The 126,400-nt window shown below is 30.7% G+C and overlaps 9 protein-coding genes, 3 non-coding genes and 2 pseudogenes across 21 annotated transcripts; 8 read left to right on the plus strand and 6 right to left on the minus strand.

Moving 5' to 3' along the window:
- Nucleotides 1-1,293, minus strand: part of LOC149513850 (uncharacterized) — a 2,691-nt pseudogene extending 1,398 nt beyond the window's left edge.
- A 3,911-nt stretch (nucleotides 1,294-5,204) lies between these two features.
- LOC111300685 (cyclin-D4-2-like) lies at nucleotides 5,205-7,970 on the minus strand. Its single transcript, XM_022896306.2, has 6 exons — nucleotides 7,509-7,970; nucleotides 6,884-6,970; nucleotides 6,669-6,767; nucleotides 6,363-6,564; nucleotides 6,125-6,246; nucleotides 5,205-5,951 (listed from the first exon to the last, which is right to left on the minus strand). The coding sequence occupies exons 1-6, from the start codon at nucleotides 7,857-7,859 to the stop codon at nucleotides 5,691-5,693; spliced, it is 1,122 nt and encodes a 373-aa protein (XP_022752041.2). The 5' UTR covers nucleotides 7,860-7,970; the 3' UTR covers nucleotides 5,205-5,690.
- Nucleotides 7,971-34,629: 26,659 nt separating this feature from the next.
- LOC111300686 (protein CURVATURE THYLAKOID 1D, chloroplastic-like) lies at nucleotides 34,630-38,126 on the plus strand. 2 transcript variants are annotated; one of them, XR_002691453.2, is made up of 6 exons: nucleotides 34,630-34,865; nucleotides 35,066-35,301; nucleotides 37,430-37,534; nucleotides 37,625-37,696; nucleotides 37,774-37,980; nucleotides 38,074-38,126. XR_002691453.2 is itself a non-coding variant. In XM_022896307.2 (5 exons), exons 1-5 carry the CDS (start codon nucleotides 34,727-34,729, stop codon nucleotides 37,843-37,845), a joined length of 624 nt encoding a protein of 207 aa, XP_022752042.2. In that variant the 5' UTR covers nucleotides 34,630-34,726; the 3' UTR covers nucleotides 37,846-38,126. The 2 variants fall into 2 exon arrangements, 1 of the variants encoding a protein (XP_022752042.2); XM_022896307.2 differs by having other exon boundaries at nucleotides 37,774-38,126.
- LOC149513851 (small nucleolar RNA snoR128) lies at nucleotides 35,750-35,845 on the plus strand. Its single transcript, XR_016330188.1, has one exon. It is a non-coding gene; the product is annotated as a small nucleolar RNA snoR128 (small nucleolar RNA).
- Nucleotides 36,106-36,198, plus strand: LOC149513852 (small nucleolar RNA snoR128). Its single transcript, XR_016330190.1, has one exon. It is a non-coding gene; the product is annotated as a small nucleolar RNA snoR128 (small nucleolar RNA).
- Nucleotides 36,770-36,849, plus strand: LOC149513853 (small nucleolar RNA snoR128). Its single transcript, XR_016330189.1, has one exon. It is a non-coding gene; the product is annotated as a small nucleolar RNA snoR128 (small nucleolar RNA).
- A 1,539-nt stretch (nucleotides 38,127-39,665) lies between the features above and the next one.
- Nucleotides 39,666-55,760, plus strand: LOC111299879 (uncharacterized). Of its 3 annotated transcripts, none has more exons than XM_089747834.1 (23): nucleotides 39,666-40,049; nucleotides 40,340-40,412; nucleotides 40,606-41,196; nucleotides 41,752-41,849; nucleotides 41,950-42,021; nucleotides 42,121-42,258; nucleotides 43,133-43,251; nucleotides 43,342-43,632; nucleotides 44,909-44,996; nucleotides 45,133-45,238; nucleotides 45,325-45,435; nucleotides 45,648-45,811; nucleotides 45,896-46,010; nucleotides 46,507-46,731; nucleotides 46,815-47,002; nucleotides 51,970-52,137; nucleotides 52,280-52,385; nucleotides 52,846-52,983; nucleotides 53,560-53,718; nucleotides 53,794-53,994; nucleotides 54,343-54,537; nucleotides 54,618-54,689; nucleotides 55,384-55,760. In XM_089747834.1, the coding sequence occupies exons 2-23, from the start codon at nucleotides 40,365-40,367 to the stop codon at nucleotides 55,504-55,506; spliced, it is 3,516 nt and encodes a 1,171-aa protein (XP_089603960.1). In that variant the 5' UTR covers nucleotides 39,666-40,049; nucleotides 40,340-40,364; the 3' UTR covers nucleotides 55,507-55,760. The 3 variants fall into 3 exon arrangements, with proteins under 3 accessions (XP_089603960.1, XP_089603961.1, XP_022751119.2); XM_089747835.1 differs by having other exon boundaries at nucleotides 39,666-39,978; XM_022895384.2 differs by having other exon boundaries at nucleotides 39,666-39,737.
- A 72-nt stretch (nucleotides 55,761-55,832) lies between these two features.
- LOC149513854 (CBS domain-containing protein CBSX3, mitochondrial-like) lies at nucleotides 55,833-65,716 on the minus strand. Of its 4 annotated transcripts, XM_089747836.1 has the most exons (9): nucleotides 64,202-65,716; nucleotides 64,039-64,120; nucleotides 63,521-63,582; nucleotides 63,332-63,434; nucleotides 61,788-61,897; nucleotides 59,818-60,105; nucleotides 59,608-59,733; nucleotides 58,668-58,834; nucleotides 55,833-56,547 (listed from the first exon to the last, which is right to left on the minus strand). In XM_089747836.1, exons 1-3 carry the CDS (start codon nucleotides 64,374-64,376, stop codon nucleotides 63,522-63,524), a joined length of 318 nt encoding a protein of 105 aa, XP_089603962.1. In that variant the 5' UTR covers nucleotides 64,377-65,716; the 3' UTR covers nucleotides 55,833-56,547; nucleotides 58,668-58,834; nucleotides 59,608-59,733; nucleotides 59,818-60,105; nucleotides 61,788-61,897; nucleotides 63,332-63,434; nucleotide 63,521. The 4 variants fall into 4 exon arrangements, with proteins under 4 accessions (XP_089603962.1, XP_089603965.1, XP_089603963.1 ...); XM_089747839.1 differs by lacking the exon at nucleotides 63,521-63,582 and having other exon boundaries at nucleotides 61,788-61,851; XM_089747837.1 differs by lacking the exon at nucleotides 63,521-63,582.
- A 141-nt stretch (nucleotides 65,717-65,857) lies between these two features.
- On the minus strand, nucleotides 65,858-67,324 carry LOC111299880 (mitochondrial uncoupling protein 5 pseudogene; annotated as a pseudogene). Its single transcript, XR_016329966.1, has one exon. The product of XR_016329966.1 is annotated as a mitochondrial uncoupling protein 5 pseudogene (transcript).
- Nucleotides 67,325-84,088: 16,764 nt separating this feature from the next.
- On the plus strand, nucleotides 84,089-89,311 carry UBP17 (ubiquitin-specific protease 17). The gene is given in 12 exon segments (XM_022895386.2): nucleotides 84,089-84,571; nucleotides 85,520-86,168; nucleotides 86,261-86,349; nucleotides 86,706-86,791; nucleotides 86,876-87,038; nucleotides 87,140-87,254; nucleotides 87,380-87,537; nucleotides 87,912-87,996; nucleotides 88,087-88,299; nucleotides 88,397-88,458; nucleotides 88,558-89,203; nucleotides 89,205-89,311. Coding segments are annotated over 12 exon segments (2,553 nt in total). The 5' UTR covers nucleotides 84,089-84,308; the 3' UTR covers nucleotides 89,229-89,311.
- Nucleotides 89,312-89,364: 53 nt separating this feature from the next.
- LOC111299883 (uncharacterized) lies at nucleotides 89,365-93,814 on the plus strand. The gene is made up of 5 exons (XM_022895390.2): nucleotides 89,365-89,936; nucleotides 91,714-91,829; nucleotides 91,922-92,027; nucleotides 92,134-92,187; nucleotides 93,349-93,814. Exons 1-5 carry the CDS (start codon nucleotides 89,733-89,735, stop codon nucleotides 93,505-93,507), a joined length of 639 nt encoding a protein of 212 aa, XP_022751125.2. The 5' UTR covers nucleotides 89,365-89,732; the 3' UTR covers nucleotides 93,508-93,814.
- A 3,446-nt stretch (nucleotides 93,815-97,260) lies between these two features.
- On the minus strand, nucleotides 97,261-98,437 carry LOC111301029 (uncharacterized). Its single transcript, XM_022896551.2, has one exon. The coding sequence runs from the start codon at nucleotides 98,311-98,313 to the stop codon at nucleotides 97,456-97,458; it is 858 nt and encodes a 285-aa protein (XP_022752286.2). The 5' UTR covers nucleotides 98,314-98,437; the 3' UTR covers nucleotides 97,261-97,455.
- Nucleotides 98,438-104,497: 6,060 nt separating this feature from the next.
- Nucleotides 104,498-116,232, plus strand: LOC111299884 (MADS-box protein SVP-like). 3 transcript variants are annotated; one of them, XM_089747841.1, is made up of 9 exons: nucleotides 104,498-104,669; nucleotides 105,009-105,281; nucleotides 114,357-114,435; nucleotides 114,992-115,056; nucleotides 115,138-115,237; nucleotides 115,317-115,358; nucleotides 115,567-115,608; nucleotides 115,691-115,836; nucleotides 115,953-116,232. In XM_089747841.1, the coding sequence occupies exons 2-9, from the start codon at nucleotides 105,100-105,102 to the stop codon at nucleotides 115,969-115,971; spliced, it is 675 nt and encodes a 224-aa protein (XP_089603967.1). In that variant the 5' UTR covers nucleotides 104,498-104,669; nucleotides 105,009-105,099; the 3' UTR covers nucleotides 115,972-116,232. The 3 variants fall into 3 exon arrangements, with proteins under 3 accessions (XP_089603967.1, XP_089603966.1, XP_022751127.2); XM_089747840.1 differs by having other exon boundaries at nucleotides 105,045-105,281; XM_022895392.2 differs by lacking the exons at nucleotides 104,498-104,669; nucleotides 114,992-115,056; nucleotides 115,138-115,237 and having other exon boundaries at nucleotides 104,685-105,281.
- Nucleotides 116,233-116,383: 151 nt separating this feature from the next.
- On the minus strand, nucleotides 116,384-118,917 carry PAS2 (Protein-tyrosine phosphatase-like, PTPLA). The gene is made up of 9 exons (XM_022895393.2): nucleotides 118,730-118,917; nucleotides 118,543-118,654; nucleotides 118,443-118,461; nucleotides 118,249-118,337; nucleotides 118,112-118,165; nucleotides 117,515-117,585; nucleotides 117,340-117,421; nucleotides 116,718-116,814; nucleotides 116,384-116,612 (listed from the first exon to the last, which is right to left on the minus strand). Exons 1-9 carry the CDS (start codon nucleotides 118,798-118,800, stop codon nucleotides 116,542-116,544), a joined length of 666 nt encoding a protein of 221 aa, XP_022751128.1. The 5' UTR covers nucleotides 118,801-118,917; the 3' UTR covers nucleotides 116,384-116,541.
- Between the last annotated feature and the right edge of the window lie 7,483 nt (nucleotides 118,918-126,400).

Below are 126,400 nucleotides of genomic sequence, written 5' to 3' on the forward strand. Positions count from 1 at the left end.
GGAGTTGTAGCTTGCTCCACTTTTTTATGCTCCCTATGGCCATGGAGTTACCTTGTGTTTGTGGTTGGGAAACACTGTCAAATTCTTGGTTTTTTTTTACCTACCATAAGGGCTGATCTTGATGGGCCAAATTAATAAAGGTGCCAGTCTGCCAGAGCGAAATTGAAGTGGGATGAGAAGTTGGAAGACTATTAAACTAGCCCACTCAATGACTAAAGCCCAGGCTTAGCCACTTTACTAAGCGACCTCTATTTTTTTTTCTATAATTGTGTTTTTCCTCACAGTAAGTTGGAGAAAATTTGAACATGAACATAATACATTCCACTCAAGAAGAATGTGTGCCTATAGGTAATATCGACATCATTTATTTGATAGTAATTACTTGAGGGAACATGAAGATTTAAACATATGACTAATAATTACGTGATTTATTAGTAAAGTGTTATATTCTTAATTTTAATAATTTAAATTTAATTTTTAATAACCTCAAATAAAAAAATTAAACACATGAGTTATTGAAAACGTTTTTTTTTTTTACTTACGAAAATGTATGGATTTTGATGTTATATAATAAGGAACAAAACTTAGATGAAATATTTTCGATAAAGTTTTTTTAAAATAAATTAAAAAAATGTTAATAAAAAATTTAAATTAATAGATTGATAAAATTTAATGTGGAGATCAATAATATATACAAATATATATATATATTAAAAATATCATTTATAATTAAAATTTGATAGATATTAATTCAACAATAAAAATTCTATTAAAATTTTTATTAAAATTATCTAAGAAATATATCAAGATTATTAAAATTTATTCAAAATTTATAACTTGATCTATGTAATAAAATCTTTTAATCTATGAATCATATTTTTAATTTTAATTTTTATTTAATTACTTTTAATATAAAATTTCACAAATTTTACTTAAAAATTTTCCTCTAGATGGATCCCATATAATGAGAGAAGTATTAATATTTAAACCTGTTTCTCGGCCCGATGGAGCCATGACTTTGCATTTGCCGGGTTGTGGAAGTTTGCCCCTGTTGAAATTGGTTTTTGACTTTCTTATATTGCAGGGCTCTATATAAGACACATTTTATGTTTAGAACTAATCTCCGGAAATGTAAAGTATGATGGATGCCTCCATTTGCAGGTTCATGGTGCATTTGCTGAAAATATATAGCGGCATACAATGGGCATATGCAACACTCACTACGTTTACTTTCCTATTCCTGAGGTCATTTCTCATCCCAGGGAAGTAGACCCTAAAAGCCGCATCTGGCATCAATGCTTGACTTCTACAGGCCAAACCGACTTTGTCTAATTATAAGAGGTTAGTTTAATCAAAAGAGTGAAGAATTGTTCTGTTCCTTCGTGCAGTTTCAATATGTTTGACATTCAAATCTCATTGCTCAGACCACGGCCTCTTTGCATATAAGGACAGTGAGCTAGCTTTTAGAAAATTTCCTTTTGGGTTGCTCATTATAGGCTGGCAAAGAATTTTTTAAGAAAATCAAAATGTATAGTATCCTTGCATGGGTTCCCATGAACATCCATAATAAAAATATCAGGGGGAATCACCGTATCTTTTTGTCTGTAGGAATCATTTTTGGGTGTTCATGAAAATGAGAATGCAGTCAAACAGGGAATTGTTTCTTATGAAACAAACAAATGCAGTTGTAATTTATTGATATCAGAATATTAATAAGCTTTGGACAAACAATGGATTTATAAATCTACTCTGTTAATAACTCCTTTCAACAGAGCATATTTTTTGCTTATTCTTGGGAAATAGACAGATGAATTTAATTTTAAACAGATATGATGGTACCCATTTTAGGCATTGCCAATGTCTATGGTTTTCTGATTCTGACGGGTCAAACACATTCATCAGATTCTCTTTCGGTGGAATAATAATACAATGGATTGCTCCCTTTTAGGTTGGAGTCTATTGTAATTTTTAAACATGGAAATTTTCCTCTATATAGTTGCAAAAAACAAAGATATATGGTATCGAACCTTGTTCATATGGGAGTTTGTAAATATTACTAACTATAAGTATAAAACAAGCAATCATATTGAGAAAGAAAATGCAGTTCCTATATGCACTGTAATTTCAAATCTTTTGAATTTATATATTTTTTATTAAACGATAAAATTTTTTTAGGTTTCATCAAGCATATTTTTTCTTGAATAGGTTTAAATATATATATATATATATATAGAGTCGATTCAAGCAAATTTATTTATTTTGAACCAAACAAATTCATAAAAATTTATTTTCTCACGTTCTCACAATGAATTTGTATTAGAGATAACCAAGAGAGAGGAGCAAACTCTCTTGCTACTTTAAACCACCATTCCTTGATTTTAGAAAGTTTTATTTTGCTAGATGTCTGTTGATCATATGGATTCATATTTATTTCATTTAAGTAATTAAAATGTGCCCCAAAAAAAAGGTATCGCTATGAAGTTAATTAATCAATATTTTGGAGATTTTAAATTGAAATGAAAGTAAAAATTTTAATAATAATGAAAAGAGTGACATGCATGCATGTATCTATCGGTCCAAAATGAATCCAATTTTCTTTATTTCATGAAAAAGGAAATAGACAGACAGAAAGCAGTAGCAAAAGAGAAGATGACAAAGGGAAGCAAGCTGATAATCTGAAGCAGAAATCTCAACAATCCCCTTTACCAATCACCCCTTTCTTTTTCTTTCTCTTCTGTGGCTATGGCCATCTCCTTCCTTCACCATGCACACACTTATACTTAATAAAGTTTCAGTTGTTTTTTTGGACTCTCATTCTTGGGTCTCGTGTTGGTCTGTGGTTGATTACTCTTTGCTCTCACATTTCCCTTTCTCATCTTTCTTGTCCCGTCAACATTCATTTTCTCGGAAAAAACAAACCTCAGAGACATCCCCACAACTTACCAAATGCAACAGAAAGAAAAGAAACCAAGTACTACTCATACGCTAACATTCACAATTACTCACATCATAGAAACTTTCCACCACCCATTTGAGCTCACACAATATTAGATATTGAATTCTTTAATCAATTACTACTTAATAGCATACAATTTAAGTTTGAACTTTGATAGTTTAGATGGGAATCCGATGAAGTTGATAATTTTACTGTGCTTTCATATCAAAAAGGAAAAAAAATTACTGTACGCTCTAATGAATGATATTCTTCTACCAACCCAATCCAGTCTTTGCAGTGAGCCTGTAGCACACATCATGTAGCTTTGGGTCCCCGCAAGGACAAATGCAGATGAGAAAAAGAAAAGAAACAGAAAACCATATATATAGAGAGAGGAAAGTGTGTAATTGTGCAAAAAGGAAAATTTACTGCTGTAAATCTTGCGTTCAAAGGCTCAGAATCAGGAATGAGGTCATGTTAATTATTTTTTGCTGACTACAAATTAATATACAAAAATTCATTAGTTTTCAACAGCCTAATCAAGACACTTGCCTGTCTTTTACTTTTTCTGTTTGGTATTTATTCCCTTAGCCATCTCTTTCAAATGTGTCCCTTAGCAGAAATGCCTGTTGTTGTTTCCCATCGGAATCCCCTTAATGGCATTGTCCATTGTCAGTTATTCGAAATGGGGTTACTGGTTTAATTCTTAATATAAACCAGATTGACCATGCGTAGCTGTTGTTAATCAGTCAAAAGTTACATTATTTCACTCTCTTTTATAATCTTTATTGTTGTTTTTAAGGGGTGACTGCACTTTTAGCTTCAGTTTAAGGTAAAAGGCTGCACTCGTTGGATGGAAAATTCATTTTTTTCCCAAGAAAAGTATATCAGAATCTGAGTGGATACTTTTTGGGGTTCTTGATTATGTCTTCTTGTTTTTTCTCTCATATTTTCCCTACCAGCCCATTTTAATCCTGCCATCAGGCACATGGAGAGCATTGATATTGTTTCTTTCTGTTTGATTGGCATATGAATATATATAAATGAAGACAAGCCTTAGTGATTCCATATCCTGAAAACATAAAAATTTTTATATATCCCAAGGAAAAGCTCTTCATATCATCCTACTTATTCATATTATATTATGAATATTTGATATTTTCATAAAGGTTTCTCTTGAGGGTGGTAAGGAGATGAAAAAAAATATATATCATCATTGTGTAATATTCCAGTCAACAACTTAAAAAGGAAAGAACAAGAACAAACTTTCTCTCGTATCTCATTTGATTAATTAATACTATATAAAGATTTGTGCAATGGTTAAACAAAGCTTACCTCTTACAAAGAAAGGCATTTTTCTAATCCATTAATGCCTTCATTTATGTTTTGTTCTCATTTCATTGATATTGCTTTACTAAAAATTTGTTTCATTTCAAAAAGTCTCCTTTTGTTACAGGGGATTAGGTGACCCTGTTAATGGATTAATATAGATAAATATAAACTAAGAACATCATTAAATAATAATCACTTTGCGATTAAGAATGAGATATTTAAGTGAAACCAATATTATTGACAATGATCAAATCTATAGAAATAAAGCAAATTTAACATAACTAATGGTTGTTATTCTTTTCAGATTTAAAAAATACGTTATAAATGCAAAATATTTAATAAAAAGGGTAATATATTATTTGTTCACACTTTCATAGGTGTCACAACTCACAAACAATATAGGTGTAATAAATAATAATTTTATGAATATTTATGTTTTAAAAGAGATAAGTGATTATTGGACATTTTAATATTTAAAAATAATAATAAAAAAACCCCTTAAAAAATAGAACGTGTAAATAGTTGACATGAAACTCAGCAAAAAAAAACCATAATTCTAAGTGCCCATAATTAACAACAAGCATGCAGTTGCAGTCTCTTTCTGTCCACTCTGCACTGTGGATTCCCAAGGTTTCTTACGCTCCTCAGACCCTTTCTTTTCTTTTCTTTTCTTTTCTTTCATCATTATTTCAGAATTCAGACACAAACTCAAACACACATAACTCACCGAAAACGAAACCAAAGCTCAGAAATTGACCGGTCTCACGCTAGAAAACAAATGTTTTTGTGGGTCTCTCTCTCTGGGGGACTACTCAATCAGAGACCCATTTATGGCCCTGTAGAAAACGACATCGTCTGGTGTTTCATGTCAGCACACTTCAAACGACTTCTTTGGATTAGAAATTAGAAGAATGCTCATAAGTTAATTACACTCTAATTGTTGCCAGAAAGATTATTTATTAATTTGCTTACAATTTTCCATTTTGATTAAAATGGAAAAAATATATTTAAAAAAACTTAGATTTTCTTTTACCTTTCTACATATATTCTGACTTGATTTTTTTTTCTTCTCTCATTTATAATTGGAAGCCTACTACAACAAATACTATTATTAAAAAAAAAAAAAAAAGCCTGTAGCATTTCCATCTAAAAACAACACCACCTCCACTTCTTCTGCATGTGATATCTTTAGCTGTTGTTGATAATATGTTAACAGCTGGTGACAACTTTTTTCTTTCTTTCATGCTTTAAGCATGGAAGAACTTGAAATCATTTTTCACCTTAAAGTTTATTCATATTGAAACTCTCCCTTTGTATTCCCATTTCTCACTCTCTCCTTTAGTGCCCCAAAACCACACCAAAATTCCCATTCAACCTAATTGATTGGACTAAAAAGGGTGTGAAAAGGGAGGAAATTCAGAACTCATGACTTGAAATCCAGTTGGGATGGTATGTTGTTGTCTTGTTTCCTCCTTTTAATGTCTGGACTAGAATGAGAAGAATTTGCACATAACCCAACTGTTATTTCATCACTTTTATAGCTCAAGCATGCAGCATCCAACACCCCAATGGGGCTTTGGGGCATAGAGGAAGCTGAGGGAGTTGCCACATTAGCATTAGCAGTAGCAGACCCATTAATCAATGACAAATCTTTCATCAGTTCAACACACTTCAAAACTCTACCCTGCAAATCACGCAAGCAACAGAGTGAAAGAATCCTCATTTCACTGACTCTTCAAAATAGTTAAAAAAAAAAAAGGATCAAAGCCAAGATCTTCTAACACCTAACAGCAAAAGCAAATTTGTCCTCTCCTGAGTTTTTACTTCTGTGGGCACCACCATTTTTTTTTCTTTTACCTTTTCTACAAAGATGAAAGATGAAATAGCCTCATCAATGGCTAATGTTTGTATTTCTCCTGAAACAGATATTGCCACTGCTGCAGCAATTTCAGAAGGTCTGAACTCCAAGAAGTCAATACCTGCATTCATTCCCACCAAACAAACACTAAATCAATTCAAACCCCATTAATCCTCAACAACGAAAATGAAACAAAAAGAATAACAACATAAACAAATAAGACAGTGAAATAGAAACCTCTGATTGTGCTCAATATTAGTTGTAATGATCTAGACATTGAAGTTGACGATTGATATTGATCATTACAGATTTTACTCAGGAAGTAGTCAATGAAGGAGCAAGGAGTAAGAACATGCATTTCCCACTTCAATGTGCTCAAAACTAAAAGCTCCATTCGTTGTATTGTTTTATCTTCAAAGACGAACTTTGGTTGTCCTACCTGCTCACAACAAATCCACACAATCAGGAAACTCAGATTGGGAAAGACCAAGTGATTAACATCAATCGTCAAACACATTAAATCAATCTAAATGTTCGAATCACCTGCAAATCTACAGAAAGAGGAACTTTTGTCTCCTCCATTTTGGCTGCAACTGATAAACAAGCTACAGCCAGCAGTTGCACTGTCCAAGTTTTACCTCTCTGTCATGTTACCCCAAAAGATAGAGATTTTAAGGATAAAAAAGAGAACAATCAGTGGCTATGATTATAAATTAAGAAAAGAAATAACCAAATTTGAAGCTAGTTTGTGAACTTACAGCTAATTCATAAACTGATAGGAACCGATCCAAATAGTTAATCGATAGGCAAAGAGTCAGAGGTCCAAAACGGTAAGAAGCACAAGCCTGTTGATCAAAAATGAAAAATTCTGTCAAAGATAATTTAACCGTTTCATAAACCAACCACGAGACCATCATTCATAGCACATTATCACTGAGGATCAGCCAAACACAGAGTCCAATTTAGCATTAAAAAATATAGATAGAATGAAAAGGAAAACACAGAAAGAAAGCACCAATTCCAGTTTCAGGTTGCCTTAATTAAATGAAAAAAAGAAGAAGAAAGAACTTGATTAGGAAATACACGCTAAAACCAAAAGCAAAAAACTATAAATAGCTCATAAATTGATTGATCCAAACAAAGTATGAAAATCCCATTGCAGAAATAAAATAAAGTTAGATAAGAAAACAAAGAGAATAAAAAAATGCACAATGTGATGAGTTTTGGTGAGAAAAGGCTATAATGCTGTTGAAAAGTGAAAAGACTGTTGCAGAAACCAGTTAAACATCAAAGTAAAGATGAGAAAAAACAATGATCAAATGATCAAACAAGCAAAAAACCAAGAGTTTTATCTGAATAAAACTGATAAAAAAAAGAACAGACCTTCGAAATCCATTCAAGAGCCCCTCTCCTAACACTCAAGTCCAAATCCCCACTTCTCAGTCTCTTAAGATAATCATCTCTAGGCAAATGCTTCATCTCTCTTTCAACCATTTCTTTGATTATATCATCACTTTGAATTGCAAAACCAGAACTACCCATCAAAGAAGTTGATCTGTTGTTTATAAAAAAAGGGTCTTGTTGATTAAAGATTTGGTTTTTAAAGTGGTGGTGACAAGCAGGGGAAACCCCAAACTCATTTATGGCATTAAAATCAAGATCACCATCAAAGCAAGAGCTTGTGTTCTCTGAACAGAGAAGATTTTCTACTAAACAGTCAAGATTTTCTGCCATTTTTAAGAGAGGGGCCTAAAAAGTGAAGTATTATAAAACCCAAAGAGAAAAACTACTCAACACATTAAGGGGAAAGCTTTTTGAACAAAAGGGTTTATTAGTGGCTTGTGGGGAAGACCCTTTTTCTCATTATATAATAAAGCCAAAAAGAAAGAGTGACAGAATGTAGAACTGAGGAGAGACTATTATAATAAGAGAAGCTTTATGTAATGCAGGGGAAGACAAGTTAAGTTTGGGGTAAAAGGACAAAATGGGAGAAAGAGGTGAGGACTGCCATAAAAGGAGAAATGAGAGAAGCAAAATGTTATAATTAATGAAATAAATTGGAAACAAATATAAGAAACTTTACAAACTTTTTTATTTTTCATGAGAAATTACTCTATTTTATGTTTCCACGTCAGCCTAAACTTGTATTTTTTTTCTTTGATAATAAGCTTGTATATTGATGTAAGTTAACCTTTGTTATTTATCATTATAATTAAAAATAAAATGTTTATTGAAAGCATATTTTAATTTTTTTGAACGAAAGCATATTTAAATTTTTATAAGTGCTTGATTGAACAAAAATGGTTATAATTTTATAATTTTAAAAATGTTAAAATTTAAAATCTAATTATCTAATATTAGTAAAGTCGTAAATAAACTATATCATAAATTTGATTAAACTCAATAAAAGAATAGAATGAATTTAAATTATTCACATTACTATATAAAGACGACTACTTTAATCATGAAACGACTATGTTATATGTTAAAAAATTTATATGTGATTTAGTATTATGATAAGTAGAATTTTTTTTCTTTTAACTTTTTTACATAGAAAAAACAATTTTTAATATGAAAGTTAGGTAGGGCTTAAATGAAAGCAAAAATGGAAGGATGTTTTACAACCCAATAATTTATAATGTGATGAGGATTTTTGGTTAGTATGATTAGGGATTTGGTTAGGTGATGAATGCACATTATTGGTCATGATTTAACTATGATTCTATATTTCTATATATACAGAAAAAAAAAAAAAAAACTGAGATTACACTTTACTTTGTGCAAGTAACTTGCAAAAATATGGGATATAATGGGTCCATGCTTTCCTATTCTGCCTCCTATATTTATTAATATTTTCAATGTAGCCATTGCTCAAATTTTAGCCATATTTTTATAATAAAAGAAAATTTTGATACATTGTAGATTGATTTTGTAGAGTTAAGAGATTGATATATATTATATTTTTCAATTAGTTTTTTTATTTTAATATACATTAAAATATATGTATCACCTAATTAATTTCATTTGTGAATTTTAAAAATTTTACTATAAATGTATTTAATTTTTTTTTTTGGAAAATCTTTTTTTTCTTTTTTTTTTTAAATGAAAATTTTTTATTAGTAAGGCTGACGAGACACTATTGTAATAAGAGAAGCTTATGTCGGGGAAGACAAGCTGAGTTTAGAGTAAAAGGAGAAACAAGAGAAGGAAAGTCTTATAATTAATGAAATAAATTGGAAACAAATATAAGAAACTTTACAAACTTCTTATTTTTCTTGAGAAATTACTCTATTTTATGTTTTCATGTAAGCCTAAGCTTTTTTTTTCTTCGATAATAAGCTTGTATATTGATGTAAGTTAACATTTGTTATTTATCATTATAATTAAAAATAACATGTTTGTTGAAAGCATATTTAAATTTTTATAAGTGCTCGATTGAACCAAAATAGTTATAATTTTATAATTTTAAAATGTTAAAATTTAAAATCTAATTATCTAACATTAGTAAAGTCGTAAATAAACTATATACTAGATCTGATTAAACTCAGTAAAAAAATAAATTGAATTTAAATTATTCACATTATTATATAAAGATGAGTATTTTAAGCGCGAATGTTATACATACAAAAAATTGATACATGATATAGTATTATGACAAGTAGATTTTTTTTAAAAATTTTTTACATATAATTTTTTTATATAAAAGTTGTAGATACCTATTTTTCCATCAAAGAATATATATATAATAAAATAAATTAATAAAAAAGTAAAAAGTAAAAAAATTGATTTCAACTCTAACAACTGAAATTAAGTTGTTAGAGTGATTTTTTTCTCTTCTACGACAACTTAATTTTGCAACATGAATTAAGGAGCCACAAAAATCTTCCTAAATCCCAGATTATTTGGGATTTGAAGACTCAAAAATGCTCTATAAAATTAAGCCAGAACACTGTAAGAGAAAGGGGATCTAGAGCGAGATTAAGAGGAACAGAGTGAACCTAAGGAAGGACACTGCAAAAAAAAATAATAATAATAAAGAGTAAATTTTTTGGGTGAGGTTATAGCAAAAGAAAATATACATAGGCATAAAAAAGAAAAAACAATACAGTCCTCCTAGAGGTGGAACCAACAGCCAAGTCAAAAAAAAAATTTTTTTAGAAACAAAAAATTTTTAGAATAAATTTTTTTGATTTGGGCATTTAAAAGTATTTTTGATAAAACTATTTTAAAAAAGATGTTTAGGAGATAAAAAAGATTGTTTTAAGAATTTTTTGAAAAATTTTTATTTTTTTGGGTCACCAAAAATTGAAAAAGTTTGAATTTTTTTATGACCAAATGAATTTTTCAACCACTAAAATCTGGAAAAAGGTTTAAATTCTAGGCATTAGTTAAAGTTTTCGATTATGACATTATGACGACCAACCGAAAATTGGGAATAGTGGTGGCTTGCGAGGGGAAAAAAGTTTTAGAGATAGAGGATATAGTTTTAGAAAGAGAGAGGAAAAGAAAAAAATTAAAAAAAAAAACAAAAAAGAGCCTTTTATGGGATGAGTGAAATGGCTTCATTTTGGGCGCTTGACCCATTTGACTTACCTTAAAATCTGTGCATAACTTATGTGTTGACTTGACTTCTTTAACAAATTTTTTTTTTATTTTCTGTTTTGATTTTGATTTTATTTATTTTATGTTGATTTTTATTTTTATTTGTTGGTTTTTTTTTATGATGATGATGATATTATTATTATTATTATTATTATTATTATGCTATTCATTTTTTAGAAATGAGTAAAACTAAAATAAAATAAAAAATAAAGTGTAGATTAGGTAAAGTAAAATTTTTGCAAAAATAATAATATTAAGGAAAAGTAAAAAGAGTTTTATCCAAGGTGTTGGGATAATTTGAAAAAATAATTTTTGTTGAAAAATAATAAAACAAAAAATAAAAACTAATGAATTATTTAAGTTAATTTTTTAATGTAATGTTTAGACAAAATTGAAAGAGTTTGATTTTTTTTTTTAATTATTACAAGTAACAAATAAATTTTCAGATTTCTTCATAGAGTTGGGATAATTTAAAATAATTTTTACTAGAATAAATATTTGTTTAAACAATATAAAAACAATAAATAATAAAAAAAATGAAAGTGTTCTTTAAATAGATCTTTTAATTTCTACAAAAAGTATTTTTTTTTAATTTCATTAAAGAGTTGGGATAATCCAAAACAAAAAAAAAACAAAAGAATTTATTTTTTTTACTAAATAAATTATTCATTTAAATAATAAAAAAGATAAAAATAATAACAAAAAAATTAAAATAATCACAATAACAATTAATTAATTAATTAAATCCTTTAATTATCATCAATAACAAAAAAATAGTTTTATTTAGAATCTCGTTAAAAGTTGAGATAATCCTTAAATCTATTTAAAATTTTAGGATTTTGCTGAAGAGTTAGGATAATCCTAAAATTTGTTTAATAAATTTTAAGATTTCGTCAAAGAGTCAGAATGTTATGACAAGATTTCAAGAATTTAGGATAATCCTAAAATCATTTTAATAAATAAATAAAATATCTTATGACAAGATTTTAATAATTTTGTGAATGGTCAATTTTTTCAAAATATTTTCTAAATTAAGATTTTTTATAAATTATGCCAAAGCGTTGGAGAATTTATAGAATATAAAATAATACTAATACTAATTTCGTAACAAAAAATATTTTTCATAAATAAATTTTAGGAAATTAAATTTCAATATAAAAAAAGACCATGCCATCAAGATTAAAGGATTACACTTGTTTAATTAGTACCATTTTTTGAACGAGCGATGTGAGGGTGTTAATATGTTGCTCACTTGTAACGTTAATCCTAAACCTTACTTTGATTTCATAGACCTAAACTTCTTTTAGTAAATTTTAATTAATTTTAAGATTTTTATTAAACTATAATATTTTTGAGTGACCAATCACACCTTATAAAAAGATTGGTGGTGACTCCATAAATTTTTACTAAGTCTAGTGATCGAGTCCCCTCAGATGAAAAATCGATATGAACACTTGGCATCTCCACTAAGGATGCTAGAAAGTCAAGCCAAAAACATGTGTCATCCAAACTTTGATTTTACTGTCTTTTTTATATTTAATTTTAATTTCTTATCTTATCTTTAAAAAAAGAAAAAAAAAGGCTAAAATTTGATGGATTCATTTAGTTTTATTTTGTCATTTTATTTTCTTATATTGTTGCTAATTATATTGTTGATTTTATTTTGATTAATAATTGTTACATTCCCTCATACACATGTACATTTGCATTCATGCATAAACTCTATACTCGGACTCTTAAATTTATCTTTTTTTAGAAGGGAGTAAAATACCTACACTTTCGTGAGGTTATAATGCCTTTGCTTGGGCTAGCAAAATACTTTCACTCAAGTTAAACATTTTTCGTCAGCATTTTATTATGGGTAAGGATTGGGGGCCTTACTAGTCCAAAATTGATAACAGTGAGGATCAATTTGGAAACTTTTTTAGCCTATGTTAATTACTAAACCCTGCATATAGTGAACCTTAAGAAGACAACCTTAGATTGAGCCATACCATTTTTGTAAATTGTACCTTAAATTAAGACACATAAGAAAATATTTATTTTAATATGATTACTAACCCTAATCTGTTATGCTTTTCTTTTGTTTCATGATCATGCATCATCATAAACACTTGCATATGAAATATCTTATCAATGTACTAATATCAGTCAAAAGATTTTTACTTTTGCTTCGGAAACACCACTATGATGTTCTCAGCTACAAAATCCAATGTGTGTGAAAAAACTAATGTGGTGATAATTGTATCATTATAAGCCCAAAGTAGAATGGAAAACTATCTGAAAGAATCCTAATAGGAAATTTTACTTGAAAAAATCAAACTAAGGCTTCAACAAAACAACATCTTTGAGTTAGTTAAGATTTAGAGCCGTGTAACGACTACTAGAAAGATGGCTTTCGAGGAAAAATATGATCATATTGCTTCACTTCTTGAGGTGCTTATGGAAAATCAATTAGTAAAAGCTCTAGTTCAGTTTTGAGACCTTACTTATAGATGTTCCATATTCAATGAGATATATATGACTTTGACGATCAAATAGTATACTACATTGCTATGGTTGTATCTTTTCAATCCTGATAAAATCTATTGATAAGGTTAAAAACTTGGATATTGAAAAAAACTTACTTGTATGATGGAGATTCTCATTCAAAATATAAACTCATATATCTAAACAAAAAGCAAAAATGATTGCATCCCATGAAAAATCTTGTATGATTATATCATCAAACACTTAGAGGATGAACGAGGCATGAGAATGATAGTTTTGGTAATTTATGGCTTATTCATTTTCTCAAAAGTCCTAAGGCACATTGAGTTATCAGCGATTAACTTTCTCAAGTAGGTGGACAACAAAATCAATCATATTCTTTTTATACTGATAAAAACTTTTAGATAATTGAATCACTATCGAAAAAGTTGATGACGCTTCATAAGATGTGCATGGTTACTCTACATTTAGGTAAAATGTCATATTCGGCATCTTGTAAGTAAATTTTATCCTACTTATAGTAATAAAAGTAAGCCAATTGAAGAATGCTGCAATATAGAGTGGCCAGAATCAAAGTCTAAGGAAAAATGGGTATTGATTTTGCAAAATCTCACCAATAATCAAGTTATATGGAAAGCTCCATGGATGCCACAAGAAGCCATGTTATACAAGTGTGGTGACAAGTCGTGGGTTCCACTTTTAAGGTTGTGGGGAGGTATAAACTATGTTTTGGCAATGGTTTGTCAACAACTGGGGTCAGAGCAGTTTGTTTCTATGACTCATAGGCTTTAAGAATTAAAATTCTCTTTAGAGGAGCAAGGATTTTCTTGAAAAAATGAAATAGATTATCAAAGAATAAAAACAGACCCAGATAGTGGATCGTGTAGAGTATACGAATAAAGCCATACCTAAATATCTTATATTAAGGAGTCAATGTCTCACAAGCAAAGTTGATCCCAAAGAAAAGAAACCATGTCACAAAGAAAACACCCATTGTGAAAAGATCCCTGAAAACATAAAGATTATGAAGCGTAAATTTGAAGAAAAAAAAATATAGAAGCTTGAAAAGAAAAAGTTTCAGCATAAGATTAATGAGTGAAAAAATAAGACTGAGGATAGCGAAGTAAAATTTCAAAGGCTTAAAAGAAAACAAAAAGAAAATTTTGAAAGCTAGCATATATCTGTCACTTCAATGACCAAAGAGCTTAAAGAATTCATAAAGAACACAAAATAGCTCTGATCGAATTTGTTGTTTAAGAAAAAAAAGCTTAGTTAGTCCGTGGAAGAAAAAAAGATACTGTAAGATATCGTAGATGACTTGAAATAGTAAATACACTATTAATGTGAAGCCATGCAAGTTTTGAGAGAAGAATAAGATCAATTTGAACAGAAAGTACAGTATTAAAAAGAAAAATGTCTGCTGAAAGAATCTCATGAACTTCTTTGGTAGAACAGATAAGAGAAGTCAGCTTCAAAGCAAGAGACATGGCCCACGAAACTAAACAAATAAAGGAAAAAATTTACCTAGGATAGCCCAACCATCATTTAACCAATTTTCTAGATAGTGCTTATAAGCAGTATAAGCATATAGGGCACATCTTTTGAAAATTTTAATATTGTAATGAAAAAAGTAAGAATAATGTGACATTATGATATGGTAGTTCAAGTTTAAACTTAAAATCTTTTGCAAATATTGTATATATAACAAGTACATCATTTGCATTCATGCATTCATGCATCATACGTGTGTTTCATTCAATGTTAAATCTTAAAAAAAATATATACATCATGACTAAAAGAAAGAGGCCTCAAAATAACAAATCGCAAAGAGTTTCCCTTAACTTGGTAGGCGCAAGGATAATTAGGCCATTAGAAAATATAGATTAAACTACTTGTTATCATTACAACATTTGCTCATAAGTTAGAATCATGAAAAACGAGTAAGCATCAAGAATGGAAAAGATGAAAAAAGTTCAGTTTGATATGTAGAAACAAATGATTAGGTCTCAACAAGAGTTAATAGAACAAATAACTAGGTATCAAGAAGTGACTCGAAAAGAAATGGCTACAATGATGGACATGATAAGAAAAATGACAAAAAAAAAGGTAGTTAAAGAAGTGACCATTGAAAAAGAACCTTAAGCCCAAGAAAATACCAGTGATAGGAAAGATCTATTATATCCATCAAGGTTTACCCTACCCATATGCTCAAACCTTTCATCAAATGCATCAACAAATGACATAGCCTGAAAGGCAGCCATATGCTCAGATTAATTTATCTCCCATCATGGTTTAACCACAGAGTCAAGGACATGTTAGTATAAATATTGGGGTAAATCATGTGGAGCTTATTATAGTCTCAGATTTAAATGATCCAAGAAAAGAGGAAAAACTAAAAAAAAGCACGTTTGAACAAACTGAGAATATAAAGGCATAGCAAAAAGTAGATTTTTTGGAAGAAAGGTTACGAACTGTTGAAGGTATAAATATTTTTGGCACAATTGATGTTAATAAACTCATTTTGGTTTCAGATCTAGCAATCTCACCAAAGTTTAAAGTATTAGAATTTAAAAAATATGATAGAACAAAATGCCCTATGGCATATATCACCGTGTTTTATTAAAAAATGATCGGGCATACAGATAATAACAAGTTGCTTATCCATTATTTTCAAGATGATCTTACCAGATCAGCTGTTAGATGGTATATTTAATTATATAGGAGTTGTATTCATTCATAAAAAGACCTAGCCAAAGAATTTATTAGTCAATATAAGCATGTCATAAACATGACTCCAGATAGACTGTCCTTATAAAATATGAAAGAAAAGCTAATAAAATTTTTTTAAAAAAATACTTAGAGATGACGAGATGTTGTCACTCTAGTTTAACCTCCTTTCATCAAGAAAGAAATAACTATTTTATCATCAATACCTTTCAAACCTTATACTATGATAAGCTCATTGGTCATACCATGAAAAACTTTGCTGATATAGTGATTACGAGTGAGATAATAGAAAATGTCATTACAAATGAAAAGATTGAAAGGGTTGATGTTTTAAGATTAAAGAAAGAAAGACCATCAAAGAAAAAAGAAGCAGAAGTGCAAGCTATCACCACTAAAAAACTAAAATCAAGACCTTTTACTCCATACCACTCATATCCTATATACCAACCTTCTTATCCAATCATTTCTAACATTTTTCAAAACTCATACCATTACCAACTAGTGCAAACCCAGATATCTACCTTTCAAACCAATGTTCATCCCCGAGCACCTCTACTATGACATTCTTTCAATCAAACTCCATAGATTTTAATCGAAGGAAACCCCAAAATAATCAAGAGTAATAATGATTTAATCCAATTCCTATAGTTTACATGAAATTGTTCACTCATTTATTTTAGAAACACTTGGTAGCCCGACAACACATAGTGCTTTTAAAACCTTCGTATCTGAAATGGTATAATCTTGAAGCTTCTTATGATTATCATTATGGGATTTAAGGCTACTTTTTGAAAAATTATACAATTTTCAAATGTAAGATGCAAAGCTTGATTGATAACAAAATTTTAAATTTCATAACCAAGGCCGGACTAAGTGTGTAGGTAAATTCGTTACCCAATCATGATGGGAGATCAATAAATGGTTTAAGTAACGAGACAACTATAAACAATAAAAGATAAGTAAGCAAGTTCAAAACCTCTATGGATCAAATATTTGCTGCCCTAGTGAAAGCTAATATGATTCGCCTAATACTCAAAAATTCAAATAATGAAAATTTCACATATAATCCTGATCACACTTGTGAATTTCATATAGGGTGGTTAGTCATTCGTTTCAGGATTGTGGAACCTTTAGATAAGAATTACAAAGGATGATGGATTCTTTTCTAGTTAAATTTTATGAGAAATATAAAAAAAGTTTGATGGATATTGTGACAGGAGATTTATCCAAAAGTAGGTTTTACCGAATTAATTTTAAGCCTGTTACTATCTTTTATGAAGAGAAACAACATGTTAAGGTTGATAAGCTAGTTCGTATTAATTTTAAGCCTATCACCATATTTTAAAATTGAGTATTAAAATTAATGAACCAATTTATACAACTATGCCAAATGTGGTAATTAAGGTCTCTAGCTTATTCCCATACAAAACTAATAAGGCAATCCATTGAAAATATTATTGTAATATCATATCACAAGGTTTGGATAGCGATTCCCTTCAATGTGGCTTATGCGATGCAAGCACAACAAACATAACAGGTATAGAAAACGTAACTCAAAGTGGTGGTACTATACCCCAAAAGCAATCAAGATAGCACAAAAAAAAAAGCAAAAAAAAGAGAGATGAGCTTAAAAAAAGAAAATAAACACCTAACGATCAAGAAACTTACCCGACCCCAGTCATAGACTGAGAACATAAAAATTTAGTTTCAAAAAAAGAAGCTTGTAAGTTCTTAAAACTTATTAAGCATAGTGAGTATAGTGTGATGGAGCAATTGAATTACTTACCAGCTTAAATTTTTATGCTTTCATTGGTGCTCAATTTTAAGCCTCATAAAAATACCTTACTCAAAGTACTTAATGAGACTTATGTAGCTCACAATATATTTACAAAAAAACTTAATCGCATAATAAGAAATATCACAGTAAGAAATTTTATATCGTTTAGCAATAATGAGATTTCACCTGGTGGTAGGGGCGATCCCAAAGCTTTATATATCTCCACGAGATACACGAATCACACACTTACTAAAGTGCTTATTGATAATGGATCTTTTTTGAATGTCATGCCTATGACTATACTATATAGATTGTCAGTTGACATATCTTACATGAAAATGAGTCACATGATGTGAGGGCTTTTGATAGAATTTACCGTGAAGTGGTAGACAATATTGAGTTGTCAATTCAACTTAGCTCATGTACTTTTGATATAGTCTTTCAGGTCATGAATATCGTTTCTTTTTATAGTTGTCTTTTAAAAAGGCCATGAATTCATATAGTAAGAGCTGTTTCTTCCACTCTGCATTAAAAGGTGAAATTCATAATTGATGAAAAGGTAGTCATTATTGTTGGTAAAAAAAATCTACTGATAACTAAACTGTCTACTGTATTATATGTTAAAGCAGCTGAAAAAGTCCTAGAATATTTTTTCAGATCATTTGAATTCATTAATGTAACCAATGTGGGTGAATGATCAAAAGTGCCTATTCCATGTCTATCCAAAGCTTCTAATATGGCCCTTAAAAACGTAGCAAAAAAAAGACAAGTGTAGGCTGACTTGCAAGGGATGAAACGATCATGGATGATACCTAAGAAAGATGATCGATTTCATCTATGGTATAAGCCAACTCGAAAAAGAAGAATAAAGTTTATAGAAAAGAAAAGAGAAAAAAGGTTAGTTTATTTTCTAGGATAGAAAATAGAAACTAAAGGCTTGTCTTTTTCTCCCCTCTACAAGACTTTTATCTCAGCAGGCTATATCTATCCAGATATAGCAAAAAATATAAAGAAAAGGCCTACACCCTTATTGGAAGATATCTTTACTAAATTTTCAATATACATGGTGGATAAAGAAAAAGTGAATAAAGATTTAAGTTTTTCATGGGTGTATCTTACTCTTCCTAGTACAGAACTAAAGAATTGGCATGTTAAAGAGCTGTATGTTGTTTTTAAATTTTTTTCAAAATAATGTGTTGAACTTAATCTAAATACTTTTGTTAAAAGCATTAAGTGTCTTATGTGTGTTTGTTTCTTTATTTTTACTCGAATAAATGACAAGCATAGTGCATTTGTCACATCCCTTTTACCTCTTTCATTTCAATTCTTAACGTTATTGTGCATCCCTCTACATTTTGTTAATTTCATTCACTTTCAGGTATTCAAATAATGAATGTGAAGATCATAATGATAATATTTTAGGATTTGATTTTGAAATTTCTATTTATATTAATGAACTTAATGATGAAGAAAATGTGAAAGACCATGCAATATTTCTAAAACTGTTGAGATTTGGAACAAGAAGAAAAACAAATCATGCCTCATTAAGAAGCTACTGAAATTATCAATTTGAGAGACGAAAAAACTAAAAAAGAGGCTAAGATTGGTACTTTGATGTCATCATTAATAAAGTAAGAGCTAAAAAAGTTACTACATGAATATATAAATGTATTTGCTTGGTCGTACTAAGATATATCAGGTTGGATACTGAAATTATAGTGCATAAGCTACCTCTGAAGTCCTAGTGTAAACCAATTAAAAAAAAGTTGAAAAAAATAAAACATGAAATGTTGTTGAAAAAAAAGAAGAAGTGAAAAGCCAATTTGATGTGGGATTCTTAGAAATAGCCAAATATTCTGAATGGGTAGCAAATATAGTTTCAATACCCAAAAAAAGGCAACATAAAAATGTGTGTTGATTATTGGGATCTAAATAAAGCAAGTCCAAAAGATAATTTTTCATTACCCCACATAGACATTTAATATTTTCATTCATGGATGGGTTTTCAGGCTACAATCAAATTAAGATGGTGTAAGAAAATATGAAAAGGACTATTTTTATGACATTATAAGAAATATTTTGCTATAAAGTCATGCCTTTCGATTTGAAAAATACGGGAGCAACTTATCAAAAAGCCATGGTAACTTTATTTCTTGATATGATGTACAAAAAAATTGATGTGTATATGGATGACATGTTTGCCAAATCCCGTGAAGAAAAAAATCATGTTGCTAATTTTAGAAAATTATTTGAAAGATTAAAAAAGTTTCAGCTTAAGCCTAATCAGGCTAAATGCATTTTTGGTGCGACCTTAAAAAAATTACTAAGATTTATTATCAATAAAAGAGAAATTAAGATAGATCTAGATAAGATACATGTCATACAAGAGTTACCAACTCTACACATGCAAAAATAAGTAAGAGAATTTTTAGGGAGGTTGAAATATATTGCTCATTTCATTTCTCAACTTACAACTAAATGTGACCCCATATTCAAAATTATGTGAAAACATAGGTTAAGAGAATGGGATGAAAATTATCAAATGGCATTTGAAAGAGTTAAAAAATACTTATCAAACACACCAGTTTTAATGCCACTTATCCTTGGAAGACCCTTTATCTTGTATTTGAAGATGCATGAAAAATTAATAGGATGTGTTTTGGGGTAACATGATGAAACAAGAAGGAAAGATTAAGCTATTTACTACTTGAGTAAAAAGTTCACTAATTACGAGTCCAAGTATATATTATTGAAAAAGATGTGTTGTGCACCAGCTTGGATGACTCGTTGGCTCAAACAGTACATGTATCATACCACTTAGCTTATTGTGAAGTTGAATCCAATTAAGTACATCTTTAAAAAGCCTTCATTATCGAAAAAAATAGCAAGATAGCAAATGTTACTTTTTGAATATAACATTGTATATGTGTCTCAAAAGGTAATTAAAGAAAGTGTTATTGCTAAATTTCTTATAGAACACACTCATGAAGATTATGTGCTTGTGATATTTGATTTTTTATATAAAGAATTAATGTCTATATTGCATATAGATAAAGAAAAGGTTAATGAAAATGTATGAAAGATGTATTTTGATGACGTATCAAATGCTTTAGGGCATGTATATGAGTAGTGTTGATATCTTCAGAAGGAGATTACTACCTAATCACTGTAAAATTAAGCTTTGATTACACTAATAATATGGCTAAATATGAAATATGTGTTATAGGTCTTCAAGCTACTCTTAAAAAGAAGGCCCATACATTGAAAGTTTATGGAGACTCTACCTTAGTCATATACCAATTACGAGAAGAATAGGAAACTAAAGATTCAAAGTTGGTTCTATACCAAAAGTACATATTAGAGTTTATTAAAAAAATTTAAAAATATTTTATTTCATCATTTACCTAAAAAAGAGAATCAGATGGTTGATGCTTTGGCTACATTAGCGGTAATGTTCAAACCAAATGAAAATGTTTAAGTCTAACTCATCAAGTTGAGCTTGTGAGAGGAATCAATTTACTGTTTAAATGTTGAGAAAGAAGTTGATGGAAAACCATGGTAGTTTGACATATTACAAAATATCAAGTATCAACAATACCTAGAACATATATAAAAGAATGATAAGAGAACTTTGAAAAGATTGACAATGGATTTCTTTCTAAATGGAGAAATTTTATATAAGAGAAGTCGATACCAACATTATTGAGATATATGAATGCTGTTAAAGCCAAAAAATTGCTTAAAAAAAATCTTCAGAGGTGTTTATGAAACTCACGTAGACAGCCACATGATGACTAAGCAAATCATGAGCAGAAAACTATTGGTTGAAAATAAAAAAAGATTGCATCGATTCTGCTAGAAAATGTCACGAATATCAAATTTATGCAGATAAAATGCAAGTTTTGCCAACATCTTTGCATGTTATGTCAATATTTTGGCCTTTCTCTATGTAGAAATGGATATGATAGGCCTATTACGCCAAAAGCTTTAAATAGACATCGATTCATTTTAGTGGTAATTGACTACTTCACAAAATGGGTAAAAGCAGCTTCACATGCTAACGTGACAAAAATGAGGGTTTGCAAGTTCATAAAAAAATATCAATATGAACTTTTAAAAAGGATCATTTAGACAATGCTCTTAATTTGAATAACAAAATGATGAATGAGATTTGTACCCAGTTTAAAATTAAACACCGTAAATCAACGCCTTATTGTCCAAAGATGAAGAAGGCAATTGAAGTGACCAACAAAAACATAAAGAAAATCATTGAAAAGATGATATATGTATATAAAGATTGGCATGAAAAGTTGTCATTTGATTATATGCTTATCGAACTTCGATTCACACATTTATAAGAGCTACACTATGTTCATTAGTATATAAGATGAAAGTAGTGTTGCCCATTAAAGTTGAAATTCTTTCTTTATGTGTTCTCATGAAAGTTAAGTTGAAAGAAGTTGAGTGGGTTCACACTCGTTATGAATACTTGAATTTCATTGAAAAAAAAAAAAGACTAGCTGCACTTTGTTATGGTCAACTGTATCAAAGAACAATGATGTGAGCTCATGACAAGAAAGTTCACCTTCGACAATTTCAAAAAAGAGAATTAGTATTGAAGAATATTCTTCCTAACCAACAAGATCTTAAAAAAAAAATAAACTTTTAATTAGGAAGGCCCATATATGGTGAAGAAAGCATTTTCTAGTAGGACACTGATCCTAGCTAGAATGGATGGGGATGATTTGCCAAATTTAGTCAATATTGATGCAGAAAAAAAGTATTATGCTTTAAAAAAAGAAAAAAAAAAGAGAAAAGGCAAAATAAACTAAAAAGATATCTAAGTTGAAAACCTGAAAAGGTAACTTAGTTAAAAAAGCATTGATTAGAGTGGGTTAATTCTCAATATGTGCTAAAAGATCTCATTGGTTTTAGGCTAACTTTGTTTTTTACGTTTTCAAAAAGTCAAAGGGCATCAATCAAAGATTTTAAAAAAAGAATCCATAATGAATTAGTTCATGATTATCCAAATATTCGTTATATGATTACTTGTTTTTTTTTGTTATATCTTCTAGGATACTGCATGAAACACTTATTTCTTTTATTGAAATATGTAATGTGTTATAACTGTTGTGAAATTCAAAAAATGATGAGGGAGCAACAATGATCATGAAAGATAAATATTATTTTGAAGGAGATTTAAAATGATAAGCAAAATAATAAGGAACAAAGGTTAATGAGAAGGGAGACATATAAGTCATAAAAGAAGTATACATTGAATATGAAAACTAAGGAGAGAAACTTTATTATCGAAACTTAATCAACTGTTAGAATGTATCGGATTTAAAAGAAAAAAAAAAAGAAATAGACAATGAGAAATTTTGAGGATTAAAAGAAAATAACAAAGAAAGAATATGGTCTTTTCATTTGCATTATAAATGCATTTACATCATGATCATCATTCATTGCATGACATTGCAAAAATATGAAAAGGTCATTCATGCATGCACGTGACACAACAGATACATGGGTCTAGGATAATTCAAGACCAACAAAAAAAAAGTCAAAAGCAAAAAAGATATGGATCCTTTGTTTAGAGAAAATTTTCAAATACCATTGCCTCTTAGATTTTTAAATTTAAAGTTTCGTTACCTTTGGTCAGAAGAGATTTCTTTAAAAGTATTATAGCCTATACTCAAAAGAGCTTTCTTTAAAGTATCATTGCTTTTGGTCAGATGAGCCATTTAAAATTTCATAGCCTCTGGTCAGATGAGCTTTTTAATTTTAAGAGCTTCTGGTCAAAGGACCCCATCAAAATTAAGCATGATTTGTAAAATCAAAACGCCTAATCTATAAGTTCTCTCAGATTTTTAATTAAAGTTTCATTACCTCCAGTCAGATGAGATATTTAAAATTTCATTGCTATTCAGCAAATAAACTTTCTTTTAAAGTTTCATAGCCTCTAGTCAGATGAGCCTTTTAAATTTAAAGTTTTATAGCCTCTGGTCAGAGAAGCCTTTTAAATTTAAAGTTTTATAACCTCTAGTCAGATGAGCCTTTTGAATTTAAAGTTTTGTTGCCTTTGGTCAGAGGAATCTTTTAAATTTAAAGTTTCATAGCCTCTAATCATAGGAGCTTTTTTAAAATTTCAAGAATTATTAAGCTTCTGCTTAAGGGAGCTTTTAAAATTTCAAAAGTTGTCAAACATTTGCTTAGAGGAGCTTTTCAAAATTTTTTTTTTTTAAAAGTGTTCATCTATATAATATCATTTAGACAAAATAGTCATTTTTTTTATCTTTTCCTCTTCTTGATTCTCAACAATATGCATAGAGGGATAGCTGTGATACATATTTTGTCCACTAAAAATATATATATAACAATAAAATAAATTAATAAAAAAGTAAAAAAAAAAAAAAAGGTTTCAACTCAGGCAGCTGAAATCAAGTTGCCAAAGTGGTTTTTTTTCTCCTTTATCACAACCTAATTTTGTAGCATGAATTAAAGAGTCAAGAAAGTCTTCTTGAATCCTAAATTATTTAGGATTTGAAAACTAAAAAATACTCTATAAAATTGAGCTAGAACACTGCAAGGAAAGAGTGGTTTGTAGCAAGATTGGAAAGAATGAGTGAACCTAAAGAAAGGCACTACCAAAAAGAAAAAAAAACAGAGAGCAAATTTTTTGGGTCTTTGGGTTACAATAAAAGAAAATATACACAGGCATAAAAAAAAACAACATAGTCCTCCCAAAAGAAGAACTAGTAGCCAAGTCAAAAAAAATTTCTAGAAACAAAAAAAAAATTAGAATAAAATTTTTCGATCTAGGCATTTAAAAGTCTTTTTGGTAAAACTATTTTAGAAAAGATGTTTAAGAGATCAAAAAAACTGTTTTAAGAATTTTTTTGAAAAATTTTGAATTTTTTTGGATCGTCAAAAATTGAAAAAATTTGAATCTTTTATATATGAATTTTTTGGCCATCAGAATCTAAGCAATTTGTCAGAATCTGGAAAAGGTTTAAATTTCAAGGTGATAGTTAAAGTTTTTGACGATGGCATGGCAACTACCAGCAGGAAATTGGGAATAGTGGTAGCTTGCGAAGGGAAAAATATTTTTAAGGAACAAAGGTATGGTTTTAGAAAGAAAGAAGAAAGGGAAAAAAAATAGAAAAGAGCTTTTTATAGGCTAAGTGAAACGGCGCCATTTTAGGCACCTGACCTGTTTGACCCCGTGCCGACCCATGCCAAAATACGTACACGACCCACTTGTTAACTCGATTCGTTTAGCAGGTTTTCTTTTTTCTTTTTTCTTTTTATTTCTAGTGTTGATTTTTATTTTAAAGAAAAGTAAAAAGAGCTTTATCCAAGGTGTTAGGATAATTTAAAAAATAATTTTTGCTAAAAAATAATAAAATAAAAATAAAAACTAATGAATTGTTTAAGTTAATTTTTTAATGTAATTTTTAGATAAAATCGAAAGAGTTTATTTTTTTAATTATTACAAGTAAAAAATAAAATTTTGAATTTCTCTGTAGAGTTTGGAGAATCTAAAATTATTTTTACTAGAATAAAATTTTTTTTAAACAATGTAAAAACAATAAACAATAAAAAAATCAAAGTGTTCTTTAAATAAATCTCTTAATTACTATAAAAAATATTTTTTTGGATTTCACTAAAAAATTAGGATAATCTAAAACAAAAAAAAGAATTTATTTTTTTACTAAATTATTCATTTAAATAATAAAAAAGATAAAAATAATAAATAGTAAATAATAACAAAAAAAATTAAAATAATCACAATAAAAATTAATTAATTAATTAAATCCATTAATTATCATCAATAACAAAAAAATGATTTTATTTAAGATCTCGTCAAAAAGTTAAAATAATTTTTAAATTTATTTAAAATTTTAAAATTTTACTGAAGAGTCGAGATAATCTTGAAATCTATTTAATAAATTTTAAGATCTCATTAAAAAGTCAGGATGTTTTTAAAATCATGTTAATAAATAAATAAAATATCTTATGATGAAATTTCAAAAATTGTGTGAATGGTCAATTTTTCTAAAATATTTTCTAAATAAAGGTTTTTTTAAAATTTCGTCAAAGCGATAGAGAATTTATAGAATATGAAATAATAATAATAATATTGATTTCATAACATAAAAAAATTTTCATAAATAAATTTTAGAAAATTAAATTTAAATATAAAAAAAAGACCATACCATCAAGATTAAAGGATCACGCATATTTAATTGGTACCATTTTTTTAATAAATAATGTAAGGATGCTAATACCTTCTTTATTCATAACTTTACTCCTGGACTATACCCTGATTTCGTAGAATTAAACTTCTTCCAATAAATCTTAATTAATTTTAAAATTTTTATTAAAAGATGCTATTTTTGGATAGCCAATCATGCCCTACAAAAAGATTGATAATAACTTCATAAATTTTCACAAAATCTAATAATCGAGTTCCCTTGAACAAAAAATCATTATGACAAAAGTTAGGTAGAGCTTAAATGAAAGCAAAAATGGAAAGATATTTTACAATCCAAATTTACAATGTGATGAGGATTTTTGGTTAGTATGATTAGGGATTTGGTTAGAAGCACATTATTGATCATGATTTAACTATGATTCTATTTTTCTATATATAAGAGAAAAAAAAAAAAAAAAAACAGAGATTACACTTTAATTTGTGCAAGTAACTTGCAAAATATGGGATATATTAATGGGTCCATGCATTTCCTATTCTGCCTCTTATATTTATTAATATTTTCAATGTAGCTTACTCAAATTTTAACATATTTTTATATAAAAATATTTGATACCCTGTCGATTGATTTTGTAGAGTTAAGAGACTGATACGTATTATATATTTTTAATTAATTTTTTATTTTTTATATATATTAAAAAAATATATCACTTAATTAATTTTATTTGCAAATTTTAAAACTTTTACTATAAACGTATATGATAATTTTTTTAGAAACTCCTTTTTTCTTTTTTTTTTTAAATGAAAATTTTGTAATAGTCAAATTTTGGTTCATGTTTCTTCATTATTGTAATTTTAGAAAAGAAAAGAATTAATGCTCAAGGGACCTTAACCAAAAAAAAAAAAAGAAACATGAGGGCCTGATATGTCTGGCATCAGAATTTTTTGCTTATCTGTTTTGAAAAGGAAGTTACCCTGTCAATCTGAGTTTGCTCGCAACTGCAGAAACATCCGGCACTCTCAAATTGCAATTAAGCTTGATTTTCATTAAAATTAAAAAAAATATATATGATCATCCATTTTTTCGTATTAACTAATCATTCTGAATCTAATTATAAAAGAGTTAACGAAGATAATCCATTAGGTAAATATTGAACATTTTGTTTGTAAAGATTAGATTCACGGTCAATAAATTTTTTTATAAATAATTTATGAATTTAATATAAATCTTCGATAAAATCTATAATATACCCTAATTTTGAAATGATATAATCTTCCCATGACTAAATTTTTCCGATAAAATAATAATCTTACTATAAAAGAAAATTTTTTAACCATTTTAAACATTTGATCTTTTGCTGATAGTTTCGTCCCAACAATACCAAACAATTTAAACGGTCAATCACAATTTTTCATCGTAAATTTTCATAACAATTTTTAAATCACAATCTACAATCGTCAATTGCAATCACAATGCCAATTGAAAAAGAGACTGAGACATGACAAACGATCATTGACAAATCAACTTCTTTTTTTTTTTTTTGTCAAAAAGGAATGATTGTAATTTGTAAATTGTAATAGAAGGAAACTTAAAAAATTTTCAATGTTTTTCCTTCTATTTTGGGTTCTTTTCTTTTTGTTTTTTAATTATTGATCAACCCATGAATGTGTGCAGAAAAAATGCTGTGGAAATAGTACCATATAAGAATTTCAATGGACAACTACGATTGTGTTTTTGACTAAATGGAACATGGTACTTTCTGCTGTTACTTTTGATCATGCAACAACAGCTAGCATAGATGATAAAAGATAATTACATATAGAAGAATGTGTTAAACGATTCTAATTCAAAAACCATGAGACTTAAATAATAAAATGTGTGTAACAATTTTTTTTTCTTTTGCATTTGAGACATTTCGGATTGAATTTTGATCACGAGAATGTCTTTAACATATTTTCGAACTCTTTATCATTTCTGCAACATAACAACTGTATTTTTATAGTTTTACTTACTATTATTGTTGAATAAGAATTGGACTAAAACCTTGAAGGTAGTAATAGAATTGCAAAATCAATCAACCTATAGATTATTATACACTTTTATGTAACAAATTTTTAAGGATAATAAACAAAATATAATAATAATAATAATAGAAATAATCATAATGTTAAAAGCCAATTTAAGTTTAAAAGATTTTTTTTTTTTCAAAAGTTTTAATCTACTCTTGAACCATTATCTTTATACTTACTTTATCAAAGAGGACATTATACATATAAACTTTTTCAAATCCGTAATCACGTATCACTTTCATTGATCCAAATGTTAATCTGCTATAAAAAGGTATTTATTCCATGTAAAGTAATGGGGAGAAAAGAGAGAGAGAGAGATGGGAAAATATTGAAATAATGGTATAAATAAATGTGGGGAGGGTGGGTGTTGAAGAATGATCTGGGGCAGTGGACCATGGCCAAACGTCATCTTCAATTCAAAGGAGAACACATGCTCCCCTGCAACCCTAGCAGATGCCAACCAAATTCAACCATGTCTCCCAATAATTCCCATTTTCATTGCTGTGCTTTTGAACTTCAAAACCTATTGAAAGAAAGAGAAAAGAGAGAGAGAGAGAGAGGAGAACTGAAAGAGCATGCTCCCAACCAAGCTGCAGAATCAGAAAGAGTAAGTGAGGAAATGGGGAATCAAAAGCTGCCCAAGCATTGCATCGAATTGTTTAAAACTTTAAACACCTTGGATTCCCCTCACTCAATGTACAAAAATGGCAAATGCCTTCCTCTATCAATTAATTCAATTGGGTTAAGCTCTAAATGGCAAGGGTAAAGCTACTGTGGGACTTAATTTTTTTGTTTTTAATACAAAAATGAATTGTAAAAAAGTTGTTAGGTCATAAGTTTATGTTCAATCCATTTGTTAAATAATTAGATTTCATTTTTCTCTACCTTAATTTTTTCTTTTTTTTACAAATTAGATCGCAATCTAATAATAGGCGAAAAAAAATTACATATACTACTCATAACTTACCAAAGATGCATCCTGAATTATTGCTTTTTTATCATTTTCCCTTTAACTTGAATGATTGAAAGTTGTAATAAAATTAGAGACTAAACGAGAGTAACTAGCTAGACATGAAAAATCAAAGTATCCAATTATAAAAAAAGTAAAGTAGCTAGAACTCCCATTTGCATCTTCATGTTCTATCGAATCATAGTTATCGATGAAGTATCTATGATTATTATGGGGATATTGACGATTACATTATATTTGTTTGATGTTTTTCTGAAGGGGTTGACTATCTACTAGAATAAACAATATTATTGGTGTCATTGTGATTAAGGTATGATCGATCGAGTTCGAGTCGATACAGTATTAAGTTTTAATTTGAATTTTACTTTAAATTTTTAGCTCGAAATTCGATTCGAACTCGATTGAATTTTATTTTTTTTAATTCGAACTTGACTCGATATAGAAATCAAGCTACTCGAGCTCGTTCAATTAGACTCGATTAACATGTAAAAATAAATTCGATTCTTATATTTGATAAAAGCTTAATTATTTGTACTTGAACTCAAACTCAAGTTCAATATATTTTATAAATTAAAATAAATTAAAATATAAAAACTCGATTAGACTTACAAGTTACTCGAACCGAGTACAAGAACGTTCAAACTTGGTTTGATCGATAAATCGAGTTACTCGATCTCAAGCTCGACTCAATAATAATCGAATCAAATTCGAGTTTTATTCGAATCAAACATGAGTAACTTACGAATGTTAATATATCATTTATACTTCTAACAATGGCATGACCTTGTATTATTAACGACATAGTTCTTTGGTATCAAAAGGTGGAAGAAAGGGTAGCCATTTTCTGTCAAAACCTTGCTTTTTTTTAATTTATTTTTATAATTAGACATGAAAATTTTAAACACATATAATATGAAAAAATATATAAAAATGATAGTTTAAAAATTCAATAAAAATATATATGAATTTAATAAAAATAAAAAATTATATTTTATGTTTGATATGTAAATATAAATTATGACAAGATAATTTTATATTTTACATATGACATAAATACAAAAACGGTGAATTCTAATTGTAGCATTCAAACAAATTCAAATAGGTAAGTATCAATTTCTATCTTTCTTAGCCAACAGCCGTCGGCTTACTTAATAAGTCATCCACTTCGATATTAAGTGGTTTTCTGTTCGAGTTTTATGGATGGTTTCACATCTGTACTACTTTTGAAGTGCCTTTACTCCAAATATATGACTTACAATATATAATATTATAAGAGGAGAAAATTGGATAATTTATTTATCTCAAAATTTTTTTGTCAACAAATTTTTTTTTTTTTTTTGCTTCTTAATAGTTTTGATCTGAACACAAGAAAATTGTAATTATGTTTATCAACAACAATTAATGGCACTTAATTTGTTATCAACAGCGGCATAATTTATTGATAGAGTTCTTGAATTTTAATTTTAATAATTAGAATTCAAATTTTAATAATCTAAATTATAAAAAAAAAATTGGCACTTTGTTGATAATGAATTTTAGCCTAAAATGTTGAATTTCGCATTCAAGAAAGAACTTCATGTTGATGCAAAAATTATTTAACTGCACCTGTTATCAAAAGCATCGGGAAGGGGCCACCTTTCACTATTGCGATTTTTTTTTTCAAAAAAAAAAAAATAATAAAAGGGTAACATTAAATCAGATAATATCTCACAACGGATGCAATCTATGAATCGTTTCATCAACCCTTTCGAACTTCCGGTTAAAATCTAGAGACACATGCGTATCCCTTTTAATATACAAGACAAGATGCTCTGCCGCTCACTCTCCTATCTATGAGATATTCTTCTTTTCCCTATAACAAACTGTTTTTTATGGGGGGGAGGGGCTTCTCCCAAAAAAATCTTTTGGACCAAACACGAAGAAGCTTTATTTCAATTTTGTGGTCCAAACTCCATATACAGTCTTTTTTAACCTTTTTTTTTTTTTTGGGTAGTGTTTGAGATTCGAGTTCTCGAGAGTGCTTCCTTTTAAACCATCCTCTCCATATAATTTTCCCTCAAAAAGTATCCAGAAGATCAGCTATGGCTTCCCCTGCAAATCCATGATAAGCGCTGAACCACCGAATATATATATATATATATATAATTGCTTCTCTGGGATCTACATTTGGCTCCACATGTCTCCCTCCAGCCATGCTACTAGTGAATTATATATTGCATATTTTCATTAGCTTCACTCATTTGCTTTGGAAACTAGCTAACATATCTCATCCCAGCTACAGCTACTTATATAATCTTAGCATCCAGCAGTCTTTAGTTGCAATGATGTGTATAAATGAGAAGCCAGCTTTGATTGAGATCAACTTTGCTTGCATTACTACCATCTCTATGATTTGTATTGGAAAATGCAAAAGAAATTCACCATGGAACTGGTATGATAATTTTTTCCGGATAAATTGTAATTTTATTTATCCCAAATTAACATAAGATTTTTGCTACAACACAACAATTTTTACAACAGCATCAAAAAATATAAGTTCTAATAGCAGCATTACGGTTTCAAACATCACATAGTTTTTTATTAACCGAGTCAGCAGCAATTTAGCGTAGCCCATGTAATCAAATCGTGACAGCATCTTTAATCCGATTAATCATCCGTGTATTAACTGAGTTCTTTATTAACTGGCATGATAATATGGTGAAACTTAATCGGAAATTCAAACGTATATTAACAAGTTTTCACAACAATATGAATCCGCCGAAGAGGCTGTGACTTGATTAAGGCAAATTTGAATGAGAAACCTTTAATAAGTTTTCACAGAAACAATGTCATGATCATCAAGATCCTGTCTTTACCACTCATTTTGGCCTAATTTGAGAACACAGGAACTTAAACATTCCTTGGTTGTATGCAAGGGGCCAATTCCACGAGACTGAAAGGCGATTGACAGTGATAGATTTGTAAAACAATTGAAAATTCTTGACTTAAACGTGATCAACATCTCACTAAGTTTGATCAGCAAGTTAATTTTCCACCATTAGTAAGCTGTTTTCAAATATCTAGAATTCTACTGCACTAGATGAACATACCTGTGACTTGACAAAGTGGATTAGAGAACGTACGTACGTAGCATCTGAACCTTCCTGAAAGGACCAAAACTATCAAACAGCCCATACTTCATCAATCTGCTCCTGCATCAACCCCACAGCAAAGTTGTAGTTAAGTAAAACACTTGGATTTACAAGATATTCTAAGAAGAAGAAGAACAAAAACTGCCAACCACCTTATCCATGGTAGTAATTACCAGAAACTTGTGGTAGGCTCAAAGCCCTCCCTCCAATCTTTTTCTTGATCAAATAGCACAAGCTATAGCAACCTGATAGGATAGGGAATATTAACAGTTTAACAGTATATGTTTTGTTTTTAATGCCAATCAACATCAGACTTTGAATTGGGGTTTTTAATTCGCATACCTGCATTTTTCTTCCCTCAGTAACAAATTTGGGGGGGGGGGGGGGGGTCCAACTTTGCTGTTCAATACTATGGAAGGAAAATTAATCAGCAGCTGACAAATACAAGCATTTCTTAAAACTGTACGAACTTCTCAATCAAGCTATACTTAACAGCAAATGATATCCTCAGAGAAAAGAAAGAAAAAAATCAGAAATGTAAACATTTCAATCAGATCAAACTGATCATATTTTTAACATTCATATCCAACAAACAAAGTGCTGTATTCACATTCATAAGAAGGCCAAGAACACCCAAGAGTAAGATCAGCTGTTCTATATATATATATACCAAAGATCCAATGTCGTTTTCATCCGTGGAAAAGAATATAGAACATGGTCAGTCAAATTTGCTAACAATTGAGTGCTTCAACGGTTGTTATTATTTTCCCTAGAGGGAAGCCAGTGGTCAGGATTCAGAAACCATCTTGAGGCCTGAAACTTACTTAAAATTCATAGGACTTGATAAAAAAAGACTGTTTTTTCCTTTTAATGAGTGAGATATTTCATCCATGCACGAAAACCTGGTATATAAAACACAAAGTGCCAACACCATCAAGATTAATTGGATCGAGTTTATTTGATATATATTCCCTATTAGTATATCAACCCCAGCCTAGATTTTCCCTCGGCCATAAACCTATTTGGTCGGGTTCCATGTTCCTAACTTCCTGCAGACTAGGCAGTCGAAGGATATTTGTCATGTCAAAGGCCCACATTGGCTCTGCTTGGAATTAGTTTGAAGTGGGCTTATAGTAGCTTCAAAGGCGTTATTCCAATTAGAATTTAGAATCAGATTGAAATGGGTTTACTCCAGCCCCAAAACTAAAATGGTATGATTCATTTCCCACCTTGTCACTGTCACTGATTATGAAAAGATCCAAGTTAATTGTTAAAATCTTTATAAGTTGTCCGTGCAAATTAGGATGTCAATTGGTACAATGTGAGGTGGATAAAATATTTTTTATTTTTATTATTAAATTTTTATATTATATTAATCTCGTATTCATAATGAATGATATTTTTAACTTTTATATTATATTTATCTCATATTCTTAATTAATGAATACTTTAAATTTATTTTTATTTTCATGAATATTTAATAGTTATAAATTATAATCCTTATACTTGTAACTTAAAAAAATAATTAAAATTTATTTTTAAAATTTTTAAATATTTATCTTTTAATATATGTAATTTTTTTATAAGTATATACTAAAATATATATTTTAAATAGAAATATATTAATTTTAATTAATGTAAAATAATAATTTATATTATTTAATAAAATATTTATTTATTAAATATATATAATAAGAATATAAATACTGAAAGAATATTATTATATTATTCATTTTGATATTTATTTTTATAATATAATATTTATATCTATTTTCATTCAAATAAAAAAAATTAAAATTTTCATTAAATATAAATAGCATTACTAACTTCTAAAAAAAAATTATATAAGTATAAAATAAGATAATAACTTTTTCATTGATGATTAATAAATTATTGATTTAATTAGTTAAGATTCAATTTTTTTTAGAAAGAAATTTTAGATTTAAATTTTACTGATAATCACTTTATTAAAATAATATCGAATGTACGATTTATAATTAATTATTTTAAATCATTAAATACAACATATTTAAAAAATTAAAAAATTTATCTATCTTATATTTTTTCGAAATAAAAAAAAAACTTTTACACTATGCATCTTCGACTAATAATTAATTAGGCACATAAAGGCGTCATCCTTTTTAACATAAAAACTAAGATATAAATAATAAATTCAAGCACAAAACATTATTAGTAAAAAATGGCATATGACAAAACAATTGCTATTTTCACTGCCAGTTAATTTATTTGGTGAAGATAAGGTTTTTTTTTCTTGTCAAACTACGGTTCAAATATTTTTTAAGAAGTTATTTGAATAAAATTTTAAATATATTAAATTGATGAAAAATATTTTTTAAAATTATTAAAAAATCGAAACTAAATCTAAAATGTACGCACTATTAAAAAACAAACCAATGGCCAACAAATGAAAAAGAAAGAAAAAGTAAGCACTAATACGACGACGTTGCTGGTTAAAAAAACCAAACCTGAAAAATAAATACTGACACTTAACCAAACAAAGAAAGGAGAACCCTAGAGACGGCGCACCAGCACGATGCCACCCTAATAAATAGAGTTCCAGAGTCCACATTCACTATCACTGAAACTTTACTCTAAAACATGGAGCTTCTCATTACGAGCCTCCCCCACCCCATTTCCACTCTCCCAATCATCAGGTTCTTCGGCCCAAGTCCCTCTCTGCCTCCCCGTCTCCGCGCACCGCCTCTTCCTCGCTCCACCGACCGTGGCCTTCGCTCTCGTACGAAATCCAAAAACCCTATCCCCTCCTTTTTTTTTTAATTCCTTATCTCATCTTTCCTTTTTTTTTTAATCTGTTGTTCATATTGTACTTTTTAGGAATTAATTTTTAAAAAAATTATGCTTTTCTTCTATATACTAGAAAATGGAAAGTAACACTTAACAATAAAAAAAGTGCAATGATTTTTTTTTTCTTTGTAGGGGTTTTATATTTTAATAACCCGTTGCCTAAAGCAACAACATCCGAGGAAACCTCCTCCACTGGTCCGAACCGATTTTACGGGAAGGATCGCGACGGCGTGGCGACATTGGAACAAGTTCCGGCGGTTGAGAAGAATACGTACAATGAAAAGCTGCCACCGGAAGATCCTAAAGAAGAATTAGCTGCCGATGAGGAATCGCAGATGTTTGAGTTTTTGGAGAAATTTAATATAAAGGTTTACCCTTTGCTTAATCACTTTGCACTGTTTATAGATGCATCATAGTTTCAATTATACTTGTTATAATAAGGTTTCATTTTTTTAATATAAAGATAGAAAAAAAGAAGGGTTGGCTACTTGGTTTCACCGAGATGCACTGTTTGGAAACGGAAAATTCCCTTCGTGTTTGATTGTATATATAATTAAATGACATAGTGTTTTTAAGTTATCAAATTTGTTGTTAAAATGTTCCAAATCGAATATGCAAATTGTTTGAAGTAACTATTTATGAGTTTATCTATCAATTAATTGTGTACTCTTTTGGAATATGCATTTATGACATTAGAATGGATTGAAAAAAAAAAAAATGAAACATCAAAGGTTCTTTTACCTGATTATTTATGTTTACTAATTGAGAAATGAACTTTTTTTGGCCTTTTATGTCCCTTTTCGTTGTCAAATTGGGTTGCAATGATGAGGTTTTGGAATAATTGAAAGGCATTTGTTGAATGCTTGATGAAACTTCGACCATTGTGTTGATCCTGAGCGGTTACCTGAGCAACCTAGTGACTTAATTGTTCTGTTACTTTTTCATCCTTTTTTTTTTGTCTTTGTTATTAGTTAAAAGTTTTGGTGATAGATTGTATGTTTCTTCCTCTCTAAATTCTTGGTTTATAGAAACTTGTTTTTACACCAGCCACCTTTTCTTCTTACTCTTCACCTTTCTTTTTGATAATAAGAGTCATTTACTTTCTTTTCCCTTGTTGTTTTGGAGGTTTCATTTGTTATGTTCTTGTTCCACTTCAATTACAATCATAATGGTTGCTAGAATGATTACCAGAATTGGTGAAAGTATATCAAAAATTCCTGATGAAGCATCGACAACTGTGTCAATCTGAGTGGTTACCTCAGGAACATGTTTTGCTAATACACTTTCTCATCCTATGTTCTATCTGAGATTAAATTGTCAGGTTTTTGTACTCTAAACCATTTTGTTATGCATGCCTTGTCTTTGATGTTTCCATTAATTAATTTTTTTGCTGGTCTTGTCAAATATATTACTGTCATAACCATTAAAATTTGGTCAAAGATATATTTTTATGAGATTAATAACCATGTTCGTGTCAATTGTTATCGAAGCAACATAGTTTACCTTTTCTTATTGCATCTCTCTATCTATGTTCCCCCTAACTTTTCTGTTTTCCTTTTTCTTTGCAAGGTTTATTGCTTGATATTAACTGAATTTGTAGTTCCATGGCTCTTTTCCCTAGATGTTCTTTTGTTTTTTCACCTTAGGCCTTTAAAGCTATTTCATGCTTCTATCACATAGCTTCATTTTAGATGTTTTCATTTCTATTGTTACTTGTTAATTTTGTCTTTGATAGCAAAGGTTAGAAGTTAGAACCTCCTTTTTTATTCTTTGCCTTGTTTAGATTTTTGTTCATTATAAGTTTTTAATTCCTTCTTCAATGAATTTGCATTTTGGTTGCTGTGATGATTAGTAGAATTTATGAAAATTTTATGAAACATCGACAACCATGTCGATCTGAGCGGTTACCTGAGCAACAAAATTTGTTCAAATTCAAATTCTTCCCCTGAGCAAGATTTTAGGGTTTTTTTTTTTTTAATTCTTATTTATCAAAATTTTACTTCTTTTTAGGTGCAAACGTGTTTCTCGATGATCACTAGAATTTGATGAAAATTGTGCTAATTCTTGGTGAGAAGACAACAATCACGTCGAAGTGGTTGTTCTCTGGGCAATATTATTTTTTTATTGTTTTAGTCATCTTATATTACCTTTTGTTGTCTGTCTACTTTCTTTTTAATTTTTGTTGATATCTTTCCTCATGATTTTGGCCCCCTTTTTGCATTAGAAAGTTTTTTTACTTGATTCTTAAAAGTTTTTTTCCTTGATTCTTGCCTGAGCAACTCATTATGTAGAGTTAATCTGTTTTTCGACTTTCTCTTTGCCCCCATTTCTATGGTTGGTGTAAGTAGAGAATGATTTGAAACAGAGTGTTGTGCTGTTGCTCACATACAATTCATTATACTTTGAGAGTTGAGTTTTATAGTTCGCATCATTTATAGCAACTCTTTTGGTTTATCATAGTTTGAGATTCTTATGACTGTTGCTAAATGCATGCAGCTTGACTCTGAAGATGCATATTCAATTATATTATATGGAAGTGGTGCCTTGGTTGCTTTGTGGCTAGCTTCAACGCTTGTCAGTGCTATTGATTCAATTCCATTGGTGTGTTTTAAATGTGAATTCTGAGTTTCTTTGGAGCATAAATAAAATCCCTATATTACTTTGATTGATGATTCTAATTGTAACCTTCAGTTCCCTAAATTGATGGAAGTTGTGGGTCTTGGCTACACATTCTGGTTCAGCTCCCGTTATCTGTTATTCAAGGTAGATGCTTTAGTGATTTAGATTCTAAATAATCATTGTAAAGAGAAATATTAATTCTTTTTACTTGCATTTGGCAGAAAAACAGGGAGGAGTTGGCTGCTAAAATCGAAGAGCTTAAGCTGCAGGTCCTTGGCTTAGATGATGACTGATATATTGAGTTTTGTTAGTTGCATGGAAAGATGAAATGCAGAGTTGGGTATTTTCTCTAGTTGATATTTAGGCACCTAGTGAACAAAAAAAGTCAAGAACCAGACAACGCAAAGCATCAAGATAAAGATTTATTGGTTTGTTCTTCTATCTATTAAAGCACCCTACGAGTATGCATTTACTTTGTTCATTAGCAATGTTTATTTAAATACAATCCCATACAATTTCAGGAATGTTTCCTTCAGGAAAAGGGCAAAAGAAAAGGTTTGATTTCAATGCTCAACCCTACTTTGTTAAAATTTTTGCAGTTGTCGATCAACAACTGGTTTTCTGGTTCCAATAATCTTTGTATAAATTGGTTTCTGATTAAATATGAACCAAGCTTGATGGAGGAATCAATAAACACCATAAATTGTAATAGATCAAGAATGAGTTTATGATTGTAATCATCATAGTTTCCTTTATCAATTGGACTAACGTGAATCTATAATTACTGTATTAAAATTGTTAAAGGGATTGAAGAAATTAGTTAAAATGGTTGAAAATTGAGGTTTTTAAGAGTCACATGGCATGTCCATGAGACGTGTAAGGCCATTTTCATTAGTCATAAGCTCCCGTTGACGACATAAGCAGGAAAACAATGTTTATTTATTTTTCTTACAAATGAAACAAAACTAATTAATTAGTAATTAATTAATGGGAAAGAGAATCAGGAGATGGTATGCCAATGCGCCAACCCACCCTCGTAACTTTACTTCACACAAAGGCCTAAGCATGTCTTACCATCTATATTTATAGCCAAATAATAATAATAATAATAATAATATCCAAATATGAAAAAATATATAATAAAGCATGTCACAACTGCTAGGAACTTGTGGCTCCTTTCAATTATTGATATTGAAACCAATCAGTCAATCACTTTAATATTCTCTCAATATAATTTTAAATTAAAAAAAAGCCATAAATTCACTTAATAAGTGTAACATAGTTATATTTTTAATATATATTTATAAAAGATATTTAAAGATACCATATCCGGATATTAGATGAATATTATAATATACTGTTCGTATGTATAAATATTTTAAATTCATAGCCATTATTTTTTTATTCTAAAAATTTGATACCTATACCTATAAATTCAAAAAAAATAAATTTTCTATGTGAGTATGATTAAAAATAACATCTCTAATAGTACTTTAATTTTAAATAAAATCCCTAGAGTCATTTTTTTTCTATTTTTCGTATATAATATCTCTAACTTAGAATATATAAATACTCTAACCTTGTTTTATTTTTAAGCAACTTAATTAAATTTATTTTTTAACCTAAAAAAGCTTGGCTTTTTTTTCTTTACTCTTTTTTTTATTGGTGGGCTTTCTTAGTGATTAAGTCTTATTCAGCGCGGAAAATCAGCGAATCATTGGGGATTACAGCACACTCCCAGTTAGGACTGAATACAAACAGGGGATCCACGTGGGACCCACTAATCTCTCCCTCCCTAAACTACCCCAAAGTACCACAAATTGTGTGTGCAACCAACCCAAACCAAAGACTCCATCCTGAGAAAAAGAAAACTTAAACAAATCGACCGTTATAAAGGGCGCGCTACCGCTTGCCACGTCAGTTTCACGTTAATCTCACACCTCTCCGTTAGTTCTTTGTTTTCGTCCTAGGTTCGGTGAAACTCTCCTGAATTTCGCTTCACAGTTGAAACATTGATTCTTCTTGCTCCAAAAAGAAAAAAAAAAAAAAAAAACCATCTTTTCTTTTGAAGAAAAAGAAGTGATATTTATAAAGCAGAGAAAAATGTTTGTTTGAACAGTAGAACAACACATTATTGTTTTTCTCTTTAATTCTCTCATTCCACGTTCTCCTGTCTCCTTTTTGTGTGAGTAGTTTTTTCATCTCTTCTTTCTCTTTTTTCTAAACTTGATCAAAGTCAAGTTTTTTTTTTTTTTGGGCAGCGACATTTTATTGAGTTTAAGTGATACCCTTTTGCTTGTTTGATCATTGAAGCAAATGGGATTTTAGCAATTGGTTTGTTAGTACTCTGATCAGTGATTGGCATGTGAAGTTGAATTCCCATGATCTGATTTTTTCCGTTTGGTTGATGGGAATCCTTTATTAATGTCAGTGCAAACTTATAGTTCACTACCTTTTTCAATGATTTTCGTCTGATATAAAACGATAGTTAAGCAAAGTGAGGGTTTTTGCACTTTAGATTAATTATATTTTCTCTTTCAGTTTGCTGGTTTTGGTAAAGTTCGAGTTTTATTGTATAAAATAGTGGACTTCTGTTTATTGTTTTTCCTTGTTTCCCAATCTGCTTGGTTGGGAAGATGGATAAGTAAAGAAACCGCATTGGAGTGTACTAGTTTTTTATGAGTGATTTCGTTTGTTAGCTTTTACTCTTTTGCTTGTGTGTCTTGGCTTATTAGTTCTTCAATTGTAATTCCGGTGCTAAATTCTCTTTCAATGGTTGGATTTTAGGTGAAGAAGAAGAAACTATAAGACAATGTTCACGCAAGGCCTTGACAATGATGCACTAAGATGGGTTCGTGAGGTGAGTCAACTCGAATAGATATGTATACATTCATGTATTTATGCATTTGTTTAGGTATTTGGTGCAAACATTTGTTTATGTGAATTAGATATTTCAATGTTTTGTGATGTTAATGTCTATAGTAGTTTTTTAGTTTATAGTGTAGTCTGAGCTGCTGGATGAGTCTGATCTTAATGTTTTAAACTTGTCTTAGGGGGTTGGTGCCAAGAACAGTCATCTTTTCAGTACGACAAGGACTGCCAGACAAAAACCTGATCCCGTTCTTGGTTTAAGAAATGCTGGATGGCACTCTGGATTGCCTCCTTCAGCAAAATTTTGTAATGGCCATTTGGCTCCAAGTGTAATTCCAGTGTCTTGGGGAATACCTGTTAGTGGCAATGATGGTGGTTCAGGATCAGACATGGACACATCATCCGATTCAGATGAGCATGCCTATGACAGGCAGTACTCGTTCATTTCATTGCCTCAAGATAATAAGGTGCCAACTGTTGCAGCTGCTACACATACTGCTTCCATACAGAAATCAGGGGCTTGTGGTAATAGTGGAATTCAGCTGAAATTAGAAAATAGTTGTCAGAGACCAGCATGGGTTTATGGTGGGAACCCAGTTGGGAAGCCTGACACTCAAGAAGAGCAATTTTCAGATTCTGCCAGTAGCACTGAAGTTTCATTTGTGCAGTATAGAAGCAGTGATGGTGTTCCACCTCATAGAGAAGCAAATAATTCAGATAGTTGTTCTTCTACTGTTACTTCTAGTGTAGGTGTTGAAATAACATCTAAACAGGTTTGCATCTTTCAATGAACTTCTTATGGATGCAAAAGCATTTTTGGTACTCTGTGAATCAGTGTGTTTTGATGCATGACTGTGCAAGCATTCTGTTACAACTAGGTTTTAGTATGTCCTTACTAAAATTTGCTTTCATATATTAAGTTCCTCCTTTAATATTATTTTCTTTGGTAAGTTGTTATTCATTTGATTAAGTTGTTTGAATTGCGCCGCTGAAGCTTGAAAGTTGAAAAATAGCACTTGGCTGTTTTTTTTTATCATGCTTAGACCAATTTAGGGACGTGCCTTATTGTATATGCAAGATATGTTGGGTGATACCACCAGATCAATGGGTAGGCTACCTGGGGTTTAACATCCCAAAATGTTACTTCTTTAATTTTCTAATCACTTGATTTGGTTATGGGCCTTGAGATGTCTAAATGGCTTCATTAAGAGGTGCGATCTGGAATTAATAAGATCAAAATAAGATACCACTGTGATGCTCCACTTAAATTTATTGTTAATCCAAAACATTATGCTTTGTGCTGTACTCAACTATTTAAGTGCATGTAGGTTTTTCATATCGAAGGACTGCAAAAAACAAAACCTTCCTACAATGATACCATTGTTCAGGATAACAGCAGGGAGGAGATTCTTGATCCATCTATCAGGTGTGTGTGTGTGTCAGCATCTCTACATCCGGTTGCCTTGCTGTTATTAACAAAAACAAAAAGTATCAAGACACTACAATTGAACAATTATGCGTTACAGGACTGCAGAGGAAGGAGGAGTCAATGAATCCAGTAGTACTTTACCCATTCATCGCCCCATCTTTCATGCAAGGTCAGTTAAATAGCTAAGTTAAGCACATATTGCTCTTGGTTTAGAATTTGCACCTTCATAAAGTTTTAGACAACTGACTGCATCAATAAATTTTTTCAGTGGGCTTGGTCCATGGTGTGCAGTGCTGTCTTATGATGCATGTGTTCGTTTATGCTTAAATTCATGGGCCAAAGGTTGCACAGAAGAAGCTCCTTACTTCTTAAATAGAGAATGTTTACAGTTGCGAAAAGCATTTGGGTGAGTGCATATGTGAAAGTTATACATTGTTTGTTTTGAAAGTTATACATTGTTTGTTTAAGGTTAATATGTGATAAAAACACACCAGGATAACTCTTGAAATGGAAACTAAGATCCATCAATGAAACTGCTCTGATATTGAAATTCTAATAACTTGATCTGCTTTCTGGGATAAAAATATGAAATATTATGCATATTAGTCAAAATGGGGTTAGAAATAAGGATTGATGGAAATGGAACAATGTTTGGACAAACTTACCATGTGATAATGCTTTTTTGGTTAGTTCCTTGCCTGCCATTCAGAACATGTTACATTCACTGGGAAAATTTGCAATAAGGGCTAGTAATCACTCATGATTTATCAAAGAATCATAGAGGGGATTTGATTCTTGGAGAATATTTCATCTACGACCTAACCAACAGTGTATAAGTCATGGTTATTTATGAAATACTAAATATATATAGGCTTTCTTAGTTTACTGTTTCAGGAATAACTGGCAATTATTGCAGTGGTTTGCCTTGAATTTGTTAATTTTCATTTAGTAAATAACGATTTTTAAAATGTGCTAAATACTTGCAACCTGATTTATTGCATCTTAATCAGAACACTTAGATGATCATGCATTTGCATGCAATAATATATGTGTGTGTGTGTATGTGTATTCCACCCATGCATGCCTTCATTTGTGCATCTATGCATGTAAGGTTCAAGTTTTGTTGTCTGTATTTGGCTAAGTAGTATACTTACATGGTACTTCTATATTACTAAGGTCAGCAGGTCTTATTACTGCTTTATGGTGTAATGCTTGTTGAACATAGTATTTTGCTTCATGCTTTGAATACCTATCTCTGACTATTACATTTAAATTTCTAGTCTACAGCAGGTACTTCTGCAACCAGAAGAAGAGCTGTTGGCAAAACAGTCTTCTGAGTTAGTTAGTGAGGCAGCTGCTCCTAAACCAAAGAAGACCATTGGCAAAATGAAAGTGCAGGGTATTGTCGTGTTTCCTGAAACATTCCACCAAGTCTTATATTTTGCATGTTGAAGCCTTTGAATTTTATCATCTTTTTTCTGTTGGACAGTCCGTAAAGTAAAAATGGGTTTAGACCCTCCTCCTGGCTGCAATCTTGCTATTGTAAAGATAGAATCAATTCATCAACGTTTCTCCAAAGTAAACTCAATGTTATATTCTGGATGGGAAGCTCTTAAGAAAGTTCGTGTGAGGCCCAATACTCCTGCAAATGGTTCTCTTTCAAGGCAAAGCCTAGCTTATCTGCAGGCAAGCAGCCAATATATAAAAGAGGTATCCAAGCTCTTGAAAACTGGAGTGACTACTTTGCGCAGCAGTTCGACATCATATGAAGTAGTTCCAGGTATTTAAACCTTTTTAGTTTTATGGTTTAAAATTTAGTATTACTAACCATTTTTTTTTGCTTGAAGTAGTTAACAAGATTAAACTTTTAATTCTGTTTATTCATTTGAAACTGCAATCATTTGCTTACTTGATTACTCTAGAGAAGTTTGATCTAGATTAGATATCTGCATCTTTGACAGTGATTTGGAAATCTGCTGTGATGAGACAACTACCGTGACATGGTTCGAAAATTGGTAATTAGGGTAATTATTACTCTTGAACATATCTTAGGTCTAGACAGTTCATTGGGTTCAACATTCTTTGCTAGGTCACAGAGAGAATGTATCACTAACATTAATGTGGTATGTCTTTAGAGTCGCTCCATAAATTCAATTAACCAATGTTCTGGTCTATGAAGATTAATAGACATGTCAAACTCATCTCTTCTAATGATCTCAACTATTGTTTGGATGTGCTTGGAACCAATTATATGAATCTTTGGCACTATCAAGGAGAAAAAGTTAACTTTAAGAAATAACTTGACCAGTGTGAAATGCTGTGTAGGTATCAACAGCAGCTATCCGCTACAGCATCCTGTGGCAACTTTTGTATGCATGTGAGTTAAAAGGAGCAAAATGCCACACATGTAGCTATTGAAACATTTCATTCTGAATGTTTAGATGACTGCCTTTTTTCCTCTATTTAATTCATTGACAGGGGTGCAAAATAGATCCTGCTTCTAATGATTACAAATTTAAAGTTATAGTCAGCTCTCTGATTTCTTCCTCATAGGGGGCTCAAGGATATAGGTCTTAGCTGCATCCTTATTGAATCAGATATTTTTTTTCTATTAAGCCTTTATTTTACGAAGTAAGCAAAACTACACAATATTTGGAGATATCAGAACGAAGAGAAAGTACTTTCTCAGGCCTGCCATCACTTAACTTTGTACTTTGTACTCTAGCTAGTTGAGAGTAAGAAGCCATTAAGGAATAATTTTTTTTGCTTTTTTAAATGATAACGAATAGGAACATACACCAACACATGATACCTTACATTTAATGATCTTAGCAAGGATGTGGTCCTAAACAGAGCACTATCTGCGTAATAGGATCTATTTCACCGCTAATCACAAATAATTGAAAAAGGCTTAGGTGGTTATTGTTGTTGATGATAATGATGATGATTGGTATCAGAGAAGAGGATGCGATTAGAGGTGTATATTCTCTTTATGGTTTGATTTTGTACTTTCCTTTTTGCACTATCTAACTTAAGGTGATAATTGTAATTCTCAGAAACGTATTGTTGCTTTTTGAAATTGAAAAGTTCAACTGAAGAGGATGTGATCAGAATGCAACCAGGATCTAGTGAAACTCATGTGTTGTATGTAGCTCCTCTGCCTCTTATATCTCTTTGCCTCCCTATCCTTTCCCTTCACTTCTCCAAAATCTTACTCTCATTTTTTTTTCCTTGCTACATGCTATGCGGAAAATTTCTTTCCTGATATTTTGCAACACAGCTTACCTGATGGTCTTGGTGACAATTTGATTGTCAAAGTTCATGACTCCAAGGGGCAGTATTGTGGTCATGTCCTAGTACAAGTGGTTTCTATTGCTGATGACCCTGTAAGGATTTTTTGATACTACCTACTCTTTAAGGCTTAGGTGGAGGCAGATGGTTATGCTGAAGTTTTAAAACATTGGTCATGCAGGGTGACAAGCTTCGGTGGTGGCCATTATATCAGGAGCCAGAACATGAACTTGTTGGCAGAATTCAACTGTATATACAATATTCAACCTGTCAAGAGGAGAATAATCTCAAGGTACATGTAAAATGTAATAATCCAATATATTTTAAAATGACTCCACTAAAGGATTTTTTTTTTTTTACATTTTCCTTTTATTTAACTGGTAGATTTAGAGTTATGAATGTCCTGGATGCTAGCTATCGTTTTACTCTTTGAATTAAAGCATGATGATAAATAACAACTATGCAAGAAATGACACTAAGAGTAAAATTTCCTGGTCTTCGCAGTGTGGTTCTGTTGCAGAAACTGTGGCATATGATTTTTTGTTGGAAGTTGCAATGAAGATTCAACACTTTCAGCAAAGAAATTTGTTGTTACATGGCCCTTGGAAGTGGTTGGTGAATGAATTTGCATCATACTATGGAGTATCAGATGCATATACCAAGTTAAGGTACGGAGTTGCACTAGAATGCCAGTTGATGCTGCTATCATTGGGAGTTTTAAATTGCTTTTCTTTCTTTCATTTTGGTTGCAGATACCTTTCTTATGTCATGGATGTGGCTACACCAACTGAAGACTGCCTTACATTGATACATGATTTACTATCTCCTGTGAAGGGCAATAGGAAGAACAAATTAAGTCACCAAGAGGTATGCATGCAGTTTGAGCCAAGTTATTTTATAATTTGAAATGCTCTTTATTTGTTTCCAATGCCATGCGTGTCTGGTATTTTCAAAATGACTGGTCATTATCTTCTTATGTAGTTGTGCTAATCAGATAGTATCTACTCAGAAAAGGGATTGTCAAACAGGTGTCATATTTAATTCATCTTTTTCAAGTACCTTACTAATTCTTATTAGTTTGGATCTTCTGATTCACCACCTAATAATAGTCACTGACTAAAATGTTTCTTCAATTTCCATCTTAATTTTAATTTAGTTCAGATGTGCCGCCTTCAATTGTCATTTGGATGCATCTCTGTCACATTTTAATTTTCATCCTTTAATCTCGTAACTTGTAGTTGTTGAAATTATACAAGGACACATACATATAGACATTTGCATATTACATGTTTCAGAAAATATATGAACATATACCAACTCATTTTTTTTTTCCTTATGAATATAATGCTGAAATATCAATCAGAACCGCATCCTAGGGGAAGTTGAGGATCAGGTCCAGGAGATTTTAACTGTGATCTTTGAGAATTACAAGTCATTAGTTGAATCATCACCATCAGGGATGATAGATGTTTTCAGGGCTGCCACTGGATCACCACCTCCTGCCCTGGTCCCTGCTGTGAAGCTCTATGGGCTATTGCATGATGTATTAAGTCCCGAGATGCAACTGAAGTTCTGCAGATATTTTCAGGTATAAGTGACTTATTTCTTCCAGTCATTGTTTCATATATTCCTTTTGTTTGTTCCCTCTATGAATTGGCAATAACCTTGCAGACTGCTGCAAAAAAAAGGTCAAGAAGGCACCAGGCTGAAACAGATGATATTTTGAGCATTAGCGGTGGTGCATTGATGGATCCCATGACTCTTTCAACTTCTTATCAGAAGATGAAAATTTTAATTTTGAGTATCAAAAATGAAATTTTCACCGACATAGAGATCTACAATCAAAATGTTCTTCCTAGGTGAGTTTTCTCCTTAGTTTAGGAGATCATATAACATGCAAAATAATTTATTATAGTTCTGTCGCAATTGGCTTTTCTTCCACCCTCCCACTTGTTGATCTTTTATGACTGTATATGTTCTTATATGTGGTAACTTATTTGTGGAAAAACTAAGAAATTAAACTGTGTGGAAAACTAAGAGAAAAAACTGAATGTATATTGAAAAACTGCTCATTAAAGAATTATACAAGAACCTTAGGTTTATATACAACTAACTAGGGGTTAAACAGGAAACTAAATCTTCCTAAAAATTGATCTTATAATTGAGGGATTGTCTATCCTAATTTTTTGTCATTAATTCTAGGGATACAAATACTTAATTCTAGAGATACAAATATAAATATACATATTACAATATTACAACCAGCTGTAAATAAGTGTTTTCCTACACTCTCCCTCAAGTTGGTGAATAGGTGTTTTCCATTCCCAGCTTAGAAATAATTTCTTGAAATGTTGCACTGCTGAGACCTTTAGTCAACACATCTGCAAGTTGACCCTTGGTTGATACATAAAGTGTAGAAATCAACCCACTATCTAGTTTCTCTTTTATGAAATGCCGGTCTACTTCAATGTGTTTTGTTCTGTCATGTTGCACAAGATTTTGCGCAATGCTTATTGCAGACTTGTTATCACATTAGAGTCTCATTGGTCCATCCCACTTGATCTTCAAGTCTTCTAGGATAATCTTTAACCATAATAGTTCACAAATTCCTTGAGCCATTGCTCTAAACTCTACTTTAGCACTTGATTTTGCCACCACATTCTGTTTTTTGCTCCTCCAAGTCACAAGATTACCACCTAAGAAAGTGCAATAGCCTGAGGTGGATCTTATATCAGTTACTGAACCTGTATAATCAGCATTTGTATATGCTTCTAGAACTAGCCCCGAATTTCTTTTGAATAAGATACCTCTCCCAAGATTGGCCTTCAAATAGTGCAATATACGGTAGATAGCCTATAAGTGCACTTCTTAGGACTATGCATAAATTGACTTACCACACTCATAGCATATACTATATCAGGTTTAGTATGTGAGAGATAAATGAGTCTTCCAACTAATCTTTGGTACATCTCTCTATCTACAGCAGCATCTTCATTAGCTTCTCCAATTTTATGATTAGGATCTAGAGGGGTATTTGCAGGTTTACATGCAAGCTTCCCAGTTTCCTTTAAAAGATTCATCACATATTTCTATTGTGAGATGAAAATACCATGTCGTGAGTGAGCTACTTCAATTCCTAGGAAGTACTTCAATCTCCCTAGCTCTTTTATCTCAAATTCTCTAGCCAAACACTGTTTTAGAGATTCTCTCTCTTTTTCATCATCTCCAGTTACAATTATATTATCAACATACACTAATAGAATTGTGACTCTCTCTTAATCAGAGTGCTTGATAAACAATGTGTGATCTCCTTGACTCTGTTTATATCCCATTGCTAGCATCACTTTGGCAAATCTCCCGAACCAAGCCCTAGGAGACTGTTTAAGGCCATATAAAGCCTTTTTCAGCTTGCATACTTTGTTTGCTTCTAGATGACCTCCAAATCTCGGTGGAACCTTCATATATATTTCTTCTTCCAAATCACCATGTAGAAAAGCATTCTTTACATCAAATTGTTGAAGCTGCCAATTGTAATTTGCAACCAATGATAACAAAATCCTAATTGTATTCATTTTGGTAGCTGGAGCAAAGGTTTTCTGATAACCCACTCTATAGGTTTGAGTGTAGCCCTTAGCCACTAACCTGGCTTTATATCTTTCAATAGTATCATCCGCCTTGTATTTAACAGTGAAAACCCATTTACACCCTACTGGATTTTTTCCTTTAGGCAACTCTACCAGTTCCCATGTCTTATTTTTCTCTAAGGCATCCATTTCTATTTTCATAGCTTGCCTCCATTTCTCATTGGATAATGCCTCGGATAATGTAGTTGGAACAGAAATAATGTTTAGGCTCATAAGAAAATTTTTGTAGGATGGTGAGAATTTTTCAAATGATACAAAATTAGAGATTGGGTATAGTGGATGCTTAGTACATTCTCCGGTTCCTTTCCTAATGGCAATAAGCAGATCATAATCACTAGTTATAGTTTTAGGAGATTCATGCTCATTTTGAGAAACAAAGTCAAAAACTGTAGTTACCTCATTTCCAGAATTAGGATCAGGTTCTTGGACTAGCACTGGTTTAGGATCTAGAACTTTTCTTCTTGAGTACAACTGTAATTCCTTTATAGAATCAAGAACAATATTATCCTTTGTCGCATCTTCTATATTTGGAATGAGTTTAGACTCAAATTCAATATTTGACTTGGGCTCAACAAAAACAGGTTTCAACTTAAAAGAATTAATGCGTGAAAATGTTGAAGAAGAGGACAAATCAAGCAAAAGGAAGTCTTTATCCTTATCTTCCATGAATGAAGTCTTCCCCTAAAGATAAGGTTGAGTAAAAAATGGTTAACTTTCTTCAAAAGTGACATCTGCAGATACATAAAATTTTTTGGTAGGAGGATGATAGCACTTATACCCTTTTTCAGTTGATGAATACCCCACAAAGATACACTTAATCACTCTTGGATCCAACTTTTCCCTATTATAACTGTGAACATGAACAAATGATGTACAACCAAATATCTTAGGTATGAGGTTGTTTGTGGTATTAAGGTTGGGATAGAATTGTGAGAGTAGTTCCATAGGAGTTTTAAATCCCAAAACCCTTGAAGGTAACCTATTTATAATGTGTGTAGCAGTAAGAACAGCTTCCCCCTATAAGATTTGGGTATATTTGCTTGAAAAAGGAAGGCTCGGGTTGTGGCTAGTAAATGACTATTTTTCCTCTCTGCCACTCCATTATGTTGTGGAGTACTAACACAAGATGACTCATGGATAATCTCTTTTTTTTGGAAATAGGTGAATAGACTCTGGTTGAAATAGTCTCTTACATTGTCAGGGTTAATCTCTTGATTCTCACTCCAAATTGATTTTGGATCATGTTTTGGAAGTTTAAAAACACACTATTCACATCTGATTTGGATTTAAGTAAAAAAAATCCATGAGACCTTGGTACAATCATCTATGAATGAAACAAACCATCTTGCACCAGAAATATTAGGAATTGTAAAGGGACCCCAAATGTCACTATGAATCAGGTAAAAGGGAGTAGAACTTCTTTTGTTACTAATTGGAAAAGACACGTTTGTGCTTTGCAAGTTCACAAACATCACAATGAAAATCTTCAACACTTAATCCTTTGAACAAAGAAGGAAACATGTTTCTCAAAATTCCAAAAGAAGGATGTCCAAGATGAAAATGATAAAGCCAGATTTTGTCTTTATTGGAAGATTTTTCAGATAGAAATGACAAAAGTAAACTATTCTTGATATTACTTGTGTTATTTGACATCTCAAGATAGTATAGTCCATCATTCTCCTTAGCAAGTCCAATCGTCTTCTTCGAACTCCGGTCCTGAAATTCACAATAAAAGGGATAAAAAGTCACTTTGTAATTCATATCTCTGGTAAGTTTTTGTATAGATATCAGATTAGTAGACAATCCAGAAACATGAAGAACATTTTTGAGAACAAATGAGGGATTAACTTCAACATCTCCTAATCTTGCCACTGTAGTAAGTGAACCATCTGCAACAACAATTTTTTTATTACTAGGACACAGGGTATATGTACTAAACTTCTGTGAAGAATGTGTCATATGGTTTGTGGCTCCTGAGTCAATGATCTAAGAACTCGTAATAGGCTTAACTGCGACATTTAATCCATGAGAACTAGAAGCTTTACCTGAACTAGAGACCTTACCTAAGGAACATACCACAGTATGCTTTTCAAGGGTTTTCAATAGGTTTCTCAGCTTTTCAATCTCTTCTCTGTCGAACTCTCCTTGTTTCTGAGATATCTGTAGTACTCCGGTGATTTTTTCAGTTGACATTTTCTCAAATTGGGTGGTAGTGATATCTTTTTTTGAACTGAAACAAGTTTTAAGATATAACCGGAAATGACTCTTAGCAATGAAGGCTAAAGAAGGGAAAAATAGAATGGCTATAAAGGCCTTAACAAGGTTCGACAATGAAGGCCTAAATAGGGTTCGGCAATGAAGGCCTAAAATAGAAGTCAGCAATGAAGGCTGAAAATTTTGCTTCCCAAGAAGAGCCTAAAGCTCTGATATCATGTGAAGAAACTAAAAAATTAAACTGTGTGGAAAACTAAGAGAAAAAACTAAATGTATATTGAAAAACTACTCATTAAAGAATTATACAAAAACCTTAGGTTTATATACAACTAATTAGGGGTTAAACTAGGAAACTAAATCTTCATAAAAACTGATCCTATAATTGAGGGATTGTCTATCCTAATTTTTTGTCCTTAATTCTAGGGATACAAATACTTAATTCTAGAGATACACATATAAATATACAGATTACAATATTACAACCAGCTGTATATAAGTGTTTTCCCACATTACTTACACGTATAGCTATTTACTCAAACTTGTGAGCAAAAGTTGGATATGGTATCTGTCTGAAAAGGGTGTGTTCAGTTTTTTTTCATTTTCCTCTTTGGAGGGTAAAGACTCCATATCCATGCCTACTTTGAAAATTCATGGTAACATAGCATCTAGGGCTACCTTGTATCTGATTAGCCTTAAATTTAGAAACATTAGTTTGAAAAAAAAGACAAAGAAGATGAAGAGTTTTTTTTATGAAAAGGAGCAATGTGGATTATTCAAATTGGTTCAAGGTGAAAGATTAAAATAAGGAAAAAGGGCTAAAAGTGGAGGATTCCAAGCTTTTAAATGTTTTAAAATTGCAAAGTTTCAGTTGTCACCTCTACTTTATATGTTTTCTGGCTTTGTTTTTTGACTGCTTGATTCTTCTGTGCTAATATCTGTTGATGCACTCTATCTTGAATTTTTTGCAGTTTTATAGACCTTCCAAATCTTTCTGCACCCATATACAGTGCAGATCTTTGCAGTCGATTACGAGCATTTCTTGTTGCATGCCCCCCTCCTGGCCCCTCTCCTCCTGTAATAGAACTTGTCATTGCAACAGCAGACTTTCAAAAAGATCTGTCTTCCTGGAATATTAAGTAAAAACTTTTACTTCTTTTACCTCATAATAAACATAGATAACAAAACTTGTATCATTCTTGTTTCAATCTATAGTTTTTATTGTTTTTAAATTACTTTCTGTTGTTTTCAAGTCTTATCTGATCTTATAACTTTTTGCAGTCCTGTAAAAGGGGGAGTTGAGGCAAAAGAGTTGTTTCACTCTTATGTAACCTGTTGGATTGAAGAGAAGCGCCATTATTTACTTGATTTATGCAAACTAGATAAGGTACAAATTTTATGTTGTGGACTTATTAACTGCATTATCATGTTGATGGGAAATGTCATATCTAAGAAAGGTCATATAATGTTGATTCAGTTCTATTTTCTAGCTTGCTTTTTTCATTGTTCAGACTAAGTAGCTCTTGGGCACGTGTGCATCTTTTCCTTTTACTTGCTTATGGGACACTTGAGAAAATCACAATCGTATTGCTTGGAATATAATTTGTGCTCCTTATATTTTACCCTTGTTACTTTGAACTTTTATTAATTGGTGGTTTGATCTAATCAAGTCATAATTTGGTAGCAATCTATTTACATATGTGTGTGTGTGTGTGTGTGGTCATACAAACTGCTTAGACTAGAGAATTGCCTAGCCAAGCATGCATGACTGATTAAAATTGATTGCAAGTCAAGTTTTTCTAGTTTCCCCCCTCAATGACAATTTTCTTGAAATTGATTGCTCTTAGGTTAAGTGTTCTGGTATTAAAACACCACAATCGACAACTCCTTTCATTGATGATATGTATGATCAGCTAATGGAGACATTGAATGAATATGAAAGTATCATTTTCCACTGGCCAGAATTCACTATCGTCTTGGAAAATGTACGTTCCTTTTCCCTGTTGTTTAATTATGATAGGTTAAATGTTCTTAGATATGAACACTTATGGAGCACAGAGATGGCATATAGAATTCGAAAAATGAACTCAAAACTATTGATATTTTATGCTTTTTTTTTTTTACTCGGATTTGGTGGATTACATATTATGTTAATATAATTTGTTGATACTGCTGTAAACATTATGGAATACACATAGTCAGGAATATAAAATTCATAAAATGGACACAAAACTACAGAATAACTTGAAACGTTGTTGGCATGACCTTAGTGGTTTTCAGGGTTTGTTGTTTTGATATTGAACCTTAACTCCAGGTTTCAGCATGACGGTTCTGTTAGGTTCATGCTTAATATGTTATCTTACTATTATTATGGCATTAAATTCACAATTTATGGCAATCCATCTTTTTTGCTAATTAATTCGAAATTACCTAAAGAAGTGTGATTTATGAGTTATGGAGGTTGATATGAGCAACCTTATTGTGACTGTTCTTGTTTACGTTTATTTTGCTTTATGCTAAATGAACCTGTTATTTTCTTTGGTACTTGTGGCTATGAAAAGGCTATTGCAGATGTTGAAAAAGCAATTATTAAATCTTTGGAAAGGCAATATGCTGATGTTCTAGCGCCACTGAAAGACAGCATTGCTCCTAAGATATTTGGCAAATATGTTCAGAAATTCACCAAAGGAACAGCTGGCACCTACATTGTTCCAGACGAGGTAAAGTTCTGTTTATATGTTCTGCTAATTTGTGCTGTTTTATCTCCTTCAACTAAAGAAAATAATTATTTTCAGTTGGGAGTTCTTTTGAATTCCATGAAAAGGATACTTTATGCATTGCATTCCAAGGTAGAATCCCAGTTCAAAGCATGGTGTTCTTGCAGTCCACCTCGTGGAACTGCAATCCCAGGAGAGTGTCTCAGTGAAATTACGGTGATGCTAAGGGCCAACTTCAGAAACTATATTCAAGCAATAGTGGAGAAGCTTGCAGAGAATGTGAGTATCCTCTAGAATGCAGCAGATGCTAATATTGGTCTATTATCATGCTTTTGGAGACTCCTACAATTAGTGATTCTCAAGTCCTTTCCATAATAGTAACTTGACTTATGGACCAAACGTTATTATGATCTGCTTGCTTAAGTTTTCATTTTCTCTTTTCCAACTTGTTTTTTGGGTAATGGTGTCAAGGATGACCATGCCAAGTCATTGGATAGATGGATGCATTTGCCAATGTTAATATCCTGGACATATATGAAGGCATATGTATATACTTATTATATCCACACATGAATATATGTTTTTCTTTATTAAATAATTTCTTATGCTTTCTTTATATTTATACAGACGAGAGTTCAAAGTGCAACAAAATTGAAGAAGATAATCCAAGATTCTAAGGAAACTGTTGTTGAGTCAGATGTAAGAAGTCGAATGCTGCCTTTGAAGGATCTCCTCATAAAGACAATAGAAAACCTCCATTCAGTCTTTGAACCTCATGTGTTCATAACCTTATGTCGAAATTTCTGGGATCGGATGGGGCAGGTACAAGTAGCTAATATCTGCAAATAACTTTCCTGAAATCTTTAACACATTTACAATATTATGTTCTCTATTTTTCACAGGATGTACTACACTTTCTGGAAAATCGAAGAGAGAACATGTCCTGGTATAAGGGCTTAAGGATTGCAATTTCTGTAAGTCTCACTTTGGCCGATTGACATTCCGTATAAAACTGGATCCCTTGGTTGAACTTGGCATTCCATTTTGATTTTAAGCAAGTCACTCAAACTTTCATCACCATCAGGAAAAGTTTTTGGATGTTAATATGAAGTTCAAGTATTCTGTTAAAGCTTTGATATAATTAACATAGATAATAATATTGCATTTTTATAAAATGGGTATTAGAGAGGTTGACAAGAAGATATTGAAAGTGCAGTATCCGATTGCATTTGTAAACTATTGCTGCCTTTTTTTCTTTGGCATGATTTGAGTAAGAATAATGATGAATTCAGAAGTTGAAATAGCTTAGAGTAATCATGATTGTGATATCGGCTGCTTCAAGGAGAAAATTATTTATGTATGGCATTGGTATATCAAAATTAAATATTGTTTTATATTCTTATCATGTGCAAGCATTAAAATGTTTAATAACATCTTATATTTTCTTGCTAAACTTTGCTTGATTAAACATATGATTGATGAAAGTTCTTTTTGAATTTCTTATTATTATATCATTCTACGTCGCTTCCAAGGTTTTTTTGTTTTTTTAATTATCATATTAAATTGATTTGAATATGCTTTTATTTTGTCATTTTCTACATTTAAATCTTTTCCCGTTGTTCATCAGCCTCTGCGGTTTATATTATTCATATCGTCACTATACTGCAGATTTTGGATGAAATATTCGCATCGCAGATGCAGAAGTTGCTTGGGAATGCACTCCAGGAAAAAGATTTGGAGCCACCTCAATCCGTGATGGAAGTGCGTTCTATATTTGCAAGGATTCTGTAAATTACAAAGAACAACCATAACTCTACTCTCCTGTACAGATAAGTTGAAAAGAGGAACTTGGTTTTTACATTCTTACACAATGCTGAAGCGAAGACAAATAGCAGAACTGAGGAATTATGATCAGTTTTCAACAACTTGAAAAGGTTTCACTACACGGCCTTGGTGGTATAATGGCACGGGGAATCATGATCTTGTCTTCTTTTTTCTGTCATTTGATTCTGAAACTTTCCTGGTAATGGTACGTGTGTTTTCCATCTTGGTGCTTTCTGACATCAAACCCACCAATGGCTCTTATAGAAATAACTTGCACGGCGAGACCATACACAAAAATAGTTGGTCAAGATACCCAAATTCCACAAATATAAACTAAACTAATGGACCCTAACTTTCAAAAATATTTTAATGTCAATATAAAAAATAATATGATAATATAATATAAAAATGATATAAAAAATAAAAAATGACACGAATTAAATTTTTAATGAAAATTATACATAAACTTAATAAAAATATATATTTTGTATTTTTTATGTTGATATAAATATATAAATTATTATATCTTAAAAATATAATTACAACTTGAACATATGTCTTTGTATGGTCAACCTAACCTTTTTCTGTGCTGCAAATTCATAATTTATAAATGAATTTCATAGAAATAGAAGGAGATAATTGAATGAATTAAATTGGCAATTCAAAAACTAAAGGAGATGACCAAATACGTTGTAAACCACATAAACGATTTGCTTGAATTTTTTTTTTTTTTTTGGGGTGTGGGGTTGGAATAAATGGTGTATCCATTGTCCAAGAAACAGTAATTTTAATCACATCCTTCAACTATTTACAATTCAAACATTTCTCTACTCAATTTTTATTTTTTACATAATTCTTTATTTACATTATGGGTCCAAAAGCAAGGACTTTTAGATGCGGAAACGGTGCCACCGTTATCCTAAAAATAATCGATGACTGGTGAGCAACAGGTGGCTGGTGCCCCCACGATCAGTGTCCCCAATCTAAGGCTTATTCGGACATGTTCGTCTGCCGACAAAGAGCATTAAAGAAAATGCAAAAAGTTTTAGAGATTTTCGAAAGAGAGTATGTGAAATAATAAAAGAACAAGTTAAAGACAATCATTTAAATTAGGAGTAGAAATTTATTGTAATTAGGTTTAAGTGTCTAATAAATTATGGGCTTGAATTTTTAAATTTGATTGGTGTTGTATTAATTAAATAATTAATATATATTTAATTAATAACACTTGATATTTGACATTTTAGGCATGTGCAATGGAATAAATAAAATATTTTTTTATTTATATTATATAAAGTTTAATTTTACTACTCAATTAATTAAGTTTATACAAAATAAACAAATAAATATGAACAAATAATTAAATCTATATAAAACAGATAAATAAATCTGTTTAGATAAATAATTTTTAACTATTTAAAAATAAATAATTGTATTCATTCAAAATAAATAATTATGCCTATAAGATAAAAAAATACTTGAATTATATAAACTCTTCTTATTTTTTTTACAAAAGACACGAAATAATTCTCAACTTTCCTTGTTTCTTCAATTAATTCAGATTTTCTTTTATAAAATTTTATTATAAAAAATCTTATAAAAGTTCGGTCATTTCATAATATGCTGATGAAATTTTGGTAAACTGATTTCATAAATACAAAATATAGTCAATCATTACTTCATTGTATTTTTAAAGTTTAATATATGTAACCTTTTTGTATAATTACTAAATAAATAATACGATGAAGATAAATAAAACTTTTTTAAAAAATGACATCATTGAAAATTTTTAAAAAAATTATAAATTTATTATAAGCAATAATTTTCAATTTTCAATTTTTATACTAACAAAAAGTACAACTCAACTTAATTCTATCACCCAAAAAAAAACAAAAAAAAACTAGAACCTTTTTAGCTCTTGCCTGATTGCTTTTTGGTGTCGCATTTGGATAAAGATGTTTGTGAATATATATATATAATAATTAGGAATGATATCAAATTGGATCGAGATAAATTTTTGTTCACTTCAAATTCAATTTAATTTTATAATCATAAAACTTTTACTTGTATCCAACCTGAAATTTTTAAAATTTTTTTTATCCGAATTCGATATTATATAAATCGTATCAAATATGATCCGACCCAAAATTAATAAAATATTATTTTTAAAAATATAAATATATAAATTAAAAATTAAAAAATAATTTTTTATATAATATCGGATCATGTCGGATCGGATCGAATTTACCTAAAACTTGAATCCGGCTCGAACCTGATTTTCACTTATTAATACCCGATCTTACTCAAAATTCGATTTTTAAAAAGAATAATTGACCCTATAATATCGGATCAGATTAAAAGCCATCAGTTTCGAGTTAGACTGTCAATCCTAGTAATAATTCAACAATCTAACGGCGAACAAAAGAAATTCCTTCAATAACTATGGAATTGGAGACTGTTTGGCAGTTGGCCTTTTATTATTACTGGGTTTCAAACCCGCAACTTCACTTACGGGAGTAAAATACAGTTGTATGTTACTTTAAATATTAAAAAATGAATAATAAAAAACAAAAAGAGTTTTGTCTAAGTTTAGAGAAACAAAATACAAAACGCTCTCCAAAAAGCAACCATTTAAAAGAAAGAATTGGAATGGAGTTCCAATTTAATATAAGCAAGAAAGTTCTCTTAAACCTTATATAATCTCAAATAGTTACATTTAATGTTGTGAGTAAATCACCTTAACGTCAAGTGCCTAGTTCCATTTTCAGAAAAGAAAAATCTTAAATCAACCCAAGAGACACCAGTAAACCTTGTAGCCAAGAAACATACCATCAAGGGCTAACAGTACATAGAACAAAGAATTCAGCCAATATTAAAGGAAATATCAACTACAACATGTATTAACACATGATAAAGTGATAATAATTCATTCAAAGCTTAGCGTGACAGCTCATTATGTGAGTTGCAAAAACGTATAGACACAAAGGTTAACTCTAAAGCAAGCAAACATGTGTTAAACTTTAGCCAAAACTTTTATGTATACCCCAATTGGTCTGGTAACTAAGAGAACATTCTTCAGGCTTTTACCATTGTTTTCTGAATCAATGTTTTATGAAAAGAGAACATACCCCATCTATGTTTTCTGAATCAAAATCACTTTCGTAAAAATCATCATCATCTTCCTGCATGTTGCTTGTACCATTGTTATTGAAGACTTGATTGCTTGAAAACTTCTCTCACGCCAAAGATGCAACCATTCACTCATAAACTTCACCGATTCAATATTGCCACACACCTAAAATGCATCAAAGGAGAAAAAGTTAAAAATATGAAATATAATATTACTTGCCTCTACCCATCTCCCTTTTAGTATCAATAGCAGTTCAGAACAGACAAGCTAATAACATCTCACCTTTGTGGCATTTTTTGGCGGGTACTTATCAATACATAAGCTATTATCAAGCTTGATACTGCAACCATGATAACATGGCACAAATTTGCAACTAGTAACATAATGAAAAAGATCTTGCTTAGTAGCATGGCAGAATTACATACGCAAAGGCAGAATCCATTATAGCTAGCAACATTTTTTTTTTGTACAAATAAACTAAATTATTATTACTATGGCTAGTGGTTGCAAGAGTTTGCACCATTGAACTTGACCATAAAACCAAGGAATATATCCACAAAGAAATCAGGATATGTTAAATCCTATATAGTTGCTTCTTTATAACTATTAATGTTGTTTCAAGAGTGCTTTAATCGTAAAACATTTTCTTGTATTATGAAATAAATTTTCATCTAAGTTGCAACATTAAAAGAGTTGGGTGCCACAGCTCAATATATATGCATAAAGCTTTAGTGACAGTATTTCTTTTCTTTTCTTCTCCACTTTTCAAAATTCTCTTTAGGTAAATGTTTCAATCAAGATGGTTCAATGTTTAAGGTTCTTCGTCGGTAGTCACATAGTAGTGCAGAACTACACATCTGGCTCTAAACCAATTAGATTCTAAATAACGTCATATTTTAGAAAAGTTTTAAACTAACCAATATCAAAGACTCAAATACCTTTAATGGCTTTCACCTCTTCATCCATCGCTATAATAGCTTCATCATTTTCAAGCATTCTTCGTGTTCTGGATCAAGTATTGGTGAGGTATAAGAGCCGTGAAGGTCCTCTACTATGTAATCCAGCTAAAGACCAATGTGAAATTTAATCAGGTAAATCAGTAATAATATGAATAAAGATATAATTATAAGGCTAGCTCTCAATGATACCTTAATAAGCTCCCTCTTAAAAAGAATGTGGTAATGTTTCTGCCAGATTCACCGTATTCCCATTGTGGCAGCAAGGAAACCATAAGCTATCCCCAAAATAGCAAAGATAACAACAAAAACCGCCACCAATGCAAAGCATGCTTCCATAGATGCAAGAAAGCAATCTAAGATACCCTACTCATAACAGCAATTCTGGCATCCAGCCATGCGTGGATCATTGCTATTGAGAGAGTAACAATGCAATATGAGCCCCAAAAATCCAAGCAAAACGAAGAGGGTAAGCACCCCCTATAAAACATAGAAAACACGATGAGTTTATCATCCTATTACAACTGAAATTGGCATATACTGCTAAAACAAGCATTAAGCACCATCAATGGACAAGGGAATATTAGACGTGGTGCCTTCAGAAAATATTTTATACAATAGGAAAAAAACAAAAAATCAGGGAAGCAAAATGCAGCAGATTAATTAAATAAAAAACTTGAAGAGGAAAAAATGGACAATGATGGGGAAAAGGAAAGACTTGATAGGACTCTAACAACAACTTTACAAGAGATCTTTTCTTTTTCGTATTTTAATTGCAACATCGAATCATCTCTTGTGGGTGAGAAACAAAAATAAGATAAGGACTAATGAAGAGAATGAGTAAACAAAGAGAACATAAGGGGAAAAAAAAATCCTAAATCCTCTATTTTCCGCTGTCCCCTCTCTTTTTTCAACTTTTAGACCCTTCCTCCTTTCTTTTCTTTTTTTTTTTTTGCCATATATCCTCAGCAAATGATAAATTTCTTTTCAGTTTTTATTGAATAGATGTCACACATGCCTCCTTTTAGGCTATTTACTTTTGCTAGTTTTGTTCCATTATAAATATGTATTATCCCCAATTTACCTTCAAATTCGTTTTCCAGATAATTAATAGCTGTCCACCAAATCTGAGTTTGGGGACAGTTTTAATAATAAGTTATAGATTATAGATAGGGGGAGAAAGCCATGATGCATATAATGGTTAAGACATTTTCTCTTAATGTTAGGTTCACTTATTTTTTATAATACTTACTTAAGACATGCTACAACATATGCAATGAGAACTTCAGTTGTTTTTTTTTCACAGTTTTCCTATACATAGAAAATGTGCAAACTGAATAAATTTGCAGCAAAAGAATAAAAATTATATTAGTAACTGTCAATTTTTTACAAATAAAGATTGAAAACAATCATGCAATATCTCCAAGTAATTAAGCACCTCTAATATAAATGAATTATACATATATAAACTTTGAATTGCATTTAGAATGATTTGTCATGTCAATTATGTTCAGGCATACCTAGTCTTTAGCTTAAGTGCAGATGGAATGTCAGGATTGATAAAAATACTTGAAGCTAAACATGGTACAGTTGATAGTTGTCCTATTTTTTTGAAATGTAATAGAACAATGTGCGAATTGTATATGGAGGAATATGGCTGTATGTTGCCTAAAATAGAGTAACCTATTTTTTTGTCTACTGAATGGGCGCATTTTTATCTATTAGATGGTAAATAGTGTTTGAAATTTAAAATGCAATATCTTACGTATGAATTTTGTGATGATCATGGCCATAAAGACAATGATTGGTTTATTTTCATTTCCTAAAAACCGAACTTCTCTAAAGAGGTGTACAAAGTCCTCCCAAACTGTGCCATTTATTAGATCATTCATGAGGCAAACATGATTTGTGAAAAAAAAAAAAATAGAACAAATGTCTATATGGAAAAAAAATTGAAGTTGATTAATGTGATTGATAGACGTAAATAACAAAAACAATTAGTATGACTACCCATAGTCACCAAATTACTAAAAACTATGGGTAGATTATAACTTTACAGGAAACGAAGATATAGTTCAAGATTCGAGACAACATTACTTTAAATCTATCCATTCAAGAACCATATAAGTTGCAAAATCAAGCTAAATCAAAGAGGTGCTCACTACTGATCAGCTTACAGGTCTTTCTTCCTCTCAACCTCTCAAGAAGAACATGTGAGCCTGGTATCTACAACAATAATATTTTTAAAAGATACCACAACCAATTACATGACCTACATAGGAATAAATCTCATCAAAACAAATAAATAATTTATTGAAATTGACCTACTGCAAATGCATGAAGGAAAATACTTCCCATAAATTCAGAAATTCAATAAATAACTAAAAATTTATTATGACGTATGATTAAGTGGAATAACTTGATTTAAAGTAACATCTACTTGTTTGAATATTTATAGCATGCATCAGCCAAAAATTAATTATACCAGCTACCAAACTTTCACCAAATCAAGCAGATTCAATATAAATCAAGCCAATCAAATTCTCTCTCATACAATAAGTAAAATAAAAAAATCCTTAATCTAAAGAAGCTAAAACATGCAAAATCATGGGAAATAGTAAGCTGAAATTGAAAATTTGGCACTAAAAATTAAAAATGTTAAATACACCTCAAACATAATCTTGATTGCCAAATTCTCCAAACTCCACACGTGTACACCACTATAATGAAAATCATCTTGATTGCAAATGATCAATAATAAAGCAAAGACATCATATTATACTAGGGGATAAGGAATCAAATTACAGATTAATTAAGTAATGTGAATCACAAAATGATTTCTCAAATATCCAAAATATTTAGGAGTTATATAGCTATAAGAGTTGAAAGAAAGAGATTCTGCTGTGATCCCTCAAATTAGTGCTTTGATAACATTTGCCTAAATTAGGTGCCCACTTTTGATGAAAAATTTTCATACAACTGTTGAAAACAATAAGAAATATTCTTTTATCTATTTTCATTTTCAAGTGGCAGCATGATATTTTTTACATAAAAATGATAAGAAGGGTGCAAATTATTATAGTAAGGAAAAAATAACTATAACAAATGAAATGAGGTTATTCCCATTAGCAAACAATAATATAGAATTCATCTCGTTGATTGAAGCGTAAAAGATCTCAGGTCCAATAGATAAAAATTAGATTGCCTAACAAAATTTTATTTCTACTTGGCTTTAAAGAAAATTAAGGGAAAATGAAATTGCAAAATTATTGTAAAGAAAAAAAAAAGAGGCTGAATTATGTTGTTGTTATCAATTTGTTTTTTCTCATGTTCAACTGTGGTGTCTTCAAAGTCTTCCAGTCTTCTATTTTTTTAGGAAAACTTTCATGGTCTTGTTTTGTAATATGCCATACCAGACTTATCTGCATCATTGTTTATGTGACAGGAAAATACAGGAGTCTCAGATGAAGATTTTGTCTCCTATGTAAATAAATTGTATGAGGTTGGGGTTTCCCTTGTAGGAGGTTGTTGTAGAACTACTCCAGATACTATCATTGCCATATGCAAGACATGTTCACATAGATCGGCTATTGCACACATTCAGAAATTAATTACAGCAGCTTGATATTATTTATGCAACCAGGATGCTGAGGTGCCTTAACTTTAAGTTTCTACTTCTTTCCCAATTTTAGTCTGAAGAGAATACCTGTCACAAGCTTTGCCTAACATCTGGTCTGAATTGCTTCTGTATTATAGCTGCTGAGATTTTGGTTTCCTTAAGGGCATGCAGCTTGTATCAGTTTCTTGATCTAAAAAAAACAAAACATGCAAAATCAAGGGAAATAGTAAGCTGAAATTGAAATTTTGGCACTGAAAATTAAAATGTTAAATATACCTCAAATATAATCTTGATTGCCACATTCTTCAAACTCCACATGTATACGATATGAGAATTGTCTTGATTGCAAATTATCAATGATAAAGTAGATACATCATATAATATCAGGGGGAATAAGCAATCAAATTACAGATTAAGTAATGTGAATCAGAAAATGATTTCTCAAATATCCAAAATATTTAAGAGTTGTATAACTGCAATTACTACAGAGAAAAAGTCAACACTTTTAAAACTTTCATAGCACTAATATCAAAAAAAAAAAAAAAGAATATTAAAAATCTCAAAATAGTTAATTATATGTGCTTCACATATGTTTTGTCCAATTTTCTCTGAATAATAATATTGCTCAATAAATAACAGAAAATACCTAGCATGGGAAGATTTATAAACATGAATTTTTTTCCATCCCTTCCACAACCTTGTAGGTACAGAAAAATTCTAAATACTTCATTCATTCAAAATTTAAAATGTCTTGGTGCCTAATTGATCTTATAAAGGTATAATCGGTTAAATACCTCTCCCTGTGGTGATACCCGCAATTGACTTCTGCACCCCAGGATTTGCAACCACCAAGGCACCAACATTGTGCTAAGTCATCTGAAAAGAAATGAACTAAATAAGCATGCATATCCAGTATTCAATGACAGTTTTGAGATTTTATGAAAATCATAGAGAGACCTATCGACTTCACAGCATTGTAGACAGTGTCATCTGTAGTGCACCAAAGCCAAGAGCAATCTGCATCTTTACCTTTTGCTTTCAAAATGTCAGCAATAGTGGTACTCTCAAAGCCATGCTCTTCCATACGAGCAGATGAATCCGATTTGAAGAGGAAAAAAGTAATGGGTCGCATTATTGGATTGACCACCTGAATGTGTTGCAAGATCGCATTTTTTATAGTATTTCCATGTAAAAAAAAACGTTTGAACTACCCCTTCCATTCTACCAACTGTTACAATTAATTAGCTACAATTAGCGCGTGGATGACAAAGCACTGACATCAAAACCCAAAAGCTAAATCAGAAAAAAAAAAAATTCACATACATTGACCTAATACCAAGCATTCAAACTTTCAAAGCTTTATTCAAAAATATAAAACAAAAAAAACCTCTCCTTCACACTGCATGTTCTGATCAACATGCAAAAGTATATCAAAAACAAACTTTAATTTAGGAGTCAAGAGCTGAAAAACTAAATTGGTTTCATATTAAACAAAAAAAAAATTGAAAAATGACGTTTTTTTTGTGTCTTTTTTCTTTGGCTTCATCAGCTTAAAATACAAAGAACCAAAGCCCCATTTTTAAAACTTCAGAACTTCTGAAAAACCCGAATATTGCTCCACAATTGTTGATAACAATGGTTAAAAGAAAACCACTCTTTCTCCTTCATTTGTTTCTCTCTCTATATTCCTCCATTATACTCAAACAAATAAAAAATCTCAAAATAAAAAAATGGAATAATATGAAAAAATCAAACCGATCGGTGAAGGCATTCAAACTGTAAAAGAAAGGAAGTAGAATGAGAAAGAAACTCTTTTTTCTTCTTCTTCCTGTTCTGTCACATTTCTTCTCTTTCAGCAATCTACAGCCTTTCTAAAGTTACATCAATTTTTTTAATTTCAAAATTACCCCTAAAATTACTTTTCAACACAAACATGAGCTGGCCTCTTAGTTGAAAGAAGGGAACGGCTTTTATATTATATATAGATTATTATTATTATTATTATTATTTGAAATTAGCATCCCAATCAAATGAAAATTTCAGATATTTTCAGTAAAAATCGTCTTAGAGATAGCAACACCGACATTTTTAAATTTTGAAATGAATATATAAACTATAATTGCTGGTGGTGTTTTTGCAGAGGATGTCAACGTGATGGGTATCAAATGGGTTTTTTTTTTTTTAATATAAAATTCAAATCTCATTTTAAATCAAAATTACCAAAACCTAATCTTAAACAACTGCTCAGCCATGCACGATTCAATCGCAGATCACCAATTTCATGTTCAGAATTGTGAATTAGTTGTGACTTATGACTATAAATAAACAATCATAATTTAACGATATAAAAATCTTAGAAATTCTTAATCCTGCATGCACGATTCAATCGCAGATCACAAATTTCATGTTCAGAATTGTGAATTAGAGGAATAAGTTCATGTAAAATTTGAGTATTTATGGTTATTCAATTTTGATCAGCTACTATTGTTTTTAGAAATCAAAATTGTAATATTTAAACTGAAAAACTACAGAAGATAATATCTTAGGCTATACTTAATTCTGGGATAGAATACCAGAAACAAAAGTTGTAAAACACCAAACAAAACAATCAAATTTAATAAGAATATTTCACTATTAAAATTAGAAGCCAGACATAAGCATGCTCTTACAATCAGAAGCAATTCCTTACCCTTGTTTTAACCACATATAAAACTGAAAAACAATTACATAACTTAAAACAGAGAATTCCTAATATTCGTTTTCATCATCATCTTTGTCGTCGTTAATACCTCAAAAATCTTTAAGCAACTTTCGAACCTGTTCCAACGTAACAAAAAGGACCACCGTAAATGGTCCTTGTCTCGAGATCGTGGGTATAAACCCTTTATACAAAGCCATGGGCCCTTCCGCCTTCACCGTCTTGATGGCACAATCCAAAGCGCCAGCATATGTAGGCTTTTGTCCAGGCTCCACCTTCATGTTCATTACCCTTGTCTTGATCACATCAACAGGATTCGACGCCACCGCCGCAACAAACCCTGCCGAAAAACTCGCTGCCACGTGTGTCCCAAGTCCATCTTTCATCAACCCATTTTCCAAAATCATTTCTTTGATCTGATCGTAAGATGCCAGCTGCGATGCCGTCACCAACATCGCACGGTTCACCGTAAGCGATGAGCCGCGCCACAAGGAGGTAACGCCCTCTTGTTTAGTCATGCGAGTGATTGCGTCGATAACGCTGGTGTAGTTACGGCGTTGAGATAAAGGAAGGCGTCCGTCTGCTTGCATGCGAACCATTGCAACGTCGGCTGGGTTCCCGACAACTGCGCCGATCCCCCCGGAGATTAATCCAGCGGCAATTTTGCGCGGGAGAGGCATGTTTTTGGTCTCCTTGTCGGTCCATTTCTGTTTCAGGATGTCGTAGAGTCCCATGCGGGTGGTAGAATAGAGCGTCTGGCGGAGAACGGTGGCAGAGACACCGGAGAAAAGAGCTGCCACACCTTCGGTTTGGAAGATCCGGATTCCGGTGGCTACTGGTCCAACACGCACTGCCGCTGATGCTGACGGAGGTGGCATGTGGATAGCAGATGAGGTGGTGGTTGTGTGAAAGGCTAAAGCAGGGCGGAGGGTTTGGATAGCCGGGTTCGGAACATGGGTTTCACCCTGGAGTTGCATTCGGACTTTGATTAAATCAAGTGGGTGGGTGGAACATCCGGCCACAATTGATGCTACGCCTCCTTCAACAAATCCTTTGACTCCCATTTTGAGTTTTTTGATTCTTTAACAAATTTTTGCTCACAAAGTTAACAAGCCGAATGACCTTTGTTAAAAGGCAAAAGAATGAACAAAACTGACAGATTATGTTCAAGAAAAAAATGGAATTATTGTCCAAAAATGAAAAGAAAAAAGATGAAACTACTGAGACCAGTTGGAATTGGGGTTCATCTCACTGGAAACCAGGAGATGGGAATGGAGACCAAAAGCTATTGAAGAAGAGTGAGGAACGCTAGGCCTTTGAGACATATGCTGAGGAAAGATCTTTTTTGTGACAAAGAAAAGTAGTAAAGCAAATGAATGGATGATTTGGTTGCGAGCTGGTGAAGATTATTTATAGCTGCGTCGAGGGTCGTCGCGTGGGGGTTCAGCGAAGGCAGGTCGAAAATCCCGGCAGTTACGCGATAATTGGAATGGGAACATTAAAAATTGGGAAGGGACTCTTCCTTGGCCGTGTCTAGTTGTTAACGCGTTTGTGTCTTTGGGTGTTTGGATGCTACAATCCTTCACCTCTCAATGTCATCAAATTATAATACTCTTTCCGTCCTAAATTATTTGATCGATATTAATTTTTATGAAATTTAATAAAATTTTTAATTTTAATATATTTAGTATTAAAATTAAATTATTTTATAAAATTAAAACTTCATAATTTTTAATATAAAAAATAAAAATTTTTATATTAAAAATAACATAATTTTGGAATATCTAAAAAAAAAAAAAGACAGAAAGAGTATTTTTTTTTTTTGCAAAATAGGCTCAAGCGTGCTACGAGTCTACCAGGTAGAGAGCTGTTCAAACACAAATTGAGAAAAATTTGTAGTTGAATTCAAATTCAAATGTATCAACTTCTGTTTTTTTTTTGGTTGGGTCAATGACTCAATGGGAGCTCTAGTTTCTTATGATTGGACGGTCTTACGTTTTGTATGCGACCTTTTAGCTCTTTCATTTCATACTTCGTTTCTTAATTTGCTATTTCATGTGCATGGTCTTGACCATTTAAGAGGAATATTAGTCAAAAAAAAGCAATTAAAGCTTCATAATTTTGTTTTTTGTGAAAGAAAAATCTGTTGATATATACGGTTTTTATCATTAAAATAATGTATAATTTGTTTGACTTTGTCAGTAACAACAAAAAAACTGTCTTCATAAACTTCTAGAGTTCAGATTAGCAACTTCGCAAATTCCAATGTCAAATAAAATTAATTGTATTTGTACTTAACAACTAGACAAAAGAAATTAGCTTCAAAAAAGAGCTAAAACATTTATTGCGTTTTAATTAGGCTTAATTATCAGTTAGTGCCAATTGCTTACAAGGCATAGAAACGAATACTGAGTCAAAATTACATATTTATAATTCAAATTTTAATTTAATTTATTCATATAAATATTTTTTAAAAAATAATATCTAACAATTTTCATATTTAAATTTTCAAAACGCTACTCCTTTCATTAAAAAAAAAAAAAAAAACCTAATTTCTGTGACGGTTCGTCACGATGGGTAATAATGGTCGGAAGAAATACGGATCCCAACTAATTCGGTTGATGATATCACCGGTTGAAATCATCTAACTTTTTTCGAGAAAGTGTCATTGACTGACTAGGATTCCATTTCTCTAGTTGGAAAGTTCATTTCGGGCCTTGTCCGGTCCTTTAGACGCCAGCCATGTGTCCGTAATTAATTAAGTGTTGAAATATCTTTGGAATCGTGGACTTGACTGACCGGGTCAGGCATGACCCGGTTTTGGTCAGTGCCGGTGGGATTTGGGGTAGGCTTTTGAGTTTTGGGCCGCTTTGAAAATCTTAACGAAGTTACGTTGTTACTGTCATCGACTAAAACATCTTACTTGGTCTCAATATAATACTCCTACGTTATTTTCATGTTAAAAGTAAAATAAGAATATTCAAATTAGGAGGGAAAATAGGAGCAGAGAATAATATTTTTTCTCTTTGACTTGGGAGACTTGTTCAGCCGTTGAAAATTGAACTTTTTACGATTTATTTAGTAGTAAAACAAGAGTAATTTTTATTATATTATAATTACATTTTATAATTAAATCTTTAAAAATTTAATTTTGGAGTGCAATTGCAAAGTCTTTAGAATGAAATTCTTTCCTTCAAAAGGTCGTGGTGCGCCTTTGTGACCTAGCCAATGAACATTAGCCAAGATGGTAGGAGGTGTGGTAGTTATTGCAATTGGATTGGCCCGTGGTTTGATACAATTTGCCAAGACTTGGGTTTAAGCAAAACTTTAATTATCAATGAGGGGGTGACTTAAATGATTAAATCAAGTGTACAGCACAACAATTTTACTCCTTGATATAGAAACAAATTATAAGAATATGCATGTTTTTTAAGCATGGCTCTTTGTGGGTAAAATATACCAAAGGTGTAAAGGTAAATTTTTATATTATATATTTTATAAAGAAATATGACAAGTTAGCTTAATTTCATAAGAAACCTCGTTAACTCTTTGTTAGAAGTATTTTTGAGTTCAAAGGGTAAAATGATCTTTTATCTCTTTAGAGACTATTAATAGACAATTAAAGGTATTTTTAATTTTTGGGCCTACTTGACATGTATAATGCCAAGTTAGCTCAGCCACGTCACCAATTTATCTTGCGATCCCCTTACCTTCCACCTATAAATAGAGTCATTCAGGTACTATTTAAAGATCTTACTTTCTTTTATTTTCTCTCTATTTTACTCTTTTTTTTACTTCTTATAATCAATTTCTGACTTGAGTGTCAAAGTATAAATATAAATAACACTTCCTACCTTTACCTTTAATCACTCTCTTCTTCTCTCTTGTGATTTTAAGATTTTACCTTCAGCTTGGAGTTCAACACAAACATTTTGCACGTCAAGTATGGGCATATACATTCTTTAGCTAAGCTAAACAATATATTGCCCCGAAAAAGAGTTCCTGAAGAAAGAGAGCCAACTGTTCCCATTGAAACTAAGACCCATGTCAGCCAACATACAAACCGACCTGCACCTGCATAAATGGGACTAACCATAAAACAATTCAAGCCCTAAACATCAAAATCCAATCCCTTAAACAACTACTTTGAAGTATTAAATGAAGTAAAGTGCCAAATCTATGGGAAAGGTTAAATAGATCTATTTATTTATGATTGAATTATATTTGTTCGATACAATGTTGTCAATATGATAGTAAATTTTCAATATAAATGTTGAGAAAAGAGTAAAGAATATAAAAAAGACAATAAAAATCAATAAAAAAAAGAATTAAGTTAATTTTTTATTGTATTTTTATTACTAATCAATAATAATGTGTATTATTAATATTTTTTATTTTTATATGTTATTTTCTTTGTTTTTATCTTATTTTATGTTTTTTTACTTATTTTATGTTATTTTTTTACATGCAATTATTTCATTTGTTCAATTGATCTTTTTTCTCAATATTTTATATTAATAAAATTAGCTTAATAAAATCTATTATAAAACATGGTATTCTATTATAGCAAAGCAATAAGAAATACGAATAATAAATAAAAAAGTATGAATAGAACAAAAGAAAACCTTACCATAAACTTCTAAAGTACCTAACATAGTCACCTTCGGTAGACAATCAGTAGAGAGACAGCCGAGTTACGAAGATGTTGAAGCCTCATTCGTCTTAAAAGAAGAAGAACATACCACTCTAACCACCCACCACCATTACCTTAGACATAACTCCACTCATGCCATTGTCCATAAATCCAAATAGACTAACTTGGAAACCTAATCAAACAAAAACCTGAAAGCCAATATACAAGTCATGGAAAAAGAATTGAAAGGAAAGGCTATTACATTTAAATATGAGCTAAGGTTTCTGGAGACCTTGCCTTTTACTGTAGAAATAGATTGGACTATGCCTCTCAAAATGTTCAAGATGGCTACCTTAAAACTTATGATGGTATAATTAACCCCTGTGATCATTTGAAACTTTACAAAACTAACATAATGATGCAAAAAGTAGGTGAAGCTCTCATGCGTAAAGGTATGGCAACGACACTCAAAGGGGCAACTCGATCCTGGTATGGTGGTTTAAAACCTAGGTCTATTACCATATTTAAAAAGCTTAGTCATGCATTCTTGTCTTGTTTTGTCTGCAACAAGAGAACAAAAAAAATAGCACTCAGTCTGATGTCTATCTATCAAGGCATAATGAGTCTTTAAAAGACTACGTAAAGTATTTTAATACAAAAACCCTTCAAGTAAAAGATTTAAAATAGACCGTTGCAGTTGCCACCTTGACTAGTGGACTCAGTGATAGAGAGTGTCACATGAAGCTTACACTTTCCCTAAAATAGTAAAAGACATTAGTTTACATGCTATTTAGAGCGAAAAAATATATAAATATTGAAGCTACAATGAAAAATCAAGGTGAATAAAGCTTATCTCCCTACCTAGGCCAAAAAAGACAAGAAAATTTATTTTTTCCCCCAAAAAAGAGACAAGACAAGAAAATTTACAATCCTTCCTCAAGAAGAAGATAACAAGGGTACCATAGGGTCAAGAGTTTGAACAAACAATGAAACCATACAACATTGAATACCTCTAAAGAAAGGATTTTGAAGCAAATAGAAAGGGACCCCGAACTCATATGGCAAAGTCACAAGGTAGAATACCTGACGAGACCTTAACAAAAGATACGCATGTTATAAGGACTTCAGCTACAATGTTAAAAATTATGTCGACCTAAAAAATAAGATAAAAAGTCTTATTAGAAGAAGTCGGCTAGGTAGATTTATGGATCGACTAAGATAGGGTTAAGATAGACTAAACTACAGAAGAAAGAATAAAATAGAAGATCCAAAAAAGAAACAGAGGAAAGACTAAAAGAAAATCGAGGTGGTGAAAATCCAAGGAATGAACATAAAAAAAAAGGCCAAACTATAGACCACTAATCCATTAAAGGCATCAATAATATAATAATTGGTTAGAGCTCTATCTTGACCAAAAAAAATTTTGATAAAGGGATTATCATGGCCATTAGGTCCTCGACCAAAAAAGAAAAAAATTGAAAGATGAGTTGACCTTTTTTAACTTAGAGGATTTTAAAATGATTCAGTTCCCTTATGATGATACAATAGTGGTTACTACTGTGGTGTACAATCATATAGTGAAAAAGATCATATTTGATAATGCAAGTTTAGCTTATGTACTGTACTATACCACCGTATATAAGAAAAAAATGTTGAAACCATCCATTGCCAATTTGATCGATTTTGGGAATAAGTAAATGCCAGTAAAAAAAACTATCAGGTTGCCAATCACACTGGGCACTGAGTTGAAGAGCATCACCTCAGTTATTAAGTTTATGGTGCTGGATGTACCCTTGACTTTCAACATGATTTTAATTTAACCTAATCGTCTGTTATGTGGCTAATCGACTTAGCTCCTTATTTAAAGATTAAGTTTTCAAAGCCAAATGTCGTTAAAAAGTTTATAAGAGATCAATCTATGACATGAAAATGTTATATGACTACAATAAAAGTAGGACTGAAAAGTAAACTGATAACTTAACCAAAATCAAAGAACCAGAGAAGGTAGATGGGATCAATATGAAGGTAAAAAAAATGGAAAAAGTAAAGCAAAACAAACATGGTAAAAAGTAACATGAAATAAAAAAAATAATAAAAAAAAAGTATGCTTTTAAGCTACTTTGAGCTCTTAAACTCTACAATTATATTTACTACAGACTTTTGTAATCTTTTAACAAACTTAAAAAAGTCGAGCTCCCAAGCTAACATATATACATATATAACAAACGAGACCGAGCTTTTAAGCTAATGATCTATAGTAGTTGAGCCATTAAGCCAACAAACATGCATACTTACAAACTAAAATCAAGCTCTTAAATCGGTTAAAGAATTTTAAAATGAAATTTTACATTTTGATCAAGTTTTACTTTTTTGCTAATTGTTTCACTAATAATCAACTAACTGTTACGTCAAAATTTATACTTCTTATAAGAAATAATCCCTACCTAACTGAGTAGAAAGAAGTTGTTGATCAAAGACCAAAAATTGATGACAATCAACTATAATTGACAAAAGACCTTGTCTCAGTATCATTTTGAGAGAATAATTCTAAAAATTGTATACAAATTAGGGCAAAGCTTCATCATAAAGTATAACTAATTCAACTATTAAGAAATAATACCAACCTATTTCCATGGACTCTATTCGACATTTCAAGTATAAATCTCGAGGTTATAGTCCATCAACTACACATTGATTTGAATGTAAAACTAGTTTGGTAAAAAAAAAAGACTTTCGCCCAAGAAAAGCAAAAGGTAATAAAGAATGAGATTGACAAATTGTTAAAAGCAAGTTTCATCAGGGAGGCATATTACTCTAATTGGATTATCAATGTGATCATGGTGAAAAAGCATAGTAAAAAATGGAAAATATGTGTAGACTTTACTAACCTCAATAGAGCCTATCCAAAAAATAGTTTTTCTTCCCTCAACATAAATTGACTGATAGATGATGGTGCCAAGTACGGCCTGCTCAATTTCATTCATGCTTATTAAGGCAATAATCAAATTAAAATGTTGAAAGAAGATGAGAAAATAATAGCATTCATAATAGAAAAATGTCCATATTGCTATAAGGTCATACTTTTTTGCTTAAAAAATATAAGAGCAACCTATCATAGCTAGTTAATAAGATTTTAAAAGATAAAATCGACTAAAATATAGAGGTATATATAAATGATATGATTGTGAAAAGTAAGAGCTCAGTTGAACACTTAAAAAATTTGATGAGACCTTTAATACCCTAAGAAAATACAACATGAGACTCAATCCAAACAAATTTATTTTTGGCATCATGTCAGAAAAGTTCTTCGGCTACATAATCAATAAGATAGGGATAGAGACAAACCCTAAAAAAGTCAAAGCTATTTTAGACATAAAAGTATTAACCTCAATGAAAGAAGTGCAAAGACTAATAGGAAGAATCACTGCTCTGAGCAGATTTATGTCAAGGTTAATAGAATAATGCCTACCATTTTTTAAAGTCTTCAAGAATATCTCACACTTTAGATAAACACTATAATGTCAAAAAGCTTTTTAAAAGCTTAAACAAATTTTTTCCTCTCTATCCATTTTATCAAAGTCGAAACCTGAAAAAATGTTTTACTATTCTTCGCTCTGACTAATTAAGCCACCAATTTGATTTTGGTTAGAGAAAAAAAAGAAAGACAGAGATCAGTGTATTTTGTAAGTAAAGTATTGACATAATCTGAAATAAACTATGCCATAATAGAATAATGGTCTATGCAATTATCATGTTAGTTAGAAAACTCAAGTCATACTTTTAGGCCCACACAATTAATATTTTGATCGACCAACCACTTATGCAAATTTTACAAAAACCAAAATTATTTGGTAGTTAAACTAAATGGATGGTTGAACTCAGTGAATATGACTACACATACTCTCAAAGTAGCCCTTAAATTATAAATGCTAGCAAATTTTATCATCGAATGCACCTTAACTCAAACCAATGAATAGCTTAAAGAGGCTGGTGAAATTAGAGATGAATAAATTTTAAAATTTTTTGTTGGTGGGTTAACTACTAGCCAAAAAAGTAAAGCTTGCCTAATTCTGATCAATCTATAAAACCTACAGTTCCAGTATACCCTAAAGTTTAGGTTCAAAGCTTCAAATAACAAGACCGAATATAAGGCATAATCATTGGTCTGAGATTGTTAGCCGAATTGAACATGAAAAATATTATTGTATAAGTAACTATCAACTAGTGGTTGACCAAATAAATGTAAAGTTTGAAACTAGATAAGTAGGAATAACAAAGAATCTAAATAAAGCACTAACCCACTTAGCCACATTCTTTAAGGCTAAAGTTAAGAAAATATCGAGGTTAGAAAAGACACTAGCTAACTCATTGTCTAAACTAGCTTTAGGGATGATAATGAAAAGTTCAGCTCATTTTCTGGTGGAAGAGCTAGCAAAGGAAAACATAGAAGAAAAACTAATCAATTAGATTGAAGAGAAAAAATCATGGATAACTCAAATCAAAGCGTACTTAACAATAGATGAACTATCTTAAAATAAGGTCCAAGCTAAAGCTCTAATTAGAAAAGTTTTTTGGTACACTATAATCAATGAGAAACAGTATATGAGATCTTTTAATTTACCATACCTAAAATTTGTAGACAAAAAAGAGGCAAACTATGTACTCAAAAAAATACACGATGAAATCTGTGGCAACCACCTCGAACCTCTGCCACTTGCTTATAAAGTACTCAAACAATGTTACTATTAGCTAACTATCAGAAAGGATGTGATCGACCTGGTGAAGAAATATGACAAATGCCAAAGGTTTGCACACATACAACATCTTTAATCTATTGAACTAGTCATCATCATCAACCCTTAGTCTTTCGTATAATAAGAAATGGACGTCCTCAACCCGTTCATCCTGATCACAGGGCAAAAAAAGTTTATAATAGTAACAGTTGATTACTTCACAAAATAGCGTAAAGTCAAGGCCCTAACAATCACTATAGAAACTTAAATTGAAATGTTTGTTTAAAAAAAATAGTATGCATATTTGGTTTACCTCAATCCATAATAATAAAAAATGAGAAATAATTTGACAATGCAAGGTTCAAGGAATGATATGCCAATCTTTACATTGACCTAAAGTTCATCTCAATCGCCTACCCCTAATCTAATGAACAGGCTAAGGCAGCCAACAAAACTACATTGAAAACCCTAAAGAATAGACTAGATGAAACAAAAAGTAAATGGGCTGATGAGCTACTTTGTGTATTATGGGCTCTTAAAATTACCACCAAAATCCTTAAAAGAGAGACATCATTTCATCTAACATTTGTGACAAAGGTAGTGATACCCATGAAAATCGACCTTCCAGCTTACAAGTTGAGTTCAAATCTAAAAAAAAGAATTATAAGACCTTTAAGGCCAATTTAAACTTGGCTGAAGAACAAAGAGACATAACTTTGACTAGAATAGTAGCTTATCAACAAAAAGTAATTAATTTTTACAATAAAAGAGTCTGATGTAAAAATATAAAAAAGGGAAATCTGGTACTCAAAAATCTAGAAGCCTTAGCACTCGACAATCAAGGTGGAAAGTTGGCCTTAAATTGGGAGGGACTGTACATTATTAAAAAAGTCATCAATGATGTGACTTACAGATTGCAAAACATGAATGGTAATTCTATTCTGAGAATATAAAATGCAAGCAATCTTAAAATTTATTACAGGTAAAAGATGTAAAACTAAGCTCACATTTGTAATTTTGAAGAATACTTGTTGAATAAAAGTTTCAACTATTAACCTCATTTAATATACCATGCCAAAGGTCAAGCTAACGGGTTGTCTGACCTAGTACTTGGCTAAAATTCTTATCCAATCTCCTTAAAATAAATTTTGAATAACATATTTAAAGTTTAAGCTAGAAACTTGGTCACATTCCTCAACCAAGCTGACATTTTGAATCATTAAATTAGATTCTCAAATTAATTTAATAAATCCTTAAGTTAATTTATTAAATTAAATAGCTTGAACTCGTTGTCTTGTTCGAGCTGAACCTTGAATAATTATTCTGATCATATCTTTGAAGTAAACTACAAAGTAAAAAAGTAAATGCAAAGCTAAAACTCTAAGCAAAAAAAATACTTATAATAATTTCATGACAAAATTTTAGTTGAGTGATACATTGACAGAATTTTGATCTAGTGATTACAAAAAATTGAGCTAACAAAAATTTTGTTGAGTGTTTTTTACAATGTAGAATGATATGACTAGAGATCTTTACAAAAAATTCAATCTTAGACTTGAACAAAAAATAAAAAAAAATAGAAAAACAAATTTTCTCTTTCTTTCTCAGTAGCAGCCTTTTTTTCTCCCTTCAGCCTCTTGGCTCAGTAATCACATGCTCAAAAAAAGTGTGAGCTCAGTGTCTCATCCTTATTCCCACCACCATTTTCATCATCTTCATCAACCTGCCTTAGTGGTGATCTAGACTTAATGTAGTTTATGCTGATGTTAGAGACATCAAGGTTAAAATTAAGAAACTTCACCTCATCCAGTGAAAGATCAAAAGCACTAATGACATTTTACTTGGCAAACTCAATCTATAGGTCGTAATACCTCTTAGATGCCATAAACTCTTTCACCGCTTACTCATTGGCCTCTTTCTTAGCTTTATTCTTACCCTCGAGCTTCGACCTTAGTATTGCAATTTCAACATAAGCCTTATCAAGCTTTTGCTCAGATTATTGTTGAAAAAACTCAGCTTAAGCATTTTGAACTTACGCATTTTTTAGCCAAGCAGCAAAATCATCACATTTTTTTAAACTTTTTCTTTTTATGTGCAAGCTCAAAATTTTTAGCCCTCAACTTGGCATTGACATCATTATTTTTGTAAATATCCTGAGCATATAGGCTAGAATTTGATAAGCACTTAGCATACCTTGGCTAGTAGACTAAAAAAAAAAGGCTAAAAGACTTTCGAAGACTATAAAAAATAAATTTGAGCTTAAACTCGAGCAAATAACAAAATACATAAAGCAAAAATCGAGTTAAAAATGTACCTTTCTTGGGGATTGCAACCCTCAGGAATTTTTTTACCACCTCGAGGTTCTTAAAAGGGTTTTCATTGGAGTCATACTCCAAGTTGATAGAGAAATGCTCTGAGATGAGTTGAAGCTCGAGCATTGTTGTAATGGAAAATGAAGCTTCCATTTTTTGGCTTTTAGAGATGGGCCCTTCCAACCTATCGTCATCTTCTGCTTTTGCTTGTCGTTGGCAATAGAAAAAGCCTGAGTTGAATAACTCAACAACTGAAGAACATGTGGATTTATTATTTTGATACCTCTCGAATAAGTCTAAGTTGAACCAACTGCTTCTTTCCTTTTTTGGCCTTAGTGCATGTGCGGACCAAGCAAAGTCAATCTTCTTGAAAGGCCTAACAATGTCAGATATATCTGCAAGATGCGCTAAGTGTTAGAAAAAATTTATAAAAGTAAATGATTTGTGAGGTTACCTCGAATCTACCCCAATACTTGATTTTCTTGACTATATCTTCAAGGTTAGTTCATAGGCATCAATAACCATCTTTCCCTTATGGGTGAACTCTAAAATTTTATCTCGAATATTTAGGTCAACGAATGTCAAAGGAATGTGATTATTTTAAAAAATGCCAAGCTTATTTATTATCTCTCATACATTGAGTTTCCTCTAATCATCCCTTTTATTCTACAAAAGAAAAATAGCTTTCAACTCTTTATTCAACTCGATTAATTAGAGAAGATTTTTTTTATTAGTAAAGTTGTAACATAAAATTAGCTCTTATCATGGGGATGCTTCTTAACTATAAAAATTTTTTTAAATAAAGAATGGTATGAAGAATATACAAATTTATAAAAAGGATAGTAAAAGCTATTATGTATTAAAAAAAATTTGGAATGAATTGGGTGATAGTTAAATTGTAGGAATTAAGAAATTCAACAACGAAAAAATGTAAAGAGAATCTTTGACCAACCACTATGGAGTCCCAATACACCTAAACCTAATGATTTTGTAAGAGAGAAGTGACCTGATCCTCAATGGTCACTGTCAGCACACTGTATCCCTTCTTTGAAAGGTTAAAATAGACTTTAAAAAATCAAACGTAATGTTTAGAACACATATTAGGGCAGTCTTCAAGATTGACTTTACCCTTCAAGCTATTCATCACATCTTTAAAGGTAAAACATAAGCTACAAGAAGTATAAAAAAGAATCTAAGCTAAGGCCTTTAAAACTAAAGAGATCTCTTCTTCCCTTTCACCTTATTCTTCAGCTTGGTCAGACCCCTCTTCCTGTTTTTTATTGAAAGTATCCTTGTCTTTAGAATCTTTATCTTCAAAAGACTCAAATTCTGAAAAAGAAAAATTTTATGCCCAAATAATAGCTAAGACCACCACAACGTTAGAAAAAGAAGAAGAGCAAGGAAATCCCTCAGACAATGAGAAGGAATCAAAGATAGGAATTGAAATTGATTTAGAAGGCTAGTGAGAAAAAGTAAAAAAAAAAATGAAAAAAAAAAGGTTTAGAACAATAAAGGGAAAAAAAAAAAAAGTCAACTGGAAGAGCCGAACTGATCTCAGACATTGAAACTGTAAGATTTTCAAACTCAAAGTCAATTGTAGCAACCAGAAGCTCTTACACCCCAACATGGACCTACTCTCTTTTGGCACAAGCGTTATCCTTAACTTGATATAGTATTCCTTTAACATTGGGTTCAACCAAAAGGTAACTTTAGAATAGTTTCTTCCTACAATAAAAGAAAGGACTAATTTATTTATCGCCTAACCTCCGAGCTGACCTCTTTTTTTCCATCCTATAACTTTCTAAACTACAATTCCCATAATCAGAAGAAGACATAATAAAGAAAAAGAAAAAAAAGATATCAATAAAATAAAAAAAGGAAATGAAGATTGGTTAAAGAAAGTTAGAAAATTTTAGGTCAGTTAAATCAAGTTGGTTTACGAGTAAAAAGGTTGTAAAATAAAGAATGAAAGCCCCAAAAGGCCCTTTGTATAGCCAACACAAAGATTAGATGAATGTTGCAGATCATTTTATACATCCTAGATGGTTACTGAGAACGACCCCTTACATTTTTAACTCTGGGTTTTTTACCGCCTAATTATCTATTCTTATTAAATGCAACTTTCATACAATAGAAAGGTAAATTGATCATTTCACTTACTCAAATTGATCAAAAACTCAAATTAGATCGATCAAATTAGTCAAACACCATATTAACCTTATGTTAAACCAGAAAATGAAATTTCAATACTAAGTAAAAACATAAGTCTTATGTCGATCTTCACCACATCAGGCACATAAATCACGTCAACAACTACTCATAAGCTCATTTGGTCTAATTTTTACCCACCTCAACATCGGCTCACTCACTTTGGTAACCCATTATAAACCAATTAAGTGTATAATTCAAAACCCACGCTTACAATGTGTTAGGATTGAAGGAAACGGAAAGAAAGGAAAGTAAAATAAGGAAAAGCAAAGGAAACAAAACTTTCCTCCCCTTATTTAGATAAATTTTTAATTTAAAAAAAAAAAGAAAAGAGGTTGGTTTCCATTGTAAACTCAAAATTTTTAATATCTCAATTTGGAGAAAAAGCTAGGGAAAGGAAAGCTAAAAAAATTTTTATAAAAAGACTATTGTATCCATCTTTTTATTGATACTAAAAACCTAATAAAAAAAACCTAAGCAGATCATAATTATCCTGTAATTTTTTCAAAGTTATTTCTTTTTTCAAGTAAGTTTTATATATCTCTTCCAATATAAAATTTTTTTATAATTTTTTTGTTATTTGATTTTGATGAATGGTTAAATATGAATAGACATATTATGATCCAAAAGTGCTTTAAAATCATAGGCAATTAAAGGTTATAATTGAAAAAAAAATTATTATAATGAATCATTTCCTTTCTTTTTCACTTTTTATCCAAACAATGATTGTTAAAAAATTTTTTTATTAATTTTAATTATCCAAATAAGGGTTACATATATCCTTTCATTACCTTTAAAAAACTTTATTTTCCTTTTCTTTCTTTTCTTTTATTAATATTTATCCAAGCATAACGTTAAAATTAAGCTTAGTACCATCAATCACACATTAGATCAACACATATCAAATCAACCAAGTCTGCACTCAATAGTCTGATACTCAGACTACTTAGTGGAAGGACAAAATGTTAAAGGTATTTTTTTGTCCAAAGGGCAAAATTATTTTTTCTCTTATTACATATTGTTAGCAAATAGCTAAAGACATTTTCAATTTTTGGGCTCTACCTAATATATATAGTGCCACATCAACTTGGTCACATCATCAATTACCTCATAGATCCCTTATTTTTCATCTATAAATAGGACCATTTAAGTACTATCTAAGGATCTTGCTTTTTTCTACTTTCTCTCTATTTTACTTTCCTTTCGATCTCTTATACCGACTTTTGACTTAAATGTCGAAATACAAACGTAAATAACCTTTTTTACCTTTATCCTTAATAACTCTTTTTCTCTCTGTCATGATTTTAGAATTATACTCTTTAGTTTAGAGCTCGACATAAACAGTTTTATTAGATTTTAGTTCTCTGAGTCTTTTATCCTTTACTACTACTAGATAATGGAAAATCGAGGCGGAAACACCACACTCTTATCTTTAAATATCGAACTGAACACCGGTACATGTTGATTAGTAAAACGGGATTTTGGAGCCTATTCGAAGGGATCCAACACCTTTTAAGCAATCGAAACACAAAATCACATCGGTGAGGCGGACTTAGACTTGGAAGTGGAAAAAGAAAAACGTTGTCCTTGTTGACCTGTAATGGGAGGCCATGTGGGGCTAGACAGGCCGAGTGGTCCACGATCAACTCTGCTACAAACCAGTCATTGTTCTGCTTTGTTTGAATGATCAATTACTGGGTACTACAAGCCAATCATAATTCTGCTTTGTTTGACTGATCAAGTTTCTTCCTTTAAATTTCCTTTGCACCATCTTGCTTGAAAGTGCGCACGAGACAAAGGAATCTGTCTCCACTCTGCAGCCAACCCACTATCATTCCATTTGTCCAATGCGTCAACTTTTTCTTTTATCTCATGAACTGCATCCTCTAATATTAAAGTTTGTACACAGGTTTTAAATGTTGTGGGACCAAAATTACTACGTAGTGTTCTGTGCACTTCATAGTGCTCAAAGGTAAAACTAGTTAATATACTTCAATCAATAAAAACAATACAAAGTCTGGGATTGGGATTGGGATTGTGATTGGAACTGGGACTGGCCCTACTCATTTTAGATCTCTACTTTTTGCCACAGGAATAATAGGGACTCTTATGAAGAGTTAATGTCAGAATGGAAATTGAAATGAATCTTCATTGCTTTTTCTTGGATTGGTTTGCTAGTAAATGCAGTGCTCTACTTCACCTGGCTCAGGCTTCAACAAAAATTCAATTCAAATAATTTTTTTATATATATAAAAGTAATGTAATCTAAAAATTTTAAAAGATATTATATGTATCCAAATTCAATGATAGATATAAGTTATAAATTAAGATATTCATGAACATTTATAAAGTTGAAAAATAAGAAAATCCGACCTTTAAAATTTTCTTTGGATACCTCAAAATTTTTTATTCTTTATTGAATAATTGATTAGTTACATTTATTGATAAAAATATATTTGATAGTATTAATAATTATGCAATTATTTATTTTTTTTTAAAATACGAGAATTGGTTATGGATAATTATAATATTATAGCAAAATATTATTTCAAATTTTTGTTTATAAATTTTTTATATATTATAAATAGACACCCATAAAATATATTTTGGTTCTGCCAGTTATCTAAACTTGATAAATATAATTTTCAGAAATTAAAACATTGGATTCAATTACATTCATTTTTTGAATAATAAAGATGTAAAAATTAATCAAACTACTTTAGACTTCTTATTGACTAAAAGTATATTTTATACTAACAAAAATAAACCCTCTTTCCTAAATATGCATTTTTTTTCATTATGAAATGAATTTTTTTAATAAAGTACCTAATTTATTGAATTATTTTTTGCTATCAATTTTAGGTGCACAATATTTTCAATTTAATTCTAAATTATTAACTTAAATATTGGTAAGGCCATAATCATAAACACTTGCCTCATCTTCTTAAGCTTTTTTTTTTTTTTTTTGGTTAATATACAAATTTTGGCCACCATCCATACCCAATGTTTTGTTCAAATGCTAGTAGAAATTTTTGTTGTGGTGTTCTTTGTTACTTTGCCACCTATACTTCTTTTTATTTGTGCTACACCCACTTTGACATATTTTTGTGACCAGCAATTTTCTAAATTATTATTATTAAAAATTACCTTTTTAAAGCAAGGGCTATTGTCCTATATAATTAATATAAAAAATATTTAATGTGATATTTATATTTAAAAATTTTCAATCAAATATTCAATTTATTAATATATCTATCAAATAACTCAAATATTTAAGTTGATGTGATTATAAGAGTTATATAAGGAATTATAATTTAAATAAAATTATCACTAAAAGTAAAAATTATATTATTAAAATTAAGCAGATAATCAAAGTATAATACCTATTCAAATATAATGGTCTGACATAAAAAAAAAATCATGCATTTTGATGTTGATGAAAATAAAGTTTTATTCATTAAACACATTTTTAATTTTTTTTATTTTACAAAAGCAATAAATTAGTAGTTAAAATATAACCATTTTGTCTTTTGCATATTATTCAAAGAATTAAAAAAAAAAAAAAAAAAAGGGAAAAAAGCTTTTGAAAAATGCAAAATTTTATTACTACAACTAAAGGTATAAACGAGCCGAGCCGATTCGAGTAGTGAAAAGCTCGAGTTCGAGCTCGACTCATAACTCGGGGTTCGATATTCGGTTCAAGCTCGATCGAATTTTATTTTTTAAGCTCGAGTTCGATTCGTGATTGAATTCGAGCTACTCGAGTTCGCTCGATTAAACTCGATTAATATATAAAAATAAGTTCAATTCGTATATTCGATAAGAGTTCGATTATTCATATTCGAATTCGAACTCAAACTCAAATTCGAAATATTTTATTAATTAAAATAATAAAAATATATTTAAATATAAAAGCTCGATTAGGTTCGCGAGCTACTCGAGTCAGATATAAGAATACTCGAATCCGACTCGATCGATAAATCGAGCTACTTGAGCTCGAGCTCGATTCGATAATAATCGAACTGAATTTTAATTTTTCTTAAATCAAACCTGAATAACTTACGAATACTAATGTATCATTTACACTTCTAACTACAACTTTAAAACAATTTCTAATTTACTAAGCTGAAAGAAGCTAAAACCCGAAGACAGAAAAATCCGTTGTGAAACGATGGAAAAAGGTTTTGTCTTTAACACGACAAGACAAAAGAAGAAACCTCCGTAAAAATTAATAATTGCAAACGGTCAAATTTCCTTTCTGTCTTTCAGATCCGCCCAGATGCTCAAATCGTCTCTTCACCCTAACCACCAACTAAATTTCCCATTTTGTCCCTCCAACAACCATCACCGTCACCGTCAACTTCGTCGCCCCAGAAATCTATGTATAACAAAGCAACTATCATCTTATTTTCCTGTTCAGGACTGATCCTCGGCGCCGGCTAAATATAAGTGGAATAAAATAACATCTCAAATAAAAAAAATGCTGGTTCCTGGATTTCTAGGGTTCAACTGCGTCGTTCTGGTGTCGTTGCTGGTTGTTTTTCTGGTAATCCGGCATAAGTTGAGGAATGCGGCGGCGAGGAAAGAGGAGGTTACGAGGTTGCTCGAAATGGTCTCACATGAATCCGCCGTGGTAGAGGCTCAAGCCTCAGCCGAGTACGGTTATTATGCAAAGTACCAGTGTGCTGTTTGCTTTGCCCCAACTACCACGCGCTGTTCTCAGTGCAAATCTGTTCGTTACTGGTTTGTTTCTATTTTGCCTTTTATAGTTCTGTTTAATTTTGACCTAATTTGTACCAATAAAAATGTAATTTTGGGCTTTTTTTGTGGTCGGTAGAGAATAGGAGCTACTGATTTAGTTTTGAGAATTTATAGTTAGAGTAATTGCAACTGTTGAGGGTGAATTGAATGATAAAGATGAAAATTTTAGTGCGGCTTTGGAGCGGAATGGGGGGATAACTGTTTGAGGGGTAGATTCATCTTAGAAATGCACGTTGTATCATGTATGATATGCTCATCAGTAACCACTTCTGGGCTATTTATTGGAATGCTGTTTGCCACTACTTTCTTTGCTAGATACTTGTGCTTAATCTGTGCGTACTGCTTGGGTTCTGTTGTTCAGCATCATTCTTGCTGGTAAATGCGATCTTCAATGCCCTTTTATATTTATTTGTTTATTGATTTCTTTATCAGCACATAGCTCCATGATAAGAGTGGTTTAAATCTTAAATATGTAGAAGAGAAAGCCTGGTGTTTATTTTCAGTTTAGCTTGATTAAATTTTCATTCAATTAGTGGGCTGGCTTTATGAACCCCTTTCCTCTTCTTAGTCAATTTTTATGCTCTCATTCTTTTTTAAATTTTGGCTGTGCTTTGTCGTGTTGTTTTGTTTTGTGCTAAATTTTTTTATGACATATAACTCATCTTGAGAGTGCCACATCGTTCTCTTTTAGAAGTGAGAGGTGAATGGTGGCATATGTCATGGTGGCTTGAAAAGAAAGATTACATTCTCTCTCTCTCTTTCTTTCTTCTCTCTCTCTCTCTTAGATTGCTTTGCAACTTAAAATACAAGATGTGTACATTTTCTTGTAAATATCTTTTTAATTGTACTGGATATTCGGGAATGTTGTTATGCCATTGTCATCATTTTGTGGCATTGAGTCTATTGACTTCTTCATTTGTCCTTGTGTAGTTCTGGTAAGTGTCAAATAATTCACTGGAGACAAGGCCACAAAGATGAATGTCGCCCACCAACTAATTTTGAAGTGATAAAACAGTCTGGAATTCACAGTAATGATTCTGTGGTGGAAAGTTTATGTAAAACATCTTCTGACACTTCATCAGTGCTAGAAAATGATGATGATGGTGATAATAAGCCTCATGAAGATGCCAAAGTGACACATAATGGTAATCTTATGTCTGATGATGTCCATCCTGCAAAAACTGTCTACAAGAAGTCAACCAAAACAGTTTCAGAAGAAATGTTAGTTACTGATGTATCCAAGAAAAGTAACTTAACATCCCTGAGCTCTTCAAGGCCTAAAACTGTAATAAATGATGGGGAAGAGGATTTGCAACTTTATGGAAGCAAACATGTCAAAACTTCATCATTTAGTGCTTCTGATGATCATGCATCTTCAGTTGCTGGAGGGCATTCTGTACCCAGTTCCAAGTCTGGCTTGCCTGCAAAAAGTAATGCTATCCCTACCTTGCCACAGACTGCTAGTAATGGCTTGAAAACATCAATGCGCAAGGTTGTCCAACAGTTTAAAGCCTCCAAACAGTCTAAATCCTCTCTTTTTGGTTTTGGTAATGAGGTTAGTGGAAAATATAATTACAAGGTATTGTCCTTATTACCATGTGTTTTTGTTCTGATTTTCATAGTTTTGCTATGTCATACGACTTGTGAGCATTTTTGGTTGTGGTTTGACAGATAATCTTTCCATACGAACTATTCATGGAACTTTACTCTTATAACGCAGTGGAACTGTGCCCATTTGGCCTTAATAATTGTGGGAACAGGTAATCTTGATATTTATATGGGTACTTATTTCAGCTTGTAACAAGTATTTGTTGACCAGAGAATGGTTTCAAGTAGTTTGCATTTTGTGAAATTTTTTAATGGTGGTAATTTGGCATACTGGAGCTTGTGCATAGCTCTTCACCTTTAAAGTGCAAGACAGGTAAAATCATACACTTGATGCTTAGATGTGATGTGTCATGGGGTTCTTTTTTTTCTTTTTTTTCCTCAAACTGTAACCCCCTTATGTTTGAATTGTTGTTTCTTCCTCTACTATGATTTGATGAGGCATGTTTTCTGTTGAATAATTGGTTTTCGAGTTGCTAATTTTGTACTTTTCCTTTGAAAATTACTGCAGTTGTTATGCTAATGCTGTGCTTCAGTGTTTGGCTTTTACTAGGCCACTTACCTCATACCTTGTCAGAGGGCTCCACTCTAAAGCATGCAAGTTTCTGTTCATGAACTTTTCATGATTTCATTCCTCATTCATGCCTCTCCTTTAATATGATGTTTATTGTTGCTGTGCAGGTCGAAAAAAGGAGTGGTGCTTCATCTGTGAGTTTGAATGTTTGATTTTGAAGGCAAAGGAAGGGGAGTCCCCTTTGTCCCCCATCCGGATATTATCCAAAATACAAAAAATTGGTAGTAATCTGGGTCCAGGGAAGGAAGAGGATGCCCATGAATTTTTGAGGTGAACCAATGTTAAAAGTCTTTTTTTTTTTCTGTAATTATATTCTATTTCGGTATAACCTTCTCAAATGTGAACTAGACTTCACATTAGTGAGATGGCAGGTATGCTGTTGATGCAATGCAATCTGTTTGCCTCAAGGATGCAAGGGCTGCAGGTCCACTAGCAGAAGAGACGAGTCTAATCGGCCTAACTTTTGGAGGTTACCTTCATTCTAAGGTTGTTCACAATTTTGATGCTTCATTGATGTCCATGTATTCATTGAATTTATTCTTATTCAATGGACACAAAATAATCCTGATTTTTGCTATGTCGTTATTGAATTATCTTGATTGGGTTGTCAGATAAAGTGCATGAAGTGCCTAGGTAAATCTGAGCGGTATGAGAGGATGATGGATCTAACTGTTGAGATTGATGGGGACATTGGAAGTCTTGAGGAGGCACTTGCACAGTATACAACTACAGAAATTTTGGATGGAGAGAACAAATATCATTGTAGTAGGTTGGTTGCTTTTTAATGCACCGTGTCATTAATGTTGTTAAGGTTCTGCATTACCATGCTTCTTGGCCATTATGGCTTATTGTTAGATAGATGTCCTTCGTTCTAGCCTGTAATTTTAAGCGCCCAGCTGCTCTAATGTATGTTTTGGGCCTTATGGCTTTTCCAGTTTTGTTGTCAATGAACTCTGACTTTGGTTATTTTACTGTCATTTTATGTTGGTGATTGAATCTCACTTCTGTGGGACATTTGATCCTACAGTGGGATTTTTACTAGGATTGTCATGCAATTGCTGCTGCATGTTCAAAGCGAAGTTCTAGGAGTCATTATAACTGTTTGGGCTTCTAGTGGTAAATTCTCCATCTTCTTTGAATCAGGTGTAAGTCTTATGTCAAAGCAAGAAAGAAGTTGACAGTATTAGAGGCGCCTAATATTCTTACCATTGTTTTAAAGCGGTTCCAGGTAGTTCTATGATGGCAAGTTTCTATTTTTGCACTTCCATGTGCATTTTTTGAATGTCAACTCTTGCTTTACCATCTGTGGCTTTTGCAGTCTGGTAACTTTGGGAAGTTAAATAAGTCAGTTCAATTTCCTGAGGTCCTTGATTTAGCCCCATATATGAGTGGAAAAAGTGATAAGGCTGCATTGTACAATCTCTATGCTGTGGTTGTTCACTTGGATGTTATGAATGCTGCCTTTTCGGGTCATTACGTGTGCTATGTGAAGAGTTTCCGTGGAGAGTGGTTCAGGATTGATGACAGCACAGTATGGACCTTTACTTAATACATATGGAGATCTACCTATCTGAAGTTGTGAGATGTATTTTTGTACATAAATCTGACTTGTGCTGCCAATTTTGTAGGTAATACCAGTGGAGTTGGAGAGGGTCTTACTAGAAGGTGCATACATGCTCCTCTATGCGAGGTAATGTGATTTTGGGGCTTGGTTAGAGGAAATCCTTTTTTTTTTAGTTTTTTTTTTTTTTTTTTCAGAACAAATAACTGTAGCTCTTCAAAATTTTAGCCGCTCTCCAAGGGCCTCGGCTTTGGTCAGAAACAATCTTGAGTCTCATGGTGTGAGGTTCAAGAAAAGGAATTTGGAAGCTGTTCCTTCTAGCCATAATACGTCCAAGACGAGATCTGACTCTAATGTTTCAAGGTTGGATCCCTCTATGATACAACGGAAACATAAGTATCCTTCTGATGCTTCCACCAGCAAGCAGTTGTTTTATCCTGAAGATTGGAGATTTTATTCAATGCAGAGGATTCCTCCGGCTGATTCTTCCAGTGAGAGTTCTTCCATTTTTAGCAGCTCCGATGCAAGCTCTTGCAGCACAGCAAGCACCAAGGACTCTTCCAGGAGTGAAGACTTCTCTGGTTATTTATTTGGCGAAGTGGGACCTGAATGGTACAGCCTATATGGGATTTCATCCGATATGGACGCCGCTTCCTCTTATCATGGTCTTGATGGAGATTTGGGAGCAGAGATGGATGGCTGTGCTCGGTGGCTGGGAAGGGATGGGAACTCCACAGTTTTGTTCACTGACTCAAGAAGACACCGTAGGAATGGTACCAGTAGAGCCTCTAACTATGAGCAAGGAGGCTGGTCTAACCCTCATGATGTAAGATCATCCGGTATTTCAATAAGGAGAGCAAGCGTAGATGGATCAGCTCAAACGTTTTATTGAGGTTTGAGTTGACTTATAATCGAGCTTTCAGTTATTAACTTTATGATTATAATTCAAAAAGGTATAATCATCATTCTTTTCCCCATCAAATTACCATACTATCATCTTACTCTCCTTAGTCTGAACTGTGAAGCTTGCTGGATGGTATCGTACCTCCAAATCAGAACTGACACTGTAATCAATCAGTAGGGGAACCTGTCCATGGGTCGTTGGCCGGCAGAGGTCTGTAAATCAGCGGCAGCTCCAGGATGAAAGTTTAAGCCTAAGCCTCGTGTGGCCCAAGGCCCCGAGCTATGAAAAATGGGTTGCTTTGTTTAACGGGTTTAAAACGTCGTCGTTGCTTTGTGAAACAAAAAAGGCAGTTTGTTGAATTGACAAAGTTTAAAGCCACCAAAATGGCAAAAACAAGCAAATGCCAGTGTCAACAACTGTTTAGCACCACCTAGGTACTGGGACTGCCACAAGCTCAACCACAGCCTCACTTTTCTCCCTCTACGCCGCCGCAAAACAAATGGTCAACAGCACTAGCAGCTCTAGCACCGCCAACAGTGAAGGCGCTTATACCACCATCACAGAAACAGTAACATTCGAGAAAGAAATAAAAAAGAGCAAATTCATTGCCATCGCCGGCCCCGTATCCGATGAACACTCCGCTCACTCTTTTCTCAATCAGGTCAAGGATCCGCGTGCCACTCACAATTGTTGGGCTTACAAGGTATCCAAATCGATGCTTCGTTTACTATTATCTGATTCAACTAGCTTTATAACGCGCGCGAATTAGTTTTATTTATTTAAATATGTCTTAATATATAAATTAATATATTTAATTTATATTGAAAATATATTTAAAATATAACATAAAATAAAGTATCGATACGATATAAGTCACTGTCCTTTTTGCTTTTTTGAAATATTGTCGCATATATTTTAAATTTAAGAATGATCACATAATATGTGATATTTTTATTCGTAAATTAAAAAAATAAATAATAAAGAATTCTAAGAAATTTATGAAAAAAAATTATATTAAGATTTTTAAATTAAAAAAAAAATTTCTAACTTGTTAAATTAATGTTTGGAATAAAAGAATCATAATTGGAATAATCTTTACGATCCATTTCTATGTAGCACAGCTCAAAATTATATTTTAATATTTGTTGTTGTATTCTACGCAAATTCAATTTTAAAATTTATAAGTACATAGTTTCTAAAAAAGAAAAGAAGTAGATACCAAGATATAAAATATTATAAAAATGAAAATAAAAAACCAAAAATGCATTTTAATTACCTAAAATTGAATTGAATCATAAAAAAGTTTGACATACCTTCACTATTATGATTGTAATCAAAATATTAAAAAAATATAAGAGTGCTATTTTTTAAAAAAGAAATAAATACACATAGTTGAATAATGAATTAAATCATAAGAGTAGTATTTACATACTTTCATTTGTGATCTTTAAATAATTTTTGAAAAAAAAGAAAAGAAAAGAAAAAGTTAATAAATGTGTGTCAAAAGAAAAAAAAGAATTGTATTATTTTTGTATAAGAACAAAATCATGAAAAATTGCACATTGAATTTAAAAAAAAAAAAAAAAAAACTATGCACCTCAAAACATTTATAGATTTTGAATGATAATTAAGATATCTAGATAACTGTTAAATTGGTAAATATTTTTTGAATTTAAACACAACATAATAAGTGATATTTATGTTTTTGAATTTCAAAAAAAATAAAACTAAAGGATCATAAAGAAATTTATGAAGGTAAATATATATTTTTTTTGAGAAATTTAAATTTAAAAAAATCTCTAAATAGATAAAATTTGAATAAAATAAAATGAATTTATTAAATTTTAAATTTTTATTACCATTTAATCTATTCGAATTTTACTAATTATTCATTTGAATTCAGTATTGAATTTAGATGGGTAATTTTATCCATTTCATAGCCCAAAATCTAAATTGGTGGAAATGTTATTTAACGAATTTTTTTGTTTGTTAATTTATTGGAACTTTTGATGATTGAATTTGAATAATATATAATAAATATTACCCTACTTGAGATATATTTTTCATTTTAGAAAGATATTCTCTTGATTTTACACATTTATATTTTAAATTTAAAAAGACATATCACTACATTCAGCATTTTTAGATTTAAAAATATATTTATTTAGATTATTAGAAAATCCATTTTAAATGATAAAATATAGGTTTTTAAATTTAAAAAAATATTTCTAGATTATTTGAAAATTCATTTAAGATTTAAAAGGATAATATATTTAAATTAAATTTTGTTGATAACAATTTAAAAGTCATTTAAGTAAATATCGACGTAAACAAATTTTTTAAATAATTTTTTATATGTCAAAAATAAAAATTATTCCAATAAATATTTACGTGACATATTTTATCAAGGTTTTATATGTTTTGTAATATAATATTATATATTATTCGACACATGAATTTACGTGTCAAAAGGATTATAGGTTGGCGATCATTACCAGTCAAATGATGACGGCGAACCTTATGGAACGGCGGGCAGGCCGATTCAATCTGCAATCTTTTCTTCAGGTTTAGACAGAGTCATGGTGGTCGTTATTAGGTAAATTGTAAATTGAAGTACTTTCGATTTTTAGCCATAATTAAAATGAAAAAGGCCAAAAAAGGATTTTATTCTATTTTTATGAATTTCAGGTATTTTGGAGGAATTCCATTGGGATCGGGGGGACGTTTTAGGGCTTATAGTGGAGTGGCATCGGATTGCTTGAGAAATGCTCCGATTTGTCATGTAAAATCTAAAGTAAGAACGGAAATAATTTTGTAGTATTACACAGGAAAATTTAAATTTTAGATTTTTATGATTTCAATATTTTGAAGTACTAATATTTGATTGGTACTTTTGGTAGGTTCCGATTGGTGTGGAGGTTCCTTTCGATCTTTTGGGAGCTTTATACCATCAAGTGAGCATTGTTTTCGATTGGAATTATGCCTCCTTTTTATGTACATTGATGCTTTATGGTTGGTCTTCAGAGTCTGTTAGTTGTATACATATAGGATGTTTTTGGTATATAAAATTATAATAAGATAAGATAAAATGATATTATGAATAAAATTAAATTAAATAATGTCATTTTAGTATTTGATATGTATAAGGATTATGATAGAATAATTTATTTATTGGTTAAAATTATTTTTTTAAAATTTATATAATTTAAATTATTGATATAATTTTTAAAAATATAATAAGATACATAAGTTTAATTCTATAGATTAAAAATAATCATCTCAACTTTGAGAGGATAGAATCATTCTATACTAAAAGAGTAATTAATGCTTCTTGTAATACTATCATTTTCTTTAAATACAAATCAAACATAATATAAAATGATTATTATCATATCCTATTCATCATCCTATGCACTAAACATGACCGTAAAGTTTACAAATAGAATGTACAAAAAGTTTTCTTTCTTTTATTATTATGCTAAAATTTTACTTAATTTGAACCCGGAACATAATTTAATTAATTCATACAGTCATTTTGAGATAGCATTTAACAGATCTGGGATCAAATATCATTACCAATAACCCCTTTTCCTATCCTCAAATTGCCGTCTCCTTTATACCAAAAAAATATTTTGCTTAATTTAGTTTTTCATTTGATTATCGCCATTGGAATGCTTATGATTGTATACCATCCTGAGATATCTCTTTGCTTGTTTCCTCTAATAATGGCTTCTTTTTGTAATAAATCAAGTCTTTTCGTGTTCATTTCTAAGTGGTAGCTGTTTATCTGAAATTGTGTGAGTAATATTGTGACTTTCTCAAATTAATCTTTTGCTGGGATAAGTGTGTTAATATTAAAGGAAAGTAGGTTTCTTTCATTAAGAGATAGGATAATAGATTTTGCATATATCTTTGGATTTAGGTACATTAATATAATAACTACTAGAAATTGGTGTATGTAAGTTGCATTAGTGAAATTCTTTGAACGTTGCATTGCTTCCGTTCGCTTATTTATTTACATGGTTTTATTTGCCCAACAACGGGACCTTCAAAATGTATCACATGGTGTATTGAATGTTTGACTGTATGGTTCATCTTGTTCTTCTTGGCTGCAGTTGCAATCTTTTCAAGTTGAGGACATCGAAGAGGATTATGATAATGGCAAAGATGGGATCACCATTGTTTCCTTCAAAGTTGATTTTGATCGGGTTGAGAAACTAGAAAAGGCTATCAAAGATAATTGTAGCAGAGAACTTGTGCTCTATAAGCATTGAAACTGACTCTGCTCTTTACCATAAAGATAGAGTTTGTCAACAATTTTCCCAGCTCTGGTGCAACAGATGTAGAATTGGTATGTGCTATAAATCTCCTTTTCCCTGCTTAAGAGCAGATCAAAATTACATATTTGTTCGTTTGGGAAAATAACTTGTGAAATAAGTCAAAGGTAGCCTAAGAAACAACTAATTCTTTCCTGCCTAGAATAAAAGTTTGCTCTTGGATATGTCTTGATTAACTTATTGTACACAGTTTTCTGTTTGACAGCAATAATAATATCATGGGAACCCCTTTTTATAGACTTCATCACTAGTTTTAGTTTATAAGTGCTGAGCTATAACCCAATATGTTGATGCCAGCCAAGAAGTGTCTCAATGGAAAATAGACTTCTTTCTGAGGGAAACAGGAAAAGAAAGAAAAATTGTTGATTTCAGGATTTCTCCGGCAATTTGCCCGAGTCAAAATTTCATGTCATTCTCTTTATCGCTTGCTTTTATCGAGTTTGGTAGGATAGTGCGGAACATGTCATACTGTTGGCTGATGGGCCTTCTTCGATGACTATCAGCAATTGCATGTTTCACAGCATTGCCTGTGTTTGCCTCAGACTTTGATTCAGTCGGTGGAAACTATTCGTTGCGAGAGGCTATTTTGCCTTGAGCATAAGGCTGAAACATCGTAAACCCCTGGAGGATGTTGTGTATCTTGATCAAACTACAAGTATAAAAGCCGAAGATAAAACAGATAATTATTAGAAGACTGCTTGATAAAGGAATGAGAAAATGGTAAGAACAGTTAACCATTGCCTGTTTCAGACGAACTGTGGCTATGGGGCAGATCAGATTTTTCCCTTGGAGAACTGTTCCTCGGAAAGTAGGGTGTTCACGGTTTGATTTTAATTAAATTAATCGATCGAATCAATTTAATTTAATTTTAATTAAATTAATTTAATTTAATTCAATTAATCGATTTATCATTAAATTAATTTTGATCAATTAACAAAAATAATTTTAAAAAATTTTAATTTTTAATTAATTTGATTTTTAAATCAAATTAATTGAAATTTTAATTGAAATATAACAAAATTTAAATATAAAATAAAAAGTACATAAAATATATCATTTTATTTTATAAGTTGTCAAAATTTTTAATATAATACTTTGATATTTGAATTTTTTTTAGATAATTTTTTTTAATTTATTTAAAATATAAAAAATTAAGAGTTTAAAATATAATTTAACTTAAATTTATTTATTATTCAATCAATTGAAAAAATAATATTTAATTAATCAAATTCAATTCAATTAATTAATTTTTAAAATTAATAAATTTAATTGAATTAAAAAAATAAAATAAAATAATTTGATTAATTTAATTTAAAATAATTTAATTTAAAATTAATTGAATTTACCGGATGAACATCCTTGTTTAAAACAGACTAAAAATAGACCCGTAATTATTGCTACGGAAAAGCAAATTTTTACTCTATGGAGAGATTGGGAGAGATTTCGATCCAAAGATTATACGTTTTACAGCTAATTAATAGGATAGGCATATGCATGCAATAAAGAGAGGACGAAATAGAGATATCACACCTAATAAATGAGAATTAATGCATCAAACAAGGGCTGATTTTATGGTATTTCTAAGATCTTGTAATCTGAAATATTTGATATAATCTGTCATTTAATTCTAAGATATTGGAATTTGGAATTCTTGATTTTGATCATAATCCTGTTGGATTGTTTCGTAATTTTATCATTTCATTTATTACTCAGAAATATTCAATAAATAAAAATTGAATTTTAAAAAATTATAATATCTTTTTTTTTTCTTTACACTGCAACTTTTGAAAAAAAAAAAAAAAACTAATATTAAAGTTGCCACAGTATTGCCATTTTTTTGGCTCTTTGTTATGGGTAAAACTTATATAAAAATTTTTAAGTGAAATTTCATTTTAAAAATAATTTAATAAAAATTTTAACAAAAAATCTAAATTAGTAGATTGGTAGAGTTCAATGTAAATATCAATAATATATAAAAATAATAATTTAAAATAATTTTATAATGTAAATTTGATCGATATTTATTTATTAGTAAAACGTTTGTCAATATTTTTATTAAAAATGTTTATTTACAAATATATATTAAAATTTATTGAAATTTTTTTTTAATTTTATATATTTAATCTATATAACAAAAATTTTCAATTTATCGATTTTAATTTTTTATTTTTATTTTAATTTAATTATTTTTAATTAAAAATTTTACAAATTTCACATAAGACACTTCATCTTAGCATTTTCCCTTTATTATTACCTAGCTTAAATACAAAAAATTTATTTACATGATTTACTAGCAACAAATGAAAAAGAAGTTCAGAGCTTAACATACCTATAATGGATAAACACCATGTTAAAACAATGCACTAATAAACAGACAACCTGATATTATTATCTAAAGAGTTATGGCCCATTTGACACAAACAAACAAGAGGATGAAGGCTTTTGGTAAGTAGAGAATAAATCTAAGTTACACAATACAACAGGGGATTCTGTTAAGTTACTAGGAATGATCAAACACCTTTTCATTTTCCCTGTCTTGAATGTTTTACCCCTGACCCATGAAATGCCAGGAATTCTATATGCAAGCAATTTCCTTTTTCTCATTGAGCAGCTTCTGATAAGGAACTCTCATGCTCTTTCCATATGATATTATCTACCCGTACTATGAAGCTACTAATTCAATTAAACTGCCATTGTCCCCTCTTTGTTAAGTTCCATTGGCACCAATTGTAACAAACTAAACCCGTCAAAAGATCAAAAAATTTTCCTTCACCTTTCTCACAAGCATGACAGAATTAGCAAGTTCAACTACAATCAAAGACTTGTGAATAGATTCAAAGATCATAAGATAAATGCATAAGAAAACCAGCTTAACATGACAAATTGCTAATATCGCCACCTAGGAAAATCAAACTCTATCAGTGCAATATCACTACTAACAGGGATGACTGAATCTAAACTGGACTTTCTGAAAATTTAATAACAAAAGAAATGGGAAGTATGAATGAAGCTAGAAGACCAATAAAGCCAATGAGAACATCTCATGAGAAACATGAAATCTGAGAATAATGTATTAGATTAGAAGACTTCATTTCCATTCGCCTGGAGTCCTCCGGTTTCATCACTCTTCTCCTGATAGAAAAGAAGATTCATGTTGAGTTTCCATAAACCTTCACCCTATTCAATTTTTTCCTTTTTGAAAATGGACCCCGAAATCAGTGGCTAAAGCTGGTCAAAAACTGTCTGAGAGACAAGCATGGACACCACCATAACCATAAGTATGCACAAATTCATTCTATTTCACAAATAGACATTTTAATCACATGGAATTAACTTATTTTTCAAATAGGCACTTTCCATACTCGATCTCCATCAAAAGCAAAACTTATTTGAACACAGGTCTTGCAGCACTTAAGAAATATTATCAGAAAAATTCGGCTTGAATTCTCATTCAAGCTAAACTGCTTGATGGGTAAAGACAAATGTCAACTAAATCCTACCAAATTGGTTCAAGAAACAGAGGTTGACACTATAATTGGCAATCCTGACCCTTCTAACATACAAGTCAGGCAAAAAGAGAATAGCAGTTCCTTCAAGGACAAATAGTTAAACATGAGATCAAAGCACATAATCAAGAACCAAAATACAGTTTCCATTACTAGGACCATGAAATAACAACCATGAAATAAAAAGAATTCTCAAGATTCAAGAACCATAGCCTAAATAATGTAATTTATTTTCAAGTATGAGTTAGAAAACACATTCTCAGCACCCTATACATAAAATTTTTCCTGTTTAACTGTTTGCTGTTAAAACCATATAAAAGCACAGACAGGAATCCTTTTACCAGCACCCAAAAAACTATACTCTCCCCATTGACTTCCATCAACAACTATCCCTTAAACCAACATATATATCATCATCTCCCTCAAAGAACTCTAAGTCATCCTCGTTACAACCACCATTCTGATCACTTCCACTTCCAAACCTTATTCCTCCATCACTTCCACAATCAATATCTGCAAATCCATTCTCAAACTCCACATTCACTTCCACAACCCTCACCTTCTCAATCGTCCGCTTTACCCCTCTCCCCATCATTTTCTTTGTATTCCTCGGCACGGATTTTACTTTCTTCATTACACCCCTTCCTTCACCATTGCTCAAACCTTCTGCTTTCACTTTACCAGCCTCATTTTTCACATCCATTTCCTTCTTCTCATCATCACTATCATCAGAAATCTCCACAACATCATGCCTTTTCCCAATATCTCCCCCAGCTAGCTCTTTCTTGTCACTAAACAAACCATTCCCAGAATAACCTAATGGAAAAAACCCATATCCAGAATAATACTCTCCATCTTTCCCGTTCACCAAGAAACGTTCCGGCGGTGCAGCTACAGCCAATCCATGAAATCCTTTTCTACAGTTCTGACAAAGCAAGCAGCACTCTTCATACTTCTTTTCATACTCGTACATGTAAAAACAGTATGGACAAACAGTCCAAAATGTGCCCTTTTCATTTTCACTCTGTAAATGAACTTTTTTTGGCTCAAATTCTCCACTTTTTTCTTGCTTCAAATCATTTGTTTTAAACCCATTGCCATTGCATCTCATGTTAAAAAAATGGGTTTCCTGACTTCGGTCGTTTGCAATCTTTTTTTGGACGGTTTGGTCACGGTCTTGCGGTCGATTGAAACCGCAGATAGCATCTTTTTGAGTAAAAGAGAAGTTTTCAGTCATGGTGGCTGAAGTCTTTAAGAGAACGGAGGGCTTGCGTTAGGAAAGGCGTCGTTGGAACGTAGAACCGTCGGCCGGCAGTGGGTTTAGCCAAGTCCGACTAATTCGTGTAGGATTCTTATCGACGAGCAAGGGAGCGTTTTGGTTATATATAAAGGATTGTTTCTTGTGGGTAAATAAATGGGAATCGAAGTGAAGTACGTGAAATTTTGAAATACCAAATGTAGACATTGGGTACTAAGCTAGGATATGAGGGTGTTTCGGTGATTTCCTTGTAATTTGCACCCATTGCGACGGCGGTTAGCGACTGGGAAGCAGCAGGGACGTAATTTTTATGCTTGAGCAACAAGTATATGAGGGTGTTTTGGTCAATATATTTTTGTTTTTCTTTTCTTCTGTTTTCTTACGTTTTATGCCATTTTTTTTTCATGGATTTTATAAAAAAATAAACCAAATCATCATCTTATAGATAATAAGAATAATGTAAATAACTTTTTCTACATTATTATCTCATTTGTTTTTTTTATCCTAATTAACTAATATCTTATTTAAAATAAAAATCAACCAACATAGTGTTTGTAACATCATTTAAAAATTTAAGATTATGAAAAATTATAATAATAATGCCATTCAAATTTTATTTAATTAATTTATGTAATTATTTTTAAAAAATTCAATAACTTTAAATTTAATTTAATTTAAAAAATGTTGTTCCTCTTTGGATGAATCTTTTTCCTAAGATTTTTTTATTGTAAGATCACATTAATTGATCATGTTAGAGAATCAAATAAAAACAATGAGTAAATGACTTCCATTATTATAGAGAATCATATTACATTATTTCTCATTAAGTCAATAAATTGTTAATAAATTAAATGATATTATCTCATTAATATTTAAATGAATAAAAGGATTTAATCTCCTATATACTTATATGATCTGATTAAATCTTGAGTAATTGGGCTACAACTGATGTAATGGGATGGACAAATGTAACAATTTCACCTTTTATGTTTGTTGAGTTGGTTTTTTTGCAAACGTAGGATTATATGTTTGATCAATTTATTTGCCCAAAATTTTTGAATTTTGAGTTTTTATGTTCATTTTTAGGTGATTATGTAAGTTAGTTATAATTTTTAAAGTTTTGTCCACTTGTAATAGAACTATGTTACGACTTTTTATTAATATTAGCTTTGTCACTAATTTTATCATTTTTTTTATTTTTAATAAAATTGAATTTTGGTTTTAAAAAAATAAATTCTCTTTTTAAGAATGATATGACCAAAAATCCATACATTTGTTAAGGCATTGTCATAGTTGGAGAATCCCATAAAAAATTATGGGTTAACTTTACAAATATACTCTGTAATTAAGGCTAAAATGAAAATGCCTCATGAGATTTAAAATATGACACTTAACTACCCTATGATTTGTTTTATTATATTTTTTACCCAAAATCGTTACTTTTTTCGTTTTTTTTTTTTCTTCTTCATCTAAATTCATGCTCTCTTTCTAAAAATTCATACTCTTTCTTTCTAAAATCAAATCAGTTCTTTCTCTAAACTCAGACCAATCCATAAACAACTTTCAAACTACCAGAATCTCCACACCACCACCACCATTATAAATTCACATCACTATCAGACTTTATCCTTAATTTATTCAATGCCTTTTTAGAACTTAGCATACCTCCATCGTCGCAACTACTATCAGGCAATTACCAATCGTCACTATCAATCGTCCATCAGTTCTAATGTCCACCTAAAAGTTATTTCTAAAAATGATTTAATCTCTTCAGTTTTCAGCTGAATGGGTTTTTAAATTTCTAATTGTGTTTGCTTATAAAGTTGTTTGCCTAAATAGAATATGTTTGCTTTGGTTATTAGGCAGTTTTAGGCTTTAGTTACTAGATGAATGTGGATTTCATGACTGGGTGGGTTTGGAAATTAGGTTTGTGTTTTAGTTGGACGATGGTGATGATTAGGTGTTGGATGTAGAGGCTTGGTAGAGATATGTGTTATTGATTTCTGTATAGTTTTCAGCCAAAATTGTGGTGGTGTTGAGCAACTGAGGTAATGGTTATGGGTGATTAAGGCAGAAAAGTATGATTTTTAAGAGAGAGAAAATGAGTTAAGGATGAAGTCTAGTGATGATGTGAACTTGTAATGGTTGTAGTGGTGTGAAGGTTTTGGTGATTTGAAAGTTACTGTTTGTAGATTGATTTGGGTTTAAAAATAGAATTGGTTTAATTTTGAAAGATATAATGAATTTTTAAAGAGAGAGTATGAATTCAAATAAAAAAAAATTAAAAAATTAAAAAGAAACGAAAAACGTAACAAATTTGGGTAAAAAAATAATATAACAAATCATAGGGTATTAAGTATCACGTTTTTAATATCAGGAAACACTTTCATATTGGTTTTAACCACATGGTATATTTATAAAATTTACCTTAAAATTAATTCATGTGTCAATAAATATGTCGATATAATATTATTATTTAATATGTCATGCTTGTACGACTAGTAAAAGTTAAAAATATAGCATGATGTGATACATGATCCAAAATTTTTATAGGTCATGTACATGATATGATATTATTTTTTGTTTCAAATCAAATCGCTTATATCACCCATTTTATTTTATTCTAAGTTTTTCCATAATCAATTTTAAGTAATATATATTTTAGAGTTTTATTTGCTTTGGAAATTGATAAATCAAAATGAAAAAAAGAATTATAATTTTATTTACTAGTAATTTAAATTAATTTCAAAAATATATCATGTGGTTTGGACTGAAATAAAAGTGTCCCCTGAGGTTTAAAATGTGACATTTGGCTATACTATAATTTATTATATTGTTGTTTTATCCAAATCCATTACTTTTTTCGTTTCTTTTTAATTTGTCTTTTTTTCATATGAATTCATACTTTTTCTCTAAAAATTCATTTTCTTTCTCTAAAATCAAATCAGTTCTCACTTTAAACCCAAATGAATCCACAAATAGCAACATTCAAATCACTAAAACCTTTACACCACCACCATTATAAGTTCACATCACCACCAGACTTAATTGATTTTATACTCTATCACTCTAAATATTCATATTTTTTCTCAAGAAAACCATTATATCTCTCTAAAAATTCATACTTTCTACCTTAATAAATTCATACTTTCTACCTTAATCACCTACAACTATTACCCCAATTGCTTAATGCCACCATCAATTTAGCCTGAACTACATAGAAATGAATAGCATATATCTCTACCAAACCTTCACATCCAACACTTAATCACCACCATCATCCAACCAAAACACAGACCCAATTTCCAAACCCCACCTAGCCACGAAATCCATATTCATCTTGTAACGAAAGCCTAAAACTACCTAGCAACCAAAACAAACATATTCTGTTTAGACAAACAACTTCATAAGCAGACATAATTAGAAATTTAAAAATCTATTTGGCTGAAAACTAAGGAGATCAAATCGTTTTTAAAAATAACTTTCGAACAGACACTAGAATTGATGGATGATTGACAGTGGCAATTAGTGGCAGCTGACAGCAATTGCGACGATGAAGGTATGCCAAGTTTTGAAAGATATTGAATGAGTTAAAGATGAAGTCTGGTGGTGATGTGAACTTGCAATGGTGGTGGTGGTGTGAAGATTCTGATGGTTTGAAGGTTATTGTTTGTGGTTTGGTCTGAGTTTAGAGAGAAAATTGATTTGGTTCTAGAGAAAGAGTATGAGTTTTTAGAGAAAGTATATGAATTTAGACAAAGAAGAAGGAAAAAATAAAAAAAGAAAAAAGTAATGATTTTAGGTAAAAATAATAATAAAACAAATCATAGGGTAATTAAGTGTTACATTTTAAACCTTGAGGGATACTTTCATTTCAACCTTAATCACATGATATATTTATGAAGTTAACCCAATATTTTATAAGTAAATTTAAGGATATAATTTAATTTTTATAAATTGTTAATATAAATTACCAAGAAAGTAAAAAAGTTTTATCGTATGATAAGATTAACATGAAATATAGCTCAAATATCAACGAATTAAGTTCATTTATAGCAATTATGACCTTACATGGCATGGCACATTAATGCTTGTGATCCATGAGGTGTTAACCCATGTGTCACATGCTCACATTAAACACTTTGATGGGTCATGCCATACCGATTCAATAGGTCTAAAACCTCTAACCTAGTAATCTACAAGCATATAAATTGTGCCTGACATAATCTGTGACTATAACAATAGATCGTGTCAAATTAGGTTGTACCATAAATTGTCCAATCCATTTGACACATCAAAAATTATACTAATAGTGAAATTTTTAAACTCCACTATCAATATTAAATAAGGTGACATATAAAGTATTGTAAAAAACTAAATAAAATATGTGACAATCTCTCATTACTATTCATAAAATTAAAAAATTTTTAGTGTACCTATATTAAAAACAAACTCAATTTATAAATAGAGCCTCGTAATTTCATAAAATATAAGCTGTGGTCCACTTTTCAAACTTAATATTCCAAATTCATTTCTAGTTCCATTGACAGTAGTTTTATTATTAAAGCTAAAATGATGAGATAAGGGGAAAGAAAAGGCCATGCTTCACTTTGATTCTATTTATTTTTTAGAAAATGAAATTTATATTTTTTTATATTTATTCGGTAAAAAATTATTTAATTAATGAAAAATGATTTATTAGTCATTGAAAAAGTGATTTTTTTTAAAAATTATCTTTCCCTTTTGAAAAAAAGGAGATAATTTTCAAAAAAAAAAAAAAAACCTATTTATGAGTATGACCATTTACTAAGCTTGTGAGTGTAATTCAACTTAAATTGGACCTTAAACATATTTTTTAAGCTTAAACTCAATTTGACTTAACACGAAATATTATTTTATTAATAAAATATTTTATTTAAATTTAATTAAAATATTAATATTAAAAATCTTTCAATATTTTAATTTTAAATATTGTTATAGTTTTTATTCAAGTAGAACATTGGATATGAATGTTTAAGCTTGGATTTAATTTAATATGACCTAAAATAATATTATGTTGATGAAAAGTGATTTTATTTTATTTTAATTAAAAAAATTAAATATTAAAATGTTAATATTAATATTGAAAGTTTTCTAATATTTTAATTTTAAATATTTGCATTTTGTATATTATTAAACATAAACATTTGTAATATTTCAATAATAAATAGTACTATATAGTTAATTTAATAATAAATATTGTCTAACATAATAACATTATTTTCATAATATGACTATTTTTAATTATTTTTAATATTTTTAATTTAAAATATATTGTTTTTATATTTTATTCAAAAATATCTTTAAATTACTATTTTAATAATAAATATAAATAAATAATACATATGCTATAATTTAATAATAAATATTGTCAATATAAAATATAACATTTTAATAGTAATTTTTTTAAATATTTAAATAATAAATAATAATATTATATTAATAGAAATAATATTTCAAGGTAATGCTATTTTAAATATTTTAAAATATTAATATAAATAATGATTTAATGTTAAATATTAGTTATTAAAATACTTAATAATTTTAATATTTTTATAATAAATTTTTTAAATATTTTCATAATTATGTTAATATTATTTGAATGGAAATCACTTCCTCGTGTAAATTAATTATGGTTATTATAGATCTAGTATGTCTAAGAACAATATTAACTATTTTATACACTTAAAGACTATTTTATTCAAATAAAATCCTACAATTATATTATTATCGTCATAGTTTGTAACTTTTGTGATTCTTTTTTTTGTAAAAATAATATATAAATTATTTTATTAGATTCTAAGTTTTTAGGATATTATCATAAAGATTTTATTGTGTTGGATTTTTTAATTATTAATTTTATATTTATGTATTTATTATTATATTATTACTATTATTACAAATGAGTGTAAAAATATTATTTAAATAATTATATGAAGAATATTACTTTAATGGAAATATTAATTTTAAAAAAAAATTCAAACATTACAAATCAATCAAATAATAAAAATATCAAAATTTTTAAAAAATAATAATTTTTTTTTTAAAACTATTTTCAGTTAGACAAATGAAGTGTAAAAAGAGGAATCTTTTTCCCTGTCGAATGCAAAAGTCTTGTCCTTTTCATAGTTTCTTTCTTTCTTTGCGCAGCCCAAACCCCAAAGCCAAATTCTTCTCTCTCTTTTCTCCGTGTCTCAGCCATTGATTGATGACATTTTCACATGCCCCGAAACAAAAATACCCAACCAAGCTCTCTGGCACCGAACCCAACACCCAAAGCCCCACCGAAGCAGCTGGTAATAAATATGAAATAAATAGCCCTTTCTAACCAATCATTATTTTTTTCCTCTTCTTCTTCTCTCACGTTCCTTTTACCACCTTCAAAATATAATTTGGGTTATATTTTCTGTTTTTGGCATCAGTGTTTTGGATCTCAAATTGGGTCTTTTTCATTTCATTTCTTCTCTTTCTTTTATTAGGGTTTTGTCTCTTACTACTTAAGACTAAATTTGGCAATATGCCGCCATTTTCAACCCCAGACTTGGCCCCTTCTTATATTTCCTTTTTCTTTTTAAGTTTTAACTAATTCTATTTATAGAAACTTCTCTTTGTTGTTTTGTTGTTGGGGTTTCCAGTTTTAATTGAATACACGTTGCGTTTTCCCTAAATAGAAGTTGATTGGAGAAGTACCCTAAAAAGAAGAACAAGAAGAAGAAGTAAAAAAGAATGGCAAGAGAGAAGATTCAGATCAAGAAAATTGATAACGCTACAGCTAGGCAGGTGACTTTTTCCAAAAGGAGAAGAGGGTTGTTTAAGAAAGCTGAGGAGCTCTCTGTTCTTTGTGATGCAGATGTTGCTCTTATTATTTTCTCATCTACTGGCAAGCTCTTTGAGTATGCTAGCTCAAGGTACCTTCCTTCTCTTTATTTCTCTCCTTGTAAACACTTGTTTTTACTTCTTCATGTACAAAAATCGTGTTGTAGTTGCAAAATTATAGTCTTTTGAGTGAGAAAAAAGGACAAAGTTTTGGACTTTGAGAAAAACGATGACCTTTTCCTTTTTTATGCCTGTATGCTTTGTTAAGATCTTTGAGAGGATGAGGTTTGTTCTTTCTTCTGTATTTTTGGGTTTTAAAAATAAAAACCTGAAAGGTTGATGGAAGAATGAAAAGGGTTTTTGAATATTAGGATATGGAAGAGAAGTATTTAATTAATGTGTAGCTTAGATATTTTGTTGTTTGTCTTGGAATTCTAAATTGAACTCTGAGAAATCGATGAGGAATTGATCTAGTATTTTTTTTTTCATTTTATGTGGATCTATATATATATATATATATATATATATATATATGTTACTGTACGGGAAAAAGATAAGCTTGAATTTATGTTGCTGCTGGTGTAGAGACTAATGATGTCAGGTCGGGACTTTGTTTTGTTTCTTTATCGTCTGTATGGTTTACTTTACCCCTTGGTCTTATGTTGATAAGTAGTTAGCGTGTGTGTGTATATATAACGCATAGGTTGATTGTTTGTTTCTATTAAATCTTTTCATTCTTTTAATCTTTTTCTCATTTCTGAAACTGTAGGATTACTTTCTCTGGCTCTCATTTAAACAAATGATCTTTCAAGGACTGAAACACATTTTTTCACCTGAAATTATTGTTGGAACCCCCTTATACTGTATTAATTTGACAATAATAGTCTAGTATGTTTTAAAAGAAAAGGCGTTCATCTAAGTTAACCATATATATATACATACACAGACGCACTCTTACTTGTGGTTATGATATCTGCTAATAGCTCTTAGTTGGAAGAACCAACATTCAGAAACTATGAAGTGGGAAACACTACTTAAATAAGTTCAATTTGGGATGTCATTATGGGTTTATGATGGGAATTCCCTAGTACTGTGGAATATCGTAGATTATTGTAAACCGAACCTTTGAACAGCTTTTTGGTATATGAATTATAGACTTTAGCTTACCCTTTTTTTTAATCCATTTCATGCCGCCTCTCTCACCCTTTGTGGTCCAAGTAGAACCATGACCGTAATTGAACTAGTTTTGATAGGAACAAAATTTATATGAAGTTTTTTAAGTGAAATTAATGAAGTTTCTTTTTTAAAAATAATTTAATAAAAAAAATTCAAACTAATAGATTTTAAGTTTAATGTGAAGATCAATAATATATAAAAAAAATATTAAAAATATTATTTATAATTTAAATTTAATCGATACATATGTAATAGTAAAAATTTTATCAGTATTTTTACTAAAAATATCTATCTAAAAATATATATTAAAATTTTTTAAAATATTACACAATTTATATAACGAGATCTTTTAATCTATCGCTTTTGATTTTCAATTTTAATTTTTATTTAATCGTTTTTAATAAGGAACTTCACGAATTTCATCTAAAAAACTTTATCTTAGTCAAAATAGACGATTGCTTTGTTTGGGAATCATATTGAACCTAAGTTAATGGATGATTAGATGTCAGCCTTTTAGCGCAAGTATGCTTTTGGCTTATCCTAACATGCATGCATGCATATTTCAATTATCATTACTTCTAGGAATTCACATTTTTTAATGTAGGAAACAGCATTGAAAACTTTGTTTTTTTGTGGCAAGATGTTACATTATTTCTACTCAAAATTTGATGGGGAACTTGACTTATACATGATCGAAATGTAATGCCTGCTAAGTATAAGAGAGAAAATGTTGGAAACTGTTGTTAGGAATTGAGATGATTGATCATGTTCAAGCATTTAGAAAATCAGAAAGCTAAAAGGGTTTGGCAAACAAAAATCGTCAATTTTCACTGCATTGCTCAAGATTTTGTCAAGAAGGGAACAATGTGATGGAAAGAAGGATAAACCGAATAAAATCAGCAAAAAGTAATTGACAGATGACAACCTTTTGTAAAATGGTAGAGCCTTTATATGTTTAAAAGATAAAAATAAGTTAAGGTTTCATTGTTTGTTTCAACTCTTATATTTGAGGTATTAAACCAAAAGAAAGCTGACCTAATCATAAAACGAAGAAGATGATCATGACAGCAATATCAAGACGAGCTCCCACCTTAATGAGCAAATGAACCATACTGGTTTTGTAAATTGTCAATTTGGCAATAGGAAGTTGAATCTCATTAATCTCACCTAACTGAAGGTTATTGGTTACGTGGAAATAAAATTAAATAAGTTTATGGTTGATTTATGAAGCTATCTTGGATATGACCCTATGTATATAGCTAAAATGATAGCATTGATATGCATGTTTGTTTATTGCATCGGTATTTTGTATAGCATGGAGAACTTATAATTTGTTTCTATGGCAATGTCCAATTATGGTTTAAAGTTTACTTTTGTTAATTTTTGGAATGTCAAATTTCTTGCCTTTTGTTTGTTTTAATTGTTTAATTTGGGTGGTTATACTATTTTTGAATCCCCAATAAAAGTTAAATATTTTCATTCATTGTCATGTTGCGTTCATATTCTACTTGTGATCATGCATAAAGCTATAGCGAATTAATTTGGTCATTGTTTTGTTAAATTTTCTTGTCAAGTGCGTGACCACCTATATGGTTGGGTACAATGATGTAATTTAACAATTTAACTTCGCATTTCTTAGTGGTGGAGTAGGGGTAGGTTTTGTATTGCTTCTTAATGTAGTTCTAGTTTTCTTCCTCCTTTTTTGCCTCCCACTCCCTTCCTCAAGGAAAAAGAAAAACATTGTTTAAAATATCTTTCTTGACTAGAACTGTGAAGTTTTTTGGGATGGAACTACAGCGGTGTCATTGTTTTAACATACTTGGGAGTGTTGGCTTTTTTGAGGATTTTTTGTATGTATGGAAGTTAGTTGATTATAGCTTTTTTTCTTTTATATATTGTTCCTTTTATTCTTTTTGTTTGTGCCGAGTTCCGATCTCAGGGTATTCTTGGAAAGACAGAAGAGAAAGATGGTTAGAGACAAAGGCAAAGAGTGTTTCTTGCATTTGCATTCCAATGCGTAAGTCAAAATGAGCAAAATCAGAAAGAGAGTAGTAAGGAGAATTAGGAGTAGAATGGACTTGCCTTAACAGTGCCTGGACATTCGTATTTATAGATAAGTAATAGGAGACCATTAGAGGACAATAAGGACGCGGCCGAGTTGATATGGCATTGAGTATGTCAGACCGACCTGACATGTTAGGTCAGCACAAATGTCGGAATTACCCTTGGCTGTCTGTTGAAGGCTTCTAACATAGAGAAGACCATTATACCTTTTTGACCACTAAATGCCCTTAGAGCACCAAGGCTAGCCTTTTATCTAGATATTTTCGAATTCTTTCTTCCCAAGCGCTAAACTCTCCATTGATTTGGCCAACCACTAACTGAGAGTTAATATACACAGTTATATATTGAACATTCAGCTCGGTTGCCAATCTTAAACCAACCATTAATGCCTCATATTCCTCCTTCTTTGTTAGATGCTTTAAACTTAAATCTCAAGGCGCATGGATATTGCAATCCTTCCAAGTTAATTAGAATGAGGTTGGCTCATCCACTGTGGTTCGTGGCCGATCCATCAACAAAAAGCTACCAACATTCCTTGTCCAGGGTTTCCTCCTTTTTCTTGGGTTGTCTTTCAATGTGTACTGAGGTGAGCTTTACAACAAAGTCCGCTAGCATATGAGATTTTAAGGTCAACCTGGGTAGTATGTGCCGGTCGAACTCGTTGAGCTCTACTGCCCATTTGATTAACCTCCCTGACATTTCTAACTTCTGTAAGACTTGTTTTAGTGGTTGATCGGTCAATACGTAGATGTCATGAGCTTGGAAATAGGGCTTGAGTTTTTTGGCCAAAGTGACAATTGCATAAGCTAATTTTTCTATATTGTTGTAGTTAATTTCTGCCCTATCAATACTTTACTCACAAAATAGAGCAGTCTTTGCTTTCCCTCACTTTCTCGAACCAAGACCAAGCTAATGGCTTGGTCCGTGGTGGCCATGTATAAGTACAAGATTTCGTCGGGTCTTGGCTTAAACAGGATAGAAGGAGAGGATAAGAACTTTTTGATCTCTTCAAAAGTTTTTTGACACTGAAGGGTCCACCCAAAGCTAGAAATATTTTTGAAAATTTTGAAGAATGGCAAAGATCGTTATGCTGACCTGCACGTGAATTGGCTTAAGGTGGCTATTCTTCCAATTAGTCTTTATATTTCTTTTATCGAGGTTGGTGCCTTCATGTTTAGGATTGCCTAAACTTTTTTTAGGTTCGTCTTTATCCCCTTCTTATCAATCATGTAACCGAGGAACTTACCTTACGTGACCTTGAAAACACATTTGCTTAGGTTAAGCCTCATATTATACTTTCTTAGGGTGTTAAAAGTCTCTTTGAGTTTTCCAAGTGTTTGGTCAAGCTTTTGCTTTTGATTATGGTGTCATCCATATATACTTCCATGTTACGGCTGATCTGATTTTTAAACACCTTGTTTACCAACCTTTGGTAGGTCCCCTTTCGTTTTTCAATCCGAAGGGCATCACTTTGTAACAGTAAAGGCCTTTCTCGATAATAAAAGCCATTTTTTCCTCGTCGTCCTTTAACATTTTGATTTGGTTGTAACTAGAATAGACATCTATAAAGCTAAGGAGATCGTGCTTGGCACTATCATCCACTAGCCGATCTATGCTAAGGAGAGAAAAGTTGTCTTTTGTGCATGCTTTGTTCAGGTCGGTAAAGTCAATGCACATCTTCCATTTTTTGTCGTGCTTTTTGACCATGAGCATGTTGGCTATCCATTTAGGGTAATAAGCCTCCTTGATAAAGCCTGCTTGTAGTAATTTGTCGACTTATTCCTCGACAACCTTTTCTCTTTCTGGGGCAAAGGTTCTCTTCTTTTGTCGAACTGGTTTTACCTCAGGATTAGTGTGTAGCTTGTAGACCATCACCTCGGTATCAATTCCGGTATATCAGATGGTGTCCAAGCGAACAGGTTAGCATTATCTCTTAGAAGTTGGATTAACTAAACCTTGTGTTGAAGTTTAGTTCCAATTTGCATATATATTTCAGGGATGTAATCCTAGACTGGTATAGCCATGAGATCTTCTATCAGTTTAGGTTGGTTTTTGTCCAAATCCAGTGTTTAGTCAATTATTTCTTTTTGTTCATTTAGGTCGAGACCATTTCCTGCGAAAACAAATCCTGTGAAAGCAAATCCTAACGTGATGATTAGTATGTTATTGGTAACTTGTTGAATATATTTATGATGAAATTGGTATGTATTTTTCATTTCAAGCTATATTTTGGTCGGCATATTAGTTCAGTCCAACTGACATGTGATTGTTTGTACTGGCTTGAGAGCTCGGTCATTTTCAGAGTTACTTAAATTCAAAAAATGGAACAAAAGATGTCTTTCCGTTTGAACTTGAGAGCTCAGAGCAATTTAAGAGCACGTTTCCGTCAAGTCAATCTTACGTTGTATGCTCTTGTTCGTGGCTTCCTGCTCTTTGTCGATTTTTGCTATTTGCCCTTTTTCAGTGCTTTTGGTCTCGACCAAACTACCAGTTTGCTTTCTAGTCTTTTTTTTCATTATTGTGACATAACACTGTCATGCCGTGGTTTTGTCTCCCTTAACATCTTTGACTCCTTTGGGTGTTGGAAATTTCACTTTCAGATGGGGAGTTAAGCCTATGAGCGGCATAATAGATTGGCTAGGTTGGCCCATGTTGTAAACTGATGGGATGTCCATAACCATAAATTCTATGATGAAGGTGATAGTCCTCAATTCTGTTCCCAAAGAGATCAGTAGCTTGATGGTTCCTTTCATTGATATCTGCTCATTCCCAAATCCCACTAGTGTTGTGGGGATCGATTGCAATTGATCTTCACCAATTCCCATTTTCTTCATGGAGCTGTAATTCATGACGTTGGTCAAGCTCCCATTATCGAACAAGATTCTCTTGACTACATAATTGTATACTACGGATGTGATCACCATAGCATCATCATACGGGTGCTAGATCCCTTCCAAATCTTCCAGGCTAAATGAGATCAGTTTGTCTTTCTATTCTTTTTCTCTTTTTGTCGAAGTGCCTACGGCCATGATCATGCTTGGATTGAACTTTCTTTTTGCTGAGGTTGAGTTGCCTCCAATGATCTCATTAATCACCTCAGCGATCGACCTGTTGTTATCTATTCGGATTTCTTCTTGTCTCGGGTCATCTTCTCAGACTTCCTTTCTTCTATCTTTTAGCCTTCCTTCTCCGCCCCAGGTAGGCTTTCTTCAGTCTTGTCTACAATGGGTTTACCTTTTCTTTGCTGCTCTACAAACCTCTTCAATTGACCTTTCCTTATCAGAGCTTCGATCTCATTATTTAGGCCAACACAATCTTCAGTATCATGGGCTATGTCCTTGTGAAAGGCACATCTTTTAGTTGGATCCTTCCTTGTGTTCTGTTTGAGTGGTTTTGGCCATCTAAGGTTGGGATTTATTTCAATTTGCATTAAAATTCTCTCTCATTAGGTATTCAGTGCAGTGTAGTTCCTTTCTCCATTGGGGCTTTTAGCCCTATGTTGTCTCCCTTTCGGGGAGGATCGTAGAAATCCTTGCCTTTCTTATGATTGAAGAAGGGGATGAGCCTCTCTTATCTCGGTTACCGAGGAGGGGGATAAGCCTCTCTCACCTTGATTGTTTCTCGTTGTAGCTTCGACATTTATATATTTTTCCGCTACAAGTAGGACATCGGCTAGAGTTTTAGGTGATTCTAGTGACAAAGTCGACTTTAAGTGATACTTTCTATCATTAAATCCACTGGTCAGGGCAACTACAGGTTTCAGGTCTTTAACTTGCAGAGCTTTCACGTTAAAACGCATGATATAGCTTTTTAAAGATTCATTGCGACCTTGGTGTATTGACATCAAACTCAAAGTTGTCTTCTTCGTTCTTCGGCTACTTACAAATCGAGAGAGGAAATAGTGGTTGAGCTTTTTGAACGTTGTAATTAACCTCGATTCCAGGCTATTGTACGAGGATCGAGTTGTGCCCTTTAGAGTGGTCGTAAGGCCCTTACACATCAAAGCCTCCTTTACACTTTACATCCTCATGTTAGTCGTATAAAGTTCTAGATGATCGAATGGGTTAGAAGTATTGTCGTAGGTTTCTAAAGCTGGCATTTTGAATCCTTTTAGAGGCATGGCTCTATCAATTTCTTTGGTGAAGGGTGAGGTCTTCAGGAACTTAAGCTCATCCTTGAATGCCATTGACTTTGTTTTTAACTCTTTTTCCATGGCCTACATCCGAGCTTCCAAGTCTTTGTTGGGTTGGGATTCTGGATTTGTTTGTTTGGATTTTTGGGTTATGGCATGTGTTAAGTTGTGGCTGGGGTAATGGCAAATTGGGGTGTTATGCTCCTCTTCTCTAAAGGCTGAGGAGGCTTCCATCTCTTTGTAACTTGGTTGTCTTACTGCAGCTCCTTGGCCATAGGTGACTAAGTCGAGCACTTTTGAAACTTATGGTAAGGTTGTGGTTTGCAACATTTGTTTAAGGGCTTGGATTTGATCGGTTAAGGCTTAGAATTGTTCCGTGGTCGGGCCTCTTTATGGTGGGGCAGGTCATTCTGAGTGTTGGCTATTATGCATTTCTGTTCCAGCTGGGATGGCCATCTCTCCTTCCTCTAGGGTTCTCTTTCTTGGTGTCATTTTTTCGTGCTAAGCTAGTGAGTGGAAAAGGAACCCCCTACCTAGCGTGCCAAATGTTTATGCCGAACTCCGATCTTAGGGTATTCCTAGAAAGATAGAAGAGAAAGATAGTTAGAGGCACAGGTAGGAAGTGTTCCTTGTGTTTGCATTTTAATGCGTAAGTCAAAATAAGTGAGGTTGGAAGTAGAGTAGTAAGGAGAATTAGAAGTAGAATGGACTTACCTTAATGGTGTCTGGACATTCGTATTTATAGATAAGTGATAAGGGACTATTAGGGGACAATAAGGATGTGGCTGAGCTGATGTGGCACTAAGTATGTCAGCTCGACCTGACATGTCAAGTCAACACAAATATCGGAATTACCCCTGATTGTCTGTTGAAAGCTTCTAACATGGAGAAAGACTACTACACCCTATTGACTAAATGCCTTAAACACTTCTCATGCTACTGAGCAGTTATTATTGGATGATTTGCTGTTCTGTATTCAATTTCATGTTGCAAAGAATTATAGGTTATATGATTTAACTGTTAATGACATAGATAATGCGTGTAAAGATATGCACTAGATATTATAGACCAAAGTATTTCTAGCTTTAATTTGCTAAATAACCCTAAATAATAGGTAATATTTCCAGTAGAAGATGCACTATGAGATGAAAATTAACTTCATTTCATTGCTTGTATTTCTTTGACTGCTTAGAGTGGCTATACGTAAATATATATATATATATGTTATTCAAACCATGTTTAGGTCTCTTTATATTTGATTAATTATGGGTAATTTTATTTGTTCATAATGACTTGTGTTATATTCTATTTATTTCTGAATGATATTGTCGTCTAGTTTGTTTATAATTATGTACACCCTTCCTTGGGTTAACTTTTCTTGCATTTTCTGCATAAAAGATTGAGTTGGTATGGGATTGCTGTAGCTTGTCTTGTTAAACCAAAAATAGTAACACTATAGCCTGTATGTGTGATATCATTGTTGCTTTTAACTGTCTTGGGACATCTCTGTCTTTATCTTGAGGGGCAAAAACCAAATGCTGCTGCATTGTCGATGATTGCCTTTAATAAATCTTGGATAGGATAAATGTAATTGGACTCCTCTAGCGAAATGCCTTGTCTCTTTCTCCTCCTTACATGGCAGCCTAATCTCCTATATTGAAGCATGGAATGAAACACTGGAAACAAACTATATGTAATTGTTATCTGAAAGTTTCTCAGTGTACCAAGTGATCTGATATGAAATCATTCTATAAGCTTACATTAGAGAGCTGATAGTTTTGTTTTTAACTTGAAGCATGAAGGAGATATTAGAAAGGTACAATTTGCGCTCAAAGAACCTCGAGAAGCTGGAACAGCCATCTCTTGGGTTGCAGGTTTGTTGTTCTCTTTCCTTTCTTTCTTCCCTTTTTGTTTTTTATCAATAGTTAACCATTTGGCATGAAACTTACTTGGGGGATATGTATGAAAAATTGGATTTTTATAGAGTTGTACCTGTAAATGTTTCACTGGTGAGCCTCTTCTTCACATGAAAGAATCACGTTTTGGATAACAACATTTGGAATTGTTTTTGGTTTCTTCTGACTTAAGAAAAGTACAATATATATTTTTTTCCTTTTCTACAAAATAATAGAAGAATTTATTAAATTAAATTTAATAATCCTGGCTTCTCGTAAACAATAAGAGGGTCATTAATTTTGTTCCATCAGGATCAAATATATGTGCATGTATAGATTTTGTTGTAAATTTATATCCCAACTATTTCAAGGAAATCTAGAAAGAAATTGCATGTTTTGGTTTTTCTTACTCAATGAACAACCATTTATATGTTTGAATTCGATATCCAAAATTTTCACCATTAAATTATCTATAAAATCCTATTACATTTCTTTATCAGTGATAGAGATTTTTCCCCCTTTTCCTAATCTATAGCTTGTAGAGAACAGCAACCACTCCATGCTGAGTATGGAAGTAGCAGAGAAGAGTCATCAACTTAGGTTTGCATTTGTTTTGTTTTGTTTCTTATTAGTTTTATTCATATTATGTGTACATATATATGATTATTTTGACTAAAAAAGGCAAATGAGGGGTGAGGAACTTGAGGGATTAAACATTGAAGAACTACAGCAGTTAGAAAAGTTTCTGGAAGCTGGGTTGAGCCGTGTGATTGAGAAAAAGGTTTATGTAACTTTCTTTTTCATGTTGAAGGTTTTAGGTAATATGTTTGCCATTCCTACTTATCTTTAATGTCTTTCAGGGTCAAAGGATTATCCGGGAAATCAATGACCTTAAAACAAAGGTCAGTGCATTGTAATCTACTTGCTGAGATTGAAAGTTAGATGTGAAAGAAAAGGATTGATTATGGAAGAAAAATGCCATGAATATTGGCGAAAACCTTGTTGTTTCTCATAAAGTTTTAGAAGTATGATATCGTGTAATTTTCTAGGTGATGTTCTCTTAAATGACTTTTAGCTATACATTCAGCAATTTTTGTTTCAAACATGCAGGGAATGCAATTGATGGAAGAAAATGAACGATTGAAGCTTGAAGTATAGTTTTCCTTCTTCCTACGATTTTATGCTTCTATACTTTGTTAGTAGCTACAAGCATTCATCGCTGAAGGTGTTGCAGATATCTAATGGCCGAAGAGAAGTTGCTGGTGATTCAGAGAATGTGTTTTGTGAGGAAGGTCAGTCATCAGAGTCTGTGACCAACGTTTGTACCTCTAATGCTACTCCACATGACCATGAAAGCTCCAATACATCCTTGAAGCTAGGGTAAGTAGCATTGTACAGGCATAATTACACGTACAAATACTATATTTACTGTTAAAGCAATGGCCAAATCCTTTGTTTTTTTCTTTTTCAAAACAGTTTGTCTTGATCTTTTGCAGGTTACCATTTTCTGGTTAAGTGGGAAGGTTTGAGGCGATAAACTTACTAGCAAATATAAAGTTTCGTACGATATAGTTGACTTGGTTTAATGAAATTAATGCAAAGTTAGCCCCTTTTGATGATTGTAGGGACAATTAGTACGTGTAACTTTGACAGATCAAAATTGGAAACTGACACCAGTTTCTCACTTTCCTTCTCTTAAAAGTTGTAGTATCTGGTAATTTCTTCTATGTTTGCTCGGATGATTTTGATCATTTTGGTCAACTATTTTTTCTTCTATTGTGGACTTGTTTGCATACAATCTAACTTGTGATTTATTATATGTCAACGATTTGGCAAAGGTTGTTCAAGAAAGGAGTCTTTTTAGGAGTGGTAGAGTTGACAACTAATTTATGAAACTGGAGGTCCAAGGATAATCAGGCCACCAAACTTAACCAACAAATTGGTATTTGATATGCATCTACGCTGTAATAGTGAAGGAGAAAGGGTGCAACATTTTAGCCAGAAGTAATAATGATAAAATGAAACGATGCATGCACCTAGGTTCCTATAAATAATGAACACAATGTTCGGAATCTCGATCACAATCTACTCCTTTTTTGATTTGGAGAGTGCTCTCTTCCTCTGCCCAAGCATGTAACGATACATGTGAGGACTACCTGCAACAAGTTATACCGTTAGTTAAGTGAGTGGCAGCAAATTGTTGTCAACAAGCTTACTAATCAAGTTGAGAAAATGTCAAAAGAGGAACGTTTATTTCATACCTGGGACATAGGTTCCAAGGGTAAGAATTGCAGCATAGAAGTAATCAAAAGAGAAATTCCACTTGTTTGGCATTCTTATGCAATACTTGTTAGAAGCCTGCAGATACACCAGTTTATTCAATGAACATACAGCGTATGCTTTTACCACTTTTATTGGAATGAAATGCTAAAGACGGGGTGGGGTGGGGGTGTAAAACATTTTGGATGAGTTCTAAGCAATAAAGCAGCTGGTTGTATCAGAACATCCATCTTTTGCTCTTCAAAACCTTTTCACCTTTCCTATTTATGTGGAGGTTAAATTCAGCATCTAAACAGCTTCAATTCCTATAAAGATAATTTGGTATATTTAAACACATTAAACCGTAGTTGCTAACACCAGTAACTCGTGTCTATACTATACAGGCAAATACTAAATCTTCTTGGTCATTCAAACTAGTCTTCTTAGAAAGTAATACTAGACCTGAATAGTAACAAAACATTATTTGGTAACCAACAATAGAAAGCTCCATTTCAACTTAATATATCAAACATTTATCTTGGTATAGAGTGGGGTGAAAGTAATGGTGTACAAGTCTACAACACATAAGCAGACTTTTGGTGTGACACATCAGTGATACATTACCTTGATATATGGCAGAGCAAAATATATCAGACCAACTTCACTGCTGATTCCAGTTGGATACAAAACCAAAAAGGTGCTGTACCTGCATCAAAAAATTGAATTTTAGGAAAACAACCATGAAGGATTCAACCACTTTGTTTCCAGTTAACAAGAATAGAACACATATATTATATACCTAAGCCACAAATGCCAAGAAGGTGCAAAACCAAAGGCCTCCTTCATGCCAAAGAAAGAATAGCGAATAATCTGCAATTATAGGAAATTGATGAAAAAAATCAGTATGATATCAATGTCTATAAAAAAATGACCTTGGCAGGTGGAACTCTTGGAGAACGATATTACTAGGGTTTTTCATCATTAATGTACAGAGAAACAATACTTTTGAGCATACGATTGCACAATCAGAAAAATCAAACAATAAGGACAAGCATCAATACTCAGTTCTAAACATAATATTGGCATTAAACCAAATGCTTAAGAATCAAACTATATAAATTCCTTGTTTTGACAAAATTAAAATCATGAATTTGGAAAACAAGTTCCCAATTCCAGTTACAAATAGCAGTCTCAAGCTATCAACTTAACTAAACAATACAGCCCAAACCATGAAAACAAAAGAAGATTACATACATTTGGGAAAGCCCTTTCTATATTAATATTATACTTTGAATACTACCAATAAGACCTCAAACCCAACAAAAACATCAAATACAGCTGCTAATTATAAGTACAAATTCGAAAAACAGGACAAGCCGAATTCAATTAATTTTACCTCTGTAATGGACCAACTGATGACCAACGAGGTAACAAGAATGTGGGTCCGAATCTGCGAATCACCATCATCATTTTAAATTTTAACCAAAAATTATCAAAGATAAAGGTAAAGATGGTAATTTTTTTTTTTTTTACCTCAGGAAAACTCCATAAAATCCCCCAAGTTAAGTACAATCTTGATCCTATTTGTGGAAGAGTTGATGATATCGGTGACCGAACCAGACCTTCAAAAATTAATAAAAACAAAAACAAAAACAAATTTCAAAATTCATTTCTTTTCGAAATCAAATTACTTCAAGAATTATATAAGTTAAGAAGAGAGCGCTCACCTACCAAACCGTGAAGAATCTGTTAAAGTCAAAGAAAAAGATAATTAATTAATTTAATACACCAGGAAAGAAAATTGAGTGAAGATAAACAAAGTGGTACCTCCAAAACGGCAGCGGATTGAGCGAGAAGGAGAGGCTTTTCAACAGCATTGTAGACATGTTCATGATCCGATTCCTTCAAAGTTTTCAACGCCAAAAACAGAACCTGAAACCTGAAAAAGAAAACAAGGAAATTCCAAAATTTGAAGAAAAAAAAATGAAGAGAGATCTGAGGTGAGCATGCTTGCCAGCCGATGAAGATTGTCCAGTTGTAGATGGAAAGGTAGAGACGCCTGAGAGCAGTCAAAAAGGAAGCCATGAAGAATGGACTGATTTGTTAATAAAGGCTAGCTAGAAAGTAGAGCAATTTATATAGAGGAACGGGGAGGAAGGAAACTGACAGAACAAAGACCTAGAGAGAGAAAAAGAGACACCTAAAGTTTACATTGTGAGGGGGGAATTTCAAAATGGGACAATTGAGTGAAAGTATTTGAATTTAATGTCACAATAAACAATGATTATAAGGAAACAAATAAAAGTAAGTACTAAAAAACAATAAAAAAGAAACCAAGATGATCATTTTAGCGTTGGCTTTAGCAATAAGCAAAAATAGAAAGGAAGAAGGAATTAGAGAAAGGATAAGAGAAATGGAAGAAGAGATATGTAGACAATGACAATAAAATAATCGTCAATAACGATAGAAGTTAGCAAACACATTGGACTTGACCTTAAATAAAGAAAAAAGAAAAAAAAATCATTATCAAAAAAATTGAGGCTATAATTATAATTAAAAAGGTCACATTTGATCTTCATAACAAAAAATTTTATCAATTTAAATATATTTGATGAAATTTTTTAAATTTTGCTCGATAAAAAATAAAAATAAATAAAAATAAGAAATTTATTAATTTAATAATTAAATTATAAAATTATAAATTATAAATTTTAACTATTAAATTAATAAAATTTTCAATCTTTGCTCATTTTTATAATTTTTACCAAATAAAATCTTAACATCGAAAATGTTTTCATTTAATTATATACGAAAAGAATGACATTAGATTTAAAATCAGTGTCTCCGACATCAATAATCAAAGAAGAGAAAGTAAAATAAAATAGCCTTTGCAATTTTTTTTTACGAGAATTAATAAAATATGATCTCCTTACTAATATAGATTATAATTTGTTATGTGTCGCAACAAATTCAACATATTCTCACTCAGTTGCCCCATTTTGAAATATCTCCTCACCTTGCATCATTTATGAAAAGCAGTTGGGAGATTGGTGAGCTGCTCAACTGCCAGCTTTCTATCCATCTGAAATTTGTAATTCTTAAATATTTGAAGTAATTAATGTTGTCTTTTACTGCATGATTAGTTGTTTTTCATTTTTTATTAACAAAAGAAGTACATATGATTTTTTACAATTTTTTCATTAAAAGAAAAATAGATTATGATAAAAAGATGGTAATAAATTATGATAAGATGTATCATATATGATAATTAAAATAAATAATTATAAATTATATATTTGAAATAATTTTAACAAATGACTATTAATAAAACTTGAATTTAATATTTTTTTGTCGACAAGAATGAATCTTAACTAATTAAATTATATTGGTGATAAAAAAGTGATAATAATGTTAATTAGAAGGGTGATTTGGTTAAATTAACTACTTTATTATTTATCTTTTAGTTTTAAAATTTTTTGAAGGGTTTATGTAAAGTAAAAATAATAACGAAAAAATTATTTTTATTTACTTGTAAATATAAATAATTAAAGTACAACACCTAATCTAAATGTTATGGCTGCATTTAGAAGTTAAATTACATAATTTATTTTTCATAATTCTTTAAAAAATAAGTGCTGAAAACTATATTATTTTCATTGTCAAATCTCACTAATCTAATAATTTTCCTAATCCATTGGCTTTTCTTTTTAATTTTTTAATGAATACATAAAATATAATAAGATTTAAATTTCATATTTATTAACTATTATTTTTTAAAAAAAATAATTATACAAATTAATTAAATTAAATCTTTTTTTTTTGTAATTTTTAGTTTTTGACACAAATAATCAATAAAAAATAAATACATTGCTACTTTAGCGACCCATAAATCTAGTCATGTGGTTACACATGATTCATAAATGATGATACGGGTTAACAAGAGTGAATATATATATATATATATATATGAATAAAAAATTATTTATATTAGTGTAAAAGGTCTACATTTTTTTTGGATCATTGAATCTAAATTAAATTTATAGTGCTGGTCTACATTTTTTTTGGATCATTGAATCTAAATTAAATTTATAGTGCTTACATTTAATTATTTAAATTTAAAATTTTAATATAAGTGAATTTCTTCTTTGTTTATGTATACATTTATATTAGTTGGCATTTGTCATCATTAAAAGCTTATAGGTTTGTCTTAATCATAATAATGAGCCTAATTATTGGACAAAATATTCATGTTCTAAAGACCAACCTATACTTAAAAACTTTTAATTTAAATGATTTTTTTAATTTCACTTAAATATTTACCAATTTAGCCACTAAGGTCATGGATTAATGGTAAAAAAGAAGTTTTATAATCTTAAGTTTTTAGATTAAAGTTTTATTAAATGTGAGTTTAACTATCTAGTTTTGTTATAATTATTAATTGATTATTAATGATTATAATTTGATTATAATGTAATAATTGATTTTTTAATTAATATAATTTATCAGTTGATATTTAATAATTATAATTTGATTATAATATAATAATTGATTACTCAATTGAATATATCCTTGATTATGATGATAACAATTTAAAAAAAAAAAAAAAAAACCTTTGCCAATCTCAATAGAATTGTTTGGATTAAAAATATATGCATTTATGAATACGGTTAGTCATTTGTCAATGGTTTATTCATTTAACGTTATGGAATGCCACGTTCACATTTATTACAATTTATAAATTCCTTTTTGTTATAAGTGTGAGAAACATGTGCAAGACTTTTTTGCTTCTTAATAGTCTAAAATCTTAAAAAAAATCTTATTATGAGATTCATAATAATTTTTTAAAATTTTATTATGATAAAATTGAAATTATGAGTCAAACCTTTTATTTGAAAATATAAATTCCCTCTTGTGATATCTACTTAGAAAATAGAAAGTTTTCATTGTTAAATATGAAAGAGCAAAATTTTATGGAGAGCAACCATTGCCACGTCCAAGGACCTTTGATGAGGAACTTGATCCCCCAAAGAAATAGAAACCTTGCTTTAGTAACAAATGCTGTCATTTTGATATTGAAAATTGCTGATCCTTTTTTTTTTTTTTTTGCCTTTTGTGAGATTCATCTTCTTTCCTTGTCATTATCAAGGGTTAAACTCTAGCATAAGAAACGTTGGGAGAGCTTCAAAGCTAGGTTGGCTTCTTCGGAGGTTTTTTTTTTCTTTTACAATTGTAATTTAAAAATTAAAAAAATTAAAATTAAAATTTTAGATTTATTCGATATTACCTTATAAAATAACTATATTTATCAATTAAGTTAAAGTTTAAATTCCTTAAAAGCATTTTGATTGTTTTACTTTCATAAGAGCATTAGGTAGGCCTGACAAGTGGCGAGGCCAGGAAGCCTATAAAAGCTTCGTCAAGCAAGAGGGCAAGCGCGACTTTGTTGACCTTTTGGCTAAAATTAATTTTTGTTGACCTTATGGCTAAAATTAATTGTAGTATTTGTTCTGATGCGTGATTCATTGACCACGAGATATTAACTTAATTTTTTTTAAAGAATATCCATAACACTAGCTTTCTACTTTGGCTCTCGTTTCCTTGCTTGCTGCGCTACAGCACGTTTACGTTAATCTGGTATAGGTGTATCGAAATCTGAATTATCAATAATCGTGATAAAATATTAGATTTTTACTTTTAATAAATTTAAATAAAAAATTCTTAAATATTGATAATTTTAGGATCTCGTGGTCTTATATATTGCAAACAATTGATTCTTTGGAACACCTAGGAAAGCATAAATCGCAATTTCCATAAAAATCTCACTGATTTTAGCTTATGACCATAAAATTTTATTTCTCTAGCATCTTGAATAAACACAGTGAATTTCAAGCAAAAGGATTGTTCTTTGCTGGCAGAGTTTCAAGATTCATCATTTGGTTTAAGTCATCTTAATAATAATTACTTGTGCTTTTTTGTGCCTAGATTTCCAAAGTCATAGATCGAGCCACGATGTGAAGAGATTATTGACTCACACGGGTTTATATTAGTAGGGGTGAAAAAAATTAAATTAAAAATTGATTTGAGATTATAGTATTTGGTTTAAATTAAATTTAGATGTTAAATGTATATATTAAAATTAAATTGTATTTTGAATCGATAGGTGAAAAATAAAAAAAATATTAAATCAAATCAAATTATATATTTTTTAAATTTTTTATAAAATAAAAATAATAATTTATATCAAAATTTATTTAAATATATTAAAATTTAATATAAAAATAATATAAATTTTAAAAATTTAAATTTAAAAAATAAATAAATCAAACTAAACCAAGTTGATAAAATTCAATTTAGTTCATTTAAAAAAAATCATATAAAAGATCAATTAAAATTTGGATTAAATTTTTTAAATTTGTTACATTATGTAATATTTAAAAAAAAAAATTCAATTCAATCCAAACAATTATTATCTTTATAAATTATCTTGTTGCCTGTCAGTACTCGGTTCAATTTGTACTTAGCTATAGAATGGGATTGCCCAACGCACCCCACCAAATTTTATTGTTGTTTGAAGAGTTAAAATCAAAATTATTGAACCCGCGTTAATTTTAAGAAATAATATTTAATAAATTTAAATTTTAAATTTTAATATTTATAATTTTTTATTTCACGTAGTTATTTTTTATTTTAAAAAAATCAAAATTATTGACAGCTCATTTTGGTAACCTCTCTTTAGATTTGCATATGTTTTCTATATTCTTCCTGTGGATAGAATAACAATTCTTTGGCTAAGTTTGGTTGGACTAATCCCTTTTTTTTTCCTCGACTGTTTTTTTTTTTTTTCTTTCTTTCCATTCTATATAAAAAGTTTTTCAAATATGATAGCATATGTGAGTGAGTACACAATTTCTTCCTTGTTTTCCTCTAAAATCTTACCTTTAAATAGCCTTATATTAAATACTATTAGGGGCGTTTAGTTCGTAAATTTTTTAATTTTGAAAAAAATTATGCTTTCCTAAAAATGTAATATGTGGAGGAAAATTTAATTTTCAAGATATTTAATTTTTAGATTTTTGTATTTGATTGGAAGAATCTATATTTATTAAATAATATATTTTTATTATAATATCATTGATAACTTAAAAAATATATATTTATTTCATTATAAAAAAATAAACATGACAAATGATACAAGAATTTTATATATTTTTATAAAATTAAAATTGTAAAAAAATGTAATAATTGATTTGAAATTTTAAAAGATGGGTCAAACTCAAGATGGGTCAAACTCAAGATTTGTTCGTGCAGAAAATGATTTTTGAAAAATATTTTTTGAAAAATATTTATATTTTTTGAATTAAAAGAAATTTGTTGTTGTTGGAATGAATTAATGTAAAATATTTTCGGTTATTTGGTTGTTGCACGGAGAATCTCTTTTTTTTTTCAAATAATATTATTATAATTATTAAAATTTAAAAATTATTAATTATTAAAATATATTTAAATTATTTATTATTAAAATTATTAATATTAAAAAATAATTATATTTTAATAATAATATTTAATATTAAAATATTATGTTAATATAAAATATACTTAAAATAAAACTGTTTATTATTTTTATATTATTTATTAATAGTATATTATTTATTAATATATGATTTATTAATATAATATTATTTATAAGTAAAATTATACTAAAAAATATTGATAAATATTCATACTCATAAATAATTTTTTTTTAAATATATCTTTTATTTTTTAAATCCATAAAATAATTTTTTAAGAAATAATTTTATTTTTTATTAATCTAAAAATTATTTTTCGTTAATTAATTAATTTTTTATCAAATAAACACCTAAAACATGAGACAAACAGGACCTCAAATACAATGTTTAATTAAAAGAAACGTTATAATTGCTCTCTTTTAAATACTCAAACACGGCTTGGTCTATTTGTGTGTGCAGCCTATATTTCTGTCAAAAGGAAATCATCACTTATAAGATTAAAAGATTTAAATCGATATTTTTTATTAACTAATTTATCAGACTTCGTGTGCAATGTTGGTACTGTGTCGGGCTTAGCACAAAAGCTCTTTCTTGCATGCCTCAAGTTGCCTACAGATGGCTTTTCATTTCATCATTGGTCAAACCTTCCACCTTCATCAGCTCCCTTGTCTGTTTTGGTGTGGCAACTGGAATCATCATCAAAATATTATCAGACTAGACTCAATTACGACGTTTTAACATAAAAACTCCGTAACTGATTATCAATTACTGCATTTTTACATGGTAAACAGCATAATAGATAATAATCAAATGTCACATTAACTTAATATTTGCTGCGTATATTTTAAAAGAATGTTGTAATAGTTAATAATAGAATATATGATGTTAAAAAAATTAATTATTGACTTAAAAATAAAATTTTATTATCAAATTTTTTTTTTTTTAGAGAATAACATAAATAAAAAAATTATTCAAATTAAATATGAAACTCAAATAATTTTTTATCTCGAATCTTAAAATACTAAGAAAATAAATTTTTTATTTTAAAATTTTAAATACAGTTTAAAATATAATATTTTCTTAAAAAATCTGATAACTTTCGACCAAACATGAAAATAAATAAAACACAATAAAAAATCCTAAGAAAAAATTTTTAAATTCTTCCTAATCTAACAGTCTCTTGCTAGGAGGCCGGATACTAAATGAGCTAATTGACCTTGACTAACTGTTAAGAAGTCTCTTTGATAGTACAAGAAATTTTGCTAGCATTGATTCTACCTTTTTTTTTGAACCAAGCATTAATTATACCTTAACCCTATAGTTTGGTGCATAAGTATAATCATATAATTGGGTGAATGCTTTCATGTTTTTTTTTTTTTTTATTTAAAAAACATTCTTTTAATAATACTTATATTAATATTATTTATTCCGTCCAAAATTATTTGGGTGATATTGATTTTTATGAAATTTAATTATTTTAATGTATTTAAAATTAAATTTTTTTATAAAATTAAAATTCCATAACTTTTAATGTAAAAAGTAAAAAAAAAAAATCATAAAAAATAAGTTTAAAATATAAAAATGTAAGCTGTAGAATGCCTTAAATTCTTCTCCTTTCAACCGTTTTCTTGCATGGTGATAAGCTTACTTTTATATTGAATTTAAGAATCCCATAACAAAAAACGAACTTTTTAGGTGAATTCCAATTTAGAGAAATTTATAGTAGAACCTAAAACATGGAAACCCATTACTCCAATCATAATTAATCCCCCAAATAATTAACCAACTTTACTTTTTCATAGTTATAACCTATAATGTAAACAAAAGAAGAAAAAAAAAAAAAAGGAAACATCCTGATTTAGACAAGGTATGGAATACTAAGTGAAAAATAAAGAAAAGTAAGGCCAAACTTATATTTGGACTATATTAAAAAAGATTTTTCTATATAAAGTAGACTAAATTTTTATGAGTGAATTTATATTAGTTCATAAATGAATGAATTTTTTTATTTTAATTTTAATAAATTTAATAATTTATGTATTTATATTGTATTTATTTTACATTAAATATATATAAAATATGAAAATTATTGTATCAAATTTATATCAATATATCAAATATAAATATATTTTTTAATTTTGATAAATCTTTAAATAAAATTTTAAATGATATAACTT

The sequence above is a fragment of the Durio zibethinus genome, chromosome 18, assembly GCF_047325235.1.
Source record: "Durio zibethinus cultivar Kanyao isolate XHJ-2024 chromosome 18, ASM4732523v1, whole genome shotgun sequence".
Taxonomy (NCBI): domain Eukaryota; kingdom Viridiplantae; phylum Streptophyta; class Magnoliopsida; order Malvales; family Malvaceae; genus Durio; species Durio zibethinus.

Coding starts and splice junctions, on each gene's coding strand:
- LOC111300685 (XM_022896306.2), bottom strand. CDS start 7,859: ATGGCAGAAAATCTTGACTGTTTAGTAGAAAATCTTCTCTGTTCAGAG. Junction 6,247..6,362: donor AATATTGAGCACAATCAGAG/GTTTCTATTTCA, acceptor GAATGAATGCAG/GTATTGACTTCTTGGAGTTC. Junction 5,952..6,124: donor CTTTCATCTTTGTAGAAAAG/GTAAAAGAAAAA, acceptor CGTGATTTGCAG/GGTAGAGTTTTGAAGTGTGT.
- LOC111300686 (XM_022896307.2), top strand. CDS start 34,727: ATGGAGCTTCTCATTACGAGCCTCCCCCACCCCATTTCCACTCTCCCA. Junction 34,866..35,065: donor CGACCGTGGCCTTCGCTCTC/GTACGAAATCCA, acceptor TTTTCTTTGTAG/GGGTTTTATATTTTAATAAC. Junction 37,697..37,773: donor CCCGTTATCTGTTATTCAAG/GTAGATGCTTTA, acceptor TGCATTTGGCAG/AAAAACAGGGAGGAGTTGGC.
- LOC111299879 (XM_089747834.1), top strand. CDS start 40,365: ATGTTCACGCAAGGCCTTGACAATGATGCACTAAGATGGGTTCGTGAG. Junction 46,011..46,506: donor ACAAATTAAGTCACCAAGAG/GTATGCATGCAG, acceptor AATATCAATCAG/AACCGCATCCTAGGGGAAGT. Junction 54,690..55,383: donor GCTTAAGGATTGCAATTTCT/GTAAGTCTCACT, acceptor ACTATACTGCAG/ATTTTGGATGAAATATTCGC.
- LOC149513854 (XM_089747836.1), bottom strand. CDS start 64,376: ATGCGACCCATTACTTTTTTCCTCTTCAAATCGGATTCATCTGCTCGT. Junction 64,121..64,201: donor CAATGCTGTGAAGTCGATAG/GTCTCTCTATGA, acceptor ATTTCTTTTCAG/ATGACTTAGCACAATGTTGG. Junction 63,583..64,038: donor GGGTATCACCACAGGGAGAG/GTATTTAACCGA, acceptor TTTGCAATCAAG/ACAATTCTCATATCGTATAC.
- LOC111299883 (XM_022895390.2), top strand. CDS start 89,733: ATGGTCAACAGCACTAGCAGCTCTAGCACCGCCAACAGTGAAGGCGCT. Junction 89,937..91,713: donor ACAATTGTTGGGCTTACAAG/GTATCCAAATCG, acceptor AAAGGATTATAG/GTTGGCGATCATTACCAGTC. Junction 91,830..91,921: donor GTCATGGTGGTCGTTATTAG/GTAAATTGTAAA, acceptor TATGAATTTCAG/GTATTTTGGAGGAATTCCAT.
- LOC111301029 (XM_022896551.2), bottom strand. CDS start 98,313: ATGACTGAAAACTTCTCTTTTACTCAAAAAGATGCTATCTGCGGTTTC.
- LOC111299884 (XM_089747841.1), top strand. CDS start 105,100: ATGGCAAGAGAGAAGATTCAGATCAAGAAAATTGATAACGCTACAGCT. Junction 115,238..115,316: donor GCCGTGTGATTGAGAAAAAG/GTTTATGTAACT, acceptor AATGTCTTTCAG/GGTCAAAGGATTATCCGGGA. Junction 115,609..115,690: donor ATGAACGATTGAAGCTTGAA/GTATAGTTTTCC, acceptor AAGGTGTTGCAG/ATATCTAATGGCCGAAGAGA.
- PAS2 (XM_022895393.2), bottom strand. CDS start 118,800: ATGGCTTCCTTTTTGACTGCTCTCAGGCGTCTCTACCTTTCCATCTAC. Junction 117,422..117,514: donor TCTTGGCATTTGTGGCTTAG/GTATATAATATA, acceptor TTTTTGATGCAG/GTACAGCACCTTTTTGGTTT. Junction 116,613..116,717: donor CCTTGGAACCTATGTCCCAG/GTATGAAATAAA, acceptor AACTTGTTGCAG/GTAGTCCTCACATGTATCGT.